We start from the raw sequence: 144,179 nt of genomic DNA on the forward strand, positions 1-144,179 counted from the left end.
AACAACAGTGATTACTGTTGAAATATTGAAAAAATATATATTATTTTTATTGTCTGGTATATTATATATGATTATGACATTTTGATTTACTTGATTTCCTTTATAATTACTAATATCCATGACACAAGTATCCCAGGTTAGTGATGGTAACCATAGCAAGATGTTTGCTTAGTCTATCCATGATGGAATGGAACCACGAAGCCTTAAAATCCACCATTTTGTGTTGTATTATACTGCTTAAGATGACCTGTTGTCTCTGATTGCTGTCCCAGTGGAAATTTAATCCAAGTTCTATGTTTTATAAGCATGACTATCACTCACAAGCAATGCCAATTTATTGCTCTCTGACATACCTTTCTGTTATATAGCCTGTTTGCTCATGCCATAGCATGATTATTCTAAAAATGTGCAGTACTACAATGTGCCACTGTTGTGTCTTGTGAAATGCTTGATATTGCTATGGTGGCATATCACACTTGCCTGCAATTATATCGCACTACAAAAATAAAGATGTTTGCTAACAGTTTTTACCATGCTCTGCCTTCACTGCCATTTTCTGTCAGACAAATTCTATGCTACTGATACTAACATCTGAGTAGAGCCAGCTATTTGGCTCTGTATGCCTCCCAGCAGAATACAAATTAATAAAGCACTTTTCTATTGGTATCTATATCTGATTTGAGACCTATGTTAGCATCACAGACTATTCTGAACAGACTATTCTAAACCTGTGAAATGTAAAGAGATGGACCAGTATATCCATTCCCTGCTCCTAGCAATTGACAAAATGGGATTTTATTACAAGATGTGGAGGCTCATATTGCATATCCCTTTCTTTACTGTTCACCAAGCAGCAAAGAATACAAAACAGTAATAAAAAATATGGTATACATAGTGATCTAAGCCAAGTCCCAGTATAATAGACAGACACTCCCTTTACACTTCCTTTTTCTTTGCTGTACTATTTTGGTGTTTTTTGCTAATTGTAGGTTTGGGGATTTTAGTTTAACTTGTATTTGGGTTTACCTTATAGACCAGGTTATAACCAGGTTTACCTGGTTGTTTTACCTGTTTTTTTTGTGTTGTTGGTATTGTGCCCTGGGACCCAGATCAGCAGGGGGGGGGGGGAGGGGGTTCCTTCCCTTCCCTCACTTAGGGTGGTGTATCCCCCTTTTTTGCTTCCTCTCTTCCTCATTCTGTGCTTGGTCTGTCTTTCCCTGGGTACTTGTATCTACCCATTTCCCCCCCCCCTTTTCCTTCTGTCCCAGGACCCTTTTGGCGCCCTTTTGCTGTTTTTCGTGCTCTCGTTCTCATTTTGGGGCGCATGCGAACGCCTGTTCATCTATTTCCCGTCTGCATTCGGCTCACAAACTTTATTCGTTTGTGGGTTTCGTACCCGACCGTACGGTGGTTTTCGTTGCCTTTTTCTTTTTTTTTTTTATAAATTCTTTATTTTTGTAGTGCACAACAGGAGTAACATACAGGCGAGAGGTACCCCAACAGCAGTCCTCAGGCACACGTATAACATTTAAAACACTGGGGTGAACCGTAATGCATGCACATTTTTTTTTTTTGCTGAATCAGAACCGTTAAAGCGAGGGGTGTAAGCCAAATAATGATAAGCAAGAGTAAAAGTCACTGTATTCTGTTGGTTAGTAGTAGGTAAGCGGGCAGGGTAGTGTCCAAAGGTTTAGAGGCGTATGATGAAGTTTATGCACAGGTAGATGTCGTCTAGTGGTGAGTGTGTGCGAGGTAAGGTAGGAGAGCTATATGCCTTTTCCGTCCCTTTAACAGTTATGGGTTACTCTAGGGAGTACGATATGCCTTGGAGCAATATGTAAGCAATGTAAGGCACCGTAAACCTATCCGTTAATGCGGGAGGCTGTCTGGGTCTAGGCTTGACTTAGCGGTAACCATAGGGGATATAACTTGAGTGAGGGTATCTGGACCTACTGGCAGCGTGTAAACTTCTGTTAGGCACATATTCTGTTGCAGGGTATCAACAGGTGGAGCATGACCCTGTTTAAAGGGGCGCATAGCTCAGCGTGTCCCTTCCGTGCTAGCACTCCGTGTCTCCCCTCTATAGTTAATCTGGCATGTGTGCTATAGGGCATTTACCTTTCACTATGTGTTCTCGTTCGTGATCTGTGTGGTATGAGATTATGGGGTGTTAGGCCCCGATCTCTCTGTTGGGGTGGGTGCATTCCGCCGTGTCCCGGGAAAACATGAGGTGCTTAGCCTGTGGTACCCTATCAATTAGCAGTGTAAGACCCAATGAGGGGTTGCTTACCCAGTCTTCCTTTTCCCTCTTGGCTAATGGGATATATGCACGGCGTGTAGGTGTGTTAGTCTGACAAAATTCTAAGGCTGGTCGCCGTGGACTGGCTGGTTAAGGTAGAGGGCGTAGCTAGGGAGGGCCGGTTGGATTTGTGAAGTACAGATATATGTATAGGATTACAGCGATGCAGGTTACAAGCCGGTTAAAAGATAGTGCCTCGTCAGTATCACAGCTCGAGAGAGGAGATCACAGGTTGTATCAGTGGCCAGTATGATCTCGTCTCCCGTGATGTGGTTTATATAAAACGAACCAAACTAGTATAGAGAAACATACATATAAAGAAACATAAGGGTTAGTCATAACTTAAGTTGTAGTGGGCTCATTTGTTAAGCAAGCAATATAACATTCGTCTTGGGCAGCGGCTTAGGTAACAATGCTGTAAACAGATGTGAAAGGCTACCGCTACTTTTATGAGCGATGGTGTCTTAGTTCGTGGTAGTAAAGCCGGAAAGCCAACAACCGTTCATCAGTGTGCTGTCATAATATGGGACAATTTGTAGTATACCCTTCTAGACGGTGTATTCTCTAACGCCCGGTGGTCCCGGTGTAGCGTGCACGAGGTGCGTGCGGCTGGGCCCGGCCTCACAGTGTTCCATAGTCTCTACGTCGTGACTGTGGCATAGGCCTCTGGAGTGGAGCTCTGGGGGACAAACGGAGTGCTCCGGTCCGGATCCCAGGTATGGGTGCGGTTGGGGGAGCCGGCGTTGGTATTGCTCGCGTTGGCTGGCTTCGCCGGTGTCAGCAGCTCTTGGGGTAGGTTTAGCAGTTGGAGGAAGGCCGGTGCGTCCCGTATATCCTGGATGCTGTGTGTGGTCGTCCCTGTTGTGACCGATAGAGTCCTGGGAGGTCGCCACCTATAGTCCAATTTATGGGCCCGGAGGAGTAAGGTGAGAGGTCTAAGCGTTCGGCGCCACGCCAAGGTGCTGCTGGAGAGATCCGGGTACAATGAGAGCTCCATGTTCTCAAATCTGAGGGGAGTCTTGCCTCGGAGGGCTGAGAGTATCGCTGCTTTGTGTCCGCTGTTACGGAGGTTCAGTATGACATCCCTAGTAGCATTGTTTGGTGCGTTTGAGGATTTAGGGATTCGGAAGACCGCTACTGGGGTGATCGTGGTCTGCCGTCCCTGTGGCAGGGTTGTGAGTAACAGACGGTCGATTAGCTTTGGCAGGTCGGCGTCAGCGATGGCATCGGGAATTCCCCTGATTTTGAGGTTAGAAGCGCGCCTGGCGTCCTCCAGAGTCGCGAGGCGTTGTTCATACTGCCGGTTCTGGTGTTCCAGGCCTTGCACCGTGTGGTGTAGCGCGGAGATTTCCTGGGCTTGGGTTAGCGAGGAGCCTTCGAGCTCGGAGATGCGGCCTGTCAGGCCTTGGAGGTCCGCGCGAAGCGCTGAGACCTCCACGTGGAAGCTGTTTTTCAGGTCCGCCATCATCTCCTTCATAATCGCCACGGTGAGCGGTTCCGATTCTCCCTTCTTCCCGCGGTGTTTTGCCTGCCGCGGTGGATCTGGGGGTGGCTGGTATCCCCCGTCCCCTTCATCGGAGAAATCCTCTGAAAAGTCAGAGCACCCTCCGTGTTGGGCCGCCATGTTGGCCTCGGTGGCTCCGCGTGCTTGCAACCACATTTCCCCGATCGTTAGTCCCGGGGTGGGCTTGTGTGGTATCGTTCTTTTCCCTTTCTTCCCCATTAAGTCTCGTGGTGTGTACCAGTGAGGTAGAGGGAAAATTGGGGGGTATTTCAGGCGTTTTTCGTTGTTTGGGGCTCGGAGCTCCGTTTACATGCGTCTGTTTGCTTCAGCGTTCAGGCCCCGCCCCCCGCCTTTTTCTTTTTTTGTAAATCTGTTTTTATTAAAAAATTTGTATTGGATCAGAAAAAGGTACAGTGTGAGACTCACAGGTCTTAGTTACAATAGCAACAAGAGAACATATTTTGCATTGCACGTGTTACCTCCTGTTTACAGAATAGAGGACAAACCAGATTACGAAGTTGCAATCCTTAATCTAGCGTCCGAGGTTCTCACCCTCCTCTGTAGAAAGGGGCTTTTTGAGCTATTATCTGTGTCTGCCTAGTTTGTTGTTTCATTTCATTGCCTTTTTCGTGTATTACTTATTACATGCTTTCGGCACGTGAACTCACCTTGGTCGCGATACACATTCACCCGTTTGGACGTTTTTCCTCGCGAATTTGCAAGTTTTTTCACCGTAATCTTGTGATTTTCACAGTGTTTTCTTCCGGTTTCTGCCTGTGCCTGCCTCTTTCTGCCTCATGTCTCTAGCTGCTGGTCTGGGCCTTGATGAGCTCCCTTCTGTGCCTTGTGTGCTAGTTTGGGTGACTAACCTTCACTCATCCCAGTGTTCCTATTCCCCCTATATTCATTAGTAGTAATTTTGGGGTCATAATAATTATTATGTCCTGACAGGAAAAGTTGTGCGGAGCAACATTACCATCCTGACAGGAAAAGATGTGCCGAGCAGCAATCATGCACATGGAAACCTGGTAATTACTTTTGGGGTCAAAGACTGGTCATGGCCAATCAAATCCACAAGAGGGTTTGTGCTGAGCAGCAATTATGCACATGGAAACCTGGTAATTTCCTTTGAGATCAAAGCCTAGTTACAGCCAATTGGATCCACAGGAGAGGTATTTAAACCCAATTGTCCTCTGGCTCATTGCCCTGGTTTCATGCCCATGGTTTTCCAAGAGTGCGTTCCTGATCTTGATTTTCTGGTATTTGACTTTGGCTTTGTTTTGACTTCCCTGATATCTGGTATCCTTGACTTTTGGCTTTCCCTCAACTTTGTGTCTGATTCTGTGTCCCTGACCTCGGCAAGTATTTTGACTATTCTTGGAGACGTTAAGTCCGGCCATTCTAAGGTCCGGTTTTACGTTATCCTTAGTCCTAGGTGTGACACAGTACTGCGTGCTGGATCAACTTGTAATCTTGACAGTATTAAGGTAAGTGGGTTATTATTACTGTATGCTTTGGTGGTCAATATATTTTGGATGGGAGGTTGTTCAAGGTTTTCATTGTTGTTTCATGAGAATGGTCGGTTTATGTTTTACAATTACACTAAGCTGCAAGGACCAAAGTAACCGTGTGGCTCCTGTTCATTTATGTCTTCACAGCCTGATTTGGATTCATTCAGTGGACTCCTGCTGATCGTCATCTGATGGGATCATCTGGGATGTCGAGTTCTTGTTTCTGTTATGGATTGGTTACGGCTCGTTGTATTGTTGCCTGGTTTGACTTCAACTGGATTTAATTGAAGTGTTTGTACGGTTGGACTGCTTAATCGGTTCCTGTTTATTGTTTGTTTTATCGTGTTTGCATCTCCAAGAAAGAGGAAGTGTTAAGGGAGGTGCTGTGTATTATATTGGGACTTGGTATGGAAGTGACTTATATCACTATGTATACCATATTTTTTCTTACAGTTTTGTATTCTTTGCTGCTGTTGGACAGTAAAGAAAGGGATATGCAATACTCGCTTCCGTGTCTTTAATAAAATCATGACTTTTCGTCATGTAATAGCAAAATCATGTAATTATATTCTATTTCTGGAGAATCCAGTTCACCTTTTCATGCACATCTTCAGAAGCATATGCATATTACATTACTGACAGTTCATGACAATGTTTCAGCTTTGATATTGCACTTGTTCTATATTATGGTCAGATTGATTTGCTAGCACATTGGTAGTATACCTTTTAGTAATAATCGCTGGTGCCTGGTCTGAATGTGTTGTAGGACTTGCTGGTGCTGTTAGCATGTTGTTGTCTGTCCTCTATGGTCTGTGTGATGCTAGAGAGGAAGTATGTTGATTTCCTGTCTTTCTTCTCTTAATCTCTCTCTTAATCTTCCTTCCTTGGTCAATAACTAGGGTGACCAGATCCACCATATAATTTATCTTGTATATATTCTACATAGTACAGGGCAACCCTTTTCATGTGCTGCCCATAAATATGTATATATGACATGTGTCCCTGAAAACATGGTGGATCTGGTCACCCTATCAGAAATGCATGCCTTCCAACTCTACTGCTTTAAGTGGGACTGTCCCGACTTTGGGTTGCTGTCCCGACCCACTCCCTTTTTGGAGCAAGACCGACCCTTTTCCAAGCAGCTATGCCCGTTGTTACTCCATCCACAAGTCCTGACTCCAAGTGGCTGCATGATGGGAGGGGTGATAACATACTTATTACTATTTTGAATATGCAAACACATACAGAGCACATACAAAGCTCACAAGTAATGACAAAAGATTGACACTAGTATAACTAAAATATGGGCTTGCAACATGAGCTGCCAATGCAAAGTTCAATTTTTTGTGAATCATGTAAATAAAAATTTTATGGAAAATATGTATTTTAAAGACAGAGTACCAGGGAAAATAAAACAATTGGTATAATACATTTTCCAACATTAATTTCCAACCAGGTGGACAGGAAAGTGTTCAGTAGGTCCCTTGTCTGATTTCACTAGTAGATCTGTGCATAGTGGAAAGAATTGTTTTGGACAAATTAGATGAGCCAAAACCTTTTTTTAAATTCAGTCACATTCATTTTGTCAATGTCCTTGCAAACAATTTGTGAAATCCCAGCTGAAATGCTACCTCTGCTTAAGGCTTTACCTGCAAGGCTTGGTTGGGGTGAGCCCTGGGAGTAAACTTAGTAATGCTGTTGTTTTGACACATGCTGTAAAGGAAAGTCTGAGGTTACAAAAAACAGCAAATGTGGGTGGGGAGACATGTAGATATTGAGGTGAGAAAGGACAACTAAGGAAAAAAGCAAACAAGCAGAGGAGAAAACATTTGAGATTTAATGATATTAAGAAATGGTAAAGATCAAATGGGTAGAAGTCATAAGTGGTGAACATAAATTATTAACAAGACTATGAGTGCAATAACTAACACTCACAAACATAAACATTTAACAAAGCAAGAGTTGAGGATGGAGGCTCCAATAGTTATTAATTAAGCAGTAATACTGTAGGGCAGGGAGGTAAATAGGAAAACAAGTGAAAATGAAGAAATAGAGAAATAAAATAAGGTTTATGATTTGGATTTTTGGGGGACTTATGGACAAACATCACATTTGCCCATGAGCTGCTTCTCCTGCATCAGCCGTGTCAGAAAATATTGTGAACTATTTTGCAGAATAGGTCTAACAAAAAAAAAAAACACCACCATTTTCATTGAATCATTAATCAAATTATAAATTGTACATTAATCGTGTTTAGCCTACCAGTTTTTCATATCACCTCCTTTTACCACATAGTTCTCATAAAAAGTGTATTTTGGCATTGCATTTTTATCAAAACTGTTTCATATTTTAAATGTCATGCCTATAATTAGTTGCCCTAAATTGAGAAACTGTACATGAGCTTACATTTAATTTGATGTGGGAACTAGCAGGAGGGATGAGGGGTCCAATGATAAAGTGCATCGCTATATCAAATCTAGTCCAATTAAATTAACTGTAACACATATTTAAAATTCATTCAATTTGTCTTAATTAACTTTATTCTCTACAGCCTGCAGGAGCCAACCATGGTGCTGTGAAAATAAATCAGTACACAGACTTCGTAAGTGCAAGATTAATTTCTAAAGCTGTGTATTTGTTGGTATTTTATTTTTCTAAACCAGTCCTCTAATATTCAGATACATTTACACTTATTGCTAACTAATGCCCTGCTGGACATCTGCAGGGAAAGCAAGAACTATGCCAGAAGGAGCCTTGTTTATGACATGCAAATATGATTGACATATGATGAAATGATGAGGGACAGGAATAATCCTAACCCCTCTGGCATCCTGAGCCATAATAAATGTTCTTCCATCTCTAAAAATATATATACAGTGGGAGAGATGCATGCAACATTATCATTCAAGAAAACGTTTGACACCATTGCAGACTCCTGGAGAGCCATATATGTCACCTGGAGAGCTCATAAAGTGAATAGCTCTGTTTAGATGGTCACATGGAGTGTTGAAACATTTTTCTCAGTCTAGCCTCGATGGCTGAACAAACCTGGTGATTCACAATTTAGTGCTGCAGAACTTTTTTACATATATTTTTCTGTGATTGATATAAATAAGTTCTCACATATTGCTGTTAGGTAAAGGGTATATTAATAATAATAAAAAAATAATAAAAGAAAAAAGTTATATCTAAAAACATGAAAACCACATGTGTATAGTATATTGCATGAATAACTCGAAAAAGAATGTGGGAAAAATCCTTAATTCTGACGTAGGAATTAATACTGCATTTGCCTGTAATTATAGTACTATATTGTTAGGAATGAAAACATGTATTCCTAACAATATAATGCTGGACTACATGTTTAGGGGACTGCACCCCCCCCCCCCCACCCCCTCTACAAATGGAGTTAAAAGGTAACTGAAACAGGAAAAAAGATAGCGCTGTATTTGAAGATTGTAGGACCTTGCGTTACCTGCTTAAAGATTTACCAGACCTCTGCACAGTCCTAATCAAAGGAACAGTTCCAGAGTGTTTAGGGCATCTCCCAGTCAGGCACTGAAGGTGTAAAATGAGTCCAGATGATTCCCAAGGTCCTTAAATCAAGCTGGGAATCACAGTAGGCTTTCGGGCCCCTATATCCTCCCCACAGTGACAAAAGCCCCTTTTAAGGACTCCTGGGACCAGGGCCATAGGCCATAGGCTGGAGGTTGGCCTTCCCACCTTTTCAAAAGCCCATGGCATGGGAGCTTCCATCGTCCGGTCTTTTTTGGATCTTGCAAAGGTCAATAAAGTCATTGTAAGGTTGAGATTCCAGTTGATATATAAGTCAAGATACATATGCTTTGTCTGGCATGTCTTGATGCTGTGTCCTGTGTCTAAATTGAACAAGTATTCCCCAGTGCTGCAGAGAGACCAGAGAGAAAGCAGAAACAGACTTTGTTTTTCAAGTCCATGACGATGACCTGGTTTATGATACCCTAAGGGGAATTTCAGCCTTACAGGTTTGGTCCCTTAAGTCATGTATGCTATCGATTTGCATAAGGGAATGCGCATTCCCAATGTTTTCAATATCTCTCTGCTGAAGTTTCTTGTGTGTAATCGGTTCATTAAGCCTGTTTCTTCTCCTCCTCCTGCAAATTTGAAGGGGCAGGGGGAGTATGAGGGGAGTCTGTACTGGAAAGTGGTACAGTCCTAAGGAGTATAGTGATTCAGCACTCCATGCTCTATGATGTTCAAACCCCCTTTTATGTACTTGTTTCTCAGTCCTGTTTTTCTAGCAAAGTCGGGTTCATCCTGCCCAATGGGCATTTCTTGAGGGAAGTGTACGGTCATAGTACCAGCCCAATCGACACTCTGCTCTGACATATCTACACGTCCTGTCATCGTCGATCGGGAGGCTGTAGCTTCTTGGTCCGTTTCTTTTGTAGTGACTCTGCCTTCCAGATCGGCGCTGAAATTCAGACTTCCCAAACGTGCCAAATGCACTGAACAGGAGCCAGTCACTTCTGTGACTCTGGGCCGATAGAAGAATACTGCATGCTTGTGGTTCCCCTTTTCTTATGTTAATAGGAAGCATTGCATCATTTCTGGCCACAGGAGATCCACGGCACTCATGCAACCTTGTTCATGCACTATTTGGGGTTGTAAGGGCGACACGGACTAATCAGAGTTTTAGCCCCATGGTCATTGACTTGTGGTGGTTTCCTCTTGGAATATATGAAATGGACAAAATACGAATCAGTGATTTATTAGAAAATGTTATGTTTTATTTTTGTTTTACCCTATTGGAGGCAGTGGATTCTATATTTAGAGCTATCTGAAGTAGAGCAGGCTTATCTGTTCTCTACTTGTGAGTGAGCATTTTAGATCCATTTAAAGTTTTGTTTTAGTAAAACAATACTTCACTATATATGCTTTTGTATTCTATTTTCTTTTATGTATTACTATCTGCAACTGAGAGTCACTTCAAATATGTGATTGAAATAAGTGTACTCTATTAGATTTGTGTGCACAGATCACTAAGCTCTTGTATTAAGCACTTTGAATATATATGCACATTGCACCTTATAAAAAGTGGAATAAGGTTTTTTGCACTACTTTCACTTTATTGATTTTGTGAGGAAATCTGCACTTCATATATAAAATAGTTTTTAGCGCACTTATTTTTTCTGTTTGTATTCTATTTTGTGTTTTATGAGCTGATACACATATAGGTGCTGCTTTCGTTTTTAAAATAAGGTCACTACTATTATAATTTAAGCGCCTTTGTTCACTTGTTTATTTATATTCTATCGGTTGTTCATTCATCCATTGCTGATACAACGTGACAACATTTTGATCGTTTGATGCACTTTGTCAGAGCGAGCAAAGATAATAAAACTCAAGATTTTTTTTAATAAAATAATTGTACCAATGTAATTTGTTAAAGGACCACTCCAGGCACCAATACAACTTTAATGCATTTGATAGATTTTGGCCTCATTAACATTATGTATTTTTTGGCATGCTCAAATCTTTATAGTTTTGCATAAATGTTTTGCAGAATTCTGCACTAAAAACCTTTAAGTAGGGGGCTCTCTAATTTTTTATATACTGAAAATCTTGAACAATGTTCCATTTCCTCTTAATGAAAATACAGAATAAAATGTAAATTCCTAGATCTTCCTTTAACATGCAACCATTCCAGCCTATAAAATTAAAAACTTAAGGAAGGAAAACCGGACTCCAGAGATATGTAGTCCACAAATCTTAATGAATAAACAAATTGAAAATAGAAGCACAAAAGTTATTATGCATTTTAAAATTCCAGACTGTTACTCATAAAGTATAAACTTTTTCACATTGAGTTACTAGTAAGAAAATAGTGTCAACTAAAATATGACCTTCACATATCCCACACATATTTAGCAAAACTTGGATAAGTTGAAAGCTCCAGCAAAAGCAAATTCCTGATTTAAAATCTTCAATGATCCCGTTCTGGAATATAACATGTTGGGAAATCTGGCTGGTGGTCTTAAAAATAATCTATTGCAATTGTGTCTGCAAATAGACATTTAACTCCTTTTGTTAAGAGAGTGTTGCGCTCTTCTCTAGCTTGTGTTCATGGACTTGAAACTGGAGAATTAGCTTGATTGCTATACTTCATATACTTCTGATGTAACAGCTGTATCACTATTTTCCTTGCTCGGTATTGTAACTAAGGCCACTGGGCATCTCGAATGTGCCATATACAAAATACTTATAGCATTTTGCCATGTGTTCTTCTGCTAATCACAGATCCAACTGACTGATTAGGTAAAGACTGCCCTCAACATCAAGATAACCACGGGGTTCCATATTTCATGTATAGGTATCCAGTCTCTAGTTATCAGTCCTCATACCAAGTATTTTCTTCATACATTTTGTCTCTTGTATGCCTTGTTCTGACTAGTCTTTGACATTCAGTCCTAACATTGATTTGCAGACTTTTTTCCTTTCACACAGTTTCTTCAGAACAAGTGTTACTACCGTATTTATTCAAGTATAACGCGCACACGTGTATAACGCGCACCTCTAATTTTCGATTAAAAATCGGTATAAAATTTTGTTTCACACCAAGCATTGTAATTGACAAAAAAACGCATATTAAATTAATAATTTTTTTATATGTTTAATTATTATTATTTATTTTTTGTTGTACCCCCTCCCTGTTTGTTGCCTTGCCAGGGAGGGGGGTCCAGTGGCATTGGCTTAGCTGTGGGGGGGGGTGCTCCGATAATACCTCCCAGGACCGCCGGGCTCATTACAAGCCCGGCGGTCCTGGGGGGGGGGGGGGCAGCAAGCGTTTACTCACCTCCCAGCAGCTACTCCAGCTCCCTAGTGTAAATCTTGCGAGACCCGCGGCCGTCAGAGCTGGCCGCGGGTCTCGCGAGATTTACACTGGGGAGCTGGAGGAGCTGCTGGGAGGTGAGTAAACGCTTGCTGCCCCCCCCCCCCCCCAGGACCGCCGGGCTTGTAATGAGCCCGGCGGTCCTGGGAGGTATTATCGGAGCACCCACTCCCTCCCTCTTCTGCTGGGCTAATGCAGGGATCCACCTCCACTACAGACTGCCTACTCTCTGCAGCTGCCCTTACCCGCCGCCGCTTGCCGCCTTTCCTTCCTCCCTCTTTGATTCAGAGGTGGAATGGAGGTAAGTTTTTGCGCTTATTCGAGTATAACGCGCACCCCTAATTTTCGATTAAAAATCGGTACAAAATTTTGCGTGTTATACTCGAATAAATACGGTACATAGAATGTTTTTGGATACTGTCAAGGTGATCTTCAGTAGACTTGCGCATGGTGGGAAAGTTTGATTCAGCTGAATTATGGCAGGTTGGCAGGTATGTCATTTTTTAATTGTTGTTGAAAACATACGGTAAGTTAAGATCACCTTAATTGAAATGTATGAAATATGCGTTATATTATATATTAACAGGGAAGAAAAAAATCAAATAAACAAACAGTTGGGGTAAATTGATAACATTTAGGCCAAAACCAGCAAATTTTATAGAAGCTGTTATACAATATTTCGACTGTTCTATTTTGGCATAAACATTGCTGCTTCCTTTGTTAACTCACTAAAAAATGTATTGTTCCCTTTGCATTGTTCATTGAATAAATATTTAAACTGTCTGGATAGATTGAAAAATAATACAGGCACACAATTAAAATAGTGTTCAATGATCCGATACTTGAATGTTTAAAAAAATGTGAATGCCCATTTCATTGTCTTAAGTAGCTAACATGTCATGTAGAAATGAAAAGAAAAAAAATGGATTACACCTAATATATTATTTAAAAAAAAGTGATACATTCTTTTAATTAAAAATGCAGCACCCGTGATTTTTTAATAATCCTTTGTACCTTTTAACAAGCATTCAGATTCAAATCTAAGAGTGCTATTTTCCAGTCACTCTTTATTTAGATGTCCATCATGGGATAAACATTTAAATTGGAAGAAATTTCAACTTCGTTTTTAAATTTTGATAAAATCGCTTTGTATAGATAAAATAAAATTATTCCCATAGTTGTTTGTAAAATGTGGCATTACCAAAATTTGGCTGTCCCCATTTTACTTTTATTTTTGGATAAAGTAGTTTGTCAAAAACTAATTTTGTTTGTGCACAGGTGCTGTTTACATTGTTGTACCCTATATGCTTATAACACCAGGTACGCTAGTGCAGTAATGACAATTGCCATGACAGGGCACTATAATGATGCCACAGTCTTTAATAGGATGACATTATATATGTAATTTATAGGGAAAGCATGTAGCAATTTTTCTGGTGGCTGGGCATTCTATGACATATGCGTGTTTTAAGGACTAAGGTTCATAGAATCTATGGTCCATTTAGTGAATAGTACAAATTTTATAACCCAGGGTACTAGAAAGGAGAAGATTTTTTGATCCCCATGTTAGGTATCACTAGCCACTCAACCCACAGCCCACGTGTACCCCTGCACAACACTTTTAGTCCTCTCCTTCTCTATTAATTTATTGTTTTCTTTGGACACCATTTATGATGCACAAAAATACGTAAAGACAAGACAGCACTCACTTGAACAAACATACAGGGCTCTATACATATATGTCTTCTTTCTCTTGATATTTTAGTTTTCTATAAGTAACTTGATTGGTTTATAAACTCAATGTAACATGCTGTAGAATACGATAAGACAGTTTGTAGAATTTTTTTTTCTAATGTTTAGGATATAAGTGTTCTACCTAGTAAATGTTCATCCCTTCTACCTCTAGTCTGGACAGCTGTAGCGGTACTTACCCAGTCCTCGTGCCGGCTGGGGTCCTCCGCTCAAGCTGCACGTGGCTCGAGCCGCACGTGGCTCAAGCACTCCTGCCTCCAGGTGAGCCACTTGCGGCTTGAACACTCCTGGCCCACGCGCTCGGCCCATACAGTATTAAGAACGCCAATATATATATATATATAAAGGGCACAGTACAGAAACATATACCAATGGGGGCGCCACAATCACCAAACGTGAGTATAATTACCATATATTTCTCATGATGACCATATAGGAGATAAAAAGTGAAGATATATATAGTGAAGTATTTAATGATACAATATAAAACAATAAAAACAGAAATATACACTCACAAGGAAGATGGCACAAAGAGACATATCTAGTTGTGCAAACACGCTTGTCAACCCCTTCAGGGTTCAATTCCCTTTAAAAACAGGTCACATGTTAATGCCTTCTAGGATGAGTCCTTTCTTTATAGGTCTGTATATAAAGAGGCACCAGGCAAGGATGACAGATGGAAGTCAAGTCTTCAGGGGATATTGGCAAGCTTCTCCGCTCACCGCGTTTTGTCTCTGTGACTTTTTCAAGAGCTATGGGTTCTCGGTAGTTCCAGCTTTTTAGATGTTCAATTTCGCGCAGCTTTTTCGCGTGCACATGCGGCTTGATCTCCTCTTCTGACTTAGCCGCGTGCACTGACCGCAGTGATCGGTCACGTGGCCCGCCTGGCACTAGGAGCACGGCTCGAGTCACGAGCTCGCTCTTAAAGGGGCAGTGGGAGCCAAAAGTTGATTCAGGCTCCCATTGGCCCACGTCATTCCAGCACCCCCACACACGAACGTTTTGGGGGCACAATAGCTTGCATTTAAAAAAAAAAAAAAACTTTTTTGACTGTAATATAATAGCAGTCAGTTTCCTTCACACGTGTGCGTTTCAGGGCCTGCCAGGGCACAGTGTCACACCAGTGCAACTCATATCTGGTGTAACAGTAGTGTACATTTAAAAAAGAAATACAGGGGGCTTGTTGTCACCTTTCGGGGACCCTTGGTGTTGTACGTGGCTGGGTGGAGGAAGAGACCTTCAATGACATCAGTGAGGACAAGGAACGGGACATGGCTAGCTTGGTATCCAACCTTGTGCAAATGGGGAGTTTGCGGTTGTGCAAATGGACTGTTTGCGGTTGTTTGCGGTGCGTTAAACGGGGAGTTTGGTCTGTCACTGTGAAGCGGGCGTAACCCTTACACTACCTGATCGATACAACATCATACCTGATGTTTTAAAGCACGTTATTCCAAACAATTTAGGAATGTTAGGTGATTTATGCCCTTTATGGATTAAAACCAGACTCTGCATCAACTATGTAATTTTCCATGGGAGTTTTGCCATGGATCCCCCTCTGGCATGCCACAGTCCAGGTGTTTGTCCCCTTGAAACAACTTTTCCATCACTATTGTGGCCAGAAAGAGTCCCTGTGGGTTTTAAAATTTGCCTGCCTATTGAAGTCTATGGCGGTTCGCCCATTCGCGAACATTTGCGGAAGTTCGCGAACGGAAAGTTTTATGTTCGCGACATCACTATCCATAAATACTATTTGCTTTTGCACAGTGTTAAGTTCATTGTATATGTATCTGTACAGCTGGTAATGATCCCACTGGTGCTGTAGAGACAAAAAAAGTTTTTAGCACGGTACCAAATGCTGCTGCCTATATGAAGTCATAATGAAAAAGAAAAAATAGAAAAAATAAAAAAAATGAAAAAAAGAAAAAAGACAAAAAATAAAGTCCTGATATGCCACAGTCCAAAAAGATAGTGCACTATAGAAATCTCTATATATAGGTGGATCTCACCAATCTGGATGTTTTCTTAGTATGAAGAGCTGAAAAGGCTTGAGGATTTTGTAGTAAAATATGAAGTAGATGAAAATGAAGAGGGTGAATCTTCCTGCTGCGACACCATCTGATCTAAAGATCACCTCACCGACACCCGGTGTGTATACGTGTGGTCAGCGTTGCAGACAGTCCTAGACAGTCCTTGGGCTGCGCGCTCGGGACGTCCATGTCCCTTCAACGGCCCCTGTGTTCTGCCGAATGAATACAGAATAGTTTATATACCAGTCCGTGGCGGCTAAATCAAACCGCATCCACCGCTTGATTCTCTTCTACTTCCGCATCGTGACGTCAGCGTGCGTCAATGCGTCATGCGCATTCAACACAACTTTATTGTTCACTTAACAATACACACTGAACAGGAAGATAATTAATGAAAATAAAGATTAGTCCTTATACCAACAAGTTACTTAATCATAATAGATTACAGACAGTATTATAATCTATGCTAAGTAGAAGTAACATCAGGAGTGAAAAAATTTAAATCAACACAAAAGAAGTAGACTGCCTTAATTTACGTACCCACTATAATTTATATACAAAAAAGGCTATGTTGACCAATCCAACTAGTTACACATATACTAGTATAGGAAAAAGGATAAGCAAACCATATTATCAGATCAAAAGAGGTATAAAAAATGTTTGGACACTAAACTTTTATAAATATAACAAAATCAATTATGTGATAAAAACTGGAAGAAATTCTTACAATCTGAGTTAAAGTATCATAGTTGATTGTATCAGATACTTAATATGAAGCTCACCTGTAGCAGATGATCAAGGGAAAAAAAAGGAAAAATCTTTGAATATGAGCCAGTTGTATAACCAGCTATATAAAGAAAAAGACAACACTTGTCAATATTTAGAACAGCATGAGACAAAAAATTGAAACATAGGAAATATAAAATAAAAAATAAAAACAATATCCATGTGTTCAACTCACCTGCCATGTAGTAACCCAAAGTGCCCTTGGGCCATGTACGTGAGGGACCCTGTACTGCTGGCAGGTAGCGGACCCATACGAGTCAATATAACAGCAGGAAAGAACGACGGACCAATAATGGTCAAGAGGAACCACTGTAAGGAGCACAAAACCACAGAGCAGACAATCATGAATCTGGTGAAATAGAAAAAGGAAAACGCTTATAGGAAATGTTTAAGATCATAATCTTCGTTGAGTCCTAGTGGTGACAAGGTCTCCAAGGTACTGATCCATTTAGTTTCCCTTTGAAGCATAAGCTTCTGTCTGTCTCCACCCCTACGTAGGGGTGGGATTCTATCTATAACTTGAAACCTCAATTGGTTTACATTATGGCCATGCATTTTAAAATGCCTAGGTACCGGAGCCTCCACTTTGTCATGTTGAAATGCTGCCCTAATGCTCCTTTTGTGCTCCCCTATCCGCTCTTTCACCGGCCGGATGGTCTCCCCCACATATAAAAGCCCACAGGGACACTTGAGAATATACACAACAAAATCTGAGTTGCACGTATAGAAATCTTTAACATAAAACTTTTTGCCTGACCGAGGGTGAACAAAATATTCCCCCTTGACCACACTACTACAGTGTGAGCAATTGAGACATGGAAAGGTACCTTTCTAAGGTTCAGAAAAAAATCTGGTTTGCTTTTAGGAACTGCCAATATCTGACCTCACTAAGATGTCCCTCAAATTCGGAGCCCTTTGATATGAAAAAAGTGGAGGATGTTGAAATATCGGGGGAAATTGGGAATCCCCCTGAAATAACTGCCAATGTTTTAATATGACTTGTCGAATATCCCTATTCAGTGGAGTATATGGTGTCACAAACGTAATCCTTTCTACCTTATGTCTAGCTCCTGAGTGTGAGAGAGTTTCCTGACGGGAAAGAATTTCAACTTTCTGCCGCTGATTCTCAACTATATGTGTGGGATAGCCCCTCTCAACAAATTTTTTGGCCATAAAGTCTAATCCTGTAATCACCTTATCTTCTTGTGATACTATCCTCCTCACCCTTAGCAGTTGACTGAATGGTAAGCCGTTCTTAAGATGAATTGGGTGAAAGCTGGCGTATGTCAATAAATTGTTACGGTCGGTAGGTTTTATGTACAAGTCACTGTGGAGACAGTTTTGTACTCTCTGTACTTGGACATCTAAAAAAGGGACCGTAATCGTGTCGCAGTACATAGTGAATTTAATATTTAGATCTTGTACATTCAATGACTCAAAAAAATCCTGCAGCTGGGCCCTAGTGCCGCTCCAACATACAAACACATCATCTATATATCTTTTCCAAACCAGACATTTAGCAAATAAGGGATGCTGGTAAATGCACGTCTCTTCCATGCGATTCATGTAAATGTTTGCATATGTTGGAGCGACATTCGAGCCCATAGCTGTGCCTTTGATCTGTTTATAGTATCTATCCCCAAACAAGAAGTAATTTTCCGTTAAGATAAAGGTCAATAGTTCCCTAATGTATTTTCTGGTATCCCCTTGTGTCAAATTAGGGTCCTTGTCCGGTGTCCAATCAACCGCCTCTATCCCTCTATTATGGTCAATGGAAGTATATAATGACTGAACGTCCATGGTCACCAACCAAAAGTCGCCCGGCGGGATCTGTATGTCTGCTAACAGTTTAAGAAATGTAGTTGTGTCTTTAAGATATGATTTTTGCAACGGGACATATTTGATAAGAAATGTATCTAGTATCTCTGCCAGGTGTTAAAATATGGACCCAGTCCCACTCACTATTGGTCTACCTGGGGGAAAGAGGGGATTCTTATGGATCTTTGGGAGAGTGTAAAACACTGGAATTCTTGGATGTTTAAAATTCATATATTTATATTCTCCATCTGAAATGATGCCCTTAGAGAGGGCCCATTGGTTAAGCCTATCTAAAGTATGTTTAAGACCATGTGTGGGGTCTTGATTTATGGCCAAATAGTTTGTATTGTCCATTAGTTGAGTCTCAATTTCCTTAACATAATATGTGCGATCCATAATCATCAATGCGCCCCCCTTATCTGCTGGTTTGATAATGATCGATGTGTCTTTCTTCAAATTATCAATATTGGACCAATCTTGCTTGGTAAAATTAACATTTTGCCTTTGATAACTATGTGTGTGCTGATGTTTTCTCCTAAGTTTGTAAACGTCTTTTTTCACAAGATTAGTAAATAAGTCAATAGATGCATTAACATTATATGGTGTGAAAGTACTTTTAGGTTTCAAACCTGTCTCTAAGGGGAGGACCGCATGTGGATCAGACTGTGAAGTGTTGTGCCCCACACCTTCCATGTTTTCTTCCTCATATTGAATTCCCTGTGTAGTCTGAGTGTTTCTGTCACTAGGCACAGCTGTCATATCGGAATTATGTTGATCTGTGGAAAAAAATGCGCGTAATTTAAGTTGACGGAAAAACTTGTACAAACTGACATCATATTGGTGCCACTCTACATGAGGTGTGGGAATAAAGGAGAGTCCCTTATTCAGGGTTGCCTCCTCCGTAGCAGTTAAAGGCCTACATGAGATATTGTGTATCAAGGATTGCATCTGGATTGGGGCGGTCAGCCTTTCTTTTTCTCCCGTGTGCCTCTTGTTGTAACCCCCCTCCTGATGTTTCTTCGTATTGTGTGCCTCTCTCGAAAAAAGTCACTCCTGATGATGAGGAGGCAGAGGATGTAGCCCCTTCCGTATCCGAATGCCATCTCTGTGAATATGTGTCTCTATTCGGTCTGTACGAGCGATTGTCTGTTCTAGAGTACCAGGTATATACCTGATCCCTCTGATAATCCAATTCGTCTCTATGAAACGTTTTCTTTTTAAACTCTTCCGTCTCTCTCTGATATTCCTTTAATTTTTCTTCTATCTGTTTAAGTGTTTCTAAGTCAGTTGATGCTGTAACTGCTGCTAATTCCTGCTCAGCTGCTGCTATCTCTTTTATAAGTTTGATTAATTTCTTCTGCAGGGATTCAATGGTTAATACTATAAGGTCTACTGAACATTTGTTTAAAATTTTATACCAAACAGTACGATGTTCTACATTGCCCCTACATAATGTGGGATGTAACCTAACCCTTAGGCCCCTTGGGATTCTTTTTTGTCTAAGATATTCCCCTAGGGTGCTAATGTGTAATTCCCAACTTATTTTCTTTTTCAAGTCTCTCTCAAGTTTATGGGCTATCCCACGCTCGCTGTCACTGGTTAAAAACTCCCTAGCTCCTCTGAGAGCTGATGTGATATGGTTGATATCACCCTCTGTATAGGCAAAGGTTGCCATAGAAGAAACTGTATCTGGCTGAAAAAATGAACTTTTTATGATAGTTCACAAAACTATGTTAAGTAATAATGTTAGTCACGTGAAGGTGCCCAGCACTAGGGAAAAAATTATACAAAAATACAATGTGTGCTGGCACTCAATCACGTCATTAGGTGCAGGTATTCGAGGTTAACCCCAAAACAACCTCATAATGTCAAAAACAAATAGATATGAATACCGCACTCAAATGTTTGACAAATCTCAATAACAAACGTTAGTAATAATGCAATTAATTTATTGTTCTCTTAACTTACTATGGAAAAATATATATAATTGTCTTTCATAGAATGATTTCATCATATGTATAGTTGCATTCATTTCATCATCATATTATACCTCCATCAACTCTGAAGTCCCTCTGGTTCACTCTGAGTGACTGCAACTGGAGGTGTTCCAATCTTTCAATGTAAACACTTTATTTTCTCAGAAAATACAGTGTTTACATGAGAAAGGCTGCAGGTAGCTATAGTTCTCACCTGAACAACCTCATTAAGCTGAAGTTGTTCAGGTGACTATAGTGTCCCTTTAAAGTTTAGCTGATTTTCCATTTACCGTATATACTCAAGTATAAGTCGAGTTTTTCTGCACATTTTTTGTGCTGAAAAACCCCAACTCGACTTATACTACTTACATTGCCATAATACAGACAAGGGGCTGTTGGGGGCTGACAGGAAGCGTTTACTTACCTTTCCTGCAGCTCCTGTCAGCTCCCTCCTCCTCCGCGCCGGTCCGGTCAGCTCCCCTGTCAGCTCCCTCCTCCTCCGCGCCGGTCCGGTCAGCTCCCTTCTCTTCCAGTGTAAGTCTCGCGAGAGCCGCGGGGTCAGAGCGTTGCCACGGTAACCTGTGGCAACGCTCCGCCTGGCCGCGAGACTTACACTGGGACTTGACAGGGGAGCTGACCGGACCGGCGCGGAGAAGGGAGCTGACAGGAGCTGCAGGAAAGGTAAGTAAACCCCCCTCCTACACAGCCCACCCACTGGACCACCAGGGAATGAGAGCCCCCCTCCTTGCCCTGTATCAAGCAGGGAGGGGGGACGAAAATAAATAAATAAAAATGTAAATAATAAAATAAAATATTAATAATAAAAATAATAATAACAAAAATATTCCTAATAAAACAAAACAAATAATATTAAAATAATAATAATTAAAAAATAATAATAAAAATGCCCACCCCCCACCAAGGCTCTGCATCACACACTGCACTCATACACACACACACACACACACACTGCATTCATTATATACACACACTGTAAATAGATATTCAATTAATATAATTTTTTTAGGATCTAATTTTATTTAGAAATTTACCAGTAGCTGCTACATTTCCCACCCTAGTCTTATACTCGAGTCAATACGGTTTCCCAGTTTTTGGGGGGTAAAATTAGGGGCCTCGGCTTATATTTGGGTCGGCTTATACTCGAGTATATACGGTAGTTGATTTTCTATTTAATTTTGAACTTAAATTTAAAATCTCACTTTAGTAAATAACCCTGAATTTATAATCGGTCTGTGAGTTTGTGTATTTTATCATATTTTAAATTGCAATCATGTTTTGTTTGTATCTAAATTTCTTTAAGTAGAAGTACAGTTCACTTAATAGTCCAGTTGCGTCTTGGAGGTCTTGAAGCGGGTACGTGGAGTCTCCGTGCATGACAAGGAGGGTACGAGATAGACGCCAGCGGTAGCGTATATTTCTTTGCTGGAGGAGCGAGGTAAGTGGTTTGAAGGACCTCCGCCAGGCCAGTGTGCTGTTGGAGAGATCCTGGTAGAAAGCTAGTGACATGGTCTCAAATTGATATAGGGATATCCCCTTAAGGGCTGCAAGGACTGCTGCTTTGTCGGCCCCAGATCTGAAGTGGACCACCAAGTCTCTCGGGACAGCTGCTGGTGCCTTAGCCGGTTTAGGGAGTCGGAATAAGCCATCCAGGACTATAGCTTTAGCTTGGCGTGACGGCATAAGGGCGGCCAGGAGTCTTCTCAAAAAGTGCGGTAACTCTGCGTCCGGGACATCCTCCGAGATCCCTCTGACTTTTAAATTGTTCCGTCGTCGGATATCTTCCTGTGCCGCGAGGCGGCGTTCGTACACTTGGTTCTGCTTCTGCAGTTCTCGGATCTCCTGCTGCATTGAGTCCATGCGGTGTGTGTCTGTCTGGGAGGCTTCTTCCAGCACTACGATGCGGCCTGTCAGGCCCTGTAGGCCGCCGCTGATCGTGGCTATGTCCGCCTGAAGGGTGGCTTTTAGGTCCGCCAGGAGCTCTTTAAGTACAGCGGTGGTAACAGGTGCTGAATCCGGAGCTGATGGAGCCGGCTTTGGTTTCGCTGGGGCCGGTAAGACCACTTCTTCCCCGTCCATGGATAGCTCGTCGGAGAAATCCGAGCAACCACCCGATAGGGCGGCCATTTTAGGTCCGCACGCGCCCTGCGCTTGTCTCCACAGGTCACCGATATTCATCCCCATGCTTGGTCTATCGGGCTTGGGCTTTTTAGATTTGCGACCCATGGCCCCTGGGCTAGCTGATGGTGTTCCCCGGGTCCAAATAGTGGCGTTTTCGGCTTCAAAAAGCGGGTTTTCAGTGGCATTTAGCTCGGAGCTACAATTGCTTGCCGCACTAACTCCATTTTAACCTGATACTGTGACAAATCCTCCATTTTGTCCTCATAACCTGACTTCTCCATATGAAAACTACATTACATGACAGAATTTCTCAGCACATCTAACACAATAGACAAAGACTGTATTCTCCATAAAGATATGACTAACCCAGGAACTGCTAAATTTCCCCTAACTCGCAACATAGTATAATTTAAAGGCCATGAGAACACAGTAGTAATGAAATGTTCTATTCATAAGAGACCTTGCACCTAACCACGAGATCTGACATCACCGACCGAGTAAAATGACGCTCAAGACCCCCTTGTCCCCACCCGTGTCTAAAATAATACCACCTCTTGGTGGGTGGACACGGAACTAACCACTTAGTTTTTGATCCAATTAATTATATTGATAGGTGGACACTAATCCAGACACTTAACAATTAATCCAATTAATGATGTTTATTCACTGATATCTTGATAATCAATGATGACGAAAATGTCTCTTAAAAGGGCCTGCGCGCCCTCTGATTCTTCACTTGCCAATAAATTTCCTCGAAGTTATTTTAACCTGAACTCCGTGTGTCAGACTGAATTACTTCAGCGTATATACGCAATTCAATTCTTTTTAATTTGGACAGGAACAGATAGACATTTTAAACATTTTGGTTTACTGAAAAAGTACCATAACAACTTTGGCGCCCGAACAGGGACTCCGGGCTATGTCTGGCCGGTGAGCCGTCCTAAGGAAGACAAGGGTGGACGGAGGAATCCGGGGGGAAGGAAAGGAGACTGATCACCTCCAGGTACACGGTAGAGACTTCTGCAGAGCCACCGGTATGTTCCGGCCCCTTTGATTGACCCGTCCACGTGTCTGTGACTGCTTCCCGGGAGGACATCAAAGACAGGTAATATCTTGCCCGGAGTCTTATTACCCATTTGTTACCTGCATTTAGTCTATCTGTTACCTGGGTGTGTCTGTATTGGCATGAACTAGTTTGGTTGCCCGGGCTGAATGTTTATTTGTTTCCCCTTTTTGGGATAAAAGGGGGGTGGACCCGTGGTAGTTTGCCTGAGGGTCCTGTGTTTGTCTGTTTCCCCTTTTTGGGATAAAGGGGGGTGGACCCAGGGGATTTGCCTGGAGTCCTGTTGCCTGTTTTACTCCTTTTAGGAGCCACGTGTCTGTGGCTGTAGGGAAAAAGGGGGGTTGACCTGTGGAAGTTCCCTGGGGGTCTTCTTTGCCTGTTTACTTCTTTTAGGAGCCTCGTGGCTGTGGCTGTATGGAAAAAGAAGTTTGTGGAACTGTGGGATCTGTGTAGAATCATAGTTTCCTGTGATCCAATTTTGTGTCACTTTGATAGCCTAGCTAGCTTCACTGTGCGCTTTCGGACCCTCCGGCTCTAGTTGAGTTGGAGGCATCCTGACCCGGACCCTCCAGCTCTAGTTGAGTTGGAGGCATCCTGACCCGGACCATCCAGCTCTAGTTGAGTTGGGGGTTCCCTGATTATTTAATTGTGGTAGGAGACTTAGTCTTGTGGCAGGGGACTCAGTTTCCTGGGGGGATTCAGGCAGGCATTGCTTGTTTTCCGCATCACGTGGTAGTGAGACTTATAAAGTGGGTTTTATAGGGGCACTACGAGGGTGAGGGTAGCGCGGCCACTATTAGTGGACTGCTGTAACGAGGGAGGCATAAGGATTTCGGACCGGTGTTAGCTGTTATCCTTGGCCGCTGGTAGTGAGACTTACGAAAGTCGTTCTTCCGAGCGGGGACACTACGAGATTGAGGGAGGTGACTTTGGAGTAAGCACATGATTAAAGGAAAGGGATTACTGTTGTTTTCATTTGAACTGTGATGCATGCACTGTATTTCAACTGTATTGTTGTCTTGTTTGTTTAATTAGGAGTCATTCAAACTTCTGTGTCTGTCTCTAAGGATTTTTCCTTACCTTTTACCTTTTCTACACTTCCTGTACTATTATACTATCCACTCCCATTCCTCTTAAAAGAGAAGTGATTGGTCACACACTTCTCACCTCGCTCCAATCCGTGTCTACCACCCCGGGTAGGCGGATTCAGTGACTAGTCTACGTTTTGGGAAGACGCACTTGAGAAGGGCCCACAATTCTCAGGTGGCAGTCGAGCATTGTAGACGTTCCTGTTCAATTTTCCTTGTCTTTCCCTATATCTAGGACGCTGGTGTAGGGGGACAGGGATTATGGGGCAGGATTTAAGTAAGCCCAGTAAGGGCTGGTTAGCATGTGATTTAGTTGATGACAGAGAGGGTGAGGAGATGGTTAAAGGTGTTGAAAAGATTGCAAAAGTATGTAAAATTGCTGTGCCGACATGTGGCAGATTGCAACCAGAAAGTTGGCGTAGATTATTGATGGAGAAGAGAGGCAAGCTTGCAAATAATGATTTATTAAAAACAGCTGAAGCATGGTACAGAGTAGCGAAGGCTATTCAGCAAGAAGGTTGGGTTGAGGAAGAAATAATTCACAAGGGTGTGAAAATGTTTGTGTACCATAATAATTGTGTCGCTGGGGCTTGTCCTCAGCCAGCGCCCCAAAATGGCGCCCAGGGGATGTCTCTCCCCAAGGTTCAGTCAGCAATGGGAGATTGCCAGCTGACTATGTATCCCGCTCCCAATCCTCCCAACCCCCATCCCGTCACCTCTCCCGTTTGCCCGGTCCTAAATTCTGATGGATCTTACTTTTCCCCCTCTCCTTCCCTACCATTCCCATCATCCTCATCCATCCCTAAACCACCCTCTATGTCTAATGCTAACATCTCATCTGCCATTCCTTCCCCACACTTTGTCTCCGTTGATAATCCTTCCCTCCCATCTGCATCTGCCCAATTCACTAACCCCTCCTCCCCTGCCACTGTTAATCTTGCTGATCCCACTCCGGCTCCTCCCTCTTCACCCGCCTCTACTGATTCTTCTCCATCCTCTCCCTTGCCCGCCCCAACCACGACCCAGGTTCCCACCCCCTTTGCTAACCCCTACCCAACCTTCCTGCCCACTCCAGGTTCCGCCCCAGCCCCCACCCAGATGGCTTGGCCATACCCCTACCCATACCCCATGTCCATGCCCTATCCTAATTATCCATACCCCTTTCCCCAAGCCACTCCCCAGGTTCCGGTCATGCCCAGTCCGATACAGTCTGCCCCGGATGTGCCCACATCCAACATGGCCGCCACTTCTTCCCTTAACCCCAATGCAACTTCCTTCCCCGCCTCCAATATGGCGGCCCCCAGTCATTCAGCACCCCTGATGCCGGTGCTTCCCGGTGATTACCGATCCCATGATTATGACCCAATGGCGACTCCCGCCTCCAGGACTCCCTCTCATCCCCCGGCCCTGTCACCTCAGGTGATCCCCTCACGCAGAAGGGCCCAGATCATAGAATTAGATGAGGACGAGGATGACAGGGATGACAGGCTGTCCCAGGATTCATTAGAGGCTGCAAGAGTCTCGACCCACCGTTCTATTGAAGATCCCTTCGGCCATAAGGGTCGGGGAGAGCGGGCCCCTCCTAAATATGTTTCTTTTAATCCCACACAAGCTAGTGCTTTAATGAAATCTCTCCCTGACCCAGAGAAGCAGCCTATGCCTTTTTACCGAGGGATAGTTCAGATACAAAAGACTTATTCCACCGCCTGGCGTGACCTACTGAGCATTTGTGCTATTAAAGCAGGGGATGCATATTGGCCCAGCATGGCCCGCCACCTCAGTACAGATCTGCTTACAAGTGATGTTGATTACCCCTCCGGAGTAACCTTTTGCAATCAATTAAGAGATTGGGCTAAGGATAAACTTGCAGATCAAGCTGCTGGCCTTACTGATGTTGTGCAAGACAAAGGAGAATCAGTGGAAAGGTTTCATGCAAGACTATATCAAATGTTTACAGATTTGGGATTTGATCTCACTGACAAAATTCATTCACAAATGCTATCAGGTGCGTTTGTCCAAGGTGTTAAAGATTCCATACGTAAGGGAGTCATTGCTGCACGCCCTGAATACAAGGTTGTTCCTCTAGATACGTTACTCCTAGTTGCTAGAGGTTTGGAATCTGCCCAGACCCCCAGAAGACCCAATTCAGCTCCCCTCATGGTGGCCCGTGCCACCCCCATCACCCCTGGCACCAAGGGTGTCAAGTTAGAGGATGTAACTTGTTTTAATTGTGGGGCTAAGGGACACTACAGAAGTGACTGTCCAGAACCCAAAAGGGAACCAGGGGAGCCCAAAAAGTTTCCCAAGCCTGCCCCGGCCCCTAAGGCCGAGAAAACGGTTCCAATTGTTGAGGAACCAGATGATTAGGAAATTGGCAAACCTGTGTCATTAACCCCTGTCATGGCAGTGTCTACAGGGGATAAAGGGGGGGGGGGGGCACTTGCCACAGTGACTTTACCCATTGAAGGCCAACCTACCACATTTCTTATTGACACAGGCGCAGCCCGAAGTGTTCTCAGAGAACAAGACCTGCCAGACCCATCTTTCTTGTCAAGTATTGATGTCTCCTGTGTTGGAGTGGATGGCCAACCGAGACACAGTCCTCTAACAACCCCTCTGCGGGTTGGCACAAGCTTACTTGCTCGTTTTGTAGTTTCCTCCACATGCCCAATTAACCTGTTAGGCGCTGATGTCCTCTCACGCCTGCAGGCATCTATAACCTTCACTCCAGATGGACAGGTAGAAATGTTTACACCTCTATCTGTTTCAGACACTTCAGCCCTGTGCTCCTTACCTCTGATGCTGCAATTAGAAGAACCCCATAGGGAAGCAGCAGAGCCTAGGTCCAATTTCCCAGATGAGTTAAAAACACAGGTGCCTGCTAAGTTATGGTCCTTGGGCCCAGAGGATATAGGTCACCTAAATGTCCCACCTGTGGTGGTTAAGCTTATTCCAGGAGCTAAGTTACCAAGGAAACCACAATATCCTCTAAAACCAGCACAGGCTGCAGCCATTTCTATTCACATCAAAGCACTCCTGGAGAAGGGTGCCCTAGTGAAGTGTAAATCAGAATGTAACACTCCATTATTTCCTGTGAAGAAGAAGACTCTAAAAGGTGAGCCAGTGAAATACAGGATGGTTCAGGATCTCCGTGCTGTCAATGAAGCCACTGTCCTGGACACCCCTCTTGTACCAAACCCCCACACTCTGCTCTCTGGCGTCCCACCTTCTGCAAAGTATTTTACAGTCATTGACCTAGCTAATGCTTTTTTCAGTGTTCCACTGGATCCATCCTGTCAATACCTGTTTGCTTTCACCCATGAAATGCAACAGTATACATGGACTGTCATGCCCCAAGGGGCTCAAAATTCTCCAAGTCAATTTGCCAAAGCCATGTGTACTATCCTTGACCCATGGCAAGCTGAACACCCAGAAGTTGTTTTACTCCAGTATGTGGATGATTTGCTGCTCTGTGGAGATGATATACCCACTACTGAAAAGAGTTCAATTAGTCTGCTTTGCTATTTGGCAGAACAAGGATGCAAAGCTTCACTTCTCAAACTGCAGTTCTGTCAACCTTCAGTGATTTTCCTTGGACATTGCCTATCTCAAGGTACCAGACATCTCACTCGGGACCGAGTCAGAGCAATTCTGGACATTCCACCCCCAAGGACTTCAAAATCTCTTCATGCCTTCTTAGGCCTCATTTCCTATTGCAGAGCATGGATCCCAGAGGCCTCTCTGCTTATGCAACCTCTCTACGATGCACTCAAGTCAGACCCATTCGGCCTGACCAACGAAGCTCTGGACAATTTCAAATCTCTTAAACGTGCCATTGTCTCTGCTCCTGCCTTGGGCCTACCAGACTATACCAAACCTTTCAAATTATTTGTCTCTGAAAGACTAGGCCATGCTACAGGAGTTCTTACCCAAACTAATGACTTAAAAGGCCGCCAGAGGCCTATTGGATACTTTTCATGCCAACTGGACATTGTGGCTAGAGGGACCCCTTCCTGCCTTAGGGCTGTTTTTGCTGCAAGAGAACTCATTGAAAGAACCTCAGACCTGGTCCTTGGCCACCCTTTGGTTGTTTTGGCCCCTCATGACATCTCTGCCATTATCAACCAAGTCCAGCTCAAGCACGTGTCTCCCGCTAGACACCTGCGTCTGCAATGTCATCTTCTTCTGCCTGACAACATTTCTATACAAAGATGTCAAGTTCTTAACCCATCCACTCTCCTTCCACTCCCTGAGGGGGGTATCTACTATGGGTTTGTCACAGATGAAACCTACATCTACCTTCTCTGTGGATGTATCAAGAAAATGCATCCACATTTAACTTTTCACAAAGACAAGACACCTCTCTGTGAAGGTCCGGATTATGCCTTCTGTACCATGTGGTACAAGCCAGACATTACTCCTGAACCTTGCTATGAAGATGAGCTCTACCACTGGTTTGAAGTAAAGCTCACTGCCCAAGATTTCTATTGTGACTCGGAAGGCAACAGCATGGTCCTGATCCAACTGCCCCCAGAACTCAATTACCTATACCGCCATTGGGATACTGCTATTCCACATATTCCTGTTACCAAGTTGAAGACAAGATCATGGAATGACCTTGGGCCCATGGCAAAATTATGGGCCACCATGGATGAATCACAACTACAGGAAAATGGCATTGCCAAATACCCAGCAACTGACCTTCTTGAAGCATGGCCACGCCATTTCCTGGAAAAGGAATTTAAAGACCTAGTTATAGTGAATGACTATGACCCAGAAACTCCTCATGACTGTTTCGAACAGATGAAAATGGAAACAGTGCACTTACCAACTGTGCATGAGAATCCATTACCGGATCCGGATTTTACTCTGTTTGTGGATGGTTCAAGGTATGCTGATGAAGAAGGAAAATACCACACAGGATATGCCGTAACCACAACAGAGGAAGTTCTCAAGTCATCACCTCTACCGCCAGCAATGTCTGCGCAAGAAGCTGAATTGCAAGCCCTGACTTCAGCATGCAAGATTTCCGAGGGAAAGCGTGCCAACATCTATACAGATTCAAGATATGCTCTGGGTGTGGCACATGACTTCGGCCTCATTTGGAAGACAAGAGGATTTCTTACCACTGCCGGTACACCAGTCAAACACAGCTCTGCAATCAAGGAGCTAATGGATGCCCTCCTACTCCCTGAAGAAGTGGCCGTTTTGAAAGTAAAGGCACATGGGAAATTGGATTCAGATGAAGCTAAGGGCAACCATTTAGCTGATCAGGCTGCTAAGCAAGCGGCCAGAGATTTGCAGGAAGTGGATGAAGAAGTGTCCGGTCAAGAAGAAGAAGTTCCTATCTTTACCTTGCAAACTCTTCCTACTGACCTAAGAATTTTGCGAGAACAACAAGCTGCAATTACCCCTGAAGAAATCCAGAAATGGAAAAAGAAAGGAGCTGTCCTAAAGGACGGAATTTACTATAACAACTCTAAATTTTGCCTTCCGAAGAATTTATATCCAGCAGTTGTCCAATGGGCACATGGGCCTGCACATCTGTCAAAAGACCTAATGGCCGCCCTCATTCAAAAGTATTATGAAGCACCTGGAATCACAACTTTGATCAACAATTTCTGTAAGGCCTGTGTCATTTGTGCAAAATGCAATCCAGGAAGACCAATCAGGGTACCTGCAAAGCACCTAGCAAAACCCATGTACCCATTCCAGAGAATTCAAATTGACCACATTCAAATGCCCAAGAGTGGGCCTCATGAATATGCACTAGTAATAGTGGACATGTTCTCAGGCTGGCCAGAAGCCTACCCTGTGACCAATATCACTGCAAAAACAACCGCAAAACGCCTACTTACAGACATTGTATGTAGATTTGGACTTCCAGAAGTCATTGAAAGTGATCAGGGTCCAGCCTTTACAGCAACAGTGACTAAAGACATTTGGACTGCCCTGGGGGTGACCCTAGCCTTTCACACCCCTTACCACCCACAAAGTAGTGGTAAAGTAGAGCGCATGAACGGCACTCTAAAAGCCAGAATGTTAAAAATGTCACAAGAAACAAAGATGCCCTGGCCAGAAAGCCTGCCAATAGCTTTATTCAGCGTTAGACACACACCTAGAGGGAAGCACTCGTTATCCCCATATGAAATTCTATTTGGGACAGCACCCAGACTAGGTTGTTATTATCCACAACAATTACAGCTGCAATCTGATGTTTTAGTAGACTATGTAACTGAACTTGCAAGTGTCTTGAACAAAATACATGCCCAAGTTTTCTCTTCAATTCCAGATCCTGATTTGGACACAGGTACCCATAACCTGCTTCCCGGAGATTGGGTTCTGGTCAAGAAGTTTGTGCGGAAAAGTACCCTGGAACCAAGATTTGACGGGCCATTCCAAGTTCTCCTGATCACCGCAACCTCCGTCAAAGTGGCCGGTAGGCCACATTGGATCCACGCTTCCCACTGCAAAAAGTCTCCTGCCCCAGAGGAAGCAGATACCGCACAACCATGTACCTCTGGTACATTGTCTCCTTAATTAGTTTAATTAAGGCCCAGCAAGTAGCTATCACAAAAGATGTTAGTGGGTACACCTTCTGGTATAATTCATCATGTACCCGTGTGGCTACCTATACCTTTGATTATTGTGACATCGTAGAATGCCCATTCTCTACAGCACAAATCCAGAATATCTATAGAGATATCCCCCATGCAAAAGACCCATATGTTTGTGTAGTTGACAAACAATGGGGGCACAATTGTGGCCGTTGGGGGGCGGCGGGATGGAATGCCGGGCCTTCCTGGGGTTACAAGCCAAAAAGTGCCTTATCTAAAGTAGATGATCATGGTAGGTCCCTCCTTCAAAGAATTACTCTAAGAAAGCCTGGAGGAGGCACACCAATGAAATTAATTCTTAATATTGAGCATCCAAGCCCAACTGATGCAGACCGATATGTATTGGGAATGTATTGGAAAAAGGGTTCCTATACTAAATTAGGGCATTTCTACCTTAAAGATATGTGTAATTCCCCTGAGTGGCGAGGAGCTACTCACATGGTCATAAATCCATTAAAACCACACATCCAGTCCTTTAAGGACATGATGGCCATTGCTAACCCCACCTTTGAAGATACCATGGCCGCTGAAACAGGTTTTAATGATGTTAACCTATGGTTAGAATGGATGAAATATAATGCCAACAAGCATAACAGAACCGCATGCTATTTGTGTGGTGGTGCCCGGCCTCATCTGGGCACTGTACCTTTAACCCTGCCAGTAGATGCAGAAAATTGTGTTTTAAGTCTTTTTGCCTACCAATATAACTTCAACAGGTCTCTATGTCAAGCATGGACAGCGGAGTATCCTCTTCTAGCCAAAAATGTCAGACCTCCTAATGGTATTACAATATATAAAGGTAATTACACTTGTTATGCCATGCACGATGGGATTGGTAAATTTGTGGGTAACTTTCCCGAAGGTTATTGTGCTACATATAGAACTGTTCCTGTACGTTTACTGCAGCATCACACTAGGTCATTAGGAGATATTTACTGGTTGTGTGGGGATTTACAGCTAAGATCCAGAATGGACACGGAGTGGTGGGGGGAGTGTACTTTGACTAAGGCCATTATGCCTATACACATTATCTCTGACACACACCTCAACACCCATGAGCCAAGCCACACTAAGGTTAAGCGTGAAGCCCCAGTAAAAGGAAGTTTTGACCCTCACATTTACATTGATGCCATTGGGGTGCCTAGGGGGGTACCCAATGAGTTTAAAGCAAGAGATGAGGTTGCTGCAGGATTTGAATCAATTTTTACCATAGTTGCCGCAAACAAGAATTTAAACTGGATAAATTATATTTATTACAACCAACAACGTTTTGTTAATTACACCAGAGACGCCCTCCAGGGATTAGCCGAACAGTTACAGGCCACATCCCAAATGGCCTTCCAGAATAGAATAGCCCTAGATATGATCCTAGCCGAAAAAGGAGGGGTATGTAAAATTTTGCCCGACACCATGACATGTTGTACCTACATCCCAGAAAACACAGGCCCTAATGGTAAAGTTACTTTAGCCATAGTAAAATTAAATGACCTCTCTGAAGAGTTAAAAAGAAATTCTGGGATAAAAGATCCCTGGGACAGATGGTTTGGTTGGATGACGGGTTGGCAAAAGGCTTTAATGCATATTGGTATGGCAATTCTAATTTTCCTTTTTATCTTTGCTCTTCTCCTAATTGTGTCTTCCCTTGTCTGAGAAAAGCCCTCACGAAGACTGTTGACCAAGTGGCACCCACTTTCACACATCTTGAAGTTGATGACCAAGATTTCCAGGATCTCAACTCACCCTGTTTGCCGCTGCAATCTATCCCTTTTGATGATAAAGTGCGAGAGTTCTAGGAAGGGACCACCTTAGGGACAGCATCTGTCAGTGAATGGTAAAGGCCCCGTGTGGAGAAGTGGTGGGTTAGCCGCCATGGGCCACCCATGGGTGTGAAGTGTTCGAGAGCCATACTGACAGATGAGTTAGCCTATTAGGGTCAGAATTAGGGACAGACTTGCACTTTGCATTAACACCTAGCTAGCGGCCACGGGGTTTCTGTGCCTTTGGGCTAACACGTCTTCTGATATTAACAAATAAAGTTTTTATCTCTTAGAATTTAACATTTCATAGGGGGGACTGATGTAGAATTATTAAAAAATCTTTATTGTACTTGTATTGAATTACTGCACTAACTCCATTTTAACCTGATACTGTGACAAATCCTCCATTTTGTCCTCATAACCTGACTTCTCCATATGAAAACTACATTACATGACAGAATTTCTCAGCACATCTAACACAATAGACAAAGACTGTATTCTCCATAAAGATATGACTAACCCAGGAACTGCTGAATTTCCCCTAACTCGCAACATAGTATAATTTAAAGGCCATGAGAACACAGTAGTAATGAAATGTTCTATTCATAAGAGACCTTGCACCTAACCACGAGATCTGACATCACCGACCGAGTAAAATTACGCTCAAGACCCCCTTGTCCCCACCCGTGTCTAAAATAATACCACCTCTTGGTGGGTGGACACGGAACTAACCACTTAGTTTTTGATCCAATTAATTATATTGATAGGTGGACACTAATCCAGACACTTAACAATTAATCCAATTAATTATGTTTATTCACTGATATCTTGATAATCAATGATGACGAAAATGTCTCTTAAAAGGGCCTGCGCGCCCTCTGATTCTTCACTTGCCAATAAATTTCCTCGAAGTTATTTTAACCTGAACTCCGTGTGTCAGACTGAATTACTTCAGCGTATATACGCAATTCAATTCTTTTTAATTTGGACAGGAACAGATAGACATTTTAAACATTTTGGTTTACTGAAAAAGTACCATAACACTAGTTCAAAATCAAGTTAAGTTACTGTTCATTGATAAATAGGAAAATCTGACACAATGAGAAAAGTGAACTGGTAAGAAGGTAAAATAGTCTGTATTTTTAACCACTATAAAAAAAAAATGTTTACGGTAGGAGTTTATTAAGCAGTATGAGTAGCAATTCGACAATAAAAATAACGAGACCATTACATTGGACAAAATGAAATAGCAAATATAGCTGCATGCATGGTCTTAAACCCTTCCCGGCATGAGCAGACATATATATGCAGAACGAGAAAATTTGTAGCAAGAATCTATTAGAATATTAAAAGAATAGCACTAACGAATATCAAAAATAATCTTAAAGAGATTAGAAAATTTTAATTTGGGTCTGGATTCTAGCAAAATCTGCTGTATACACTTTAGAACAGAGGTCACAATCCTAAGAACCCTAGCTGTTGTGGAGTATAATTCCCGCACCTTCCTGCTGGTCAACAGCAATTGGAATGCTCCAGCTTTCATATTAGAGAAGCTTTAAGAATGTTTGGCATAGGGAATCACATTTATTTATATCAGATGCCTCTTTTGTCAGATTGTAGTGGTTATGGTGCCAGAAGTACCTTGATGTTTCCCCTATGGTAAGTAGTCAGACTGGTTGCTGAGGAGCGCTTCACTCTGTCTCAACTACTGAAGATTGGTGGCAGCAAGCTATTTGTCTGAGCTATGCCCTGCAGGATAGGACTTACATTTTTGGCTAAGAACAATCAACTGATGCTTTCAGCCAATGAGCTAGCTCTGCATTCAGGGCTTTACTTAGGAGAACTAACAGAATCTCCTGCGTAGGAGCTTCTGGCTCTCCACCATCAGTAATGTAGGCAGGAAGTGATAAGAAATACAAAAGCAGAGTGGTAAACCGCGCCAAAGAAGTATAGAAGGTAAATAGAATATTACAATAATATATACATACATACAGGATATCCGATGGTGTATATAATGCTCAAAAGAAATAAAATACAGAACAATAATAGTGCAATATTTCAATAGTAAAATGAAATGAATAAAAGCCGATTGAAGGACTAACTCACACTTTGCAGAGCTACTTAGAGCTCTGCCTTATAGCGCCTGGACGGTACAATCCCCGTTTTGGGATATAAGGAGCGTGGTACAATACGGTATCAAATTTTCCTCGATCGTATATGTAAACAGAATGAAAAATAGAATACAATGGTATAGTATGTGCAGTACAGTAGTAATATATTGAGAAAAGTAGGTATCCTACTTACAGATTCCAGAGCAATGACTTGCTCTGGTGCTGACAGCGTATGGTGGTATGATCCCCACCAAAGGGTATCAGATGTAAACCGGATTCGAAGTGCACAGGACAGATGATTAAGATGGTAAAAACTGGAATTTTATTAATAAATTGAAATAAAATCTCATATATATATATATATATATATATATATATATAAAAAAAAAAAACAAATAGTCTATCTCTTACTTAATCTCTTACTCACTTAAGGAAGTGATAACTTGGCGAACCTCGGGTAAAAAGATTCTAAAATTATGTGACTACTGACAATTGTGATGCAGCAAGGCTCTCCTGACACAATAACCACTACACTACAGCACGCTGGTTATGGTGTTTGGAGAGTCCTTTTAACTGATTTAAGAACTACACTTAAGTAATTAGCACTACTTTCTCAGGAAACACTCTCAGAACAAAAGCTCATTTTTTTCAATTTATTTTTTTGCCATATCTTAATTCTGTGCTCTAGTTAATCTAAACCCTTTCCCTCCCAACCTTAACACATACATGATAGCAAAAGTTAGCTCGTAAATCTTCACTTACATTTGCCTGTGCTATAAAACCCATCTTCACCCTACATTGAAATGAATTATCTGTGTGTGTGGAATATAAATGGACTATAAATGGGGGTCCCTCCTTCTTCCAACACTGTATATCATTATACAGCTAATTACATGACTGCAATGCGTTTTACAGTTACATATTAGCTATGCACATATAAATTGTAAAATGTGATGTTAATTGAGAAGAACTCTCTAGTGAAGGGGGTTAAACTGATTAATAAAATATATATATAGACTATATGGTCTATATTAAATTACAGGTTTTAGTACTTATGCCCTCATTAACAAATGTTATCTTTGTGCATTTTGTCATTACATATATCTGGGCCCTTTGCTTACAAGACAAAACAGCAAAAATATGTATTTCTTATAAAACAAAGTTCCTCCTTTGTATTTCTGATGAAGTATGATGTTTCTCATCTCTAATACTGACGAGGACAAACCAGCTTTGTCTCCTGTCCTTTCCTTCACCTTTATTCAATTTATATCCCTGTTTGGATTATCGAAAAAATATCATTAACGGTGAACACGTCCATGACAAGAAGACTATCATAAACAAGGCTGTATGACTTCCACAGCGGAGTCTGGGAGAAGAGCAGAGGAAGTCACACCCCCTCCTCCTGACGTCATCAGGAGAGGCCAGCCACTGACTTTCCTGGCTGCTGTGTGCTGGCTGCAGGCTCCAGCTCCACTTGGGATAAGGTTTCCCCCTCCCTAGTTCAAGGTAAGATTCAGGGAGAGGGGAATAACATTTGTAAAAACATTTAAGCAGCCCCTACACCTCCCTCTACGGTCCCTGTGCCCCCACCCCAGCCCCCTAGCACAGCCCCTGCCACTCCTTAGAGGCCCTGTGCCCTGTCTACAGTACCTGTTCCTCTCTCTACAGCCCTTGTTCCCCCCTCTACAGCCCCTCCCACTAAACCTCTACTGCATCTGCCCCCCTACCACAGCCCCTACCATCCTTTAGAGCCCCATGTGCCCTGTCTACAGCACCTGTTCTGCTCTCTACAGCCCTTGTTCCCCTCTACAGCCATTGTTCAGCCCTATACATCCCCTGACCCCAAACCTGTACAGCCCTGCCTCCCTCTACAGCCCATGTGCCCCCCACTACAGACCATGTAGTGTTAATCGCATTGCCACCTCATGCATTCATTAATCGAAAGCAAAGTACTCTTCAAAAGATTGAAAGCTCATCAGAGAAGGGCAAGATTATTTGTATGTTTTTTTCACCCATTGTACAGTGCTATATAGTGGCAGCAAGTTATATAACATATAACATATATTTTATTATTGTTGGAATTTCCCTTTAAGAAATAATCATACAAAACTCTTTCCCAGTCAGGATTATGTTTACATCATCAGCTTAAAGGACCACTCTAGGCACCCAGACCACTTCAGCTTAATGAAGTGGTCTGGGTGCCTGGTCCGTCTAGGACAGTGATGGCGAACCTTTTTAAACCCGAGTGCCCAAACCGCAATACATGTCAACTTTTTTTCCCTCAAAGTGCCAACATGGCAATTAAACTTGAATACTGAGGTTTACGTTTAGAAAAAACTACTCGTACAGTTAACAACTTTTGTTTTAAAAGAACACAACAGAGTTAAATTATACAAATATTAGTATCTCCAACAAATGCAATACATACACACAGACTGCTGAACACATTCACACACCAACTGCTTAATACATACACACACCGAGACACAGACAGACTGCTAGATACACACACAGTCCGCTAAATACACGCACACTGCTGAGTACACAGTCCGCTAAATACACGCACACTGCTGAGTACACAGTCTGCTCAATACACGCACGCAGTCTGCTCAATACACGCACGCAGTCTGCTCAATACACGCACGCAGTCTGCTCAATACACGCACGCAGTCTGCTCAATACACGCACGCAGTCTGCTCAATACACGCACGCAGTCTGCTCAATACACGCACGCAGTCTGCTCAATACACGCACGCAGTCTGCTCAATACACGCATGCAGTCTGCTCAATACACAAAGACTGCTTAACACACACACACACATATACTGCATTGAGGGGTGCAGTATATGTGGCTGTGTGGGGGGTTGGGGTGCTGTGTGTGGGGGGGTTGGGGTGCTGTGTGTGTGGGGTAGGGTGCTGCGTGTGTGGGGTAGGGTGCTGCGTGTGTGGGGTAGGGTGCTGCATGTGGGGGGTAGGGTGGTGTGTGGGGGGTAGGGTGGTGTGTGTGGGGGGGTAGGGTAGTGTGTGTGGGGGGGTAGGGTGGTGTGTGTGGGGGGGTAGGGTGGTGTGTGTGGGGGGGTAGGGTGGTGTGTGTGGGGGGGTAGGGTGGTGTGTGGGGGGGTAGGGTGGTGTGTGTGGGGGGGTAGGGTGGTGTGTGTGGGGGGGTAGGGTGGTGTGTGGGGGGGGTAGGGTGGTGTGTGTGTGTGTGGGGGGGTAGGGTGGTGTGTGTGTGTGTGGGGGGGTAGGGTGGTGTGTGTGTGTGTGGGGGGGTAGGGTGGTGTGTGTGTGTGTGTGTGTGTGGGGGGGTAGGGTGGTGTGTGTGTGTGGGGGGGGGGTAGGGTGGTGTGTGTGTGGGGGGGTAGGGTGGTGTGTGTGTGTGGGGGGGGGGGTAGGGTGGTGTGTGTGGGGGGGGGGGTAGGGTGGTGTGTGGGGGGGTGGGGGCGTAGGGTGGTGTGTGTGTGGGGGGGGTAGGGTGCTGTGTGTGTGGGGGGGGGTAGGGTGCTGTGTGTGTTTGGGGGAAAGGGTGCTGTGTGTGTTTGGGGGAAAGGGTGCTGTGTGTGTGTGTTTGGGGGAAAGGGTGCTGTGTGTGTGTGTTTGGGGGAAAGGGTGCTGTGTGTGTTTGGGGGAAAGGGTGCTGTGTGTGTGTGTTTGGGGGGAAAGGGTGCTGTGTGTGTGTGGGGGGGGTAGGGGTGGTGTGTGTGTGTGTGCCTGTGTGGGGTAGGGGTGCTGTGGGTAGGGGGGTAGAGGAGGTAGGGGTGCTGTGGGTAGAGGGGGTAGGGCTGCTGTGGGTAGGGGGGTAGGGGCGCTGTGGGTAGGGGTGCTGTGGGTGGGGGGTAGGGGTACTGTGGGTAGGAGTGCTGTGGGTAGGGGGGAAGGGGTGCTGTGGGTAGGGTGGGTAGGGGTGCAAGGGGTAGGGGTGCTGTGGGTAGGGGTGCTGTGTGTAGAGGGGGTAGGGGTGCTGTGGGTAGGGGGCTAGGAGTGCTGTGGGTAGTGGTGCTGTGGGTAGGGGGGAAGGGGTGCTGTGGGTAGGGGGTAGGGGTGCTGTGGGTAGGGGTGCTGTGGGTAGGGGTGCTGTGGGTAAGGGGGTAGGGGTGCTGTGGGTAGGGGTGCTGTGGGTAAGGGGGGTAGGGGTGCTGTGGGTAAGGGGGTAGGGGTGCTGTGGGTTGGGGTGCTGAGGATAGGGGAGTAGGGGTGCTGTGGGTAGGGGGGTAGGGGTGCTGTGGGTAGGGGTGCTGGGGGTAGGGGTGCTGGGGGTAGGGGGGGTAGGGGTTCTGGGGGTAGGGGTGCTGTGGGTAGGGGGGGTAGGGCTAGGGGGGAGGAGTTGCAGATGCATTCATTTTTTTTTTAACATATTAAATATTTATAAAATCAGTATTCCCCCCTTCCCTTCTTCTTACCTTTTGTGAAGGGGAGGGAGGAACACAGCCATCCCTGGTGGTCCGGTGGTGGTATGCAGGACAGGACAGGTCCTGCAGCTCTCCTGTCCTCCCGCGCGATGCTGTGTGGAGCGTTGCCAAGGTAACGCGCGGCAACGCTCCACACAGCTCGCGGGACGACGGGAGAGCTGGTTCCTCGATCCCTCCCCCCTGCTTCCGATCCTCCAGACACGGAAGCAGAGTAGGCACCTGCCATTTTGGGCAGGCAGGTGCCTACTCTGCAGTGATGGCAAACCTATGGCCGCGTGCCCACAGAGAGGGCCCGGCGTGCCACCTGTGGCACGCGTGCCATAGGTTCGCCATCACTGGTCTAGGATTAACCCTTTTTTTTTTTTTTATAAACATAGCAGTTTCAGAGAAACTGCTATGTTTATACTGAGGGTTAATCCAACCTCCAGAGCCTCTAGTGGCTGTCTCATTGACAGCCGCTAGAGGCGCTTGCGTGCTTCTCACTGTGAAAATCACAGTGAGAAGACGCCAGCGTTCATAGGAAAGCATTGTAAATGCTTTCCTATGCAACCGGCTGAATGCGCGCGCAGCTCCTGCCGTGCATGCGCATTCAGCCGATGACGTCGCGAGGATGGAGGAGAGGAGGAGGAAAGCTCCCCGTCCGGCGCTCTCTCCAGAGCCCGGCGGGGTGGGGTCCCTGAGGGTGGGGGTACCCTTAGGGCACTATAGTGCCAGGAAAACGCATATGTTTTCCTGGCACTATAGTGGTCCTTTAAGCTCAAACATAAACTTAATTATTAGAACATAGCGCATGTGTGTTTGTGAGTGTGTGTTTACAGCTATAGAATGGAGTGGGGTCTTCAAAAATATATCTGTTCATATTTGTAAAATCTGAATTTTAACAGCTCATCAATTTTGTTTGCTTGAAAGAAATGCATGTGTTTAGACACCTGCTATGTGCCAACAGGTGTCTGGCTTCCAGCTCAAATTAAACTTTGAAATAATCCCTTATAAGGAGAAAGAAAACGCACATCAGTATTACTTTCCTTCACACAGAGCATATGAGCATTGTGTGGTTTGAAAATACAGATAATTTCATGTTAATATTTATGCTAAGACCAGTTACCTACTGTTATTTTAATAATTTTTTCACGTGCATTGGCTTTAAATTATTTAAATGCATTATTAGTTTTCAGCATCACTTTTATGTAATTTGAATTGTAGGGATATCACAATTTAACAAGAACAGGGATATACAGTGCTGAAATAAAAAAAACTGGCATAGCTAAAAATTACATTTACTGGCATGTGTATCTCAGGCACAATACCAGAAAATAACTGCCTGTGCAAATGAAAAAAAAAACAAAACATAGAAATCACTGATGACATGTTCAAATTTACTGCAGGAGCTAACTGACTTATGCACATTGACTTGAAATCCTACACTTAGCTTGAGCAATACGATGGAGACATTAGTACTGAAGGTTTTGGACCAATTTCAGACCAAACAATGTTTGTTTTAATGCATACTTCAAATTGGACCTAGCAAGCCCAACTACTACATCTATCAACAAGGGGATATTACAGCAGTAATTTCATAACTCTATATCACGCTCTTACTTTTTAAAGGAATATTAATATCAAATGTACTCATACGCTGCCTGAGAACAGAATATATCTTGCATTATACATTTATATTATACACTTCCCGTCTGTTGGTATTAAATGTCATCCTAAATGGCATTATGCTAGATAGATAATACCAAGGGAGAGTAAATTGGGTAAGTTCATTATAGAACATGAGTTGATAAGACTCAAATAGAGTATGGAGATCTCTCTTGTACTGCAGACAGAATCAATTATTTTACACCCCTGGGATTTGTAGATACTGAGGAGATTCTGTTGACACTGTAGGCCCCGTCTATTGGTATGGTTTTGGCACGCTTAGAGGGTAAGATTGAAGCAAGTAAGCATCTAAAAAAAATAGGAAATGGGGGTTCTCAGGTACTACGACATTCTCAGATATTTCAGATTATTTTTATTTTTTTTAATTTAAATTCTTTATTTTTCGTGTGCATGGTATATCGTACATGCTGTAAAATGCCATGTTAGTTGTAACAAATGCATTGACAACTTTCAATATTGGTCAAGTACATGGTAATACGTAGTCTGCACATTTTTTTTTTTTGAAAGAAAACATAAACTGAATAATATGACAATAGAGTAACACGGTAGTTCTACAGGTGTGCATTGGAGTCGATGTGCGTGCCCTTACAGTGGCAATATAATATATGCAGCAAACAATAAATAATTTGACTGAGTAGTATCGTGTCGGTATGACCTGCTGCTTGCGTATGCCTTGTCTAGTCGTCTATATAGAGTGCACGGTAGTCCGCTTATCTGGTGTGTGGGGTCTACCTGGGTAACTTGCGTGGAGCGTTTCTTGGGGGGGGGGGGGGGGGGTTCGATAGGCTTGCGGTCTGTCAGCCAGGTTAATGTCCCCTGTAACCCTGGGGTGAGGGGGGGGGGGTGCGGCGTAGGGGCCAAGGGGTGAACCTCGTCCATGTGGCCTGGTCTCTGTTGGCGAGCTATGTGGGTGCGGGGGTTAATAAAGCAGTTTGACCGCTTAGTGGGCTTAGTAGTGTGACGAGTACGTCCCTTTAGGGCCTATCATGGAGTGTCTAGGGCAGTAATGAAGTTAGATCCATAGGCATATCGGAAAGGTTATAACGAGAAAGAAAAAAACAAAACAAATAAAAATAAGCCATGCTAATCATAAAAAACATAGAAACAAGAAATACAGTAAAATAAAACCAGCGGAAAGCCGATTGGTTGTGTTTTCAGCGCCTCTTCACGAGATTAGAGGTGTACTGGACTATACAGTCAGGGTGTCAGTCCCGTAAAGCTTCCTCCAAGTATGATGGAGGACGTCCCGTTGCAGGTGCTGGGCCTTCATGTGGTCGCTGCTACTTTCTCAGGTTTCCCTGTTCCTCGCGGGATGAAGGGGATTGTCTTCGCTGGATCCCATCTCGGAGCTGCTACTGTTGTTGTTTCCCGTGCTGTGATGGGCGGTAGCCCCTCCAGAGGCAGGCCCAGTGACCTCAGCAAGGCCGGAGCCTCTTGGATGTCTGAAATGGAGTGAGCCTTGTTGTCGTGTAGTACGTGTAGGGTGCGTGGCATGCGCCAGCGGTAGGTAATCTGCTTTTCTCTGAGCAGTTTGGTAACGGGTAGCAGGGACCTGCGCCATTGCAGAGTTTCCCTCGATAGGTCAGCAAAGAAGGATAGGGTCATCGATTCAAAGCTGTAGGTGGCAGCTCCCTTCAGGGCCGTAAGTACCGCTAGTTTGTCCGCCGCGCTTCTGTATTTCACCACCAGGTCACGGGGGGCCGTTTCAGGGGCTCTCCGGGGTTTTGGGACCCGGAAGGCCGCTTCAAAGCCGATGTTCCTGGCTTGCTTAGGTGTCAATAGGGCTCCTGAGAGCCTTCTTAGTAGATGTGGGATTTCCTCAGTGTATGTCGGTATGTCCTCCCGAATCCCGCGTATCTTTAAATTGTTGCGGCGTCTGTCATCCTCCAGTGCCGCGAAGCGTTGATCAGTTTTGGCCTGCCTTTGCCGCAGTGCCTGTAGTTCCTGCCTGAGCTCTGTTATTTCTTGTGCCTGTCTCGTAGAGGCGACCTCGACCGCCTCAGTGCGGCCTACCAGGCCCGTGAGGTCTGCACGTAGCTGAGCGACGTGCGCCTGGAGGGTTTTCTGTAGGTCCCCCAGGAGAGTCTTCAGCAACGTCGCTGTCACCTGTTCTGTAGCCGTCGAGCTTGGCGCTGGTTGTTGGGATCTCGCTGGAGGTAAGGTAGTATCTTCCTCAGGGTAGAAATCCCCCGAGGAGTCAGAGAAGTCCCCGAGGTCGGCGGCCATCTTGGGGCCATATGCGCCGTGCGCCTGGTTGAAGAGATCCCGTATACTGGGCCCTTGGTTGGGTCGGTCCGGTTTTTGTTTCTTGTTTTTCCTTCCCATTTTCGTTCTGGGTTGTTTGGGTGTTAGTATCAGTTTTAATGTGGCTGAAAATAGTCAGTTTGCTTCGGATAGGCACGGAGCCCATCTACCCTGCGTCCGTTCGGATCGGCTGCCAACCTCCGCCCCCATATTTCAGATTTTTTAATAGTTTTTTCACCTTGCTCTGTCCTCCATAATGTCCACTTTTAGGGCGGTGTCTTATTTTTGGACCTTATTTTTTTATTTTTTTTGTGTACTGACAGCATACCTTGGCAGAGATCAATCTACTGTTGCATTGACCCGTTCAGTCACTGCCTGCACCTCTGACTTCACGACTGAGATATCCGCCACAAATAGACTCTGTATATTAGTGAGAAGGTTTTGTATGTCCCACTTAATGGCAGGTGCATCCTCATTTGTATCGTACAATAAGTGAGTAAGAACCACTGGAGCGGAAAGTATCTAAACTGGATCCCCGGTGCTTTCCTTCTGTGGTGGATAAGAGGTCCCAGGCCTGGAGAGAAATGCGTGGGTAGGCCACATAGGGTGCTGTGTAGATCACCTATGCCTCTCATCTCACCATTGGAGCCCATAGCCAGTTTTTGAGAGCGTTGGTCAATGGTGGGATAAGCTGGTAATGGGTTCTCTGCTGTGGGACTAAGTATTTATGGATAGAGGACAGAGACCTCGGTAGAAGACCTTTCCGCTTTGCAAGGCTGTGGTGTAGCGCAAGTCCCAGATTTCCAGCGTAAGTGTTTAGAGGCCAAATGATAAAATAAGAGCGTCGAGACAGAGCTGATACTATCAGCAATATATTGTCTTCAATGCAAAAGTCAGATGGGTGATTATTTCGGTGGTATTTTCACACAAACATGCACATATCCATCCATTTTGGTCTATCTCTAGCAGAAACAAGATGTAGCAGTGAGAAAGGTGGTTGAATTAGCACATGGGTGTCCATGTGAGCAGTAACGCCACGCCAAGGCTTCAACCGTTGTTACTGAACATTCACACACCTTTCGCATCTCTTTTCACTCACTGAATCACACACCATTCATTCCAAAGTCATTACCAATGCAACATGCACACACAAACACACTTTCATTGACGCACACATCAATCCATCTGCCATCGAACCCCTCTCACTCTTTCTCACACACCTTATCACTCTTCTCACACACCTCTTTTCATTCACTGAATCACCTATCAATCTTTACTCGTTTATTTAAGGCATGGTATTTAAACCAGTAGCAGAACTAATATACAGATAGCCATGGTGCAAAAAATGTTTTGACCCCCCCAAGTGAAAGAGTGGCCAAAAGGTAGATTCCCATCTGTCATACATCTCCCACAGCTGGGAATCTAAAATTTGACCATCCCTGCTGGGTTTTATTTGTGGGCAGTTTTTGTCTGTTTGAATGTAAGCATGTATTTCTATGGAGTGTGTTGGCATTTGAATGCAGTTTTTTGTATGGACTGTTGCTTTTTGAAAACAGTGGCATACTTGTGTGTAGTGTGTTTGTATGAGGTGATGGTGTTTGAATTAAGGGGTGTATTTCTGTGTAATTTTGGTGTTTGAATGTAGGGATGTGTTTGTTTACAATATTGGTGTTTTAATACAGGGGTGTGTTTGAATGTAGTGTTTGTGTTTGATTAGAAGTAGTGTTGCTGATTGATTGGGGAAGTGTTTGTATGTAGTGCTGATGTATGAATTTGAATGTTTTGTTGTATGCACACACACACACACACACACGTGGCTTAACACTAACACACAGATACACATACACACTGACACACATACACACTCATATACTCACACTGATACACACACACTGACACAATCATAATACACACACTGACACACACATAGATACTCACACACTGACACACACAGATACACTCACATGCAGATAAACACAAACAATGACTCACATGCAGATAAACACACACTAGCACACACACAGATACATACTGGAACACACACAGATACTCACACAATGGCACACATACAGATGCACACACTGGCACACACACATAGATACACAGATACGGATACATATTTACAGATGTGCATACTCTCTGGGGGTAGTGACAGGAAATAATGTCCTCCGAGCACTGGGTGCCGACATTAAAGGTGCCAGGTCATGCTGCTAAATGGCTGCAGCACCAAACCAGGTCCCTAATTAGACATTGCAGTAGTAAGACGGCCTCTGCTGGCTGTCTTCCAGACAGTCAACAAAGTCGCTTCATGGATGTCCTAATGTCTGCATTAGGACATCCAGCGTCAGTAAAATCCCCATAGGAAAGCATATATTCAATGCTTTGCAATGGGGAAGGCCTAATGCCAGGGCTGGACTGGGGATACAAAGCAGCCCTGAAAAAAAAAGTAATTGCGCCATATATTGCCGTATGTAATATGTAAGGCAATGTCTTGCTACCCCAGATGGTTGAGTAATATATACATCTACATTCAGGGCCTTTGCAGCCAATCCTATGGCAGAGCATTGGATTGGCTGAGATCATCAAGCTTGATGATCTCAGCCATAGAGGCAGGGCCAGTCGAGGGGAGACCAGCACGGCGTGGGGAGAAAAAAAAAGGTGAGTAAAAACACTTTTTAAATACACACACACATACACCATGACACAGATACACACATACACCATGACACAGATACACACATACACCATGACACAGATACACACATACACCATGACACAGACACCATGACACTGACACAGACACACCCACCATGACACACACACCCACCATGACACACACACCCACACACCATGACACAGACAGACACACATACACCATGACACAGACAGACACACATACACCATGACACAGATACACACATACACCATGACACAGACAGACACACATACACCATGACACAGATACACACATACACCATGACACAGACACACATACACCATGACACAGACACACATACACCATGACACAGACAGACACACATACACCATGACACAGACAGACACACATACACCATGACACAGACAGACCCACATACACCATGACACAGACAGACCCACATACACCATGACACAGACAGACACACATACACCATGACAGACAGACACACATGCACCATGACACAGACAGACACACATACACCATGACACAGATACACACATACACCATGACACAGACAGACACACATACACCATGACACAGACAGACACACATACACCATGACACAGACAGACACACATACACCATGACACAGACAGACACACATACACCATGACACAGACAGACACACATACACCATGACACAGACAGACACACATACACCATGACACAGACAGACACACATACACCATGACACAGACACAGACACACCCACCATGACACAGACACAGACACACCCACCATGACACACACACCCACCATGACACAGACAGACACACCATGACACAGACACACACACACCATGACACAGACAGACACACATACACCATGACACAGACAGACACACATAGACCATGACACAGATACACACACATAGACCATGACACAGATACACACATACACCATGACACAGATACACACATACACCATGACACAGACACAGACACACCCACCATGACACACACACCCACCATGACACAGACACACACGCATACACTCACACTGACAGAATTACACATATTACCTGTGGGTGACCGGCTGGGTCTGCTGGCGGCCACAGGGGGAGGTCTGCTGGCGGCCACAGGGGGAGGTCTGCTGGCGGCCTCTGGCTGGGGAGGTCTGCTTGCCGCCGCTGGCTGGGGAGGTCTGCTGGCGGCCACTGGGGGAGGTCTGCTGGCAGCCACTGGGGGATCTGTTCTGTCTCTGCTCCCCCGCCCTCGCATGCAGCTTAATGGGGCCGGAATATGACCGGCCCCAGGTGTCGACGGCCCACCAGGAAATTTCCCGGTATCCCGGTGGGCCAGTCCGGCCCTGCCTAATGCACTTTCTGCGTGTTCACATTAGGCTCCCCCATCAGAAGATGTTGGAGGAGGTGGAGCAATGAACTCCCTTGGCACTGGAAACAGGTGAGTAAATAAAGGGTTTTCAACCCTTTATGTACCATGGGGGGACGCAAGGGAGGAGGGACAGAGGGCACTATAGTGGTAGGAATACCACTTTGTATGTCCAACACTATAGATTCCCTTTAAAGAATAGTATTGCCACTGGCACATAGTGCTGGTGGCGAGGAACTCCTGGCAGTTTAATTACAGCCCAGTGTAATTACAGTGTAGCACAGTTTTTCTGAGCAGACTTTGCAAAAAAAATAATTGTACATTTTAAAAGTTAGAATGCAAAGAAATTTGAGGACATTTTAAAGTTGAGCTAGTATTAAAAAAAAAAAAAGCAGTGCGGCAGCTAGCTTTGTGCAGGTCTTACCATCACAGTCAGTTTTTAAGAAAAAAGCAAAATGAAAATAAAAAAAAACTAAACACAACAGTCAATTACTTTCAGTAGTTGCTGCTAAAACCAAATACAATTAAATCTCACTAACAGCAGTTTACTTCACTGCTGATTGTGAATGAAAAAAAAAAATGACACAACCAGTTAATTCACTGCCTGTGCAAAACAAACAAACAAAAAAAAACACTGACAGAGCAGTTATGTCACTACCTGTACAGATTACAATAACAAACAAACAAACAAACAAATAAAAAGAAAAACACTGACAGAGCAGTTACATCACTGCCTGTATAGACAAACAAAATCCAAATCTCACTGACACAGCCAGTTATTTCACTGACTGCACAAATCATAGTTTAAAAGAAAGTAAACACTGACTGTGATATTGATGTTACAGCACTATCGCTTTCTAGGTAAACGAAAGGAAACTGGAGTACAACTAAAACGCTGGACAGGTCTACCCTCATCCCTTTCAGCTTGGAGCTCTCTACCCACAGCCCAGGAGACAACGTAACGCCGTAACTTTACCTTTTCTTCATGGTCCCTCGTTGTCAGGGAAAGAGATGTTGAAGAAAATTCACAATGCTGCAGTAGGCTAGGAGAGGGTGTTAAAAGAAAATCCAAGAAACAACTGCCGCTGCTCTGGTGGAATAGATGGAGTAAATGCTTCGTATCGAGATGTTAGGGTCTCCTGTATTACTCGTGATATTAAGCTCTCCAGTGGTGGCTATAAAGAGAAGACATAAGAAGTTACTGTAGCATTTACACATTGTACAACAACTCCAATAAGAGTTACCATTCCTAGAAAGCAGTATAAGAACACCAATACGGATGTAAAACATGGCGGAGTGAGATTGCAGAATGCCAAAAGCTATATGGATAAACTGGTGTAATTTTCCTATTATCACAGTGTTCTAGCCATAGTGCCAATGAACAAAAGGAAGAATTAAAGGCTAGATTGCTTCAAGAAACACTATAGTGTTAGGAATGCAAAACTGTTTTCCTAACACTACAGTCTCCCTATGCTTCCACTGCACCCAGGCCATGAGCACTTACCTGATTCCAGCGCTAGGGTCCCTGGGTGCTGGATCAGGGTCCTCTTTCTTCGACCTCAGTGTGATCTGGAAACCTAATGTGGATTAACAGTGAGCACCACCCCAGCATTAGGCCTTCCACACCGTGCTTTCCTATGAGGTTTTCCAAGATAGTTGGGTACAAAGGGACAGGCACAGCTGTTTGGTTAGGGACAGCAGTGTATGGATATGGCTGGAGTGGACACTTTAGAGCTTGCAGTGCTGCCAAGTTTAGATATTGTTTGTGTTTCTGGGCTAATTACTCCATAATACTCAGATATACATAGTCCCAATCACAACCAGTAATCCACGGTCACACCATATTAGCCCTTTGATCGTCCCTCTTATCTTTTCATAAACTAGTCACTCATTTTGTTACATTGATTTTTCTGGTCTCTGTTTGAAGTTTCCGTATACTTACTGTTCTTAGCACAAAGGGGGGATCTAGCCTGCCAGCCTCCAGCTCATCCCAGTCAATGGACTGGAACAAAGGATGGAATCGGATGCTGCTAGCTGCCCCCAAGCGCTGAGATGGATTTTTGCACAGGAGCTGCAAATGGAAGAGTAGAATGTCAACAATAAAACTGCCACTGCCTTTATTAATTTACTAAAACACATGCAAACACAATATAGATATCTGTAAATCTGTATGCAGTATCACAAGGTTAAAGGGACATTCTAAGAATCAAAGGTGCAAGATTATTACTAGTACACTCGCTTTTATCTCCACTCGACTTCATATGTTGAATGCAGTGTTTAAGGTTCTCCTGCTCTCAATAGGAGACAATACCTAACCCAGCATCAGTTCCCGATTCTCTCTAGTTTTAGTCATTTTATCACTGTGTTCTTCTTGATTGTTTAGTTGTGTATATATTTCATTCCCTGAAATCCCCTCCTTAAATATTATCCTGTCTTATACGACTTTAAGGAATCTTCCCAGCTATGGACTGCTGGTATGAGCTATAAGCATTTGACTGAATTAATATATCTTTTATCTTTTTTTTTCGATATTACCATATATAGACACCATTGTCATTTATGGCAATTCTGTGTCACTCTTTGTTAATAGTTTTCTATAAATATATGTTCTCTTTTTTTAGCTGTGCAAAGAGAGTTTTTCATAGAATTGTTTTCTTTTTCAGGACATTAATCTAGACTGCCGGATCATACACACCTTTTTCACGAGATCTTTGACCTGTTTTCTTTGACACTCAGGGTGGTCTGTGGTGTCATGAAGCATTGTTTGGGCAGCATTTGGATTTTTTGGAAATGCTCTCTTGGCCAGTTTATGAAGGATTAGACCATAGGCCCACCAATCTACTGCAGCATTGTATTTTCTTCCTTTCCGCATCTGCCAACATAATTTCAGAAATGATTAGTCAAGTGTTTCCTTACAGGAAAGAAGGTATTACTGTCAAATATAATGCTGTTCTCATCGTCTGCCTATTAAAATAGGCAACTTATAAAAAATCTATATTTCACTACAAATGTGCAATGATTCGGAGCAATATGACTGGTTGGGACAGTATAGACAATCACTGAAGGTGTTTTTCAATTTTAAAGAATTGTCTTTGAAGTTTGCAGGACCTAGCCAAGCACTGTTGCCATCAGCCATAATAAATAAAGATGTTAACCCATGCTTATTATAATATCAACCATAATACCTTATTACAAAGGAGAATAACATGAGCATTGATAGAAATGTTGAATTCTAGTTCTTCATCTTCATAGCTATAAAGATCTGTTTAGCTACAGAGTGATTGTTGCTCTTGGTGAGGTGTAATATGATCAATTCATGTAGCCTCAAACCCAAACAGTAGCCATGGTCTATCCTACCTCTGGAGCCATATAATCTACAGTGCCTGCGTAACCCTTTGCTTTACTCTTGCCGTGCATCTCCAGCGCCAGTCCAAAGTCGCCTATCCTGATGTGACCCGCTTCATCCAGCATGATGTTCCTTGGCTTTATGTCTCTGTAGAGAGAAATATCATAAGATTTATAGTTTATTGAAGATCTGTCATAAAAAAGGTCGTTTACATGGCTTACTAATAGTAAAATACTGGAAGTATGTACAAATCTATTTATGAGCTATAGCCAATCAATGAAATAATGCCCCATCAATTCACATATAAATGAAACAGGCTGCTTATACCTGAATTTAGGAGACAATTTAAAAAAGGATTTTGTAATTAAGTTTTAATTAATGCAGTTTTCTACATTTCTCTTAATCAGGTGGACTAGAAATGACCATTCTGCTTCTTTCTTTCTTATCCTGCCCTTCCTTTTTTCTGCTCTGCCCAACACGAGTACATGTTTTTCTCAAACGTAAGTAAAAAGCCTCTTCTTAGTGTTAAGTTGAAACGGTTTGTAAAATGCCCTCTTACAGGTGAAGTGTGAGAGCAAAAAATCTTAACTCACCTGAGAGAAAGGTAAAAATGTAGCTAAACAATATGGATAAAAAAAGGACAGCACAGTGTAGAGAGAGCAAGCTTATGAATATATTGCTTAATGAAGATGTGTTTACCGATGCACAATGTCGTGTTGGTGGAGATATTGGAGTCCACACGCAATCTCCGCAGCGAGGAAACTGATAAACAAGAATTCAAATATTAATCAACAAAGTATTTAATATAAAATGAACTTACTTCTTAAAATGTGATCTTCCTAAATGAGCTGACCTCGGGAAAATCCACTGTAATAATTTATATATATATAATACGAGCTCTCTCCTGCCTACACTATTCACTTTTCTTACTGTCACATATACTGTTTCTAGTATTATTGGTGTGAATACTTTTTATTAGCAAATATGTTTCTATTGCTAACTTCCATCACATTTCTCTGTATAACACGTGTATACCTTGTTAGGACATCTATACCATAAATAGCAGGCATCTTCTTATCCCTTTTATTGACTAGCTTGCTTTATATTTCTCATTGTGGCAATTTTCCATCCATTTACATAGCTCTTACATGTTCGGTTGTATGCAAAATGTCTTGTGCTTATCTGATGTTCATATTGTTGCCTAGTGTTATGTGTAAAATCAGTATTATATGTTATGAGTCTATTTAGCACCAGTTGCAGTAGGTTTTTGTCTATTTTGAGCTTCTCTGTATATCTATATCTTTGATCTGCCTCTAATTACAGGTTTTTTTTCTTCACCAGCTTGTCTTTCTCACTCTGTATTGTCTATCACTGTATGAACTCACACACCGGCATACTTGCTCTAATTTCACATGTTGATCACTGGTTGCATGCAGCACACACTGTGATTTCACTGTTTACCCTTAGACACTTCAATCACATGCAACCACAGTCCTCTATCTCCTGCATCTCCTCCTATTTGTCGATTCTCGGCTTCTACATTTGATGATCGATTGGACTCATGTACAGATATGCTTTAGCTGAGATACTTTAGTAACAAGCCTTCACTCTTTCTACCCTTTCCTCCTTGTTTATATGTCGTTGTTTTTATACCCCGACACTCTTTGATTTACATTGTATGCTTGTTTCTTAGCAACACTAGGTGTATGTGCCCACACATTTCTACATCATCACGCAACATGGGTTCATACTGAGTTAGCATTTTGTAGAATATTTATATTCAGAGTATATTTATTGTATGTATATATGTTTCAGACTCACTGATGTTCCTAATTTTTCTAAATTCTTTATCTATGGCATTCACCAGTGTCTACCAAACAATGCTAATAGTAGAAAACGTGGTGGTGGGCAGCTGTATATTGTTTATTGATAACTGTCTCCTTTCACTCCCACCCAAATTAATTCCTTTCCAATCCTCCTGTCAATATATACAGTGGCTTGATGTTGAGAATTGTACTTCTGTTCTTTTAATAGAAAAACATTATTTAACATTGTTCCATAAACTTTAATGCTATTTTTAATCTGTGAATGTTTATGTTCGGTGATTTGGTCATTATTCAAACTATTAGTATTTGTTTGAAACTTCAGTGTTCCTTTACCGACCCTCTTTTCCAAAAAAAATCTTTAAATGTGACTCTTTCCTCAGCCCTTGTCATATTTCTTCCTGTTAAATCTTCTCATTGCTCTGACCCATATTTTCCCTCTCATCGTCCGGTCTCCATTTTAAGCATCGTCTTTTAAGACTTACATTGCAATGCAAGGTTCCAGTCTGATGTTTCTTTTCAGGAAGCTGTCAAGATCACCACCATGCAGATACTCCAACACGTAGCATAGATGGGTCTGGTTGACAATAAAATACAATGGGATATACTTCACAACACAAACACTTAAACATCAAAAAGAAAACTTGTTAAAACATAATTTCTCGTACTTTGCAATTATTTTTTCTATGGCAATCTAAATCCTAGAGCTGTGAAAAAAAAAATGATGCTCTGTTTAAGGAACCAACTGTAATGGAGTGCCTTTGATCACTGTGTTTATGCCATTTTGAGAAGAAAAAAAAAACATGCGGAAACATGAATTCCTTGATTTATAATCCTTAAAACCTATTAAGATTGGAATATATATATATTTTTTAAAAAAAATAACTATTCTAAGAGTAAATTTGGTGATACCACTGATCACTCCTGAATAGGCAAATTCGCAATAATTTTTTGCTTCCCGTTAGCCTTGAAATATCGGAAATTCAATTCTTCACCTAAGTTTTGAAATATCGAAACTTCAAACAAAGTGCAAGAGTTCAGAATGTTGGCAAATACAAAATTATAGCGTTTTGGCATCAAGTTGAGATTGGCGCATTGAAACATAATTTTTGTTCTTGCCAGCACAAACATGATCCTCTGCATTGAAGCTGACCTGAGAACCCTCTGCAACGACTCCTAGGGTTGAGTGTGCTGATTCTCTTTGTTCCTGAGAGATGGAACATTCCTTTGCCACTTTTATTAGTGTCACTGGTGCCAGGAATCTAGCAATCCCTCTGACACTGCACTTGAGAGTTCAGCACTTTTAGTGCTTAAGGGACTGAGCATCTCTCTAGTACTGTAACTGCTATTCACATCAAGTTAACAAAATACATAGCACAAACACAGTTACTATTGCAAACTTTGAAAGAAATGTTTAAAATATAGCCATGTGAAATATGCAAAGAACACAAAATAAGTACAAATTTGAGCATTCCATATGTAGCCTAATGGATAATGCAAAAATTACTCTTTCTAATTATGAGTTGCTAATCTTTCTCAATTTGGATGGAGTTAGTGAACGAGCTAGGTATGGGTTAGAAACGATACAAAATCAAGTCCTGTGCTTAAACGCCCACTACTCCTGGCAGCAGCAGTGACTATGGTACACATCAGCCCCAATACATACAATATAAAACAAAGCAAAAGAGTTACTTGCTCACTATCCCAAATCCCTGTGGACATTTAAATAACTGGAGGCTTTTTAGTATCACTAGAAAATACCCTTCTTTATCTCATTAGAGATTTTTACCTGTTCGCTGAAGACAGGAAGGTGAATTTTTAGTGTAGGATTATTCACCTAAGAGGTTTGCCTTAACGTGGCAGGTGAGTTTATAGTAGGCATAGTGCACAAGTAACTTTTTTTCTTTTGTATGTATTGGTTAGAAACCAATTTGCCACAGAAAATTTAAAGCACACATCTGCAGATATATTGCTGGTTGGTTTGTTAATGGAAAGTTGATTTATCACCATTAAGGAATTACCGGGATCTGAAACGCTCCATAGGCTTTGGTTAGGTAAGGACTTCCGGCTGCCATCTCCAGCACTCGACGTTCAGTGAGTGTCCTCTCGGAGGCTTCAGTGAGAAGGTCTTTCTTTCTCACTATTTTCAAAGCCACCACCTTCTTCGTTGTTTTATCCGATGCCAGGAAGACCTGAATGACACATAAATAAAAAGGCTTTCAGAATTTTGTGTCAATCCTTGTGTGATAACATATCTATTAGCATGATGTATTTAAAGGAAAACTGACACAAATGTTTTAAATGTAGCAAGCTATATTTACCTTAAAGGACACTATAGGCACCCTGACCAGTTCAGCTCATTGAAGTGATTTGGGTGCATAGTTCCAGGCTCCTTGACCCTGCAAAGGTAATTATTGCAGTCTTTAATAAACTACGATAATTACCTTTGAGGGTAAACTCCAACTCTAGTGATTTTCTACCAAACAGCCACTAGAGGGTTTTTAGGTGACATTTGGTCGCCTAACTGACGCTGGACGCCCACACGCTATGCATGAGGACATCCAGTGTCATGTTAAACCCCCTATGGTAGAAATACTAATGCAAGCATGGCCATTGCCGTGCATACGCATTAGGTCTTCCCTGCCGGATGACGTCAGCAGGGGAGGAGCAGAGGCAAACCCAAACCAGCGCCGACAGGGCTTTAACTCCTTCTGCAGCACGGGGGTGAGGGCTGTGAGGCAGGGGGAAGCTATGGTGCCAGGAAAACAACTTTGATTTCCTGGCACTATAGTTTCCCTTTAAGAAACCTACGGTGTCGTTATTATATTACAGACATATCTTGTAAAATACATTAGTATTTAGTTTTTTTAGCCTTTCTCCTTTAAACTATCTTTAATATGCCCTATGATCTCATTACACCTAACTTGATCAAAAACACAACAGAGTAGCTGTGCACAAATCCAATCCCTGCCCTGTTTATATACTAAAGTCTGTACCAGATATGGCTGATTGAAGCTAATGTATCAGATAGATTGTGATAAAAGCATATTCATTCACAGTGTTTAGTATTCTAATGGTATTTCTAAACCACTTATAATTTATAGCAGAGATGGCGAACCTATGGCACGCGTGCCACAGATGGCACGCTGAGCCCTCTCTGTGGGCATGCTACCATAGATCACTGCTAGGGTGCCCAGCGGTGTATTCACCGCAAGGCTAACAAGGCATTAGCCTTGGGCGGCACTGCCTTATGTTCTGGGGGGCCCAAGAGCTGGCCGGCTAGCCACCTTTGGGCCCCCCCACGAGGCGGGCGGCAGCTTCTATTGCGCAGCATCAATAGTATCAATAATACATCAATAATTGGAGGTTCCCCCAGATTCCAGCGCCATCTTGTTAATAAGGGTGTTAGTCGATGTCAAGGGGAAACTCCCTAGCGGCCATTTTAGGTAAATCACATATAAAGTTGAATAATGCTGATTGTAGTTATGCTGAGTAAATAGGCATTTTACTAACATAAATTGGGTTAATATTTTTGTCCACAACACCAATGTTCAGTAACTTTACAGTATCATCAACGTTTCAGTCCTAGTCCGGATGAGGACCGAAACTTTGATGGTATGGTAAAGTTACCGAACATTGGTGAATAAAGTTTGCAAATTAAGAAGACCAGTGAGTGCACTACTTTGAGTGTGTATATATATATTATTTTTTTTACCACACACGGAGAATATTGCTGTAATTGAACAGAATATTTTTATTATAGTAGCGCACATCAGCTTTAGAAAATACACAGCAAAAATACAAATATCAGCACAAACAATAGCACAAACACAAAGAGAATCCAGTGCATTGGTTCTTAACAGAGACCCAAATGTTACAAATGATACAGTATTAGCTGGGTGACCCATTGTACAATCACATAATTAACACAGTAACTTCCTGTGTATTGTAGCATGTAAGGAAGTATACTCTATAAAGCTTTATTAAATCTTCAAAATGTGAAAATATCCTCTATTGCCCTTCTATTTATTCAATCCATAAAACATAAGCATAGTATATGTTTTCTTAAGTAGAAATGATTCAGTTTTTATAACAATAGACTGTGATACAGTTTCCATTGACATTTAGTAGAAATGTATCTCTCTCGCTATCCTACTATATCTTTGAGAATGTCCATCATTCCTATCAGGTCATGTGACCAGGAAGTAGCAATTGTAGTGACAGTTGGAGTGGATTAAACTGGCCATAATTACAGTGAAAAATCACAACAAACACTATCAATTTCCAGTACTACTAACTAAATGACAATTAAATATCCAACAGAGGAACATGTAAGAAATATGGAATTTATTCACCAAAGAGTATGTTGATGTCAATTGAGAAGGCAATATTCTTTGGGTTAAAATGGGTGAAGGCCTACTTTAAGCTAATTTTTATAATTCATCACATTACATACTGTTTAGGGAATTAACCCTCATCTACCTATTGTTCCTGTGTCACTGTGTAATTGTCTCATTTATTGTACATTTCCCCCCCTTTCATAATATTGTAAAGCGATGCAGAATTAGTTGGCGCTATATAAATGCCAATAATAATAATAATAATAACCTTGTTTGGTTTTTAATACTGTGCACTGCCCATAGAACTAATCTTAAAATAAAGTAGAGACAAAATGGGAAGGTGGGACCTCCCACTTGAAAAGTGGGGGGAGGCAGGTTTCACTGAGATTACAACCGATTAAAAAAATCATTCTTAAATAGAAGATATTTTAAATACAATTTTATTAGAAAAATGGTTAAAGGATTAATACCAAGTAATAATGGATGAAAACATGTGCTAAAATAAAAATGTGTAACAAAAAACAAACAATAAATGAAAGAAAGGGGAGCAGGTCTGGTCTTAATTATACCAGTGCTAGTCTAATTTGTAACGTTACACAGGGTTATGCCTGTATTACTCACCTAACCCTATCTAAACAACAGAATAAGTTTTATAACCTATCTCTGAATCTAATTTTTCAGTACATTTTCTCATTGATGCTAAAATAAATTGACATAAAGTTCAATCTAACAGGGGAGCAAACAGAATATATTAATGTATTTTCAAGTTAAAACCAGCAATAGATGAAACTAAGTGACCACAATCAGAGACAAATCACATGTTTAAGCTTTTGAATATAAATCTTTAAATGATTTGATAAGGGTGTACATCCTATAACCAATTATTAAGAATTATATTAATCAATAATGTGTTACATCACCCCTAAAAATTCAGTTTCTTTTGTAAAAAAATATATCTGCTGTGTAAATGGATATTTCACAAATTGCATACCTTTCCATAGCCACCCTTGCCAAGCAGTCGGTGGAATGTAAATCTCTCCAGCGAAAGAGATGAATCCAAAGATGGACCTGGATCTTCTGGAGAGTCGCTGATTTCTCCATTGATTTCCTCTTCACTCGCGCGTTGTTTTCCTTCTTCATCTTTATGTTCTTCTTTCTTCCTTTTCTTCACCTGTAGCTCTTTCCTGATGTCACTGTCCTTGTTGTCTTCTTTTTGTTGTGTTCTTCCTCTGCTCTCTACGTCCTCAGCGGTCCTCTTCTTCGTCTTCTTACCATCCATGTTTGAGTTTGATGGTTTTAATCCACAAATTGTCGAATAAAAATTTTGCCAACTGTCACCAATCAAAATCGCTCTCAAAAGGTTTGAAGTGAAGTGGCAGGTGCATGAGCCAAGTTCTATGTCATGAGTTCTAAAGTGCTCTGATTGGTCAGAAACTGCATTGTGTTGTTTATTTTGTTTATTTTTAAATCCCAATGATTATTATTTATATTTTTTATTCATCTTTCATAATAAATAATTCATATTTCTTAAAACTCTTTGTAAATGTATAATTTCAAATATATTTTAGGTTTAGTATTTAGCTTCTCATCTATGCCATTTGTGCAGAGCTGGCAGTAAATATGGCCACCTCAGTAGAGATCTACATGTCCATTTTCTTACTCGGTGTCTGAGTGCGGCACACTAGGCCTTGTTACTGCACCAGGTTGTGTGCGTGCATCCTTTTGACATCTATATTTATTCTGTACAGTTGCTGCTCACTTAATTAGGAAATTGTATAGAGGTTTAATATGTACTTAAAAAGGACCTTGTCACCCACGCATTTTGTGAATGAAAGCTCCATTTTGAGTACTCGCTTTGTGTCCGACAGTCTCTTTGGTTATTACTGACCGATGCAGTATATCAGTTCATTCTGATTTGCGGCAGTGCATTTAGGTAACGTGTATGTATTGCCCCACACAAAGTCCTCTATGCTGTTAGCATGTAGCAAATTACCACTTATAGGTATCAGCAATTTAGGGTAAGAAAAGGTAATTTAGGCCCTAAAAAAAAATTATCTTTTGTTTTTTCTTGTTTTAGGTAAAGGGGCACCCTGGGCACCAATACTATTGCAGCTTAATATAGTGGTTTTGGTGCCTTGGTGCTCTCTTTGTATGGTGACAAGTATAACCATTGCCATTTATGAGAAAAAGTGGTGTTTATGTTTGTCAATCAGTGTGCCTCTAGTGACTGTTAATCGCACTGCGTTTAGAGGCATTTCCATGTAAAAACGTGTAAAGTTTTCTTTGTTTGACATCATGATGATGTCAAACGCAGTCAAGTCTCTCCATAGAGAAATACCTTAATGCATCTCTATGAAAAGAATCCTAATGCCAATTGCCATGCATGCACAGTAGGATCCTCAATGCTTTTCTATTGAGGGGTGTCCTGAATGTAAAAACCAATAAGAACATTTTAATGTTAAAAGTACTATATGTAATCATAAATGCTGCCTGAGCCACTATTTATTAGAGATTATGAATGAGGCAAAATATAGTATACAGGATCTAGACGCCTTACCTGACAGTCCAGCTTAGTGCTAGCATTGGTACATGCCCCTTATCATTATAAATACTGGCCCCACAGGCAGGGGATTTCAGTAAATGGATTGTCTTGCTGGCCCTAATCCTAACTTGAACCCTAATCTTTTCAAATAGTGTTTTATTATTATTTTTTTTGTAAAGAAAATAACGGTAAAAAAGTGAAAACAATTCATCCACAACTGTATATATAGTTAATGTTAGGGCCACCCAGAACTCCTTGCGGTAGTAATATCACTGCAAATGTGTGATCTCTATGGGAAAAGCAAGTCTTATGGCTTGACTGATGTGCAGATTTATGTTTAACATTTAACACAATGTTAAACAAAAATCTGCACACCAGTCACACAGAGTTAAGGTGGAAGGGGTTTTCAATCACAATTTTCTCCCCACCATAACCTTTCTGGTTTTTGCAATATATAAGAAAATAGGACTCTAAGCCCTTATAGGACCGGGTCCGTCATGCTGGGGGAAGCACTTAACGCCGGACCCAGTCTGTCATGCGCTCAAATTAACCGTAGATCGCTGTGGTGCTGGCGATCGCAGGTTTAACGCTGTTGCTGGGTGCCTGTGAGTCAGGGGCAGACCACCAACAGCAAATTGCGATGTCCCAGCCCACGTTGTCACAATGCTGCTGGGATATCAGATCTTCTTCCCTCCACCTCTTGTAGGTTTTTGAAGTGTAGAGAGATGGATCGTTGTTACATTGTGTCCCTGAAGTGAATTAATTTGTTTGAAGAGTTTCCAAATCCCATTCACCCTGTTCTTTAAAAAAAAAAAGAAAAAAAAAAAAAACCTTTTCCCTGCTGATTGATCACTGGCAGCAGTGATCAAAATACAGATCACAGTACTTTGATTTTTTTTTTTTTTTTTACTCTCAGGGGTTAAATTAGATTTTTTTTAGTAACCCTAAGAGATTTAGTTAGTTGATGTGGGTGGAATTTAGTGGAAATTGGGGAATTTAGTGATAAGCTGATAAAAAAAATAAAAAATAAAAAGTAAAAAAAAATTAAAGTTTAGTTATTTAGTTAAAGTTTATTCCCTTAATCCAAAATGCTTATGAAGTATAGTGCAGAGGAGGCTTATGCTATGTTATCGATCGACTCAGAGGCGACTGACACTGCCTCCGAGAGTGATGCAGGGGACAGGGACTTTGTGCTAGATACTGCAGGACCATCAGGAGAAATACCTGATTCCCCTAATGCTGAACATGGCGCAGATGACTGGGTACCCCCTATTAATTTTTCACCAGACATCCCAGAGTTCACTGCCAATCCTGGCATACAGGCTGACCTGTCTGGTTATAATATGCTGGATTTCAAGATCAGAGACAACATGGGTTTACTTCAGGGAGATCATGCCAAACTAATCTTATTGATTTTTTTGATTGGGTAACTAAAATAATAGATCAGGGTGGTGCACTAGACATTGCTTACCTAGATTTCAGTAAGGCTTATCAATAAACTGCAATCTTTAAGTTTGGATTCCAATATTGTTGAATGAGTAAGGCAGTGGCTGAGTGATAGGCAACAGAGGGTTGTAGTCAATGAAGTATATTAGAAGCATGGTCATGTCACCAGTGGGGTACCTCAGGGATCTTTACTTGGACCCATTCTCTTTAATATTTTTATTAGTGATATTGCAGAAAGTCTTGATGGTAAGGTATGTCTTTTTGCTGTCTTTTTTGTGGCAACTGACATTTAATGTGGATAAATGCAAAATAATGTATCTTGGACGTAAAAACCCAAGGGCACAGTACAGAATATTTGATAGAGTCCTAACCTCAGCATCTGAGGAAAGGGATTTAAGGGTGATCATTTCTGATGACTTAAAGGCAGACAATGTAATAGAGCAGCAGGAAATGCTAGCAGAATGTTTGGTTGTATAGGGAGAGGCATTAGCAGTAGAAAGAGAGAAGTGCTTATGCCATTGTACAGAACACTGGTGAGACCTCACTTGGAGTATTGTACGCAGTACTGGAGACCGTATCTTCAGAAGGATATTGATACTTTAGAGAGAGTTCAGAGAAGGGCTACTAAACTGGTTCATGGATTGCAGGATAAAACTTACAAGGAAAGGTTAAAGGAACTTAACATGTATAGCTTGGAGGAAAGACGAGACAGGGGGGGATATGATAGAAGCATTTAAATATATAAAGGGAATCAACACAGTAAAGGAGGAGACTATATTTAAAAGAAAAAAAACTACCACAACAAGAGGACATAGTCTTAAATTAGAGGGGCAAAGGTTTAGAAATAATATCTGGAAGTATTACTTTACTGAGAGGGTAGTGGATGCATGGAATAGCCTTCCAGCTGAAGTGGTAGAGGTTAACACAGTAAAGGAGTTTAAGCATGCGTGGGATATGCATAAGGCTATCCTAATTATAAGATAAGGCCAGGGACTAATGAAAGTATTTCTAAAAATTGGGCAGACTAGATGGGCCGAATGGTTCTTATCTGCCGTCACATTCTGTGTTTCTATGATTATATGCAGCTGTTCTTGGGAGTTGAGATTTTTGTGGAGGTAGTCACCCAGACTAATCCATACGCTGGCACACAATCAAGAGTCTCTTATCGCCAGGAAAGAGAGATTTTACCCAACCAGTGTGCCAGAATTGAAACAGTTCTGGGCACTGACAATGCTAATGGGCATAATTAAAAAGCCCACAATTAGAATGTATTGGTCTAAAAACCCCATTTGCAATACCCCCATTTTTTTCCCCAGACCTCGAGTAGTAGGGACAGATATGAAGACATACTGTGAATTATCCCAAAGGTCATCCACAGTATGATTTTCTATATAAAATACACCCTCTAATTGCCCACTTTAACAAAAAATGTGCCACTATCTATAACTCAAAAAATATATATTTCTATTGATGAATCCCTCATGAAGTTTAGGAGGAAGACTGGGGTTTAAACAGTACATCCCATCCAAAAGATCCCAATATGGGATCAAATTTTATAAACTGTGTGAAAGTAGCAGTGGCTATATGTAAACTTTCTGTGTATACAAAGAAAGGGATAGCCACCTTGATCCCCCAGGTTGCCCAAATATAGTAGGGACAAGTGGAAAAATATTCTGGGACCTCATCATGCCGTAACTAAACAAGGGATATCACTTGTATATTGATAATTTTTATAATAGTATCCGACTTCTAAAACTGCTGCTTTGAGACTGTGGCCTGTGGCACTATTCGGAAGAGTCCCACAGGTTTCCCAAAGGCTCTAGCAGGAAAACAAATAAAAAGGGGGGAAACAAGTACCGTGATAAAAGGAGGTGTTCATCCCAATGCTGTGTCGCATGTCGCGGCAAAGGGGAAATTAAACGGGTGCCGGTCTGCATAACACATTACAATCAGCATATAGGGGAGTTGACCTGTCCGAACAACTGATGCAGCCGTATTTGATCATCCGAAAGACCAGGGCATGGTATAAAAAAGTGGGCCTATATATAATATAGACGGCAATCCACAATGCCTTTGTAATTTTTAAAAAGGTAAATGCTGAGCTGAAATGCACATTTCTATAATTTCAGTTTCAGCTCATTTCTGGGTTGCTTGAGTGCCACAGAGGGGGACCATCAGTGGAGCCTAGCAGAAGAAATGAGGCAGGTCACTTCTGCTTCAGGATTCTATCAACCCCCAGAAAGAAATCCCCCCAGAAAAGGTGCTGGGTGTGTTACAAGAGGGGCGTAATAGCGGAGACCAGTTATTACTGCCCTGATTGCCCCTCTCAGCCCGGCCAATGTATTGGCAACTGTTTTAAAATTAACCACACCCAGAGCGAATAAGTAGAGCAGTTTTGAGGTGTGATTTTAGTCATCTGTTTGGTTACCGAATCTTGGCTTTGTCTCCCATTTATCCTGTCTTCTCTGATCCTTGACCTCGGCTTGTCCTATCGTTGTCCATGTTTCTTTACTCCTTTGACCTCGGCTTGTAACTTGACTATTCTCTGCTTGTATAGCCCGGCCATTCTAAGGACCGGTATTACAAGTTTCTCTCTCTGTGTTCTCTCTCTTTGTAGTCTGTCTGGGTTTTGGATCCGGGATCCGTGACAGCGTTGCCAGGACGCAGATAACTGGGTACTACCCCCTGATAAGTTTACTCCAAATATTCTCACTTTCACAGCAAATAGTATGCACGTGCTCATAATTTGAATTGATGAGCTGCTTATATTTAAAAATAGATGCGGCCTTTGAGAGGTAATTTGCAATCATGAGCTGCTAAAATGAGACTTAGGCCCAGCATCCACTTTTGAAAAATATGACATTGGTGTGTCTCAAATGTGCCCGTTCAACATCCACATATCCCTGAAAAAGGTACACATGGGGGTATTGTTGTATTAAGACGACATAGCTGAGAAACATATTAGGTGTTATGCTGCCGTAGCACACATAAGGATTGCAAAATATACAGTAACATCTCTAAGTGTGTATCAACAAGGCAGAAAAAAGGCTAATTGCTACTAGTCTTGGTACAAACTAGCAAAACAATTATCCTACACCAAGGTTTCAAATATGAATGGTAGGCCTTTGAATGGTCGGCCTTTGTGGGTTGTTTTTTTAACACTCAAACTGCTATAATGCCCCATATTGAAACATGGGCCCATCAAATGCGTCTCTCAAAATTCTACTGTAAATACTGAAATGGACAGTTCTCCAATATGGCACTGTAGCTTCACAAAATAGTGCCAAAGACATTCATTGGGGGTATGATTTTACTTAGAAGACTTAGCTGAGCATAATTTTGGGGATTTGATCATAGTGGCACATATCAAATATACAAAATGCCCAGCAAAAATGTAATCTGTATATAAAAAATGCCCAAAATAATTTTTTACCACATTCTTTGACATATATTGGTGAAAAAATGGGGGCATGTTAAGGCACAATATGCACCATATGAGATACCCTGGAGTGTCTACTTTTACAAATGGTACGCCTTTGTGGATTTTTTTTACAGTTCTACTGCTATAATGCCCCATATTGAAACATGGTCCCATCAAATGCGCCTCTCAAAATTCTAGTGTAAATACTGAAATTAACAAGTCTCCTATATGGCAATGTAGCTTCACAAAATAGTGTCAAAGACATTCATTGGGGGTATCATTTTACTCAGAAGACTTAGCTGAGCATAATTCTGGGGATTTGATCATAGTGGCACTTATCAAATATACAAAATGCCCAGCAAAAATGAAATCCGTATGTAAAAAATGCAAAAAAAATGTTTTTACCATATACTTTGACATATATCGATAAAAAAATGGGGGCATGTTAGAGCACAATATGCACCATATGAGATACCCTGGAGTGTCTACTTTTACAAATGGTAGGCCCTTGTGGGTTGTTTTTTTTTTTTGAACAGTCAAACTGCTATAATACCCCAAATTGAAGCATAGGCCCATCAAATCCGTCTCTCAAAATGCTACTGTAAATACTGAAATGGACAGGCCCCTTATATAGCACTGTAGCTACACAAAATAGTGGCAAAGATATACATTGGGGGTATTGTTGTGACCAGCAGATGTAGTTGAACACAAAATAAAGTTTTGTACAGGAATAGCACACACCAACTTTACGAAATCCACATGAGAAGATCTTTGTTATAAGTTTGAGTGTAAAAAAACAAAAAAAATCACAATTTTACTCCAATATTTAGCAGAGATTGGCGCTGAAAAAGTGTCAAAATAACCTTGGGTAAATACCCTGTGATGTGAACTTTATATAAATATATACTTTTGTGTGGCCATTTTGTTTTCTTTTATGGCTATTAAGCTTACAAAACAAACATACCAAATTCTAAAATCGCTCCACATTAAAAGTTTATTATACTCCTTGTGTTTTGTGACCTGTAACTACCAAAAAACTTAAAATCCTAGACACATTATATATTCTGTAAATCAGAACAACTAAATTAATTTATTTTAATTACTTTCCTTAACCTGCACTAATTATGCACACATTATTATTGCAAAAACTGTAAAAAAATATTTTTAATTTGTTTGCATTTTTAATTTTTTTAAATATAATAAATACACATTTATATATGCATATGTTACATCAAATTAAAGACCCTTTTGTCCTTTAACCCCTTATGGACACATGACATGTGTGACATGTCATGATTCCCTTTTATGCCAGAAGTTTGGTCCTTAAGGGGTTAAAAACAAGTATATAATATGTGTTGCTGCAATAAATTAGTAAAATGCAAATTACAGTTGAACGCAAATAACAAAAATATTCAAAAATTGTTTGTATCATTAAGTGCAAGACACATTTTTAAAGCTGTGTTCTTACAGGGTTAAAAACAAACATGAAACATAATCATTAACCTATAGAAAATACAGTTATACTAATAATACACACATGATTAAATAGCTGCAAATCTAACGGCCCATCGAGAAGAGTATAACAAATATTATATTGAAATTTTAATCTCCAGAAATCTCAGCATTCCCCTTCGGTAAGGCACCCATCCCATTTACAGATACCTAATCCTAAAATGAATCCTCAAATTTATCCTAAACATAAACCTAATATTTATCCTAATCCTAGTCCTTAATCCTACTCTAATCCTAAATAGAGGTTGATATAGAAACATAGAATGTGACGGCAGAAAAGAACCATTCGGCCCATCTAGTCTGCCCAATTTTCTAAATACTTTCATTAGTCCCTGGCCTTATCTTATAGTTAGGATAGCCTTATGCCTATCCCACGCATGCTTAAACTCCTTTACTGGAAGGCTATTCCATGCATCCACTACCCTCTCAGTAAAGTAATACTTCCTGATATTATTTTTAAACCAAAAGATGTTACCATCTGTTGGTTGTTTTCAGTATGATAGACTGATAGATTCCTGTTACACTGAAAATAGCACGCTCAATACATTGCAATTGATACTGAGCAACTAAGAAAGCCCAGCACAGATTATAATAGCATTGGGACATAGCAAGGAGACACTCCACCAGGTTCAGATTTTCAGGGTCTCACAAGCACCAGCTGCACCAGCTGTGCTATTGCTCAATCACATTGTTCTTAATAGATTTAAAGTGCTTTATTGTCACGTTTACATAGATTGAGATGGAGCTCAACTGCAGATTTCCTTGGATTTAGTTGAAGATTTAGATTTATAGAGAATAATGTAGGAACTGGCAATACAATATAGGAAATACGGGTACTGTATCTTTAATTATTCGGTTGCAGGAGAAAATAGGTACTGTATCTTTAAATACTTCAATATTGGCAAGCAGCTTCCTTATGGCAATCAAGTATAGTTGCTTTTGCAAGAAATAAGTTAATTGAATGAAGCTATAATGAAGTTTAAACCAACAGTGAATTGAATGAGGAATTAAGCTAGCAGGATACGTTATCAGCTGGAGCCTGGAAGGTTAGAGAGCAGGTTACAGCAGATTTGATTTGAGGACTTGAGAGCAGACCAAAGGATGAGTGCTCAGGAGTCTTTGAGAGAAAAAGTTCGTATAATAGATGAAACGATTAACTTAGCTTCCTGAGGCTGAAGTTTGGTTCCAGAGTTCCCCTCCAGGAAGGTTCTTTGGGAGACAGGACGAGAGGAGTCAGATACAAGCCGTGGTCGAGGAGAGGAGAAGGCGGTTAGACGAGTTTCAGTCCGATTCGGTACACAGGTAAGTTGCAGAGAGAGATTTTCAGCCGGTTAAGTTCCGCGGTACGCCGTTCATTAATCCAGCGTCTTGTGTCTGGCGCGGTCGCATTATGTAGCGTGATGAGACCGCGTCAGAGAGGGGGTGTGGCTAAGCTGCGTCAACCCAGAAGAGACTGGAATTACTGGTAACGGGCATGACATTTATGCAGAGCTGATTCTCACTAATTGTGGCCCAGCTGACAGAGTGGAGCCCCAGTTATTGACTGATACCTGTTGTGATCACTGATTTAACCCGACTCACATTACATTACTTTATTTAAATCTCCATTCAAAGGGCTGTATGCCACACTGACTTTCAGTGCTTCATGCGGCTCATCTGTGTTCACTAAAACTGGCTCCAGGGGCGGTGCCGGGCCGCCGAGCAGAGCTGCAGCCATCCGCACTAGCTCCGACCCTGAACGGCACAAAAGCTTTGAAAAAGCCGAAAAAGCCAAAGGAAATGTTACCCTCTCAGAGCACCGGGAGCCGGGGCAGCATGTAAGAAGGGCCCAAGCGATGAACAAGCGGCCGCTCCACGCGCTGCAACCGCGAAGCCCGAATGACGGGCACAAGGCGTTCACACGTGTGGAGGCGGTATGTGTGGAGGGAGGCCCCGGCATCCCCCCCGGCCAGTGGGGGTAATCCCGGCCCATGATTCAGACCTTCAGAGGCTGGAGGCGAAGGCCCGCGCGGCACGGGGCCCCTTTCCAGGAGGTACCAAGATGGCGGATCCCCACACGCGGCTGAGAGCCACGCTGGGTAGCCAGGACCCCCAGGATACCGGACCCTATAGAAGGACCACTTGGGGCGGAGAACTGCCTGGCAAGGAGCCGGTCTGGGCCCCAGGATTTGGTGGATTTGGCCCTGTGGGACCGGGGCGTGCTGACCCCCGGCAGACCGGTGGCTGGGGAGGCGTGCACCGACGCCGAGCATGTGGCCGGAGAAGGGTGAGGCGTCAAAGGACTGGAGCTCCAACAGAGGTCAGCAGGAGTGTGGGAGGTGCAGGTGATGGGGGGACCTGCGGACTTTTCAGGGGTGGGAGGCCGTCGGACCTCTCCCGACCCTGAGTGCCCACAACACTGAGAGACTCTCCGATGCACGGCAGGGCCAAGCCCTGGGAGAAACTGAGGGGGTTCGCTACCTGTGGGACACTGGGGGGTCCAAGCAGTGAGAAACCAGCTTGAAGTGCAAAAGACTCCCCGAGAAGCCATATACCCTGGGATAAGGGATCCCCCCCGCAGCGGAGCTGATAAACCACCTCCAGAGAAGGGACTCAATGCAGTTTAACCCTTATCAGCCTTAAAAGTCCATAGGCTATTTGTGCCACAGTGCCCCCACGGGCAAAAGTTGAGTGTTAGGCTCTATTGCTTAATTTATAGCCGAACAGCGGCATCATAAGGGGAATGCTAACATGCATAGGTTATTTGTGTCACAGTTTGAGTCCTAGGGTCCAAGCCCGGAGGCGACATAACACAAATGGTCTGCTGAAATGGTTCACATATTATATTTGATCTTTACCCTAATTTCTTGAGAACAGTTCAGCTCTGTTGTGGTTAAAAGCATCAAAGATATTAATATTACAGTCTTACGTTAACTGAACTGTACTGAAAACAGCATGATATCCGTTATATTAGTTTAAACAATCTTATTCTTTTACACAGATTCTAGGCATGCTGCTTAGATACCAGCAGACGTTGCATACACTGTCGCTTACAGTATAGCCTAACTGCTGCAACATATGAAGGATAAACGCATAAGCTAACACTGGCTAAATGTACCTGATTTAATAATGCCCATATCGTTAACCGTATACATACTAGACGCAACCTCAAGATACGCACGCTGATACGGAAAATAGATGCTTAGTTATCAGCATAAATTGCACAATTTGATTTGCTTAGAAATGCTAAAATGCTTCGACAGGGACTAAAGTTTACTATTAATAGCTTACACACTAACAGCTAGCGTAACGCACTAGTTAATATATTTGATTTGATTAAAACTACGCAAAATAGATTGATAAGACCCAGACCAGGCAGCTAGGACTTAATGCTATGTTTATACTCCTTACCAAATGATTACTGGATTCTGCGTGCATGCATCTTCTAGTTGTTGCCTGAGTAACTCACCGGATAAATGCTACTAATGGCCTACGTATAGTTATAATGGTTAATATACAGCGCTAGTATACTGCTTTCTCACGCTTGGTCTGAAATCTGGACATTTCAGCAAAGTTAATATACGTTTAGCCTACAACATGGAATGATTGCTGAGAATTATTGGCCTCTGCACAGGCAACCATAGGATACCTTTAATAATCTATGCCATAAGAGCCCTTATACGACTAGGTATGACTAGGAGGAATTTATAGCCAGCACAATGCATACATATGCCGATTGAATGCGTATGGCATCTTAACTCCCGCAAAGTTTAGGTACATTACATTTACTTAACTGCCTATTTATTTTGATGTCTATGCCTCTGCGCAGGCAACCAAATGTTATTTCTATGAATCCGCAATGTGCCTGCTCACACTTTATTGCGACTCCAATAAAAATATAAAAAAAAACAAAAAACTGGCTCTAGCTGACAGAGGGGAGCCCACATATGGACAGGTACCTGGGACTCCCTGGTGTGAGCAGGACTTTTAACCTGCTCACACCATATTTTATTAACAGAAATTTAAAACCCCATTTAAATGCCCGTATGCAGCGCTCACTATGAGATCAGAAACCAGAGCATTGGTCAGTCAGGATCCACTAATTATAACCTCAGGTATCAAGTGATAAAAACATACAAAAATGTTGTATGTTTGATTTACTTTTGTATTACACAATCATGTTACAGTGCTGCCGGCCACCTCAGGTGTTCCCTATTAAGGGTTGATAAGAGATTTAGAGAAATACCCCTCTCTGTCTCTTCAGAGATTTTGCCTTTTAGCTTAAAGCTGCAAGGTGAATTGTTAGTGTAGGACTCACCTAAGGGGGTTTACCTTGTTGTGGCAGGTTAGCTTTCACTTTAATGGCCATTAAACTGATACTAAAAAAACACTAGTTATGTAAATGTGCATAGAGATTTGGGATAGTGCGCAAGCAACTTTCTCTTTGGCCATTATGCCAGGTATCAAATAATACTTGGGTTCTCAATTACCAGCAGAGAAGTGATCCGTGCTGGTATAATATCGCATGATGTGATTATTGTTTCCTGACATTAAATACTTTAAAGGGACTCTATAGTCACCATATAAAAGCAAGAAAGACAGGTTCCCCAGCCTTCCTTCTTGCTTTTATATGAACTTTCATTGATTAAAAAAAAAAATGTCGGTGTTTTTATATTAAAAACTTACCTCCGTTCCAGCGCCGAGCTCCCCGCTAGGCCGCGCCCCCTTTTTCGTCAAAATGACGAAATCGCGGGGCCCAATGGGACGGCTTCACGCTGGACCAATCGCGTTCTTCATAGAGCGGCATTGAATGCCGCCCTATGAAGAACCTGAGCGCTTTACCGCGCATGTGCGCGGAATGCGCGTTCGCGAGCTGAGCTGTCTGACTGACAGCTCAGCTCGCTTTCTAAAATTGTCAATAAGGGGGGGGGACCTACTGTCCCCCCCCGGCCCCCACCCCTGTGCGGCGGGTGGGGGCCCTACAATTATCAATAAGGGGGGGACCTACTGCCCCCCCCCCCGGCCCCCACCCCTGAGCGGCGGGTGGGGGCCCTACAATTATCAATAAGGGGGGGACCTACTGTCCCCCCCCCCCGGCCCCCACCCCTGTGTGGCGGGTGGGGGCCCTAAAATTATCAATGAGGGGGGGACCTACTGTCCCCCCCCGGCCCCCACCCCTGAGCGGTGGGTGGGGGCCCTAAAATTATCGATAAGGGGGGGACCTACTGCCCCCCCCGGCCCCCACCCCTGAGCGGCGGGTGGGGGCCCTAAAATTATCAATGAGGGGGGGACCTACTGTCCCCCCCCCGGCCCCCACCCCTGAGCGGTGGGTGGGGGCCCTAAAATTATCGATAAGGGGGGGACCTACTGTCCCCCCCGGCCCCCACCCCTGTGCGGCGGGTGGGGGCCCTAAAATTATCAATAAGGGGGGGACCTACTGTCCCCCCCCCGGCCCCCACCCCTGTGCGGCGGGTGGGGGCCCTAAAATGATCAATAAGGGGGGGACCTATTGTCCCCCCCCCGGCCCCCACCCCTGAGCGGTGGGTGGGGGCCCTAAAATTATCAATAAGGGGGGACCTACTGTCCCCCCCGGCCCCCACCCCTGAGCGGTGGGTGGGGGCCCTAAATACAAAGGGGGGGGGACCCTAGTTAACCCTCCCCCCCCCCCAAAAAAAAATTATCTCCCTACCTACCCCCCTCACCCTAAAAATAATGAGGGGGGACCATTAACTAAAAACCTGTAAAAAAGAAAAAATGAGATAAAATCAACTTACCATTCGATGTTTTCTTTCTTCTAAAATCTTCTTTCTTCAGCCCCAAAAAAGGCCAAATAAAAATCCATAATAACCGACGCAATTAAAAAAAAAAAAAAAAAAACGAGCGCAAAAAAAAATAATCCATCTTCACCCATGGAGGGCTCCGCGCAGACTGAGCTCCGCAGGGCGGGGGAAGGCTTATAAAGCCTTGCCCTGCCCTGCAATTAGGCTAAGAACACTCTGATTGGTGGGTTTGAGCCAATCAGAGTGCTCTTTGTCATTTTACAAGCGTGGGAAAGTTCTTTGGAATTTTCCCACGCTTGTAAAATGACACAGAGCACTGTGATTGGATGGGTTTCAAGCCATCCAATCACAGTGCTCTGTGTCATTTTACAAGCGTGGGAAAGTTCTTTGGAATTTTCCCACGCTTGTAAAATGACACAGAGCACTGTGATTGGATGGGTTTCAAGCCATCCAATCACAGTGCTCTGTGTCATTTTACAAGCGTGGGAAAGTTCTTTGGAATTTTCCCACGCTTGTAAAATGACACAGAGCACTGTGATTGGATGGGTTTCAAGCCATCCAATCACAGTGCTCTGTGTCATTTTACAAGCGTGGGAAAGTTCTTTGGAATTTTCCCACGCTTGTAAAATGACACAGAGCACTGTGATTGGATGGGTTTCAAGCCATCCAATCACAGTGCTCTGTGTCATTTTACAAGCGTGGGAAAGTTCTTTGGAATTTTCCCACGCTTGTAAAATGACACAGAGCACTGTGATTGGATGGCTTGAAATCCATCCAATCACAGTGCTCTGTGTCATTTTACAAGCGTGGGAAAATTCCAAAGAACTTTCCCACGCTTGTAAAATGACAAAGAGCACTCTGATTGGTTTAAACCCACCAATCAGAGTGTTCTTAGCCTAATTGCAGGGCGGGGCAAGGCTTTATAAGCCTTCCCCACCCTGCGGAGCTCAGTCTGCGCGGAGCCCTCCATGGGTGAAGATGGATTATTTTTTTTGCGCTCGGTTTTTTTTTTGTTTTTTTTTTAATTGCGTCGGTTATTATGGATTTTTATTTGGCCTTTTTTGGGCTGAAGAAAGAAGATTTTAGAAGAAAGAAAACATCGAATGGTAAGTTTTTTTTATCTCTTTTTTTTTTTTTTTTTACAGGTTTTTAGTTAATGTTCCCCCCTCATTATTTTTAGGGTGAGGGGGGTAGGTAGGGAGATAATTTTTTTTTGGGGGGGGGGGGGGAGCGTTAACTAGGGTCCCCCCCCCCTTTGTATTTAGGGCCCCCACCCACCGCTCAGGGGTGGGGGCCGGGGGGGACAGTAGGTCCCCCCTTATTGATAATTTTAGGGCCCCCACCCACCGCTCAGGGGTGGGGGCCGGGGGGGGACAATAGGTCCCCCCCCTTATTGATCATTTTAGGGCCCCCACCCGCCGCACAGGGGTGGGGGCCGGGGGGGGGACAGTAGGTCCCCCCCTTATTGATAATTTTAGGGCCCCCACCCGCCGCACAGGGGTGGGGGCCGGGGGGGGACAGTAGGTCCCCCCCCTTATCGATAATTTTAGGGCCCCCACCCACCGCTCAGGGGTGGGGGCCGGGGGGGGACAATAGGTCCCCCCCTTATTGATAATTTTAGGGCCCCCACCCGCCGCACAGGGGTGGGGGCCGGGGGGGGACAGTAGGTCCCCCCCTTTATCGATAATTTTAGGGCCCCCACCCACCGCTCAGGGGTGGGGGCCGGGGGGGGACAATAGGTCCCCCCCTTATTGATAATTTTAGGGCCCCCACCCGCCGCACAGGGGTGGGGGCCGGGGGGGACAGTAGGTCCCCCCCCCCTTTGTATTTAGGGCCCCCACCCGCCGCACAGGGGTGGGGGCCGGGGGGGGACAGCAGGTCCCCCACCTTATCGATAATTTTAGGGCCTCCACCCGCCGCACAGGGGTGGGGGCCGGGGGGGGGGACAGTAGGTCCCCCCCCTTATCGATAATTTTAGGGCCCCCACCCACCGCTCAGGGGTGGGGGCCGGGGGGGGACAATAGGTCCCCCCCTTATTGATAATTTTAGGGGCCCCACCCGCCGCACAGCGGTGGGGGCCGGGGGGGGGGGGGGAGGAGAGTAGGTCTCCCCCCCCCCCCCTTCAACCACTATTGTGGACCGTAAGCGTCCCTGTGGGTTCGGGCTTCAGCTGTCAGCTGAAGCCACGCCCACAGCAGTGCTGACAGGCTATCAGCACACAAAGCGCGTTCACAGTGCTTTGTGTGCTGATAGCCCGTCTGATGCATTCACCCAGAATGCATCGGACGAGAGGCCTTTTTAGGGCCTCTGAACTCGGAAGTCCCTCTGGTGGCCGTCTGATTGACTGCAACAAGAGGTGTTCCAAGCTTCCAATGTAAACACTGCATTTTCTCAGAAAATACAGTGCTTACAAGAAAAAGGCTCCGGGTAGCTGTAGCACTCTCCTGAACAACCTCATTAAGCTGAAGTTGTTCAGGTGACTATAGTGTCCCTTTAAATGTGACCGATGGACACAGACAAATTGATACAGAGATACACTCCTAGAGATACACATGGACACGGACACAGACTGACACACATGCACAGATATACTGACACACATACACAGAAGCACAAACTGACACACATAGACATACACAGATACATGGACACTAGAACACTGCAACAAGTGCAATACATACACTGACACACAGACACAACTCTCACACGTACATGTGGTTCACCTTTCAAATGTCTTCTCTGTGGTCCGGCGAGCCTCCCAGCAGCCCTGCCTCCCTCTTTTTCATGGCAGGAACTACCTGTGGTTCCAGTGCAGCCAGGAAGGGCTCCATAGATCTTGCAAGGAAGACATGTGCTGGCAGGCCCCATGACCTGCTGAGGCCCTGGTGCATTTGCTTGGGAGTGAGAAGGTTTGCACTTTGTTTTGTAAAGCTCACCATCTTTACCTTATGGACTTTCACAAGGAAGGACAAGCCAGTTTATGGAATAATCACTTTATAATTGCAAAAGCCAAGTTCTTAATTAAACCTTAAGCAACGATACTGCACAATGAACCTCTTTTATGATGGATAATTTAAGTAGGATGTATTTTGGAATGAATAGGTATTCTGTTTTAATATATAACTCGTAATATCATACCTTCTTTTAGCCTTAAAGTTCTGAGCTGGCAGAGAAAAAATTTTGTTTCTATATTTCAATGATGGTCCTTTATCACTATGGGAGGTTCTGTACATGTAAAATTCTGTACACTATGTTATTATTGCACCACAAACGGCTGTTAAAGGGATAATATTAAGCCTGCTTCAACCAATTAGATCATGGTATATATAAGTTTAAATTTCAACCCTCTGATGATTTACTTTTTAATAAAGTATTACTCAAGTATACTACGTGTAACAGTGAGATATATTACAATGTATTTGATATTTAAGATATGAGGCATGAGCATGAGCGTTAATGATGCTGATGCGGTCATAAGCTCTCCATGTTGATGTTTTTAAGTATTAAAGCAATTGTGCAGCTCAGGAGTAGCTGTACTGGAGGAATCTGCTCCTTCTAAAAGCCAAAGGAACATCTCCTCAAGAGCTGATGGACTTGAGAATGTAAGAAAGACTAGCCAGGTCATGGTGATAGGGGACTCTATTATAAAGAGAGTATCTAGGGTAGTCCGCTGCTCTGATCATCTCAACCAGGCAGTTAGCTGTCTCCCGGGTGCTAGGATCCGGCATGTTTCTGACAGTGTGGATGGAATATTGGGAGGGGCTGGTGATGACCCTGCTGTCTTGTTCCATATTGGTACAAATGAAAACGTCAGAGAATAATGGTGGGTCCTAAAGAACAAGTTCAGGGAAGTAGAAAGTAAACTGAAGAAAAGGATCTCCAAGGTAGTATGTTACATGTGCCGTGCACTACAGTAAAAAGGCAATGGGTTATTCGAGAGGTTGATGCTTGGCTAAAGTCATGGTGTAAGAAGGTTGTTTTAGGCTTTTTAGAGCACTGGACTGATTTTGTGCTTGGTTACAATCTTTATTGTCATGGATATATTTTTGTTAAATAAACCATATCATTGTCTAATATGTCCTGTGTTGATGTTCATCTCAGGTTGAATTTACGTAATTTTAAGACCTGCTAAGGAACAGATGATTGTTATTATTTCCTGATATGTAAAACCATAGAATTGAGAGGACGTACTTTATTTTTCCCATAACTGTATATGTTAGTATCAAAATACACTTAGAATGAAAATGTTTATACGTAAATTATATTATATATATATATATATATATATATATATATATATATATAGAATATGATGGCAGATAAGAACCAATTGCCCAATCTAGTCTGCACAATTTTCTAAATACTTTCATTAGTCCCTGGTCTTATCTTATAGTAAGGATAACCTTATGCATATCCCACGCATGCTTAAACTCCTTCACTGTGTTAACCTCTACCACTTCAGCTGGAAGGCTACTCTATGCATCCACTACCCTCTCTGTAAAGTACCGTAATACTTCCTGAAATTATTTTTAAACTTTTGCCTCTCTAATTTAAAATGATGTCCTCTTGTTGTGGTAGTTTTGCTTCGAATATACTTCACTGACTACAACCATCTGTTGCCTGTCACTCAGCCATTGCCTAACCTATTCAACAATATTGGAATTCAAAAAGATTGTAGTTTATTGATGAGCCTGTTATGTGCAACAGTGTGAAAAACCTTACTGAAACCTAGGTAAGCAATGTCTACTGCATCACCCTGATCTATTATTTTAGTTACCCAATCAAAAAACTCAATAAGATTAATTTGGCATAATCTTCTTGAAGTAAACCCATGTTGTCTCTGATCTTGAAGTCCATGTGATTTTAGATGTTCAACAATCCTATCCTTTAACCCGTTCGCGCCGTTACGGCGTGCTATGCCGTCCCGGCGTTAATGGGCTTAAACGCCTTCACGGCGGCATAGCACGCCGCGGCGTTTTAGCTCTCCCACAGGTCCCTGATCCCTCCCAAACTGCAGATCACTGTTGGGGGACCTGCCTGGCAACCCAGGCAGGTCCCCTGTGGCCAATCCGTGGTGATCTGCAGTTTGTGATCGCAGTGACAGCCAGTCACTGCGATCACTGTTACAATGTGTCAGCCAATGATTTTAAATCACTGGCTGACACATTGTCTCTGCCCCTCTCCTCACCTCACTTCGATCTGAGAGAGAGAGGCAGAGAGATCGTTCCTGTAGAGCCCTGTGGAGAGAAAATTGTTAAAAAGAGAGAGAAAAAGTTTAAACAAATTTAACCCTTCCAGTGCTGATCACAGCATTTAACACTGTGATCAGCCTGTTTAGGGATTTTAGTACATTTGTACTATTATTAATTAATTTTTTTTAGGGTCAAAAAAATTTTTTACATTTTTTTTTTGACCCTTTGTCAGCCGCAGCAACCCAAATCTCCCTTAACCCTTTCCCCGCTGCCGTGATCACTGTACTGTACAGTATCGCTACTGTACAGTATTTTACCAGTGATCACTGTGATCAGAGGGCTCTCTGATCAGGCTGACTTTTTGGGGGGGGTTATTTTTATTAAAAAAACTAAAAATAAAATAAAAATTAACCCTTTCTGTACTGGTCGCAGCAGCCTAAACTGCGATCAGTACATTTATTTTATTTTTTGTGGGTTTCTGAGGGTGGGTAGTAGGGTGTTAGGCAGGTAGGAATTTAGTAATTTCCCCCTTAGATTTTTTTTGATTAATTATTGAGTAGCCCCCCCTAGAATGGCACGTCGCTACTCGGCTGAGGAGGCGTACGCCATTCTGGCAGGCAGTGATAGTGACACTCTGCAAGATAGTGACACTATCACTGCCTCTGACATTGAGGCTATGACTGACTCCTCTAGTGATGGTGCCCCACCACCACCACCAAGAGGACGCTCAGCAAGCCCAATGCCAGATGCAGACTGGGTGCCCCCAAACCTGACGGCCCCAGATATTCCCCCATTTACGGCGACCCCTGGCATCACGGTTATGGTGGATGCTTGGGAGCCCCTAAAATATTTTGATTTGTTTATGTCAGAGGACGTATTTCAGTTATTGGTTGAGCAAACCAATTTATTTGCCAACCAATATCTGACTGCGAATCCGGGGTCACATTACAATCGGCGTAATATGTGGCACCCCACGGATCTCGCAGAAATGCGCAAATTTTGGGCCCTAACTCTAGTTATGGGCATTGTCAAAAAGCCGAGTATCAGGTCCTACTGGTACAAGCACCCCATCCTGGCGACCCCTCTTTTCCCTGGGGTTATGAAGAGGGGTCGCTATGAGCAGCTGCTGCGTTTCCTCCACTTTAACGACAACACACTGTGCCCCCCAAGAAACGACCCATCGTTTGACAGGCTGTACAAAATTCGGCCCCTAATTGAACTCCTGTCAGACAAATTCTCCCAAAATTATGTCCCCGAAGAAAATATTTGTATAGATGAGTCCTTAATGAAATTTAAGGGCAGATTACTTTTTAAACAGTATATCCCTTCTAAACGGTCCCGATACGGTGTAAAATTTTATAAATTGTGTGAATCAAAATCTGGATATACACTCTGCGGGCGGCGCGCGAGGGAGCTGAGCAGAGAGCTCAGGGGAAGAGCTCCCTCGCCGGCCGCCCAGCCTGCCCGCCAGCGCCGCCCTGCAGCCACTGGACCACCAGGGAATGGGAGAACTCCCCCACCCCCAGCATTCCCAAAGAAATAAAGTGCACCCTTCCAAGATTCCAAGAAAGTAATCTGGTCAAGAAACCCAACCAGCTTGTTTTCAAAGTTAATGAGGAAGTATCATTGTCCTGTCACAAAAACTTATTTTTAAATGGAGCAAATCGTATCCGTTGTACTTCTGATGGCTGGGTTCCAACTTTACCAGTTTGTCAAAAGGATACTCCTAAACCACATGAAGTTGATGAACAGCCTGGAAAAGCTGGAAATCCTGAGCCTACACAACCTTCAGCTAAAAGTGCAACTCAAGAAATAAAGTGCACCCTTCCAAGATTCCAAGAAAGTAATCTGGTCAAGAATCCCAACCAGCGTGTTTTCAAAGTTAATGAGGAAGTATCATTGTCCTGTCACAAAGACTTATTTTTAAATGGAGCAAATCGTATCCGTTGTACTTCTGATGGCTGGGTTCCAACTTTACCAGTTTGTCAAAAGGATACTCCTAAACCACATGAAGTTGATGAACAGCCTGGAAAAGTCTGTACTATTCCAAATATAAATAATCTCATAAGAAGTCCTCATGATACCAGTTATGTGGTTGGCAAGGAAGTTCAATTCTCTTGTCACGACAACTTTCAAAGAATTGGAAATAGAACAAGTATTTGCACCCAAGATGGGTGGAAACCGGATCTGCCAACTTGTCAAGCTGAAAATCCTGAGCCTACACAACCTTCTACTGAAAGTGCAACTCAAGAGAAAAGACAAAAATGTCCACCAGCGCACAGCCCATTCAATGCTGAGATCAAAAATCCAAAGGCTGAGTATTATAGCGGTGACTCAGTAGAAATTGAGTGTTCACCTCAGTATATTCTTAATGGTGATCGTATAATCCTTTGTAAGGATGGAAAATGGCAATCTTCTCCTCAGTGCATTCCTTTACAAAAGTGTCCCAAGCCACCGATTATAAAAGATGGGGAGATTACTGAAGTGACAAGAAAGAGTGAATATTTCACGGATGACATTGTGAAGTACAGTTGTAACCCTGGTTTCCACATCACTGGGTCAGATGAAAGTCGATGCACAGAAAGGACATGGTTGGCCGCTCCGCAATGCACTGAGGACCCATGTGGCCCCCCTCCAAGTGTAACCAACGCACAAGTTCTTTCCAAAAAAAAACAATATAAGCATGGTGAATATGCACAATATGTGTGTGTGAATAACTACAAAATCACTGAAGAGAAACCAGCAACGTGTCTTGAAGGAAAATGGTGGCATGTCCCTACTTGTGTTTATATCTCGTGTTCACCACCACCTGAAATTGAAAATGGAGTGCTTACCGGTAATAAAAAGAATCAATATGCATCTGGTGATAAAGTGCGATATAGATGCAACAATGGATATGCTTTTGAGAAAAAAACAAATGATAAATCTGAAGCAATTTGTGAAGAGACACAATGGAAATCTATACCTGTTTGTCGAAAAATAGGAGAGCCCTGCGGCCCAGCCCCTGTTGTACAATATGGAGACTATTTAGGACCGAAACAAAATAATTATAAATCAGGATATACTATGCAGTATAAGTGTCCAAATTTTTATAAAAATGAAGGAGAAACAGTGGTTAGATGTGAGAATGGAGTATGGGGACACCCACCAGTCTGTCTAGAGCCAATCACTGCAAATGCAAAAGACATGAAAGAAAACAATATAGATTTTAAATGGATAGCTCGCAATAAGCTCTACAGTGAACATGATGATGAGATGGAATTTAGGTGTATTAATGGCTTTGAGATTTCTAATAGAACACATCTAAGAGTAAAGTGTAACAGAGGAGTGATTTTATATCCTAAATGCACCAAAATTGGATCTTGTTTGTTATCACAATCAACAATGAAACAACAAAATATATATTTAAATAGGAGTAGTGAAATATCTAATGGGGAAACAGTTACTTTTGAGTGCTATGAAAAAATGGTGCCTGAAAATTTTCTGCAAGCAACTTGCATGAATGGAAAGTTAGATTACCCAAAATGTTTATTTGCAGAAAAATGCAAGTCGGCTCCTGAAGTTCAAAATGGAAAACTTAAAGGTGAACAAAACCAAGGTGGCTATGATTCAGGCTCCACTGTGGAATTTGAATGTGATCCTCAACATGTGCTCTCTGGGCCTATAAGTGTTAAATGTGAAAGAGGTCAGTGGTCTGATCTTCCGCAGTGTCTTAAGCCATGCAAAATTTCCACAAAATACCTCAATGCTAGAAATGTTGAATTGATATCACCGGAAGATGAGCACATTTATGAAAATGGTGATGAAGTAGATTTTAAGTGCAAAACTGGTTTTAAAAATATAAATTCGGGAAATCCCTTAAAGGGAGAATGCAATGATGGCAAAATGAAGTATCCAAAATGTTTTCAAGGATCAACCTGTCGTTTAAGTCAAGAGATACTTGATGAAAAAAATTTGGAACTGCATACTAACGAAAATTATGATGTTTATTATGGAAATGGAGAAACCATTACATTCAAATGTAAGATAGGGTTTCACAGCACATCTGAACTGACTGGAAAATGTGAGAATCGGATTCTGACATATCCATCCTGCACATTCAGGGAATCTTCAGTATAAATTGCTGGCAGCAAATGGAAAGACAATGCAGACAAGACAACATAGAGATTTCCATACGTTTGCAAGTTTACTTCAAATATTTTATAAGTATATATTCTGGAAAACTGATCCACTGAAAGGATGCATTGATGCATGACATATTTCTATGATTATCAATCAAAGACCTGTGCGTTTTATATACTGCTGTTTAAGAATCAGTATTTAAAGAATAGTTTTTTTTTTGTTTTTTTTTGTTTTTTTATCACATTCATATGTGAAATGACTGATCTATACATTTACTGTTCTTGATATACTGTTATTTCAGTTGTGTTTAGGAGAATAAAAAAAACTGGCTTATTATATAAAAAAAAAAAAAATCTGGATATACATGGGCGTTTCGTATTTATCAGGGGAAGGATAGCCATCTTGACCCACCAGGATGCCCTGATTCTGTGGGTACATGTGGCAAGATAGTATGGGACCTAATCCTTCCCTTGTTAAATAAGGGATACAGGCTATGGGTTGACAACTATTACACAAGCATAGAGTTATTTAAAACTCTATTTTGCTTTGAGACCGTAGCCTGTGGCACAGTGCGTAAGAATCGTAGAGGTTTCCCCCAAACCCTGGCAAGAGGTAGACGCAGTAGAGGCTCCCTTTCAGCGCTCCGCCAGGATGAGTTGCTTGCCCTTCGCTTCACCGATAGGAAAGATGTGTACATGTTGTCTACAATGCACGACGAAACTTCAGTGCCAGTGTCTGTGAGAGGTGGAACTGAGCAGCTGGAGAAGCCGAAGTGCATTGTAGATTACAGCAAGTTTATGGGGGGAGTAGACTTGGCTGATCAGTGCATACAGCCCTATCTGGTGAACCGGAAGAGTAGGACCTGGTACAAGAAAATTGCGATCTACATAACCCAGATTGCAATTTTCAATGCCTATGTGCTTTATAAAAAGGAAGCCATAGGTAGACCATGCCCATTTCTAGAGTTTATGGTCCAAATTGTGTCTCAAATTATATTTGCCCAGACCCCAAATCCTAACCCTCCTTTGGAATCAGAAGATGTCCAACGACTTTTCAGCAAACATTTCCCTTCCCGAATCCCCCCCACACCCTGTAAAAGGTCACCCCAACGAAAATGCCGTGTTTGCTGGAAAAGAGGAGTCCGAAAGGACTCCAGTTATTATTGTCCCTCCTGTCCATCCCTACCCGCCCTCTGCATAACAGACTGTTTCAAAGTCTACCATACAGAGCTGAACTACTAAATCACTCTGTATGGTACTTTGGCAGTTTGTTTGCTTGATTTCCCTGGATTCCCTGACCTCGGCTTGTCCTGACTATGCTTCGTTAGCTGCCTGTACCGACCCATTGGCTTGTTTTACCGACTACTCTGATTTCTGGATTCCCCTGACCTTGGCCTGTCCCTGTTTATGCTAGCCATTCTAAAGTGGCTACACCAAACAACTCAAAATACTATATTTGTAGTACTTGAAATGTGCGTTCACAAAAAAAGCAAAAAAACTAATCACAGGGTTAATGCTACAGTATCTGAGTCAAAGATCTATCTGCCTCTCTCTGCCTTCAGATCAAAGTGTATGTGGGGGTACTGTACTATTCCTGTGATATACTAAAAACCTGGAAACATTGTACATGTAGGTATCGTTATATTCAGAAGACAGTGTTAAATCAAAATACTGAGGTTTTAGTGCACTAACTAATACCAGGATGATGACATTCCTAGTGAAAATGCAATTTATGTGATTAAAAAGACAAAATTAAAAGTAGAAATTGCTGCATCGGCCTATCATTTCTGTTAAAATGGCTAAACCAAACATCTCAAGGTCTGCCATTTGTTGTACTCTTGGTTGCCTACTTTTGAAAATGGTATGCCATAACGGTGGAAATGTAATTACCCAGGCTGCCATGCTCTCTAAATAGCCACATAGGCCCAGCAAATCACTTTGTCAAACTTACAAGCTAAAAGGGCATCTAATATATTTTGCCCTGTACTTATCGGAAAGAATCTGAAATAATGATACGTGGGGGTACCGTTATATTCAGAAGATAGTGTTAAATCAAAATACTGAGGTTTTAGTGCACTAACTAATACCAGGATGATGACATTTCTAGTGAAAATGCAATTTATGTGATTAAAAAGACAAAAATAAAAGTAGATATTGCTACATGGGCCTATCATTTCTGTTAAAATGGCTAGACCAAACATCTCAAGGTCTGCCATTTGTTGTACTCTGGGTTGCAGACTTTTGAAAATAACGGTGGAAATGTTATTACCCAGGCTGCCATGCTCTCTAAATAGCCACATCAAATCACTTTGTCAAATATCCAACTTTGAAATGGACATCTAATTTATTTGTCCCTGTGACTTCCCCCCAAAAAACAGAAAATCCGGTACATGGGGGTACTGTTATATTCAGGAGACAATGTTAAAAGAAAATAGTGAGGCTTTGTTGCAATAACTCATACCAGGAATAAGAAATGTCCTGTGAAAAGTGAGTTCATGTGTGGAAAAAAGCACAAATAAAACTATTACCGCTATGTGGGGCCTTCATTTCTGATAAAGTGGTTCGACCAAACATCATAAAATGCACCATTTGAAATACTCTGGGTTGCCTACTTTTGAAAATGGTATGCCATAATAGTGGAAATGTTATTACCCAGGCTGCCATGCTCTCTCAAAGGCGAAATAGGCCCAGGAAATCACCTTGTCAAATTTCCAACTTTGAAATGGACATCTAATATATTTCTCCCTGTGACTTCCCCCCAAAAAACAGAAAATCCGGTACATGGGGGTACTGTTATATTCAGGAGACAATGTTAAAAGAAAATAGTGAGGCTTTGTTGCAATAACTCATACCAGGAATAAGAAATGTCCTGTGAAAAGTGAGTTCATGTGTGGAAAAAAGCACAAATAAAACTATTACCGCTATGTGGGGCCTTCATTTCTGATAAAGTGGTTCGACCAAACATCATAAAATGCACCATTTGAAATACTCTGGGTTGCCTACTTTTGAAAATGGTATGCCATAATAGTGGAAATGTTATTACCCAGGCTGCCATGCTCTCTCAAAGGCAAGATAGGCCCAGAAAATCGCTTTGCCAATTTTCAATGTGTAAAACCAAAAATGGACAAGTGTATATTTGACCCTGTAACTTTCCAAAACCCCATAAAACCTTTACATGGGGGGTACCATGGCGCTCGTGAGACATCACTGAACAGAAATAGGAGTGTTTCAGGGCAGTAAACTACATACTGACGTTAATATTATCAGTAAAAGTACAGTTTTTATGTGAAAAACGCAAAAAAAAAAAAACGGAACACTAACTTTGGCTAGCATTTGTGCCCAAATGGCTACTACAAAAGACTGGCCATACCCAATTTTCAATACCCTGGGATGTCTACTTTTTCAAATGGTATGCCATTAAGGGGTAATTTTCATTTCTTGGCTGCCATACGGCCTCAAAGGCAGCCTAGACACAGCAAACTAATCTGACAAATTCCATTGTGAAAAAGCATAAATGGATAAGCCGTATATATGACCCTGTAACTTAAAAAAAAAACATACAACCTATACATGGGGGGTACCTTGGCGCTCGTGAGACATCACTGAACAGAACTGAGAGTGTTTCAGGGCAGTAAACTACACACTGACGTTAATATTATCAGTAAAAGTACAGTTTTTATGTGAAAAACGCAAAAAAAAAAAACGGAACACTAACTTTGGCTAGCATTTGTGCCCAAATGGCTACTACAAAAGACTGGCCATACCCAATTTTCAATACCCTGGGATGTCTACTTTTTCAAATGGTATGCCATTAAGGGGTAATTTTCATTTCTTGGCTGCCATACGGCCTCAAAGGCAGCCTAGACACAGCAAACTAATCTGACAAATTCCATTGTGAAAAAGCATAAATGGATAAGCCGTATATATGACCCTGTAACTTAAAAAAACAACATAAAACCTATACACGGGGGGTACCATGGCGCTCGTGAGACATCCCTGAAAAGAACTAGGAGTGTTTCAGGGCAGTAAACTATATACTGACAATAATATTCTCAGTAAAAGTACAGTTTTTATTTGAAAAATGAAAAAATAAAAAAATAACACTAACTTTGGCTAGCGTTTATGCCCAAGTGGCTACTACAAAAGACTGGGCATACCCCATTTTGAATACCCTGGGATGTCTACTTTTTCAAATGGTATGCCATGATGGGGTAACTTACATTTCTTAATAATAGGTCGCGCTGTACAGAAATAATACAATTTAAAGGTAAAATGAGAAATATAAAATAGATAGAAATTTTACTCACATATAGATATACACTAAAATAAATATAAGAAAAAACGTAATAGTCCCAATATGTGGTGGATCCAATAGGCTGATGGAAACTTGATACTGTAGTCAAGATAGAACGCTGGGTCTTCTATGGTATAGGCAATCTTGGTTCAATGATGGGCATGCAAAATAGAAAGACAGGGAGACTCCAATAGTGCAGACTGTATTGGCATAAGAAAAATAAACTGAAATAGGTGTAGGGGAGGTATTTCACTCACCTATGCAAGAGCATGTACTTGCTCAAGTGTAATCAGCATTCAGTGGCGTTTATCCCCCACTGGCGGGACATAGATGCGGGTAATTCCTCGAAGTAAAAAAAATATAGAATATAGTGCTCACTGTATATAAATATAAAAGTAAGACTTTAAAAAATAGAGAACGTACTCACATTTGAATGAGCAGGATATACTGCTCAATATGATGGCGTGGGTGGTATAATCCCCACCTAGGATTCTTTAGACAATAGTCAGCTCCAAAATGACGTGTAACCTGTTGTGATCTATATTGTACACGTTAGTTGTCAATTCACTTCAACTCTGGTTGGTTTCCTGAGTAATAATCTGTACATGCACAAACAGTTTACAAGGCTTGCTGTTATCTACAGCAAGCCTTGTAAACTGTTTATGATAACAGCAAGCCTTGTAAACTGTTTGTGCATGTACAGATTATTACTCAGGAAACCAACCAGAGTTGAAGTGAATTGACAACTAACGTGTACAATATAGATCACAACAGGTTACACGTCATTTTGGAGCTGACTATTGTCTAAAGAATCCTAGGTGGGGATTATACCACCCACGCCATCATATTGAGCAGTATATCCTGCTCATTCAAATGTGAGTACGTTCTCTATTTTTTAAAGTCTTACTTTTATATTTATATACAGTGAGCACTATATTCTATATTTTTTTTACTTCGAGGAATTACCCGCATCTATGTCCCGCCAGTGGGGGATAAACGCCACTGAATGCTGATTACACTTGAGCAAGTACATGCTCTTGCATAGGTGAGTGAAATACCTCCCCTACACCTATTTCAGTTTATTTTTCTTATGCCAATACAGTCTGCACTATTGGAGTCTCCCTGTCTTTCTATTTTGCATGCCCATCATTGAACCAAGATTGCCTATACCATAGAAGACCCAGCGTTCTATCTTGACTACAGTATCAAGTTTCCATCAGCCTATTGGATCCACCACATATTGGGACTATTACGTTTTTTCTTATATTTATTTTAGTGTATATCTATATGTGAGTAAAATTTCTATCTATTTTATATTTCTCATTTTACCTTTAAATTGTATTATTTCTGTACAGCGCGACCTATTATTTTGTTTTTTCCACATTCTTTATTGAGGACTTTAGAGGGAACCTCATACCCATAGGTTGCAGCTTCTCTCTTTTCTCTTCTCCTTTAGACCACCTAGCGCTGAGCCTATACCCCCTTTTAACTTACATTTCTTGGCTGCCATACGGTCTCAAAGGCAACCTAGGCCCAGCAAACCAATCTGTGAAACTTCTATGTAAAAAATAAATAAATAGACAAGACGTATATTTGACCCTGTAACTTTCCAAAACACCATAAAACCTATACATGGGGGTTACTGTTTTACTCATGAGACATTTCTGAATACAAATATGTATGTTTTATTGCAGTAAAACCAAACAGTATTGTGATATTAACAGTTAAATTGACATGCAGAAATTGAAAAATATCAAAATTTCTTAATTTTTCAAACTTTTTTAGATTTTATTCATATAAAGTGGAGTTCTATATATGAATGTTTGATATGGAATGAAAGCCCTGTTTCCCGTGAACAAAACGATATATAATAAGTGTGGGTGCACTTAGTATGAAAGAGGTAAATTATAGTTGAACAGACATAGAGCCAAATTCTGTGGTTTGTTTACGTTTTGTTTTGATCACAACTTGTACATTTGGCTCCGTCCTTAAGGGGTTAACATGGTTTTTATCACTTTTCCCACTACTGAAGTAAGGCTTACTGGCCTATAATTGCCCGACTCCTCCCTACTACCTTTCTTGTGAATTGGCACAGCATAATTTAATTTCCAAACTTTTGGGACTATTCCTGCTCTTTTAATAACTTTGGGTGTATCCCATCAGGCCCCATCGACTTATTTGTCTTTTTTTTTTTTTTTTTTTTTTCAATAATAAATATATATACATGTAAAAAATGACTATAAGGGTATATATAATGTAATTCTAAGTTTATATGTATATGTTATTTTTACATAATTAAGTGTTATTTTATTAATTATAAGTTGTGGGATCTTCCTGACAACTCAGGCAGTCTCGCTGCAGGTAGTGATGTAAATTGCCAAACCATGTCATGTGATTGCGGTGTACAGGTACTCCTCACTTACCGACCGGGTTCCGTTCCTGCGACACGTTCGTACAACGAATTGGTCGGTAAGTGAGGAGTCAAGGGATTCCCTGCTCTGTTGCGTTCTTCTATGCTCGGGGAAATGTACTTGAACAATGACGAACGCAACAGAGCAGGGAACCACTCTAATCTATGTTCTGGGAAATCCTGCCCATCTCCATCATGTGATCGTAATTACAGGAGGTCCTCGTTTTGCGACCTACCTGTTTTACGATGGCTCGCACTTACGACCAGCTCTCTCGCCTGGTAGTAATTGTGAGCCGTCGTGGGAATTAGACGAATTCCCTGCTCTGCTGAGTTCTTCTATGTTCGGGGATATTTCCCTGAGCATAGATTTAAGGGAGTCCCTGCTCTGGTCGAATGTCTGTGTTCAGGGACATTTTCCCGAACATAGACGAACGCACAAGAACATGGAATCCCTTTAATCTATGCTCAGGGAAATATCCCCGAACATAGAAGAATGCAGCAGAGCAGGGAAACCGTCTAATTCCCACGACTGCTCGCACTTACCTGGCGAGAGAGCTGGTCGTAAGTGCGAGCCATCGTAAAACAGGTAGGTCGCAAAACGAGGACCTCCTGTAATCGCGATCACGTGATGGAGATTGGCAGGATTTACTGAAGGGAGACTGCCTATGTTTACAAGAGTGCAGACAGTTGTTTGATAGAATATTTAAGAAACAGCTTGGTTCGGTAGAGGATATTCACTGAAATTGTGCATTGTTGCAGTATGCCATACATATTGTCATAACAGAGGTTGCTGTAACATTTCATATTAACAAAAATTAACAATAACAGAAGAATAAGAAAGATTGCTGATATGCAATGAAATTATTGGTCTAGTTTTGAGTATAGATTAATGAGCTTTGTTCCACACCATCCCCAATGAACCCATACCTACACAACGGAGCTTTTGAGCCGGGGCTGTGTGCCCGGGACTTCCAGGGCTTCGAGAACACAGGGGTGCAGAGATATGTCCATCTCTATGACAAAGGAACCTTTAAAACATTCGAACACTTGAAAACACTAGCTCCACTAACTACAAAAGACGTATTTCGATACATACAGCTCAAAGACTTCGCCACAAGCCCCGAAGTCAAGAGAGCAGCACAAACCTCTATGACATTCTATGAACAAATGTGCAACGCAGAATCGGACCAGAAGGGACTGATTACAAACATATATGCACATCTGAGTGCACTAGACAAAAATTGCCAAAGACCCTATCTATATTGGCCAATGGGAGAGGGACCTGGGAGGTGAGCTTGAGAGGGAGGACTGGGAGGACATATGGGAGGCGACGGCCAAGACATCGATCTGTGTGCTCCACCAGGAGCAATCATACAAAATGCTAATGAGGTTGTACACCACACCAGCCCAGCTATACAGGATGGGGAAAACCACGACGGACACATGGAAGGGATGTGGGAGCAAGGGAACCTTTATACACATGTAGTGGGAATGCCCCGTGGTAGACGGATACTGGAAACGTGTGCAGACTTTACTGACAAACGTGATGGGAGGTCCGATAGACATGGACCCATGGTCCATCCTGCTGTCTAGGCCTATAGACGGTCTCCCCAGAAAAGAACAACAGCTCCTTAACAAAATTACACTAGCAGCCAGACTGGCACTAGCCCAGAAGTGGCTGACACCCACAGTTCCCACATAAAATGACATTATAATGAAGATAAAAGATACCTATTTGATGGACAAACTCACAGCCCAAATCAGGAACACTGAGAAAACATTCCAAAAAGTATGGCAACCTTGGGAAGAGTACATGACTGACTGAGGCTCACAGGAGCACACAAACACAGGGTGCTGGAGTGGACAGGGACAGGACCCGCCGCGCGCCCCTTCCCAACAGACCACTATTTACTTTATTTTCATTAAATTCCCTACTCCTCAAAAAATAATTATTTTTTTCTCTCCTTCTTCTCTCTCCCCACTCCCGCTTCCCGCCCCACTATTGAAGCGAACAAGGTAATAGCGGTCGCACAATCTACTACACTGAGTGCGAACCCAACACACCCACCTGGTGGGAAATAAGTACAGTCATATGCTCGATCAACCTTCAGGCACCGACAGGAAATTGAAGGTTGTCTTAGACATTACTATTTCTGTTCAGGATATGTTAAAGTTATTTCTGTTATAAGGATGAAATGAAAATTGGCTATGATCAGCTTGACAACGGTTAAACGGTAAACAACACTGTCCTCCTATGGAAATATGCACAATATACCTATGTTCCAAATTGATCAACTTACGTGCCAATGTAAAATGTAACGCTGTTTCATATGTCAAACTGAAAATAAAGAATAAAAAAAAAAAGGCAGCCGGGAGGTGCCGAAACGTTGGGGGCATTAGGGGCTCGTGTTTCTGCCATACTAGGCTTGTGAGACTTGTGGTAATTAGTACGGTTTGCTTTCTTTTGCATTTATATTTTCACTTTGTATTTTTGCTTTATGCTTGTTGTACTGTTTATTGGTCTGATTTAAGTATTTGCATAACTCTATATAGTGATTCTAGTGTGCACTCTCTTTTTGTTATATAAGACATATGTTCACACACTCTGATATCCCTAATGGTATCTAATATCCCAGTCACGTTGTGTAGTTTGTTCCAATATGTGACTATGGCTTTCTTGGTCTCGAGAAATACAAAGCATAGCAATTGTTTCTGGAGTTTGGCCATGTATGGTGGGAACACATGGAGTAATGTCATTTGTGAATTAGGGGTTATTTGGATCACTTTCAAGGTATGTACCATACCAAAGACCTCACTCCATAAGGGCATAAGATGTGGACAGGTCTACCACACATGCAGCATAGTTCCCCTCTCTCCGCATGCCCTCCAGTACACGCCTCTCGTCTTTTGTCCAGGGTGGTGTAATCTTGCAGGCACCATGTACCATCTTGCTATAATACATGTAATATCTGTAGCCAGCACTTTATTAGTACAAGGATCAAGATATACACTTGGGAAGTGTCATCTCACAAATTGACACTAGGTGCATAACCTTAGAGCCAAGGACCTAGAGGCTTTAAATAAGGTGAGCATCCATTTTTTATTATATCCATATTAGATATAAAACTATATCAGACATACTGTCCTATTGTGGTATTCCTGTGTTTTCTCTGAGTGACAAGTCTCTAGATAGAAGAGAAGTGGGGTGCAACCTGGAAAGGCACAAATATGCATTAAGTGAGCCTACATCTTGTGGCTCCATTACATGTGAGTGTGTTTACATCCCATTATTCACAGTTACCAAGGACTGTTACCATTTGCATTATTTGATGTTTTCTCAATTTTTATCTTTTAAATGCTGCTGTTTTAACATAGCTATTGTACTGCATAATATAAGGGGGTAAGATTCTCCTTCCCAAACAGCGAGGTATGGAACTAGACTCTTGGAGAATGTTTTATAGTAAAGGGCAAAAAAGCTGTCCAGGTCTGGAATTTTCAAAGTAGGTTGTTTTACAAACAATCTCTTCCTCTGTAATATGTCCCTCTAGTGCAGGGCTGCCTAACAGGTAGCTTCCCAGATGTTGCGGAACTACAACTCCCATGATGCTTTGCATTCCTTTAGAATGCATTTAGCATGACAAAGCATCATGGTAGTTGTGTGTGAGTGTTTGACTGTCAGTGTGTGAGTGTATGTCCGTCAGTGAGTGAGTATATGTCTGTCAGTTAGTGTGTGTCTGTCAGTTAGTGTGAGTCTGTGTGTGTTTATGTGTGTCTGGCAGTGAGTGTGTGTGTCAATGAGTGAGTGTGTGTCGTTAGTGAGTGTGTGTGTCTGACAATGTATGTTATCAGTGAGTGAGTCACACGAGGGGGTGGCAAAATGGATCTTTTCCCTGGGGCAGCAGAAATCTTTGCACCGACCCTGTTTGGTTTGCTGCTAAAATCACATATGCAAAGAGCAGGATATACATATATAAATGTACACAAATAAACGCATTAACAAACACACAAACGACCAAGCATACACACTGGCTGAAAAGAAAAGTCAGACTCAATTAAGTTAAAAAAAAATAGGAAAACAATATTCATACACAATTGCTTTTAAAATGTGTGTATGGTTATAAACTCAAAGCAATATCAAACATAGCCAATACTGAAATTACTACTATGTAAGGTTAATATAACATGATGACCTTCTTCGATAGACTTTCAATCAGTCTCCAGTCCTTTAAAAAAATCATTAAAAAACTAATTTCTTCAGGAAAGCATACAAACTAAACTGCTACCAGCTTCCCCTCAATGTACCCTGATTCCTCTCCTGCAACTGTGCAAAAAATAAAACCCAAAAAACACACTCAAGACCTCGGTGACTACTATCGTAGCAAGCTTCGTTTTCTACTCTACCGTTACCTTTTCTCTCACTATACCCCACTACCTCTAGCATGTAAGCTCATTGAGGCCCTCGACCCCTCTGTTACTGTGCGTCCATCTTGTCTGGTTTCAACTACGTATCTGTCAGTCCACGCATTGTACAGCGCTGCAGAATCTGTTGGCGCTTTATAAATAATAATAGAACATTTTATGGTGGGACATCGGGCAAAGGTGGGGAGGGGGCATTGGGTGAAGCTTGAGGTGGGCAATAGAAGGAGCTATGGTGGGACTTACAGTAAAATATATGAGGGAGGTTATCACATTTTAAGTCCCTGCTCATTTGTCTCCTAGCAACATCCCTGCCATAGAGTTTAGCTGGTGGCACACTGCCACTCACTCTTTGTAGGCATGCATGGTTGGTCACCCCTCCTGCCCACACAGCCCACACACTGTAACTCCCAGCTGTCTGGGCTCCTTTTGAGGGGGAGGAGTTATAGCCATTACTTCCTCCCAGCCTGCCTGGGCTCCTTCTAAACTCTCTCCAGGGCAGAGTTATGAAATAGGTTTAAAATATATGTAAAGGGAGGGGGGTTAAACTGTGCAATAAGTGCAATAACATAGAATAAAATAATGTAAAGCATCAATATGAAGGGGTAAAACAAGGGAGTGAGAGGTTAAAGATTGTGAAGGATGTGTGACGGGGTTATACAATTTAAATGACAGCCTGCAGAGGTTTTAGATACATTATTTGGATGGCTGGGGGGATCAGGTAGCAGATTTGAGAGGGAGTAGGAAAGATTAGACACTAAATGGTGAGGGTTTAGGTGGCTGGCTGGAGAGGATTCAGGGATTATTAGAACCATACGGTACCATGATGGGGAAATTAGGGAGGCATGTACTGTAGGGATTAGGCAGGTTAGGGTGCAGACTGATGAGTAAGATGATCATGTGGCGGTCTGGAGATTAATATATTCTAATGTGAGGAGCTCCCACTTTAAGATTCAATATTTATAATATTATTATTATTTTTATATAGCACCAACAAATTCTGCAGCAATGTACAATATACAATATATATATTGTATTATATAAAGTATGCAGCTATCCTCAAAATCCTCTTGCCAATTCCCACATATATTGAGTTATAGAAAAAATATGAGTTTGCACAAAATTAATTAACAGCATAACCTTAGAATCTCAATAAATAATACTTAATAATAAACAATATTAATCTGCTTCCAAGTCATGTATAAATGTTGTGATCTCTTTACACAGATTACCAGCAATAAGGGGATTAAACCATCCAATAGAATAATGTCTTCCCATGTTCCAGCCAGTGTTAATTTTGGCACCAAATTTCTATTCAGTTTTAGTCATAGTCTTTTGACTAAAAAGCCATTTTAATTTTAGTCGTATTTAAGTAATCTGAATTGTTTTAGTTTTAGTCTAGTCTTAGTCGATTTAATCTCAACTGATGGGTTTTGTTAAAGCCTCTATCTGTCTATTTTCCCCCTTCCCCAGCCCCTTTGTGTCTTTGTGTCCTCCCAGCCCCTCTAGGTGTCTCTCTCTCAAGCCCTGGTGTGTCTCCTCTGCCCCTTCCACAGCCCATCTGTGCAGTGTTAATTTTTGTGGCAAATTTCAATTTAGTTTTAGTCTTAGTGTTCTAAATGACTAAAAATCAATTTTTAATTTTAGTCGTATTTAAATCATCTAAATTGTTTTAGTTTTAGACTAGTTTTAGTTGACTAAATCTAAAAAATCGACAAAATGAACACTGGTTCCAGCACTTGATAGGTTAAATTCAAATTTAAAATAAACAACCAAAGAATCCTCTTTCCAGTATTCCAGCACTTAAGGAGTTAGGTACCAAATCAGTAATCTCTACAAGCAAAAACTGCTTAAATATAGCTGCTGGATAAAAGCCATGACATGCGCACAGTCGTTATTCGTCAGCTGCGCTGTTTACCCCAACACCCCAATAACTTACAGACACCGTATTTCTGTTGGAATATAAAAGTCCACAGCTTTATTTATTATTATAAACAAGGTAACAAATTGGGGTCATTGCCACATAATATAAATTCACCCCCATCCCCCACCGTACATAAATTACCCCCGGCAATGACCCCGACCAATAACAATACATAACATTATAAATAACAAATAACACATAACACATGGCCTACCAAAGAGGCCCCATATCCATAACTTTTTTAACTGTAGGGGTGTACCGAGACCCCCCTACACCACCTGGTTCGGAGCCACCGATGAGCTCGAACCCACAAACCATTTAACACTCCGGTCTAATCCAACCTAACTTTAGCCTAACCACTTGATACTCCTCCTACCTTCCAATTACCCAAGCCCTATCCCGCCGCTGTGACCAAACGGGAACTCCAATACTACAGGGAGGGTGGGAGGGACAATTACCAGGTAAGTGTCAGTTCTGTTAAAATGTCCCTTACTCATAAAATGGCTGCTTAATATACTCCTATCTTCCAACCCCCATTTACAGATAACCACGCCCCTTTAACTGGTTACTCCCCTGCCTACTCCTGGCTCTGTCAAGGCCCACTCCCCTGACTGCGCTGTTCCATGGGCTTCACCACCATAAACCTCTAAAATATATTGTTGTGGACCAAACCAAGTGTTTGATGATTTGAATATCTGCCCCTAACCAAATTATTTATATTTAATGCGTGCACGCCCCTAAAGTAAATTCACACCGGGACACAAGTTTTTGGTTGATGAAAGAACTTCAGGAATGTTTATTCAGGGGGCCGGCATGCCCCTTATAAAGCAAGAATACATCATATGCAAAACTATAGATAACAGAGAAAATACATCAATAATTGGTGAGGCGTTAAGTGTTTTATCTAATGCACATCCTACAAGGCGTGATGTCACTGTCATCACGGGATTTTACTCCGGATTCCAGCGCCATCTTGTTACACAAGGTAGTTAGTCGATGGGAGGGGTTGCCTCTAGTAGCCATTTTGAGTAAATATTGAATATGAGTATGAGTAATTAGGCATTTTACTAATTCTAATTTGTGTCCATAACAAGATATGTTCACCTTATCTGGGGGCTCACTCTCAGCCCCTCATATAGAAAAGTATATGTAGTGGTTTTATCTGCTTCGGGGTTTTCCTATTGAAAAATAAAAATCCAATTTGATGAAGTGAGCCCGGCACACACACCCTTAAGTGCCGACTCTCACCTGCTATCGGAAATATAACCCACCCCGTGTTATTTTAGAGGCTGGGGAGGAATTAGAGAGGCTAGGAAACAGGTTTGAGGAATTTGAGGCGCTGAATGTTTCCGATACAGATACACTGATTCAATGAATCTCTGTGAGGAGATGCTGACTGGCACAGCGTTTTGCTGTTCATGCAGAATAGCTTCCAAATGATTTCCTATGGACAAAGATCATCAAGAAGCATAAAAAAAAGTCATGAAGGCTGTGCCAGGTGGGCCGGGCGCGGCAAGACCAGAGTGGCATGGGAGAAAAGGTGAGTAAAATATGTTTTTATTTTCCACAGAGAGGGGGCCGTTTACCTAAACAGCCACTTTAGCAGGAATGCATGTTTCCCTTGTCCTTCATTAACAACCCGTCCATAGCTTCTGCTGATATATACTTGTTCAAACCTGACTTATAAGTGGAGCATTAAGGAACACTCCAAGCTCTCTCTATTGGTGCTTGCAACACCCAACATTAAAGCAGAAGGGTCCTGAGAGAGCGTGCCTGCCGCATGCTCCACCACTTCCATGTCCAATGACAATATCACTTTACAAGCAATAATCTGCTATTTCTGCTCTGTATGTATCTATTCAAAAATATTCCTCTCACTTTCTTTCTCTCTAGCAGAAACTGAACATTACATTCAGAAAAGTGGTTGAATTAGCACATGGGTGTCCATGTGAGCAGTAACGCCGCGCCAAGGCTTCAACCCTTGTTACTGGACATTCACACACCTTTCACATCTCTTTTCACTCACTGAATCACACACCTTTCATTTCTCAGTCATAACCAATACAAGATGCACACACAAACTCTTACACAGCCATCAATTTCTGTCACTCTCTAGCAGAAGCAGGACATTACTTACAGTGAGAAAAATGGTTGAATTAGCACATGGGTGTACATGTGAGCAGTAACGCCGCACCAAGGCTTCAACCGCTGTTACTGAACATTCACACACCTTTCGCATCTCTTTTCACTCACAGAATCACACACCATTTATTCCAAATTCATCAACAATGCAAAACATACACTCAAACACACTTTCATCACTCCATCCACCCACCAGGCATCAATTCATCCATGCATCCACCCCCTCTCACACATATCTCTTCACTCACTTAATCACCTATAATTCTTTTTTCTTTAAATTAGTGGTGGAACTAATGTAGAGAGGACTGTGGTGCAAGAAATAGTTTTGGACAGGTGACAAAAATAATTATTGCACCACAGTCCTCTCTACATTAGGGGGGCCTTCCCCCAGCACAAGGGTGGCCAAAAGGTAGATTCCCATCTGTCATGCATCTCCCACAGCTACAATTTGACCATCCATGCTGGGTTTACTTTTTGGAAATGTTGTGTGTGTTTGAATGTACGCTTATTTTTTGTATGGAGTGTGTGTAAAGTGTTGGTATTTGAATGCAGTTGTGTATTTGTATATATCATTGCCTCTTGGAAGCAGTGGCATACTTGTGTGTAGTGTGTTTGAATACAGGGGTGTGTGTGAGGTCTTGTGTTTGAATGATGGGGTATATTTGTGTGTAGATTTGGTGTTTGAATGTAAAGGTGTGTTTGTAGACAATGTTGGTGTTTTAATACAGGGATATGTTTGCATGTAGTGTTGATGTTTGATTGAAGGGGTGTGTTTGTATGTAGTGTTGATGTTTGGATTTGAATGTTTGATATATGCACACATACTAAAGCACAGATACACATACACACTGACACGTACATATACACATACACATTGACACACATATGCACTCATATACCATCACTGATACACACACACTGACACACACACAAATACAGCCACACACAGATAAACAAACATACTGGCACACCCACACAGACAGGGCTGACCTTATTTTATAAGTCCCATTCCCCCTCCTACAGTGTGTATCAGAATACAGAAAAAATATTGAATTGTATTATGTGTGTGTCAATGTGTTTGAATGCAGGGGCATATGTATGTCTAGAGTTTTTGTGTGTGAATGCAGAGACTAGTGTGTGAAGGGTTAATGTACTTAAAAGGGTGTGTGTGTATGGATGCAGGGGTGTTTTTTATGGTGTGGAACTGTCTGTAGGAACTAAGTGGCAAATTTGTACCCCTCATGGTCTGTAGCCCATTCCAAACTCCAATAGTTAGTAGCCCATTAATGTCCATCAATGTCCCATAGGGAGTAGCCCTTTCTTCTCCCCTACTTTCTTATAGTTATGGTAGAAGCCTATTCTTTGCTCTTGGTAGTTAGTAACCCATTTCTCCACCCTTATAGTTGATATCCTATGCCCCCCCTCCCCCCCACCCCCCCACCTCCCATAGTTAATAGCTTATTCAAAGCTTCTCCCTCCAAATAGCTGGAACCCATTCTTCTCACACCCATTAGTTGTATCCCTTTCTCTCCAGCATAGATAATATCCACATTCTATCCCCCATAAATAGTACTCTATTCTCCTCCTCTCCCCCATAAATATTACCCCACCCCCCCAAGTTAGTATCCCATCCTCTCCCCTATAAGTAGTATCCTATCCTCTCCCCCATAGGTAGTATCCCACCGTCTCCCCCGTAGGTAGTATCCTACCGTCTCCCCCGTAGGTAGTATCCTACCGTCTCCCCCGTAGGTAGTATCCCACCGTCTCCCCCGTAGGTAGTATCCCACCGTCTCCCCCGTAGGTAGTATCCCACCGTCTCCCCCGTAGGTAGTATCCCACCGTCTCCCCCGTAGGTAGTATCCCACCGTCTCCCCCGTAGGTAGTATCCCACCGTCTCCCCCGTAGGTAGTATCCCACCGTCTCCCCTGTAGGTAGTATCCTATCCTCTCCCCCATCGGTAGTATCCTACACTCTCCCCATAGGTAGTACACCACTCTCTTCACCAGAGGAATTACAGCTTTCTACTCTAATCACATCTATAGATAGTCATTGATTCTCCTCCTTTCTCCCACCCTACCAGCCATTGAGGATGAAGCTATCCCCTGTACCTGCTTGAGAGCCTCCTGAAGTTTGTGCAGCCCTTCTTAGGGCAACTCTGCGCGGCTCGAGCTGCCGTTTGTCTGATGACATCAATTCAGTCTGCCACACGGAGCTGCCCTGATCAGGTACCACGACCATTTCCCCGGCACAAGCTCTGCTCCTGGAACCTCTGCCGGCTTCATTTCAGCCCCTAGAGCTGTGTCAGCCGCTGGAGTGTTTAATTTTTCCATGGCGCCATGTGTGGCCACACAGCTCGAACACCCTAAAGACTAGCCCTGCACACAGATACACACGTTGACACACACACACACACACACTGGTATACATTGACACACATATATCAATACCAAAGTTGTAATTTACATATCCGTCGTCTTCATTCTCCCGCGTGGTATGTAAGCTGGGTGAAGTTAATAATTTCCTCCCAGCGCTGGATGCCGACATTAAAGGGACCGGGTCACGCTGCTAAATGGGTGGACTACCCGATGGACCCCCAAACCCTGCAGGCACTGGTGCAGCCACACCAGCTACAGTGGCGGTAATTTTGCCACTTATTTAAACCCATGTCTGGGTTATCTTTAATTTAAAAGTTACTGGCGGGGTTATTGGAAATGTCACGCTTTTCATTTGTTTAAGAGCAGGGGCTTTCCACGAATCATATTAGCCCATTACTTCCAAATGGACTGAGGGGCAAGACAGGCATTACATATTTACTAGACCTGGGCATCCCTAGTAGTGTAAATTTTAGATGGATTTGGCATACTACAGAGCACCTTACTATTAAGGAATAGTATTTCCACTGGCACATAGTGCTGGTGGCGAAGAACTCCTGGTAGTTTAATTATTCGAATAGGCACCTACTTACAGGGCCAGACTAGGACAATAATTCGGCCCTAGCATTTTAAGGCAGAGCAGCTCAATAGGAGTCATTATTGGCACGTACCGAACCCAAAGTGCGCATGTCAGAACATTTCACCTACAGGGCAGCCCATTTGCAAGGCCCTAATAATGAGCACTCACTTGGGCAAAAATGTCCTGTGTTTGACACAGTGAAAGCTATTCTAATGATACATGTCTTTTGTGTTTGCTGGTGACTTGTCTCTGGTTTCCCCATGAGTGGGGCACAAACCAGAGATCATAAGAGTGACCGTGTTAAAACAGGGTAGAGTGTGTGTGTATTTGTATGTGTATACAGAAGAGACTACATGTGATGTTGTATCCATATGGAGGTTGTTTGTGGTGTTAATGTGTGTTGGGTATGCTGCATATGGTGCAATGTGCATGTGGGATTGTGTGTATGTCTGTGTGGATGGGGCTGTTCGCAGTCAAGTGTGTGTCTGGATAGTGCAGCAGTGTGTGCCGGATGTGTGGGGAATAGGGTTGTAGTGTATTTGTAGATAGGGATTATACAGAATGTGTAGAGGGGGTAGGAAATGTAATGTGTATGTGTGTATGTGTGTGTGTGTGTGTAGAGGGACTCTAGTATATGGGAGGATATGGGCTATACTATGTCTGTGGTGGATAGGGGGTGCACTGTGTGGGAGTAAGGGACTTTGTTGTATAGGGTAAGGCTGCACCATGAGAGGTAAGGAGTAGTAAAGGGGTGTACAGTAAGGGTTATGGGTGCTGCACTGTGTAGGGTAAGGGGTTGCACTGTGGGGTTGTAAGGGACTGAGGGCTGCACTGCAGGTATAATGGGCTTTATTGTGTGGGTAAGGGGCTAAACAGTGGGTTGGTAAAGGGCTTTATAGTGGGGAGGGGTAGGGGATTGCACTCAGGGGCTAAGGGGCTACACAGTGAGTGGGTAAAATCCTGTATTGTGGGGGGGCTACTGTGGGGAGTAAGATTGCTCTGTGGTGGTGGTAAGTGGCTGCATTGTGGGTGATAAGGGGCTGTACAGTGGGGGGAATAGAGACTGTACTGTGAGGGATAAGGGCCTGCACAGTGGGGTGATAAAGGGTTGTATAGTAGTGGGAAAGGGGCTGCACTGTGGGGTTTAGGGGCTGTACTGTGGAGAGGTGCTTAAAATATTAGCATACAGTAGTAAGTAATTATATTAATTTGTTACGATCCCCTCTCTTTGACTTACCTTGGGCCAGGGATGGGAATAATGATCCCCAGTGGTTCTCTTGGGCGCACTGCACCAGCAGCGGTGCTCTTTTGTTGCTTTGGTAACCCACAGCAATGCTTTGATCACTTCAGGGAGCATTTCACTGCATGCTCCCCTGCAGTACAGAGGCTTGATCTCCCTGACTACTGTGGAACCCTTTCTTTGCCGACCGCGCAACTTTCTCCTTGCACTCCGGCCTGGAGGGCCCGGCAGGGAGATGATGTGATCTCCCTGGTCGGCCCCAGTTCATGGCCATCAGCATTTGCCCTGTTTTCCTGATGGCCAGTCCGGGCCTGCCTATATTACTGAAGTTTAGGGAAACTGAGACTGTGCAAAAACAATTTTCTTTTAATTCTAAAAATTAGAATGAAAAGAAATGTGGGGCAATTTAAATTAACGTTGACCTAGTATTAAAAAAAGCAGTGCGGCAGCTAGCTTTGTGCAGCTTCTTTCCATCACAGTCAGTTTGTAAGAAAAAATGCAAAATCAAATAAAAAATCACAGCAGCCAGTTACTTTCACTATTTGCTGCTAAAACCAAATTAAATGAAATCTTACAGCAGTTTACTTCACTGCTGATTGTGAATGAAAAAAAATGACACAACCAGTTAATTCACTGCCTGTGCAAAAAATAAAACCTAATACTGACAGGGCAGTTACATCACTGCCTGTATAGTTAAAAGAAAAGAAAAGAAAAACACTGACAGAGCAGTTACCCCACTGCCTGTATAGACAAACAAAATCCAAATCTCACTGACACAGCCAGTTACTTCACTGACTGCACAAATCATAGTTTAAAAGAAAGTAAACACTGACTGTGATATTGATGTTACAGCACTATCGCTTTCTAGGTAAACGAAAGGTGACTGGAGTACAACTAAAACGCTGGGCAGGTCTACCCTCATCCCTTTCAGCTTGGAGCTCTCTACCCACAGCCCAGGAGACAACGTAACGCCGTAACTTTACCTTTTCTTCATGGTCCCTCGTTGTCAGGGAAAGAGATGTTGAAGAAAATTCACAATGCTGCAGTAGGCTAGGAGAGGGTGTTAAAAGAAAATCCAAGAAACAACTGCCGCTGCTCTGGTGGAATAGATGGAGTAAATGCTTCGTATCGAGATGTTAGGGTCTCCTGTATTACTCGTGATATTAAGCTCTCCAGTGGTGGCTATAAAGAGAAGACATAAGAAGTTACTGTAGTATTTACACATTGTACAACAACACATCCAATAAGAGTTACCATTCCTAGAAAGCAGTATAAGAACACCAGTATGGATGTAAAAGATGGCGGAGTGAGATTGCAGAATGCCAAAAGCTATATGGATAAACTGGTGTAATTTTCCTATTATCACAGTGTTCTAGCCATAGTGCCAATGAACAAAAGGAAGAATTAAAGGCTAGATTGCTTCAAGAAACACTATAGTGTTAGGAATGCAAAACTGTTTTCCTAACACTACAGTCTCCCTATGCTTCCACTGCACCCAGGCCATGACCACTTACCTGATTCCAGCGCTAGGGTCCCTGGGTGCTGGATCGGGCTCCTCTTTCTTCGACCTCAGTGTGATCTGGAAACCTAATGTGGATTAACAGTGAGCCCCACCCCAGCATTAGGCCTTCCACACCGTGCTTTCCTATGAGGTTTTTCAAGATAGTTGGGTACAAAGGGACAGGCACAGCTGTTTGGTTAAGGACAGCGGTGTATGGATATGGCTGGAGTGGACACTTTAGAGCTTGCAGTGCTGCCAAGTTTAGATATTGTTTCCAATTACCCCATAATACTCAGATATACATAGTCCCAATCACAACCAGTAATCCACGGTCACACCATATTAGCCCTTTGATCGTCCCTCTTATATTTTCATAAACTAGTCACTCATTTTGTTACATTGATTTTTCTGGTCTCTGTTTGAAGTTTCCGTATACTTACTGTTCTTAGCACAAAGGGGGGATCTAGCCTGCCAGCCTCCAGTTTATCCCAGTCAATGGACTGGAACAAAGGATGGAATCGGATGCTGCTAGCTGCCCCCAAGCGCTGAGATGGATTTTTGCACAGGAGCTGCAAATGGAAGAGTAGAATGTCAACAATAAAACTGCCACTGCCTTTGTTCATTTACTAAAACACATGCAAACACAATATAGATATCTGTAAATCTGTATGCAGTATCACAAGGTTAAAGGGACATTCTAAGAATCAAAGGTGCAAGATTATTACTAGTACACTCGCTTTTATCTCCACTCGACTTCATATGTTGAATGCAGTGTTTAAGGTTCTCCTGCTCTCAATAGGAGACACTACCTAACCCAGCATCAGTTCCCGATTCTCTCTAGTTTTAGTCATTTTATCACTGTGTTCTTGATTGTTTAGTTGTGTATATATTTCATTTCCTGAAATCCCCTCCTTAAATATTATCCTGTCTTATATGACTATAAGGAATCTTCCCAGCTATGGACTGCTGGTATGAGCTATAAGCATTTGACTGAATTAATATATCTTTTATCTTTTTTTTCGATATTACCATATATAGACACCATTGTCATTTATGGCCATTCCGTGTCACTCTTTGTTAATAGTTTTCTATAATTATATGTTCTCTTTTTTTAGCTGTGCAAAGAGTAAGTTTTTCATAGAATTGTTATCTTTTTCAGGACATTAATCTAGACTGCCGGATCATACACACCTTTTTCACGAGATCTTTGACCTGTTTTCTTTGACACTCAGGGTGGTCTGTGGTGTCATGAAGCATTGTTTGGGCAGCATTTGGATTTTTTGGAAATGCTCTCTTGGCCAGTTTATGAAGGATTAGACCATAGGCCCACCAATCTACTGCAGCATTATATTTTCTTCCTTTTCGCATCTGCCAACATAATTTCAGAAATGATTAGTCAAGTGTTTCCTTACAGGAAAGAAGGTATTACTGTCAAATATAATGCTGTGCTCATCGTCTGCCTATTAAAATAGGCAACTTATAAAAATATATATATTTCACTACAAATGTGCAATGATTCGGAGCAATATGACTGGTTGGGACAGTATAGACAATCACTGAAGGTGTTTTTCAATTTTAAAGAATTGTCTTTAAAGTTTGCAGGACCTAGCCAAGCACTGTTGCCATCAGCCATAATAAATAAAGATGTTAACCCATGCTTATTATAATATCAACCATAATACCTTATTACAAAGGAGAATAACATGAGCATTGATAGAAATGTTGAATTCTAGTTCTTCATCTTCATAGCTATAAAGATCTGTTTAGCTACAGAGTGATTGTTGCTCTTGGTGAGGTGTAATATGATCAATTCATGTAGCCTCAAACCCAAACAGTAGCCATGGTCAATCCTACCTCTGGAGCCATATAATCTACAGTGCCTGCGTAACCCTTTGCTTTCCTCTTGCCATGCATCTCCAGCGCCAGTCCAAAGTCGCCTATCCTGATGTGACCCACTTCATCCAGCATTATGTTCCTTGGCTTTATGTCTCTGTAGAGAGAAATATCATAAGATTTATAGTTTATTGAAGATCTGTCATAAACAGGTCGTTTACATGGCTTACTAATAGTAAAATACTGGAAGTATGTACAAATCTATTTATGAGCTATAGCCAATCAATTAAATAATGCCCCATCAATTCACAGATAAATGAAACAGGCTGCTTATACCTGAATTTAGGAGACAATTTAAAAAAGGATTTTGTAATTAAGTTGTAATTAATGCAGTTTTCTACATTTCTCTTAATCAGGTGGACTAGAAATGACCATTCTTCTTCTTTCTTTCTTTCTTATCCTGCCCTTCCTTTTTTCTGCTCTGCCCAACACGAGTACATGTTTTTCTCAAACGTAAGTAAAAAGAAAGGTAAAAATGTAGCTAAACAATATGGATAAAAAAAGGACAGCACAGTGTAGAGAGAGCAAGCTTATAAATATATCGCTTAACGAAGATGTGTTTACCGATGCACAATGTCGTGTTGGTGGAGATATTGGAGTCCACACGCAATCTCCGCAGCGAGGAATCTAATAAACAAGAATTCAAATATTAATCAACAAAGTATTTAATATAAAATGAACTTACTTCTTAAAATGAGATCTTCCTAAATGAGCTGACCTAGGGAAAATCCACTGTAATAATTTAAATATATATATAAAATCATAGCTCTCTCCTGCCTACATTATTCACTTTTCTTACTGTCACATATACTTTTTCTAGTATTACTGGTGTGAATACTTTTTATTATCAAATATGTTTCTATTGCAAACTTCCATCACATTTCTCTGTATAACACGTGTATACCTTGTTAGGACATCTATACCATACATAGCAGGCATCTTCTTATCCCTTTTATTGACTAGCTTCCTTTATATTTCTAATTGTAGCAATTTTCCATCCATTTACATAGCTCTTACATGTTCGGTTGTATGCAAAATTTATTGTGCTTATCTGTTGTTCATATTGTTGCCTAGTGTTATGTGTAAAATCGGTATTATATGTTATGAGTCTATTTAACACCAGTTGCAGTAGGTTTTTGTCTATTTTGAGCTCCTCGGTATATCTATATCTTTGATCTGCCTCTAATTACAGTTTTTTTTTCTTCACCAGCTTGTCTTTCTCACTCTCAACTGTCTATCACTGTATGAACTCACACACCGGCATACTTGCTCTAATTTCACATGTTGATCACTGGTTGCATGCAGCACACTGTCACGATACTGGGGAACCCAACACGCTAACACACACACAGACACACAGACAGAAAGTGTGCAGTACCGGTCCTTAGAGTGGCCGGGCTAAGCACACACAGAATAGTCAGGAGACAAGCCGAGTAAGGGGAACCAGAAAACAGAATAACGAGAAACAAGCCGAGGTCAAAGGGTAGGAGAAAGTCACAAAGTCAGTATAACAAGCCAGAGAGTACGTAACCAGAAAGCACACGTTCAGAATCAATACTATAAAGCAAAGACCACAACAGGGCACAGATAGACAGGAAAGGTAAGTATTTAAATCCTAGCCTGAATCCTGATTGGCTAACCACCAATCGGTATTAACAAACACACGTGGGGGATATCTATACCCCCCACTGTGTTTGTTGCACTGTAGCTTTAACGCCGGGTCACGTGAGTGACCCCGGCGCTTAGATAATAGTGCCGGCTCCCAGCGTGCAGCGTTAGACATGCTGCCGCTGGGAGGAGGAGAGGAGGACGCGAGCGGCGTGTCAAGAGGAGAGGACGCCGCTCGCTTATCGGTAAGGGGAGAGGGGACCCGGGCGGCGACGGACCGAGGGTGAGTGCTGCGAGAGGATTGCAGCCTCCCCTCACCGCTGCCCGCGGAGCCCTGACACACACACTGTGATTTCACTGTTTACCCTTAGACACTTCAGTCACACGCAGCCACAGTCCTCTATCTCCTGCATCTCCTCCTATTTATCGATTCTCGGCTTCTACATTTGATGATCGATTGGACTCATTTGGACACATTTGATGATCGATTGGATATGCTTTAGCTGAGATACTTTAGTAACAAGCCTTCACTCTTTCTACCCTTTCCTCCTTGTTTATATGTCATTGTTTTTATACCCCGACACTCTTTGTTTTACATTGTATGCTTGTTTCTTAGCAACACTAGGTGTATGTGCCCACACATTTCTACATCATCACACAACATGGGTTCATACTGAGTTAGCATTTTGTAGAATATTTATATTCAGTGTATATTTATTGTATGTATATATGTTTCAGACTCACTGATGTTCCTAATTTTTCTAAATTCTTTATCTATGGCATTCACCAGTGTCTACCAAACAATGCTAATAGTAGAAAACGTGGTGGTGGGCAGCTGTATATTGTTTATTGATAACTGTCTCCTTTCACTCCCACCCAAATTAATTCCTTTCCAATCCTCCTGTCAATATATACAGTGGCTCGATGTTGAGAATTGTACTTCTGTTCTTTTAATAGAAAAACATTATTTAACATTGTTCCATAAACTTTAATGATATTTTTAATCTGTGAATGTTTATGTTGGGTGATTTGGTCATTATTAAAACTATTAGTATTTTATTTGAAACTTCAGGGTTCCTTTACCGACCCTCTTTTCCAAAAAAAAATCTTTAAATGTGACTCTTTCCTCAGCCCTTGTCATATTTCTTCCTGTTAAATCTTCTCATTGCTCTGACTCATATTTCCCCTCTCATCGTCCGGTCTCCATTTTAATCATCGTCTTTTAAGACTTACATTGCAATGCAAGGTTCCAGTCTGAGGTTTCTTTTCAGGAAGCTGTCAAGATCACCACCATGCAGATACTCCAACACGTAGCATAGATGGGTCTGGTTGACAATAAAATAAAATGGGATATACTTCACAACACAAACACTTAAACATCAAAAAGAAAACTTGTTAAAACATAATTTCTCGTACTTTGCAATTATTTTTTCTATGGCAATCTAAATCCTAGAGCTGTGAAAAAAAACAAAAAAAAACGATGGTCTGTTTAACCCCTTAAGGACACATGACATGTGTGACATGTCATGATTCCATTTTATTCCAGAAGTTTGGTCCTTAAGGGGTTAAGGAACCAACTGTAATGGAGTGCCTTTGATCACTGTGTTTATGCCAATTTGAGAAGAAAAAAAAAACATGCGGAAACATGAATGCCTTGATTTATAATCCTTAAAACCTATTAAGATTGGAATATATATATATTTAAAAAAAAAAAAAAATAACAACAGATAAATCAGAATGTAACCCAAAACTGACACTAGATGTTTTCTAAGAGTAAATTTGGTGATACCACTGATCACTCCTGAATAGGCAAATTCGCAATAATTGTTTGCTTCCTGTTAGCCTTGAAATATCGGAAATTCAATTCTTCACCTAAGTTTTGAAATATCGAAACTTCAAACAAAGTGCAAGAGTTCGGAATGTTGGCAAATACAAAATTATAGCGTTTTGGCATCAAGTTGAGATTGGCGCATTGAAACATAATTTTTGTTCTTGCCAGCACAAACATGATCCTCTGCATTGAAACTGACCTGAGAACCCTCTGCAACGACTCCTAGAGTTGAGTGTGCTGATTCTCTTTGTTCCTGAGAGATGGAACATTCCTTTGCCACTTTATTTCTAGTGTCACTGGTGCCAGGAATCTAGCAATCCCTCTGACACTGCACTTGAGAGTTCAGCACTTTTAGTGCTTAAGGGACTGAGCATCTCTCTAGTACTGTAACTGCTATTCACATCAAGTTAACAAAATACATAGCACAAACACAATTAATATTGCAAACTTTGAAAGAAATGTTTAAAATATAGCCATGTGAAATATGCAAAGAACACAAAATAAGTACAAATTTGAGCATTCAATATGTAGCCTAATGGATAATGCAAAAATTACTCTTTCTAATTATGAGTTGCTAATCTTTCTTAATCTGGATGGAGTTAGTGAACGAGCTAGGTATGGGTTAGAAACTATACAAAATCAAGTCCTGTGCTCAAACGCCCACTACTCCTTGCAGCAGCAGTGACTATTGTACACATCAGCCCCAATACATACAATATTAAACAAAGCAAAAGAGTTACTTGCTCATTATCCCAAATACCTGTGGACATTTAAATAACTGGAGACTTTTTAGTATCACTCAAAAATACCCTTCTTTATCTCATTAGAGATTTTTACCTGTTAGCTGAAGACAGGAAGGTGAATTAGGATTATTCACCTAAGAGGTTTGCCTTAACGTGGCAGGTGAGTTTATAGTAGGCACAGTGCACAAGTAACTTTTTTTCTTTTGTATATATTGGTTAGAAACTAATTTGCCACAGAAAATTTAAAGCAAATATCTGCAGATATATTGCTGGTTGGTTTGTTTATGGAAAGTTGATTTATGACCATTAAGGAATTACCGGGATCTGAAACGCTCCATAGGCTTTGGTTAGGTAAGGACTTCCGGCTGCCATCTCCAGCACTCGACGTTCAGTGAGTGTCCTCTCGGAGGCTTCAGTGAGAAGGTCTTTCTTTCTCACTATTTTCAAAGCCACCACCTTCTTCGTTGTTTTATCCGATGCCAGGAAGACCTGAATGACACATAAATAAAAAGGCTTTCAGAATTTTGTGTCAATCCTTGTGTGATAACATATCTATTAGCATGATGTATTTAAAGGAAAACTGACACAAATGTTTTAAATGTAGCAAGCTATATTTACCTTAAAGGACACTATAGGCACCCTGACCAGTTCGGCTCATTGAAGTGATTTGGGTGCATAGTTCCAGGCTCCTTGACCCTGCAAAGTTAATTATAGCAGTCTTTAATAAACTACGAAAATTACCTTTGAGGGTAAACTCCAACTCTAGTGATTTTCTACCAAACAGCCACTAGAGGGTTTTTAGGTGACATTTGGTCGCCTAACTGACGCTGGACGCCCACACGCTATGCATGAGGACATCCAGTGTCATGTTAAACCCCCTATGGTAGAAATACTAATGCAAGCATGGCCATTGCCGTGCATACGCATTAGGTCTTCCCTGCCGGATGACGTCAGCAGGGGAGGAGCAGAGGCAAACCCAAACCAGCGCCGACAGGGCTTTAACTCCTTCTGCAGCACGGGGGTGAGGGCTGTGAGGCAGGGGGAAGCTATGGTGCCAGGAAAACAACTTTGATTTCCTGGCACTATAGTTTCCCTTTAAGAAACCTACGGTGTCGTTATTATATTACAGACATATCTTGTAAAATACATTATTATTTTGTTTTTTAGCCTTTCTCCTTTAAACTATCTTTAATATGCCCTATGATCTCATTACACCTAACTTGATCAAAAACACAACAGAGTAGCTGTGCACAAATCCAATCCCTGCCCTGTTTATATACTGAAGTCTGTACCAGATATGGCTGATTGAAGCTAATGTATCAGATAGATTGTGATAAAAGCATATTCATTCACAGTGTTTAGCATTCTAATGGTATTTCTAAACCATTGGCACCACTTATAATTTATAGCAGAGAGCCCTCTCTGTGGGCATGCTACCATAGATCACTGCTAGGGTGCCCAGCAGTGTATTCACCGCGAGGCTAACAAGGCATTAGCCTTGGGCGGCACTGCCTTATGTTCTGGGGGGCCCAAGAGCTGGCCGGCTGGCTACCTTTGGGCCCCCCCACGAGGCAGGCGGCAGCTTCTATTGCGCAGCATCAATAGTATCAATAATACATCAATAATTGGAGGTCTCCCCCAGATTCCAGCGCCATCTTGTTAATAAGGGTGTTAGTCGATGTCAAGGGGAAACTCCCTAGCGGCCATTTTAGGTAAATCACATATAAAGTTGAATAATGCTGATTGTAGTTATGCTGAGTAAATAGGCATTTTACTAACATAAATTGGGTTAATATTTTTGTCCACAACACCAATGTTCAGTAACTTTACAGTACCATCAACGTTTCAGTCCTAGTCCGGATGAGGACCGAAACTTTGATGGTATGGTAAAGTTACTGAACATTGGTGAATACAGTTTGCAAATTAAGAAGACCAGTGAGTGCACTACTTTGAGTGTATATGTGTATATATATATATACAAAAAATGTCCAAACTCTGGCACTCAACCTCCAATATTCACAATACAACTTGACCCGGGTGCTTCTCAGCAATAAATAGACGAAAAAGGAGACAGGAGCACTCATTCGGATTTTCAAAAAATGTATTTCAATAAATCACCTCCACAGATGTGGAGGTGATTTATTGAAATACATTTTTTGAAAATCCAAGTGAGTGCTCCTGTCTCCTTTTTCGGCTATATATATATATATATATATATATATATATTTTTTTTTTTTTTTACACACACGGAGAGCATTGCTGTAATTGAACAGAATATTTTTATTATAGTAGCGCACATCAGCTTTAGAAAATACACAGCAAAAATACAAACAATAGCACAAACAAAAAGAGAATCCAGTGCATTGGTTCTTAACAGAGACCCAAATGTTACAAATGATACAGTATTAGCTGGGTGACCCATTGTACAATCACATAATTAACACAGTAACTTCCTGTGTATTGTAGTATGTAAGGAAGTATACTCTATAAAGCTTTATTAAATCTTCAAAATGTGAAAATATCCTCTATTGCACTTCTATTTATTCAATCCATAAAACAGTTTCCATTGACATTTAGTAGAAATGTATCTCTCTCGCTATCCTACTATATCTTTGAGAATGTCCATCATTCCTATCAGGTCATGTGACCAGGTAGCAATTGTAGTGACAGTTGGAGTGGATTAAACTGGCCATAATTACAGTGAAAAATCACAACAAACACTATCAATTTCCAGTACTACTAACTAAATGACAATTAAATATCCAACAGAAGAACATGTAAGAAATATGGAATATGGAATTTATTCACCAAAGAGTATGTTGATGTCAATTGAGAAGGCAATATTATTTGGGTTAAAATGGGTGAAGGCCTACTTTAAGCTAATTTTTATAATTCTTCCCATTACATACTGTTTAGGGAATTAACCCTCATCTTCCTATTGTTCCTGTGTTACTGTGTAATTGTCTCATTTATTGTACATTTCCCCCCCTTTCATAATATTGTAAAGCGATGCAGAATTAGTTGGCCAATAATAATAATAATAATAATAATAATAATAACCTTGTTTGGTTTTTAATACTGTGCACTGCCCATAGAACTAATCTTAAAATAAAAGTAGAGAGAAAATGGGAAGGTGGGACCTCCCACTTGAAAAGTGGGGGGAGGCAGGTTTCACTGAGATTACAACCGATTAAAAAAAATCATTCTTAAATAGAAGATATTTTAAATACAATTTTATTACAAAAATGGTTAAAGGATTTATACCAAGTAATAATGGATGAAAACATGTGCTAAAATAAAAATGTGTAACAAAAAACAAACAATAAATGAAAGAAAGGGGGGCAGGTCTGGTCTTAATTATACCAGTGCTAGTCTAATTTGTAACGTTACACAGGGTTATGCCCGTATTACTCACCTAACCCTATCTAAACAACAGAATAGGTTTTATAACCTATCTCTGAATCTAATTTTTCAATAAATTTTCTAATTGATGCTAAAATAAATTGACATAAAGTTCAATCTTACAGGGGAGCAAACAGAATATATTAATGTATTTTCAAGTTAAAACCAGCAATAGATGAAACTAAGTGACCACAATCAGAGACAAATCACATGTTTAAGCTTTTGAATATAAATCTTTAAATGATTTGATAAGGGTGTACATCCTATAACCAATTATTGAGAATTATATTAATCAATAATGTGTTACATCACCCCTAAAAATTCAGTTTCTTTTGTAAAAAACATATCTGCTGTGTGAATGGATATTTCACAAATTGCGTACCTTTCCGTAGCCACCCTTGCCAAGCAGTCGGTGGAATGTAAATCTCTCCAGCGAAAGAGATGAATCCAAAGATGGACCTGGATCTTCTGGAGAGTTGCTGATTTCTCCATTAATTTCCTCTTCACTCGCGCGTTGTTTTCCTTCTTCATCTTTAGGTTCTTCTTTCTTCCTTTTCTTCACCTGTAGCTCTTTCCTGATGTCACTGTCCTTGTTGTCTTCTTTTTGTTGTGTTCTTCCTCTGCTCTCTACGTCTTCAGCGGTCCTCTTCTTCGTCTTCTTACCATCCATGTTTGAGTTTGATGGTTTTAATCCACGAATTGTCGAATAAAATTTTTGCCAACTGTCACCAATCAAAATCGCTCTCAAAAGGTTTGAAGTGAAGTGGCAGGTGCATGAGCCAAGTTCTATGTCATGAGTTCTAAAGTGCTCTGATTGGTCAGAAACTGCATTGTGTTGTTTTTTTTGTTTATTTTTAAATCCCAATGATTATTATTTTTATTTTTTATTCATCTTTCATAATAAATAATTCATATTTCTTAAAACTCTTTGTAAATGTATAATTTCAAATATATTTTAGGTTTAGTGTTTAGCTTCTCATCTATGCCATTTGTGCAGAGCTGGCAGTAAATATGGCCACCTCAGTAGAGATCTACATGTCCATTTTCTTACTCGGTGTCTGAGTGCGGCACACTAGGCCTTGTTACTGCACCAGGTTGTGTGCGTGCATCCTTTTGACATCTATATTTATTCTGTACAATTGCTGCTCACTTAATTAGGAAATTGTATAGAGGTTTAATACGTACTTAAAACGGACCTTGTCACCCACGCATTTTGTGAATGAAAGCTCCATTTTGAGTACTTGCTTTGTGTCCGACAGTCTCTTTGGTTATTACTGACCGATGCAGTATATCAGTTCATTCTGATTTGCGGCAGTGCATTTAGGTAACGTGTATGTATTGCCCCACACAAAGTCCTCTATGCTGTTAGCATGTAGCAAATTACAACTTATAGGTATCAGCAATTTAGGGCAAGATAAGGCAATTTATGCCGTAAAAATGTATCTTTTGTTTTTTCTTGTTTTAGTTAAAGGGGCACCCTGGGCACCAATACTATTGCAGCTTAATATAGTGGTTTTGGTGCCTTGGTGCTCTCTTTGTATGGTGACAAGTATAACCATTGCCATTTATGAGAAAAAGTTGTGTTTATGTTTGTCAATCAGTGTGCCTCTAGTGACTGTTAATCGCACTGCGTTTTTAGAGGCATTTCCATGTAAAAACGTGTGAAGTTTTCTTTGTTTGACATCATGATGATGTCAAACGCAGTCAAGTCTCTCCATAGAGAAATACCTTAATGCATCTCTATGAAAAGAATCCTATTGCCAATTGCCATGCATGCACAGTAGGATCCTCAATGCTTTTCTATTGAGGGGTGTCCTGAATGTAAAAACCAATAAGAACATTTTAATGTTAAAAGTACTATATGTAATCATAAATGCTGCCTGAGCCACTATTTATTAGAGATTATGAATGAGGCAAAATATAGTATGCAGGATCTGGATGCCTTACCTGACAGTCCAGCTTAGTGCTAGCATTGGCACATGCCCCTTATCATTATAAATACTGTCCCCACAGGCAGGGGATTTCAGTAAATGGATTGTCTTGCTGGCCCTAATCCTAACTTGAACCCTAATCTTTTCAAATAGTGTTTTTTTATTATTTTTTTTTGTAAAGAAAATAACGGTAAAAAAGTCAAAACAATTCATCCACAACTGTATATATAGTTAATGTTAGGGCCACCCAGAACTCCTTGCGGTAGTAATATCACTGCAAATTTGTGATTTCTATGGGAAAAGCAAGTCTTATGGCTTAACTGGTGTGCAGATTTATGTTTAACATTTAACACAATGTTAAACAAAAATCTGCACACCAGTCACACAGACTTAAGGTGGAAGGGGTTTTCAATCACAATTTTCTCCCCACCATAACCTTTCTGTTTTGTGCAACATATAAGAAAATAGGACTCTAAGCCGTTATAGGGCCGGGTCCGTCATGCTGGGGAAGCACTTAACGCCGGACCCAGTCCGTCATGCGCTCAAATTAACCCTAGATCGCTGCGGTGCTGGCGATCGCGGGTTTAACGCTGTTGCTGGGTGCCTGTGAGTCAGGGGCAGACCAGCAATAGCAAATTGCGATGTCCCAGCCATGGGCGTCCGCAGGTGGGGGGGCAAGGGGGTGCACTTGCCCCTCCCTGGATTTTTCAGCTTGTTCTGCTATTTTTCGTGTGAGATTTAAAATGAACTGCAATACCGGCGCCGGCCAGTAGGATGCGCTGTGTATGGAGAGAGACAGATATAGGAAGCTGCATCTATCCCTGCTTCTCTCTGCTGATTGAAACTTCAGAGGAGCAACACATGCAGCCAGAGACAGCCTACAGATCAGGTAAGTGAGGAATGGGGGGGTTAAAATAGCATATAAATTAGGGGAGTGAGGGATGGGGGGGCAGCCTATATATTAGGGGAGTGAGGGATGGGGGGCAACCTATATATTAGGGGAGTGAGGGATGGGGGGGGCAACCTATATATTAGGGGAGTGAGGGATGGGGGGCAGCCTATATATTAGGGGAGTGAGGGATGGGTGGCAGCCTATATATTAGGGGAGTGAGGGATGGGGGGCAGCCTATATATTAGGGGAGTGAGGGATGGGGGGCAGCCTATATATTAGGGGAGTGAGGGATGGGCGGCAGCCTATATATTAGGGGAGTGAGGGATGGGGGGCAACCTATATATTAGGGGAGTGAGGGATGGGGGGGCAGCCTATATATTAGGGGAGTGAGGGATGGGGGGCAGCCTATATATTAGGGGAGTAAGGCATGGGGGCAGCCTATATATTAGGCGAGTAAGGCATGGGGGGCAGCCTATAGATTAGGCAAGTGAGGCATGGGGGGGCAGCCTAAAGATTAGGCAAGTGAGGCATGGGGGGGCAGCCTATAGATTAGGCAAGTGAGGCATGGGGGGGCAGCCTATAGATTAGGCAAGTGAGGCATGGGGGGAGGGGGGAGGCTAAATGAAGAGTCAACAAGGAGCAGGGGCAGCAAGGAGCAGGAAGGGTCTGCAAGGAGCAGGGGCAGCAAGGAGCAGGAAGGGTATGCAAGGAGCATGGGCAGGTAGGGTCTGCAAGGAGCAGAAAGGGACAGAAGGAGCACAAATGTAAAGGAGCAGAAATAATCAAAAGGAGCACAAAGGTAAAGTTGAAGAAGGAGCAGAAAGGGACAGCAAGGAGCACAAAGCTAAAGTAGGAGAAGGAGCAGAAAGGGTCTGCAAGGAGCAGAAAGGAATCAGAATGAGAAAGGAGCAGAATGGCGCAAAATAAGCAGAATGGAGCAGAAGGAGCCAAATATAGAAGACAGTGTCAGAAGAAAAAGAAGACTGTCAAATGAAGGAGAAGAAAAGGAGATTGAAGCAGGAAGGACAAATGGAGTGAACCTGCCACTTTATTCTGGACACCACATCATAAGGCTTTGGTACCTGGGCCTGGCAGGGAAACTCTGGACCTTCTCATCTCCCCAGGTAAAAAAAAAATATCAGTGTTAATGTGTTCACTTTTATTTACTGAGTGTCAGGAAGCACAGAGTGCCGCTGGGTAGGGGTGTTGCTGATTGACTAGAGCGGTCAGCTGGCACTCTAAGCCAATCAGTAGCTCCCCATTCATAAAAAGTTTTTAAAAAATTATGAACCGGGAACTAGCGATTGGCTTAGAGCGTCAACTGTCAACTCTAGCCAATCAGCAGCACCCATGCCTGACGTCAATCTGCACTTCCTGACACTCCGTTTCAGATGCCGAATACCACTGAGGGACCTGGAGCTGGAGGAAGCCTTTGGGGTTAAACCATTTGAGAGCGGTTTAACCCCTTAAAGGAAAGAGCACCCAGGGGCTTCCTTGCATCATAGCATTTTCATTTAGATGAAATTGTTATGGTGACCAGAATGTTCCTTTAATTTGCTTAACCCCTTAAGGACCAAACTTCTGGAATAAAAGGGAATCATGACCTGTCACACATGTCATGTGTCCTTAAGGGGTTAAAGGAACACTATAGTGTCAGGAATACAAACATGTATTCCTGACACCATAGTTGTGAAAACGCTATTCACCCTGGCTTTATGTGATAATCACTATGCACCTCCCCTTCATGACACTGCCAAAAAGGGGCCATGCATAGATGTCATTACAATTATGCCCCCCCCCCAGGAAAAATTCCTGCAGACGCCCATGGTCCCAGCCCACGTTGTCACAATGCTGCTGGGATATCAGATCTGCTTCCCTCCACCTCTTGTGGGTTTTTGAAGTGTAGAGAGATGGATCGTTGTAACATTGTGTCCCTGAAGTGAATTAATTTGTTTGAAGAGGTTCCAAATCCCATTTACCATGTTCTTTTAAAAAAAAAAAAAAAAAATTTTCCCTGCTGATTGATCACTGGCAGCAGTGATCAAAATACAGATCACAGTACTTTACTGTGATTTTTTTTTTTTTTTTACTCTCAGGGGTTAAATTCGATTTTTTAGTAACCCTAAGGGATTTAGTTGGTTGAGGTGGGTGGAATTTAGTGGGAATTGAGGAATTTAGTGATAAACTGATAAAAAAAAAAAGGAAAGTTTAGTTATTTAGTTAAAGTTTATTCCCTTAATCCAAAATGCTTAGGAAGTATAGTGCAGAGGAGGCTTATGCTATGTTATCGGTCGACTCAGAGGCGACCGACACTGCCTCCGAGAGTGATGCAGGGGACAGGGACTTTGTGCTAGATACTGCAGGACCATCAGGAGAAATACCTGATTCCCCTAATGCTGAACATGGCGCAGATGACTGGGTACCCCCTATTAATTTTTCACCAGACATCCCAGAGTTCACTGCCAATCCTGGCATACAGGCTGACCTGTCTGGTTATAATATGCTGGATTTCAAGATCAGAGACAACATGGGTTTACTTCAGGGAGATCATGCCAAACTAATCTTATTGATTTTTTTGATTAGGTAACTAAAATAATAGATCAGGGTGGGGCACTAGACATTGCTTACCTAGATTTCAGTAAGGCTTTTGACATTGTTGCACATAGAAGGCTTATCAATAAACTGCAATCTTTAAGTTTGGTTCCAATATTGTTGAATGAGTAAGGCAGTGGCTGAGTGATAGGCAACAGAGGGTTGTAGTCAATGAAGTATATTAGAAGCATGGTCATGTCACCAGTGAGGTACCTCAGCGATCTGTACTTGGACCCATTCTCTTTAATATTTTTATTAGTGATATTGCAGAACGTCTTGATGGTAAGGTATGTCTTTTTGCTGATGATACTAAGATATGTAACAGCGTTGATGTTCCAGGAGGGATAAGCCAAATGGCATATGATTTAGGTAAACTAGAAAAATGGTCAGAGTTGTGGCAACTGACATTTAATGTGGATAAATGCAAAATAATGCATCTTGGACGTAAAAACCCAAGGGCAGAGTACAGAATATTTGATAGAGTCCTACCCTCAGCATCTGAGGAAAGGGATTTAGGGGTGATAATTTCTGATGACTTAAAGGCAGACAATGTAATAGAGCAGCAGGAAATGCTAGCAGAATGCTTGGTTGTATAGGGAGAGGTATTAGCAGTAGAAAGAGAGAAGTGCTCATGCCATTGTACAGAACACTGGTTAGACCTCACTTGGATTATTGTACGCAGTACTGGAGATCGTATCTCCAGAAGGATATTGATACTTTAGAGAGAGTTCAGAGAAGGGCTTCTAAACTGGTTCATGGATTGCAGAATAAAACTTAGAAGGAAAGGTTAAAGGAACTTAACATGTATAGCTTGGTGGAAAGACGAGACAGGGGGGATATGATAGAAACATTTAAATATATAAAGGGAATCAACACAGTAAAGGAGGAGACTATATTTTAAAGAAGAAAAACTACCACAACAAGAGGACATAGTCTTAAATTAGAGGGCCAAGGTTTAAAAATAATATCAGGAAGTATTACTTTACTGAGAGGGTAGTGGATGCATGGAATAGCCTTCCAGCTGAAGTGGTAGAGGTTAACACAGTAAAGGAGTTTAAGCATGCGTGGGATATGCATAAGGCTATCCTAATTATAAGATAAGGCCAGGGACTAATGAAAGTATTTTTAAAAATTGGGCAGACTAGATGGGCCGAATGGTTCTTATCTGCCGTCACATTCTATGTTTCTATGATTATATGCAGCTGTTCTTGGGACTTGAGATTTTTGTGGAGGTAGTCACCCAGACTAATCCATACGCTGAGCAGTATCTGGCACACAATCAAGAGTCTCTTATCGCCAGGAAAGAGAGATGGAACCCAACCAGTGTGCCAGAATTGAAACAGTTCTGGGCACTGACAATGCTAATGGGGATAATTAAAAAGCCCACAATTAGAATGTATTGGTGTAAAAACCCCATTTGCAATACCCCCCATTTTCCCCCCAGACAACGAGTAGTAGGGACAGATATGAAGATATACTGTGAATTATCCAAAAGGTCATCCGCAGTATGATTTTCTATATAAAATACACCGTCTAATTGCCCACTTCAGCAAAAAATGTGACACTATCTATAACTCAAAAAATATATATTTCTATTGATGAATCCCTCATGAAGTTTAGGAGGAAGACTGGGGTTTAAACAGTACATCCCATCCAAAAGATCCCGATATGGGATCAAATTTTATAAACTGTGTGAAAGTGGCAGTGGCTATATGTACACCTTCTGTGTATACAAAGAAAGGGATAGCCACCGTGATCCCTCAGGTTGCCTATATATAGTAGGGACAAGTGGGAAAATTGTCTGGGACCTAATCATGCCATTACTTAACAAGGGATATCACTTGTATATTGATAATTTTTATAATAGTATCCCACTTCTAAAAATGCTGCTTTGAGACTGTGACTTGTGGCACTATTCGGAAGAGTCGCACAGGTTTCCCAAAGGCTCTAGAAGAAAAAAAAATAAAAAGGGGGAAAAGAGCAGCTCTCTGCCAGAATGAACTGTGATAAAAGGAGGTGTTCATCCTAACGCAGGGTCGCATCTCGTGGCAGAGAGGAAATTAAACGTGTGCCAGTCTGCATAACACATTACAATCAGCCTATCGGGGAGTTGACCTGTCCGGTCAACTGATGCAGCCGTATTTTATCATGCGAAAGACGATGCGTTGTAGTCGGGGACATAAGCCGTAAGTGTACTGATTATACCAGAGTATGAAAGTCGGTTGAGGTGTGCCGTAACCGACGTATGAGGTAGGCCTGAAATAAAAGAGGGCCCACCCAGGAATGGTTTATAGAGGGTTGTGGTGGGAGGGATGAACCCGGCTATTCCAGTGCTGAACCAGAGGGGGCCTGAGCTTTTATAGCCGGGTAACCCCTCCCACAACTACAGGCTATGCCTTACTATTTGTAGTCGGGGACATACGCCGTAAGTGTACTGATTATACCAGAGTATGAAAGTCGGTTGAGGTGTGCCGTAACCGACGTATGAGGTAGGCCTGAAATAAAAGAGGGCCCACCCAGGAATGGTTTATAGAGGGTTGTGGTGGGAGGGATGAACCCGGCTATTCCAGTGCTGAACCAGAGGGGGCCTGAGCTTTTATAGCCGGGTAACCCCTCCCACAACTACAGGCTATGCCTTACTATTTGTAGTCGGGGACATAAGCCGTAAGTGTACTGATTATACCAGAGTATGAAAGTCGGTTGAGGTGTGCCGTAACCGACGTATGAGGTAGGCCTGAAATAAAAGAGGGCAAAAAGGTTGGAGTAAACAATACATTTTATTTATACACAGATTACATAGCAAGACCTTTGAATGCTGATCTTAGTTCTATTTCTGGTTGTGGAATGTAAGTGGTGTAAACCGCTGATTTCCACCGACCTAATCTTTTAATTATGTGAGATGGTACGCCATGACTAGAGGCTGCTGAAGCGGCTCCGATTCTGAACGAGTGACCGGAAAATCCTGTGGGATTGAGGCCGAGTCGGGTGAACAGAGTTCTGACGTACTGAATGAACTTGGCCGTTGTTAAGGGTAGACCTTGGAGTGTGAGTAGTGGGGTGTTTTGATTGAGACCTGTGAGGGAGGCCAAAAAGGTGTCGAATACTGCGACCGGGCACCACTGATTGCCCGTGGGGTAGTAGCAGATCTTAGTCGGTGGGCCTACTTGGTTAGTTTTTGTGCGACCTAGGCTGAGAACGTAGTGATCTGTGTTTCTCTGGAGATTTGAAATGTAGAGAGGCTGACAAGAAACACTATTGGTAGTGAACTCGTTTGGACGTAGAAACCCATAGAAAGCTAGGTATGCCGCTGTCTTGATAACCAGGTTGGTATGGGATTCGAAAGGTTTGGAGTCCAAAATATTGGAGAGTGAGCGGAACTTGTGACCGTCTATCGGTAGTCTAGACGAGGTAGTGGGTATGTCTAATCTCATTATACCTTTTAATATGGTTTTTACGGGATAGGAAGATATGAAGGGTTTAGTACTAGGGTAGGCACTGATGATATGATGTTGTATACCCGAGAGATATAGTTTAATGGTGTTCAATGCTAATTTTAGGTTAAGGTGGCAGAAAGAAATAAAGGCGATAATGGAGTCTAAAGAATGGGTGTTGGTTAACTGATGGTCTGTTGTGAATTTGGTGTATAAGCTAAATGCTCGATTATAAGCGCGGGATGTGTTTGTGGATAGGGCTGCTCCGGCTAGGTATCTGCTGTGAGATAGCAGTCTTTCTAGTCCAGGATGAGGTCTCGGAATGGAGGGGTGCTGACCGGTCTGGAGTTGGCTGTGGGATGTGTCTTGAAGAAAACCTGTAAGTTAAATCGAGACAATGCATCAGCGGCTATGTTGGTTTTCCCTGGGATGTGGATGCAAGTGATATGGAACTGTAGTGTCGCTGCTAACCAAGTCAGCCTTCGAATCAGTCTCATGATGGTGAGTGAGGAGGATCTACCCTTGTTTATTATGTCACAGGCTGGTTTGTTGTCGGAAAAGCATTTTACCGCTTTCCCCTGCCATAAGTGTCCCCACACTCTTGCGGCTGCCACTATTGGGTAGATCTCAAATAGAGCCGATGTACTCGGAAATGAGGGTAGACCTAGGGTTTCTACCGGCCATGAATCTCTGAACCAGTCATTGATATAGATTGCTGCGAACCCTGTGTGAGCTGCTGCATCGGTCCAGATGATGGGTGAGGAGTCTGATAAAGGTGTAATGAACATGGCTACCCCATTCCAATGAGTTAGGAACCGTAACCACATGAGTAGGTCTGCCCTTGCGTGAATATCTAGTGATATCCTGCTGGAGTCTGTATTGAGCAACGGGAGGAGGTTCAGCAATCTTGAGATAAACGCCCGACCTTGGGGAATGATTTTCATGGCTAAGTTTAACGTGCCCAGTAGGGATTGTAGGTCTGACCTGGTACACGTGTCCTTCCCCAGAAAATACTTTACCATCTCAATGATCTGCTGCACCTTCTCACGAGGGAGACTAGCCTGTAACGTAACGGTGTCTAGGTCGATACCTAAGAACGTGAGTTTTGAAGTAGGGCCTATTGTCTTAGCTTGAGACAGTGGCACCCCCAATGCTGTAAATAAGGCCAACGTTTTCTGGAGACTAACTGGTGCGGACTGAGGTGGTTCTATCGTCAGGAAGTCATCCAGATAGTGCAGAACAGTGGGACAGTGAGTGACATTGAGGAGTAGCCAGCATAAAGTGTCGGCAAAAATGTCGAATAATTTCGGGCTACTTTTTGCTCCGAAGGTAAGGCGGGTGGCAAAGTAATATTTGTTTTCCCATTTGATGCCGTGCACGTGCCACAGGGACGGGTGAATGGGTAGGAGCTTGAAGGCGTTGGAAATATCGGTTTTTCCTAACCAGGCTCCCCCCCCTGCCCTCAGAATAGATTGAATGGCATCATCTACTGTGGTATACTGCAGGGAAAACTCTTCCGAAGGTATTAACGAATTGATGCTGGGAGTAGGTAAAGAATGAGGAGCGGACAAGTCGTAGATAAGTCTTTTTTTATTGTTGGACTTGCCAGTGGCAATACCTATAGGGTTGGTGCGCCAGCTGGCGAAAGGAGGGTGAACAAAGGGGCCTATGATAAAGCCGTTAGTCAGTTCGGTCCTGAGTAGTGACTGTGTAGTGATTGGGTCAAGGATAGCTGACTGTAAGTTGGGACATTCTAGAACACCAGTGGGGAGTGTGACTAGACCCGTGTGGAAACCTTCAGTGAAGCCCTGAATGAGGAAGTCGACTAAGTGAAGGGAAGGGTGTGCCTGGAGGTAGAATGCCAGGTTGTCGATGCTAACTTCGGTTAGTCATTGTTTGGGGTACAGACGATTGGGGCACATAGTTTTTGCATGTGCCCGGAAGCAGATTGAGCAGACGTGCAGCAGTCTGCAAGAACTGAACCCACAACTTCCTGAATTGAAGTTGTTGCAGATCTGCGCTTTGCCAAGGTATATAATGGGTCTGCCCAACTTGTCCTTCAATCCTCTGTGTTCTGTAGTGGAGGAACCGAAGGTAGCCCGACTAGTGGTAGGAAGGTTAGGATCGACTGGGCACAGGTTGGTGGAGTGTGAGATAGAGGCGCATAGGGCACAGGATGGAGGCTTTTGGCCCGCGAAATGGCGGCAGAAGAGTTCAGTATCCATGTTACTCCAGTTGGTATGAGTGTTAAATTGAGTTATGGATGCTGCCGCCTTGGCCGAAAACGATTTGTGGTAATCATAGAAGGAAAAACCCCCATACTTGTGTCCTAAGTCCACCAACTTGTGCATGTACAAGTCCAATTCCTCCCTACGGTGAGGGGAAGTGGAACAGATTACGTCACGGTAGAGGCCGAAGGCAAGGACGAATTCCGGTATGGTGAGCTTCCGGTTGAGCCTGGGATCTCTGGCTTTTAGCACAACCGAAAGATCGCCGTAGCAATAAGCCTTGTTCTCTACGACATCTTGTGATGCGATTAGCAGAGAAACCAGGTTTATGTCCTTGCCTTCCAGAATGTCTTTGCGTATTGTCGGGGGTACGAAATGTGCAGGCGTGATGATGTGGGAGGATGTGCTTGGTATTGGGTTTATGATAGTGTCATTACCGTGGGGGAGGAGGACCGGAGTGAGGGTTGGTGCCGGAGTGAGGGTTGGTGTGGGCGAGGTGACTGTCGCCGTCTGGGGAGTTTCCAGTTTATCCAGCCTGGTGCTGATCGTGGTAATTGAGGCCAAGAGGGATGACATCAGACCCTTGATCTCATTATAGTTTTCTGAATGCAGAACTACTCCAGGTTGGGGAGTACAAGCATTAGAAATGTAAAGTTTGTACAGTTCTGCTTTGCGGGCTGTAGCTGGATACGGGACACCCATGCGACGTAGTTCAGCCGCGAGCTTGGGGATGGTCCATGACCGGAGAGCGTATGGGCTGGCTGGTTCTAGGTTCTCGGTGGGAGTGCTTGGGCCGGCCGGAGTGGCGGGTCTGGTAGGGGTTTCAGGTATGGCCAGCTCTTCTTCTTGGTCATGGGATTGAGACATACTAAAAAATGAAAAATAGGGTAAGAGACGGGTTTTGATTCTGAGCGAAGTTGCCTGAGTCAACTGGTGCTAGCTATGCCGAGCCGGCGAAACATTATCTGTCTTATGAGGAAGGTGAGGCCCTACTAATGCCAAGTGGCGAGAGAGGCTCTATCTATGTGGAGGGCCGGTTGGACGAGGGACACCTAAATGACGTGGTGGTAACGTTGGCCTCTCTGTGACTGTAACAAGACAAAGTAGGTTGGCTGTGACTGGTGAGACCCTAGCTGACCACCAAGGGTGGTTGTTGTGAGGCTCTGTCTATGCGTTGGGCCGAGGGGCGAATACCTCCGACGAGGATGGGTGTATGCCTCCCAGGAACATTTTTAATTTACAATAACTTAGCTACAGGCTGTACGCCAGTTGTCACCAGTTGACTGCCCTATATATGTATATATATATATATATACTGGGTCGGGGTGGAGTGATCGTCGTGCGACCGTACCTATTTGTTTGTTGTACGAGTTTCCAACGTTGGGTTTTGGAGGGATTTATAGATTATTATTATTTCCTTTTCGTCTGTGAAATAAAACATATGGTTAGGGACGGCTAATTGGTTTGGGCTTGAAAATATATATATATATTTTTTTTTTTTTTTTTTTTAAATGGTTTTACCTGTTAACGCTTTAAATAACGATGTTGATTTGGGTGATAGCTTGGACGTCAGGTGGGGTAACAATCTGGGGGTAGAGTTAGAAGTTATCCTTTGTATCCTCTATGTTAAATATCGGTTATGGATAAAGTGCGGTGAAACTTAAATATTTACCAGTGGTAGGCTAGGAATGGGAGTCCGATGATGGCTCCGAGTATCAGGGGAGTTGTTGAACCAGGATTCGAATTGGGCCAGGCGTGAATCCTGAGGAGATGGACGTATTTGGTTTAAGTCGTGACTTTTATGTGGAGGGCATGACAAAGGACGGGACAACCCCTGACATGGGGTAAGCTAATCCTTACCGAGTGCGTAAAGACAAAAGTTTAGCTTTAAATATCTAATTGTATTATTAATTAATTTTTTTTTTTTTATTATTTATTTATTTATTTATTTATTTATTTATTTATTTATTTTTTTTTTTTTTTTAAAACACCTGTGTAGGTGATAGGTAACCTCACCCGGTTTTTGGAAATGTGTGACAGGTTCAAGTAAACATTTGAACCAAACATATTACACATGAAAACATTATGATATAATAGCCAGGAGTATAACTTAATAGTGAAATCTGGGGAAAAAGAAGGGGAAAAAAAAACCAACAAACATATATACTGCTTATTTTAACATTGTGTCATAATATGTGTGGCCACCAGGGGTCGTCTGTTTCCTTTTTTTTTTTTTTTTTTGAGAAAGTAAACGGATATAAATATATTTTGTCCACCAGGGGGCGTTGTGAGCTGACATGCGTTTTGTCAGCAAGAAATTTGCAAACACTAATTGCCGGGTGGCCGGTTACCGAACCGCGTTGGAGAGAAAGGGTTTGAGGTCTGCGTGACCAGTGAAACCGGATGGTAAGGAACTGCGGTACCGAGCGGTAGTGTAAGTATAAGGACGTAATTTGGAACAGGTGAGCAAAGTGTGCGTGGATGCCAGGCGTCTGGCTGAGGGTGGTGTGGATGAGACTCACGGTTTCTGGGACCTGGATTAGGTAAGTAAGTGTCCGGATTCAGCAACCGCCGTGGGTCTGGCTGGGGAGGATGGGAGTTCGTCGGGATCCCGGTAGATTGCCGGGCTGGAGCGCTAGACACCGAGCAGAGGGTAAGCACTTCGGACCGGAGTGGATCACGTGGGGACGAGCTCGAACCGGAAGTACAAAGGTTCCGAATGAACCCGGCTATTCCAGTGCTGAACCAGAGGGGGCCTGAGCTTTTATAGCCGGGTAACCCCTCCCACAACTACAGGCTATGCCTTACTATGTGTTCATCCTAACGCAGGGTCGCATCTCGTGGCAGAGAGGAAATTAAACGTGTGCCAGTCTGCATAACACATTACAATCAGCCTATCGGGGAGTTGACCTGTCCGGTCAACTGATGCAGCCGTATTTTATCATGCGAAAGACCAGGGCATAGTATAAAAAAGTGGGCATATATATAATGCAGACGGCAATCTACAATACCTTTGTAATTTTTAACAAGGCAAATGCTGAGCTGAAATGCACGTTTCTATAATTTCAGTTTCAGCTCATTTCTGGGTTGCTTGAGTGCCACAGAGCCTAGCAGTGGAGCCGAGCAGAAGAATGAAGACAGGTCACTTCTGCTTCAGGATTCTATCAAGCCCCAGAATGAAATCCCCCCAGAAAAGGTGCAGGGTGTGTTACAAGAGGGGCGTAATAGCGGAGACCAGATATAACTGCCCTGATTACCCCTTTCAGCCCGGCCAATGTATTGGCCACTGTTTTAAAATTAACCACACCCAGGCCGAATAATTAGACCGGTTTTGGGGTGTGATTTTAGTCATCTGTTTGGTTACCGAATGTTGGCTTTGTCTCCCGTTTATCCTGTCTTCTCTGATCCTTGACCTCGGCTTGTCCTTTTTCTTTACTCCTTTGACCTCTGCTTGTAACTTTTTTTTATTTTTTCAATTTGAATTTTATTGAAATTTATTTGCATTAAAACATCTGTTTTCAACATATGTAGGATATGTAAAATAGGCGAACTATATGTTATATAAGTCAAACAGTAATACAATTGGCACGCTTGTCTTAAATGTACAACAGTACTATAAACATTGTATGATTCATTTTAGGGTAGGTGAACCGTCTAAAAAAGATACGGTGTCTGTGGGATAAAGGGTCTTGGAACACACTGATGGGGTATGTTTAGGGACTCTGGTGGCAGGACCACAAGGGTTGCAGTCTCTAGTTCATTTACGACCTGTCAGATAGCCTGCGGATCTGTTTTATATACAGTCCCTTGCTGGGTTGTATTTTCTATCTTGGAATCTGGTGCGCTGTCTTCGGTGGCGCTGTGGTGTTTGAGTGAACCTGTTGATCCTCTGGTAGCTTCAGGGCTCTCAGCAGTTTCTGCGGGTCATCTGTGGAGGATAGGGTTAGAATGTCTTTCCCACAAGGTACCACCAATGAGCCTCCCATGTCCCAGCGGTACTTGATGGTGTTGTCACGTAGTCGTTTGGCCACTGGGCCTAGTTTCCTCTTTTCCGCGAGGACTTGAAATGGGAGGTCGCTGTAGATGGAGACTGGGTGTCCCTCCAGCTGTACCGTGCCCAATTCCCTGGAGCGCTTCATTATTGCACTGCGTGCGGTTATGTCTCTAGTCACGGCAATTACATCCCTAGGTGCCGTTTCTGGGGCCGTTGCTGCCTTTCTGACTCTAAAGGTTACTGATATGGATGGGGTATCTGGGCTATCCGTGATGCCCATAGAGGCTATCATTTTTCTCACGGTTGGGAGCAGGACTCCATCGCTTACCCCTTCTGGCACTCCTCTTAGGCGGACATTTCGCCGGCGGTGTCTGGAGTCTAGGATGATCACTGTTTTCTGCAGTGAATGTACCTGCTTAGTAAGTTCTACCAATTGTTCTTTTGACTGGCTTTGTTGCAGGTCTCGCAAGGCCTCTCTCTCCTCCACCTCTTGTAGTCTCTTGCGGATGCTGCAGACCTCTGTCTGAGTCTGCTGTATGTCCGACTTCCATATTTTCCTCATGGCCGTGAGTAGCCGTTTGATATCTCCCTTTGTGGAGGGAGAGGAGTCTTCTTCCGACTCTGTGGCTGATGATGTGCCACCCGGGTCCAGTGAGGCAGGGGATTCCCTCTCTGCTTCGGAGTCGTCCGAGATCTCCGGGCTGAAATGAGGATCGGGCGCCATTTTAGGTAGGGACGTTGGCGCGGGCCTCTGGAAAGATTGCCTGATATCTGGCTGGCCTGCCGCCTCCGGCTTCTGATGTTTTCTATTTTTTCGCCCCATATTTGTCTCTTGTGGGGGGTTGTTTGTGGATTCTCGTCTGATGTTTTTTTTTTGGCCCAGTTTGGTCTATTATGGTGGGGCCTTTACGGAGCTCCACTGATATGCGTCTTGTGAGCTGCTTGGTCGGCCACGCCCCCCCTCTGCTTGTAACTTGACTATTCTCTGCTTGTATAGCCCGGCCATTCTAAGGACCGATATTACAAGTTTCTCTCTCTGTGTTCTCTCTCTTTGTGGTCTGTCTGTGTTTTGGTTCCGGGATCCGTGACAGCGTTGCCAGGAAGCAGATAACTGGGTACTACCCCCTGAAAAGTTTACTCCAAACATTCCCCCTTTCACAGCAAGTAGCATGCACTTGTTCATAATTTGAATTGATGAGCTGCTTATATTTAAAAAATAGGTGTGGCCTTTGAGAGGTAATTTTCAATCATGAGCTGCTAAAATGAGACTTAGGCCCAACATCCACTTTTGAAAAATATGAAACTGGTGTGTCTCAAATGTGCCCCTTCAACATCCACATATCCCTGAAAAAGGTACACATGGGGGTATTGTTGTACTAAGACGACATAGCTGAGCAACATAAAAGGTGTTATACTGCCGTAGCACACATAAGGATTGCTAAATATACAGTAACATCTCGAAGTGTGTGTCAAAAAGGCAGAAAAAATGCTAATTGCTATTAGGCTTGCTACAATCTAGCAAGAAAATTATCCTACGCTAAAAATGTAATACGTATTTAAAAAATGCGAAAAACTATTTTTTACCACAAACTTTGACATGTATTGGTGAAACAATGGGGGCATGTCAAGGCACAATATGCACCATATGAGATACCCTGGAGTGTCTACTTTTACAAATGGTAGGCCTTTGTGGGGGGGTTTTGAACAGTCAAACTGCTATAATACCCCAAATTGAAGCATAGACCCATCAAATCTGACTCTCAAAATTCTACTGTAAATACTGAAATGGACAGGTCTCCTATATGGCACAGTAGCATCACGAAATAGTGTCAAAGATATACAATGGGGGTATCGTTGTACTCAGCAGATGTAGCTGAACACAAAATAACATTTTGTGCAGGAATAGCACACATAAACTTTACAAAATACACATGAGAAGATCTTTGTTATAAGTTTGAGTGTCAAAAACCAAAAAAAATCACAATTTAATTCCAATATTTAGCAGAGATTGGCGGTGAAATGTCTACGTAAAAATTGTCAAAATAACCTTAGGTAAATAGCCTGTGATTGAAGTTTATATAAATATATAATTTTGTGTGGCCATTTTGTTTTCTTTTATGGCTATTAAGCGTACAAGACAAACATACCAAATTCTAAAATCGCTCCACATTATACGTTTATTTTACTTCTTGTGTTTTGTGACCTGTAACTATCAAAAAACCTTAAAATCCTAGACACATTATATATTCTATAAATCAGAAGAACTACATTTATTTATTTTTTATTACTTTCCTTAACCTGCACTAATTATGCATACATTTTTATTGCAAAAACTGTAAAAATCAAACACAAATGTTTTCCTTTTTTTTTTTTTTTTACTTTTTTTCATATAATAAATAAGCATTTCTATATGTATATGTTACATCAAATTAAAGACCATTTTGTCCTTTAAAAAACAGTATATAATGTGTTGCTGCAATAAATTAGTAAAATGCAAATTGCAGTTGAACGCAAACAACAATAAAATGCAAAAATTGCTTGTCATTAAGTGCAAGACAAGCTTTTGAAACTATGTCCTTTAAAAAAAAAACATGAAACATAAGCATTAACCTATAGAAAATACAGTTATACTAATAATATACACATTATTAAATAGCTGCAAATCTAACGGCCCATCGAGAAGAGTATAACAAATATTATATTTCCATTTAATCTCCAGAAATCTCAGCATTCCCCTTCGGTACGGCACCCATCTCCTTTACAGATACCTAATCCTAAAATTAATCCTCAACCTAATTCTAAACATAAACCTAATATTTATCCTAATCCTAGTCCCTAATGCTACTCTAATCCTAAACAGAGGGTAAAATGTTGTCATATTTTGGCTGTTTTCAGTATGTTAGACTGATAGATTCCTCTTACACTGAAAATAGCACACTCAATACATTGCAATTGATGCTGAGCAACAAGGAAAGCCCAGCACAGATTATAATAGCATTGGGACATGCAAGGAGACCCTCCTCCAGGGTCTGTTTAGATTCTGGGGGTCTCCCAAGCACCAGCTGCACCAGCTGTGCAATTGCTCAATCACAGTGTTCTCAATAGATTTAAATGGCTGTATGCAGAGCTGATTCTCACTAATTGTGGTCCAGCTGACAGAGTGGAGCCCCAGGTATTGAATGATACCTGAATCTCCCTGTTGTGATCACTGATTTAACCCGACACACTACATTACTTTATTTAAATCTCCATTCAAAAGGCTGTATGCCACACTGACTTTAGCGCTTCATACGGCTTATCTGTGTCCACTAAAACTGGCTCCAGCTGACAGAGGGGAGCCCAGATATGGACAGGTACCTGGGACTCCCTGGTGTGAGCAGGACTTTAACCCTGCTCACACCACATTTTATTAACAGGAATTTAAAACCCCATTAAAATGCACGTATGCAGCGCTCACTATGAGATCAGAAACCAGAGCATTGGTCAGTCAGGATCCACTAATTATAGCCTCAGGTATCAAGTGATAAAAACATACAAAAATGTTTGTATTTGCTTTTGTATTACACAGCCATGTTACAGTGCTGCCGGCCACCTCATGTGTTCCCTATTAAGGGTTGATAAGAGATTTAGAGAAATACCCCTCTCTGTCTCATTAGAGATTTTGCCTTTTAGCTTAAAGCTGCAAGGTGAATTGTTAGTGTAGGACTCACCTGAGTGGTTTTACCTTGTTGTGGCAGATTAGCTTTCACTTTAATGGCCATTAAAGTGATCATAAAAAAGCACTAGTTATGTAAATGTGCATAGGGATTTGGGATAGTGCGCAAGGAACTTTTGTATTTGGTCTTTAATCCCAGGTGTCTAATAATACTTGGGTTCTTAATTACCAGCAGAGTAATGGTCCGTGCTGGTATAATATCGCATGATGTGATTATTCCACCATTTTGAATGGAAACATATACATAGGAATTTTGTGGTGATCTCATATGTTTTCCTGACATTAAATATTTTAAATGTGACAGATGGACACAGACAAATTGATACAGAGATACACTCCTAGAGATACACATGGACACGGACACAGACTGACACACATGCACAGATATACTGACACACATACACAGAAGCACAAACTGACACACATAGACATACACAGATACATGGACACTAGAACACTGCAACACGTGCAATACATACACTGACACACAGACACAACTCTCACACGTACATGTGGTTCACCTTTCAAATGTCTTCTCTGTGGTCCGGCGAGCCTCCCAGCAGCCCTGCCTCCCTCTTTTTCATGGCAGGAACTACCTGTGGTTCCAGTGCAGCCAGGAAGGGCTCCATAGCTCTTGCAAGAAAGACATGTGCTGGCAGGCCCCATGACCTGCTGAAGCCCTGGTGCATTTGCTTGGGAGTGAGAAGGTTTGCACTTTGTTTTGTAAAGCTCACCATCTTTACCTTATGGACTTTCACAAGGAAGGACAAGCCAGGTCATGGAATAATCACTTTATAATTGAAAAAGCCAAGTTCTTAATTAAACCATAAGCAACCTCTTTTATAATGGATGATCTTAAGTAGGATGTATTTTGGAATGAATAGGTATTCTGTTTTAATATATAACTCGTAATATCATACCTTCTTTTAGCCTTAAAGTTCTGAGCTGGTAGAGATATTTTTGTTTCTATATTTCAATGATGGCCCTTTATCACTATGGGAGGTTCTGTACATGTAAAATGCTGTACACTATGTTATTATTGCACCGCAAACGGCTGTTAAAGGGATATTATTAAGCCTGCTTTAACCAATTAGATCATGGTATATAAGTTTAAATTTCAACCCTCCGATGATTTACTTTTTAATAAGTGACTTTAATTACTCAAGTATACTACGTGTTACAGTGAGATATATTACAATGTATTTGATATTTAAGATCTTTAATGACAACCCAGGCATGAGCGTTAATGATGCTGATGCGGTCATAAGCTCTCCATGTTGATGTTTTTAAGTATTAAAGCAATTGTGCAGCTCAGGAGTAGCTGTACTGGAGGAATCTGCTCCTTCTAACAGCCAAAGGAACATCTCCTCTAGAGCTGATGGGGTTGAGAATGTAAGAAAGACTAGCCAGGTCATGGTGATAGGGGACTCTATTATAAAGAGAGTATCTAGGGTAGTCTGCTGCTCTGATCATCTCAACCAGGCAGTTTGCTGTCTCCCGGGTGCTAGGATCCGGCATGTTTCTGACAGCGTGGATGGAATATTGGGAGGGGCTGGTGATGACCCTGCTGTCTTGTTCCATATTGGTACTAATGAAAAAGTCAGAGAATAATGGTGGGTCCTAAAGAACAAGTTCAGGGAAGTAGAAAGTAAACTGAAGAAAAGGATCTCCAAGGTAGTATGTTACATGTGCCGTGCACTACAGTAAAAAGGCTACGGGTTATTAGAGAGATTGATGCTTGGCTAAAATGAAAATCCAGCGCACTCCCTTATCTATTAAACAGCTACTTTGGTGCTGCTTTTGCTAGTTTTATTAAAAACACCTAATCTAATGTATGATCATATAATGTAACTAAACACCCATTGTTTTTTTTGCCTAGTTTAGATATTTTTAATAATACTATCAAAATCTGTCAGCACCAAAGTAGCTGTTTAGTAGATAAGGGAGTGCGCTGGATTTTCATTTTTACTGTACTTATTGACCCCCCAGCATCATCCCATTTAAGCATGTTTAGGTGAGTGCAGCCAGACCCTTGTTTTCTCATAGATGCTTGGCTAAAGTCAAGGCCCCAGGGAGAGTGCGCAGCTTAGCGGACAGGGGCACATGAGTGAGTGTGGGATGGATAAAGCATGATTGGCTATATGCTACATGTGGGAGTGTGAGCTGTGAGGAAGAGAGTGGTGACAGATTAGACTGACCTCAGTGCCACTTAGGAGCCGGGCCAGCAACAAGTTTACTGCCTCCTCCTGTTGCTGGGCCTGCTGGATTTTCTGCCTGGGGCCCTGGATGCTGGATCCTGTTTTTACAGCCATCCTGTCTGCCCTCAGGGCTGGTACTGCTGCTGCAGACGGTGGCCTCCTCCTTCCCCAGCAGCCTGGCGGTGAGGTTCCCCTCCCCAGCGGTCTGGCTCCCCATGGGCACCCTCCCTGTGTCTCCCTCCCTGTGGCTCCCTCCCTGGGCTCCATGGGCACCCTGCCTGTGTCTCCCTCCCTGTGTCTCCCTCCCTGTGTCTCCCTCCCTGGGTTCCATGTGCACCCTGCCTTTGTCTTCCTCCCTGGGCACCCACCCTGTGTCTCTCTCCCTGGACTCCCTCCCTGTGTCTCTCCTCCCTGTGTCTCCCTTCCCTGTGTCTCGTCTCCCTTCCCTGTGTCTCCCCTCCCTGTGTCTCCCCTCCCTGTGTCTCCCCTCCCTGGACTCCCTGCCTGTGGCTCCCACCCTGGGCTCCCTCCCAGTGGCTCCCTCCATGGGCTCTGTGTGCCCCAACTCTCCTCCTCGGGCAGGATCTGCAGCCCGAGTCTTCAACTGGGCCGCGCGCCTGGACCACGTGGCGCGCGGCCTGCTCCGCGCCCGGTCCTTCCGCCGCCCCTGCTGTCCGGGCGGCGGCATCTGAAGTGGACCGCGCCCCCCCCCCTGGAGGTAATGGGGGGGCGGAAGCACGGGAATCGACCCGGGCGGCGTGTGGGATGCCGCCGGGGTCCTCCCCTCTCGGCCGGCAGTGGTTAGTGGGCCCCCTGTGGGGCACGCGGGGTGGCTCTCAGCCACTGCCGCCGGGTGGGGAGTGGTCCTGGAGTATAGGGGCTATACTTGCTCCCTCCCCCTCCCTCCCCTCTATTATTATTGTGTCCCCCTTTATTGCTGTGCCCCCCTTTATTGCTGTGTCCCCCTTTATTGCTGTGTCCCCCCCTTATCTCTGTGTCCACCTTTATTCTGCCCCCCTCCTTTATTTCCGTTTCCCCCCTTTATTACTGTGTCCCCCCCTTTTTTTTTTCATTGTTGTTCCCCCCTATTATTGTCCCCCCCTCCTCCTTGCTGTCGTTCTTTGCCCCCCACACCCCCCTCTCCTTACCTGTCTCGGCAGCCTCCTGTCCTGGAGCGTTTGTCTCTTCATCTCTCTACTGCTACTTCAGGCTTTGGGTGCAGTTGCCGGATCCGTCCAGCAGGTGGCGTCTGAAGCTCCAGTTGCCATGGGAACTGCGCTGCAGGTGATGGACTCCTTTTTTCATGCTGCTGTCTCTTCTATGGTGCCGCCAGCGGTTCCTGGGGTGCCGTCAGGTGAGTAATGTTTTCCTGCGCTGGCTGGGGCGCCTGCGCTATGCTGGTTCATGTTGGGTTTAATAAAAAAAAAAAATAGATAAATAAAAAAATAATAATTTTCTAAAACCTAAACAAACAAAAAAATAAATAAATAAATCAAACTCGCGCAAGGCCTTTGGCCCTTGGGGGGGGATGCTCTTCCCTGGGGGCACTAGGGGGGGTAGGACTCGGGCGGCAATGATCTACAGTTCCGTTATGGGAAATTCCTAATACATTGGGAATTGGGTTTGGAGTTCACTATTTTGGAGAGCGTGGTTGGGGAGCGGGCTGCGCGGCGTGGCGTTGTTTTGTTACCAGGACACCGCTTGGACTGCATGTCATACTTATGGTGGCTGGGTTGGTGGCGCTATGAAAAACATTTCTTTAGCGCCTTGCGGTTTTGCCCTCTGTAGCGTGGGATCAGATGGACTTAGGCCCCTGGCTCTCCATCGTAAGCCGCCCGGCGGCGCATAAAGGGGGTTTGTCCTCCTTTCCTGTGGGGCGGCTCCGCCCCCAGCGGCCTTGCAGCAACGGCCAGGTTGTTGCTGGGAGTTGAACGTCAGCCGATGTAAGTGGGGTGGGTCATGCTGTCTTAAGCTCAAATGCTCCCATCGTGGTGGGGGCTCACTCTGCCTCCTGCTGTTTCAAGAGGGGTAAGTACGGGGAGAAATGGGACATGGGGGCACAGGGCAGTGACGCCAGTGCTCGTAAGCACGATGTGCCCATGGCTCAACCGCTACTGGAATTGTCAGGCCATGACTTCCCGCAGATGGTGCTGGATAAGCTCCTGCGGGAGGTAGCTTTGGGGTGGTTCGCGGGGTCAGTTGAGGCCCTGTCGCTCCCCAAGTTGCAGGTCCCCCTTGGGCCTGGTGCCCAAGTGGGAGGCAGGGGATTTTCGTCTGTTCATCAATTGCCCTGCCCTCAAGGGGTATTGGTGAAAGATGTCGGGCGTCCTAGGCATCCTTCGATGCTGCAGTACGCATGGTCAGGGCAGTGGGCCCTGGGGCTTTGCTAACGAAGGCCGACGTCGGAGCCACGTTTCGCTTGTTGCCAGTTCATATGGATTGTCATCAACTCCTGGGTGGTGGGTTTGTGGTCGGTATTATGTGGATACGTGCTTCCCGATGGGTTGTTCGTTACCTGCTTTTACGATGAGTGCGTCGGCGCTTTCCTGGAGTGGGTGGTGCGGCAGGAGGCAAGGATTGGCTCGTTGCTGCGTTACCTTGATGGCTTTTGTGTGTGGGCCTTCGCTGACTTGTTGACTCTTGCTCGACTCTGAGCTTTGGGGTCCTCTTGGAGCACGATAAGACAGTGGGGCCCAGTGACGTGCCTTAGCTCCTTGGGTATCGAAATTGACTCTGTGGCCATGGAGTGCTGGCTGCCGCGGGATGAGGTTGAGAGGGTGTGGCGATGGCCAGGGGTCTGGGGAGGATGCAGCTGTGCAAGCTGCAGTCCCTGTTAGGGAGGTTATCTTCCGCTGCCAGATCAGGCCCATGGGGCCGCTACTACCGGGACCGCAGTATTTTATCTGGCTCTGGAGGTCTGGGTTTTCTTCCTGACCGAGTATATTGGAAGGTCACCTTGGCAGGCGCCGGAGGTGTCCAGTTCGGACTTGCCCCTCTAAACAGACGCGGCTGGCTCTGTCTGGTTGGGGCGATTCTGGGATCGCGCTGGTGTGCTGACGTGGTTGGCGGCCTAGTCCGCCTCCGACTTGACCAGGAATTCATGCCTTCCTGGAGCTTTTCCATTGTGGTGGCATTGGATTTGTGGGGTCGGGAGCTACAGGACCGTCGGGTCGTTATTCACTGTGCCAACCTCGGGGTTGTCCAGGTGATTAGCCAGCTCTCGGCCCCCCCTTTTCTCTTTTGGCACTTCCCCTGCTCCAGCGTCTGGTGCTCCGGTGCCCGTGTCTTCATGTGTCGTGTAGGTCCGGTTCCTCTTGGGCCAAAGTACTCCAGGGTATGGGTGAAATGGCAGGCGCGGGAGTCAGAGGTGGGTGTATTTGCGGGATCGCCTGTTCGTTACAAGGTCTGTTGTGACTGCTGGAGCGTTTGGGTTTCGGCGGATATGTCGTCCTCCGGGGTGTCCTTACGCGTGTCCAGTTTAGTTTTCTGGTTAAGTCCCAGGGTTGGGTGGCTGTCGCCACGGAGTTTCTGGTATGGCATGCGGTGTAGGGCCCGTGCAGGGGTCGGTTTTTGTGGATCCAAAGAGGCCGGTTTTGGGGGCCCTATGGGCGCAATTGTGCCTGGTGCTCCCAGAGGTATGCCTCGTCGTTTCTTCATTTCTTTGGGGCCATGAGGATTGGGGTATTGGTGGGTCCGAACTGGTCAGCAGGTAGGGGAGGATTCTGTTTGCGGATGTCCGGGAAGGTCAGGACCTGGTGTCCTTCAAGACTCGTCCATACCGACATCCTTTGCAAGGGCAGGTGGGTCCCGCTGGCAGCGGTCCCAGGATTGGACGCCTGTCTGGTCTGGGCGCTCAGGGAGTCCGCGGTACGGCCGTACCTGGCTGGCCCTATCGTGGTATACCAGGAGGGGAACTTCCTCTCCCATTTCAATTTGTTTGGCGGTCATTCTTTCCGCATTGGCACTGCGACGGAGGCCTCTCGGCTGGGTATGCTGAATCGGGATGTGCGGAGGATAGGAAGGTGGGACTCTAGGAGATTTGTTCCGGTGTGCGGGATGCTGTTTTGCTCCGTTGATTGTTTTTTCCTTCTCGGGCGGATGATTGAGCACTCGACGAGGAACTATTGGCGGCAAGCATACATCTGGAGTGCGTTGGAGTGCTGCCGCGAAGGGTTCATCCGTTGGGTTTCACGGTTCGTTATAGGGGTTTTGGGGATGCCCATTTCATCAGGTTTTGAGAAGGAGGCGGCAGATTGGTTGCGGCCGGATGGGGTTCATTTGTCTGGGGTCGGGCTCGACCGTTTTAATCTGGCCATTCGAGAGACGGTGGAACAGCCCATGGTTGGTTTGTTTGGGGTCCACCGCTGATTTTAGGCTTAAAACAGCGGGGGTGTGTCCTTGCCAAATAAGGGATGGTTTGGTAGATTAGATGAAAAAGGGGGATAATGGCCGGGTCTCATCCTCCCCCTGTCTCTTATGGTGAACCTGGAGGAGGTACCAGGTTGGACGTGTCCCCACTGGGTTGTAAGTCGACCAGTGGGGAGCATTATGGTTGGGCCCCACCGAGTGGGTGGGGAGCCCTGAAAAGGAAGATGTTTTTATTATGCCGAGGGGGGAGGTGAGAGCCTTGGGGAAGTTAGATTGGCAAGGACGGTTTCTTTGGTTACTGTATGACTATATGCAAATTGTTTGTTAATTTATGATAATTTATGATTATTATTTCGTTATATGTTAAAAGGAGTTATACAGTATTTGGTTGTGTTAATAAATGCTGTGGCCTGTTTTCTCCAAGAAGTTGTCTGTCGTTATTTGAAGGGGTAAGTTATGGTTTTATGGGGGATGAAGGGAATGCTATCCAATGCCCACTACGTACATACATGGTGTAAGAAGGGTTTTTAGGCTTTTTAGAGCACTGGACTGATGTTGTGCTTGGTTACAATCTTTATTGTCATGGATATATTTTTGTTAAATAAACCATATCATTGTCTAATATGTCCTGTGTTGATGTTCATCTCAGGTTGAATTTACGTAATTTTAGGACCTGCTAATGAACAGATGATTGTTATTATTTCCTGATCTGTAAAACCATAGAAGTGAAAGAGGACGTACTTTATTTTTCCCATGACTGTATACGTTGGTATCAAAATACACTTAGGATGAATATATTTATACGTTAATTATATTATATATACATAGAATGTGATGGCAGATAAGAACCGATTGCCCAATCTAGTCTGCCCAATTTTCTAAATACTTTCATTAGTCACTGGTCTTATCTTGAGTCTAGGATAGCCTTATGCCTATCCCACACATGCTTAAACTCATTTACAGTGTTAACCTCTACCACTTCAGCTGGAAGGCTATTCTATGCATCCACTACCCTCTCTGAAAAGTAATACTTCCTGAAATTATTTTTAAACATTTGCCTCTCTAATTAAAGATTATGTCCTCTTGTTGTGGTAGTTTTGCTTTGAATATACTCCATTGACTACAACCATCTGTTGCCTGACACTCAGCCACTGCCTTACCCATTCAACAACATTGGAATCCAAACTTAAAGATTGTAGTTTATTGATGATGCTTTTATGTGCAACAGTGTGAAAAACCTTACTGAAATCTAGGTAAGCAATGTCTACTGCACCACCCTGATCTATTATTTTAGTTACCCAATCAAAAAACAATTAATTTGGCACGATCTCCTTGAAGTAAACCCATGTTGTCTCTGATCTTAAAGTCCATGTGATTTTAGATGTTCAACAATCCTATCCTTTAACATGGTTTTTATCACTTTTCCCACTACTAGAGTAAGGTTTACTGGCCTATAGTTGCCCGACTCCTCCCTACTACCTTTCTTGTGAATTGGCACAGCATAATTTAATTTCCAAACTTTTGGGAGTATTCCTGCTCTTTTAATGACCTTGGGTGTATCCCATCAGGCCCCATCAACTTATTTGTCTTTTTATTTGTTGATATATATATATATATATATATATATATATATATACACACACCAATATTTGTTTTGAATAATAAATATATATACATGTCAAAAATGACTACGATTCAATATATATATATATATATATAATGTAATTCTAAGTTTATATGTATATGTTATTTTTACATAATTAAGTGTTATTGTATTAATTTTAAGTTGTGTGATCTTTCTGACAACCCAGGCAGTCTCCCTGCAGGTAGTGATGTAAATTGCCAAACCATGCAATGTGATAGAGGTGTACAGGTACTCCTCACTTACCGACCGGGTTTCGTTCCTGCGACCTGTTCGTAGAACAAATTGCTCGGTAAGTGAGGAGTTAAGGGATTCCCTGCTCTATTGCGTTGTTCTATGTTTGGGGAAATGTACTTGAACAATGACGAACGCAACAGAGCAGGGAATCCCTCTAATCTATGTTCGAGGAAATTATAGAAACATAGATTAGAGGGATTCCCTGCTCTGTTGCGTTCGTCTATGTTTGGGGAAATATCCCCGAACATAGAAGAACGCAGCAGAGCATGGAATCCCTCTAATTCCCACGACGGCTCGCACTTACTACCCCGCGAGAGAGCTGGTTGTAAGTGCGAGCCGTCATAAAACAGGTAGGTCGCAAAACGAGGACCTCCTGTAATCGCGATCACATGATGGAGATTGGCAGGATTTACTGAAGGGGGACTGCCTATGTTGTGGGATTTTTTGAAAATCATTATATAATATTTAAGTAGTGAATTGATGTGTGTACGCTCATCTTTTTTATGGATATAGTTTTGAACTTCCTGTCCTTTTAAACTGTTGATGTGTATTTAAAGGAGAAATTATTTTCTTACATTTCTTTGTATTTATTCATTAAACTCCCAAATGTCAGTAGCTTAAATTCAAATGGCAACATTATGGCTGCTGATTACGTTTAAGTTGGAGATTTTGTCCATATCGGCTATTTATGCCTCACTTTTGTGATTTGGATTTTCATTTGCTTCAAGTCAGAGTATCATGAATTTTATGGCAAGACAGGAGGCTTCATATTAGCTTTACTTCCTTTACTGTTCCTCCCAGCAGCAAAGAAACAGTTAACAGAATTGAAAAAAAGGAACAACCAATCAGAACACATCTAGTCAGTAATAAGTGGCTGTGAAACTCCTCTCACATCCTCTTTCTTTGCTGCTTGCCTCCCAGGTGAGTCAATTCTGATTTCAGACCTTTATAAAACATTTTACACATATTTATATTTAGCTATTTGTCCAATTATATATATTGTTTTGTCATACTTTGGGTTTTCTTTTAGGGTTAAATCATACCTCCTTTCTCCTGGGGCCGACCTTGGCTGGCCCACAGGACCTTTTGCCCTCTCTGGGGCACTCAATACCCCTTGGGAGATCCCACCGAGGGTTATTCCCCCTCTTTTACACCACACGGCGATCTTCCCGCCGACCGCGATCTAGCCGCGGCTTTGTTTACCTTTTTCCCCGCTTATTAGCCTCACAGCGTTTTTCCGCCGACCGCGATCTAATCGCGGCTTTGTTTTTTCTAACTGTCTCAGACCAAGCGTTCTTCTCTGTACCTGCTTCCCGCGCTTTCTCTTCAACGCGCGCAAGCTTCACCTCCGCACTAGCCAGCGGCCATTTTCTATGTGCGGCAGTTTACTAGCGGTTATCTGCCTGTCAGCTCTCACACAGCGATCTCGCTTGTTGCTAATTTGAAGGTGTATCTCCACCTTTTTTTTTCTTTGCATACCAGTTCCAAGGTAAGTACTATTTCTCCATCATATATACACATATTATTTGTTTTTATTTTATTTTATTTTAAAAATCCCCTATTTTACTTCACACAGGTTACAGTTCACAAACTCTAAAGTGTGTTTTTTTTCCTGCCATCAAAAGCCAAACACTCTCTGCCACAAGGGTGACCCTTGATAATAACAAGTGACCCCTGTTTTGTGGTTACAGCGGTTCCTTAAAGGCTCCGTCTGCTAACCAGCTTTCCATTAAAGCTACATTGCAGTGGGCACTTTTCTTGCATCTTGGGTAACCCCCATTTGCCTCTTTGGGTGACCCCCTTTTATTCCTGGGTAACCCCCAGCTATTATCAGGGTGACCCCCTGCTAGATCCTCACAGGGTGACCCCCTGTCTTACAAATTTTAAAATTACATTATTTATTTTGTGTTTCAAGTTCTGTTCATAATGTTTGAACAACAGGACACTGTTTCTGCTGAATTAAAATCCTGGCTTTTTTCAGCAATAGCGGAATCCATGCCCAAGGCTATTGCAGCTTACCACGAACAAGCTAAACCTGCTCCAAGGCCAAATACTGCATTAAATATTTCGTACTCAGAAGAGTCTCACGATTCCGACCATGACAGGGCTCCGCGCAAGCGTCCCTGGAAGGGCAACAACAGTGTCTCCTCCGGTAAAGGCAAGGCACCTGCCAAAAATGCTAGACTGTCACTTCCCTCCTCTAGCCTTCCCATATTGGATCCTTTAGAGGGTTCCACAGCACACGACCTACAGGTCGTAGACGAGTACTGTGCAGGGTACTCGGACGAAGAGGACCAGGGTAATACTGCGTATGTGCAGGAATCCTACATCACCAAACCATTGGTTCTTAACTCCACGCTCACTAATCCATCACAAAACAAGGATCCCTTAACTGACATCCTGCTGGATGGCAATGGCCAACCCCTTTTTGATCCTAGTATCATCAAACATCCCAGGTCCGCTGAATGGACACCACTGAGCCATATAGCTCAATTCTGCAGAATGTGGCTCAGTAAACCACTAGAGAAGGAGATCAGAAACAAATTACGGGCCGAATGCCCCCAACCTACAATTCCAGACAAGGTCGCTCTGACTCCCGAGTTTGATCCCCTCCTCATTACCTTCCTCAGCAGGTCGGGGAAAGACCCCCGCAAAGGCATAGAACAGGGCCTCAAAACAGTCCAGGACAAATTGTTAGACATTGCTGGTCCCATTATCCAAATTTTTATCTTGGCAGATTAAGCCATTGTTGAAGGTACCTTGGACCCACACTTGGTACGCAAATGGGCCCAAAGAGCCCTGTGTCTCCTGGGGAATACTAACGTGGCTGTGTCCACTGAAAGAAGGAAAGCTGTGCTATATAAAATAGACGCAAAGTTGGCAGATTTGAGTTCCAAAGAACTCGGCCCAGAGGCCAACGGCCTATTATTTGGGGACCAGTTCATGCGGGACCTCAACAGACATGTATCTGTATTCACCTCCCTGAATAAGGTACAGACCTCCCTTCGCAGGGTGTTTGGAGCAAATCGTTTTTCTGGCAGAGCCGGTCGCCATAGAGGCCGAGCAACCGGCAGATCTGCCTTCAACGGCTACAGGCCTCGACCAAGTGAACCTTGGAACTCTGGTTATGCCCGTCCCTATCATAGACAACTGTTTACCAACAGAGGATCAATCAGAGGACGTGGCTCTGCTTCTCTCCGGGGTCGATCTGCTCCAGGGTAATGCACCTACCTTATTCCCTAGTACATATTGCAGGCCGTTTAAATTGTTTTTTTCCACAGTGGTCTCTTCTCACTCAGGATCCTTGGTTCCTTCAGACTGTTTCAGGTTTTCTCATGTATTTCATCACCGACCCCATACAGGACTCACTGCCCCCTCCCCCCCCCCCCCCATACGGATGTCCCAGGAGGACACCACCGTCTTACATGCAGAACTCTGCAAACTCAGGGACAAGGGCGCAATCGAACCCTCTTCATTCCCCCACAAATTTATCAGCAACATAGAAACATAGAAACATAGAATGTGACGGCAGATAAGAACCATTCGGCCCATCTAGTCTGCCCAGTTTTCTAAATACTTTCATTAGTCCCTGGCATTATCTTATAGTTAGGATAGCCTTATGCCTATCCCACGCATGCTTAAACTCCTTTACTGTGTTAACCTCTACCACTTCAGCTGGAAGGCTATTCCATGCATCCACTACCCTCTCAGTAAAGTAATACTTCCTGATATTATTTTTAAACCTTTGTCCCTCTAATTATAGACTATGCCCTCTGGTTGTGGTAGTTTTTCTTCTTTTAAATATAGTCTCCTCCTTTACTGTGTTGATTCCCTTTATGTATTTAAATGTTTCTATCATATCCCCCCTGTCTCGTCTTTCCACCAAGCTATACTTGTTAAGATCCTTTAACCTTTCCTGGTAAGTTTTATCCTGCAATCCATGAACCAGTTTAGTAGCCCTTCTTTGAACTCTCTCTAAGGTATCAATATCCTTCTGAAGATATTGTCTCCAGTACTGTGTACAGTACTCCAAGTGAGGTCTTACCAGTGTTCTGTACAATGGCATGAGCACTTCCCTCTTTCTACTGCTAATACCTCTCCCTATACAACCAAGCATTCTGCTACAACCAAACATCTTTCTGGTTCGAAAAAAGTCAAACGACTTTCGCCCCATCATCAATCTGAGGGGGCTAAACCAATTCATTGTGTACAGACACTTCAAAATGGAGGGTATACACCTACTCCGAGACTTACTTTGCGAGGGAGATTGGTTCTCCCGTTTCGACCTCAGGGATGCCTACCTTACGGTGCCGGTTGCACCCTGTCACCGCCCTTTCCTCCAGTTCATATGGCTGCAAGAGCTTTGGCAATTCACTTGCCTCCCTTTTGGTCTCTCATCCGCCCCTTGGTGTTTCACCAAGTTAATGAAGCCAGTTATGGCTCTTCTCCGGTCCCAAGGTATCCGGTCCATCGTCTACCTAGACGATATATTGATCATGGCACAAGATCCCCATACGCTTCGGAAACATACAAAGATGACCAAATGTCTCCTACAAAACCTTGGTTTTCTGATCAATTTGGAGAAATCCTCTCTAATACCATCACAGTCCATCCTTTTCCTGGGTTTCCAGATCGATTCAGTTCAATCGATCCTCCAACTCCCGATGGCAAAAATAAAAGCCACCAAGAAGGACATTCGGAAACTTTTGTCCTCTCATTGTCCTCTCATGCCTTCGCGATCTGGCGCGGATAATAGGACTCCTGTCCGCATCCATTCAGGCTATCTTCCCCGGACCCTTACACTACAGGGCGATGCAACGTCTCAAGAAGAGGTATCTGTGCAGATCCCATTCCTACGACCAACCTATACTCCTTACAGAAGAAGTTCGTCTAGAGTTAGATTGGTGGCTCCAGAATATGGAATCAAACCAATGTTGTGAGCACTATAAAAACCCATACAGATAAAATGGCAGCACTTAAAATTAAAATACACAAAAAATGTGCAAAGAAAGACTATAGTTACCAAAAAAGCGCGCTAAATTAATCTGCAAATATAAAAAACACAGATAATAGTGCAGACTATCTGAATACACTCTTATACACTTAGAGAAATTTTAGGGAAAAAACTCACATGTCCCAGAGCCCTATCACCCCTGGCTCTGGGTTTGTAAGGCTCTTTTGGAGAGGGGATATCCCCACACTGCTGAATTCTCCAAAGGATATATTCACTGCTGATCCTTGTTGTGCTGTGTGTAAAAACAGAAGGGGAGGACCTCCAATTGAATAGTATCACAGGTAAGTTTATTGCATAAAAAAGTTAAAACCCATACTTGGGATGTGGTGGGTATAGACTCACAGAGTCACCCACATAAAAGCATGGACAAGTATTATCAAAAACGCTTCCTGATT

General features: G+C 42.8%; 2 protein-coding genes across 2 annotated transcripts; one reads left to right on the forward strand and one right to left on the reverse strand.

The window, feature by feature from the left end:
• Positions 1-68,155: 68,155 nt before the first annotated feature.
• Positions 68,156-81,251, forward strand: LOC134586347 (complement factor H-related protein 5-like). The gene is made up of 4 exons (XM_063441818.1): positions 68,156-68,438; positions 75,375-75,475; positions 75,975-75,985; positions 78,592-81,251. The coding sequence occupies exons 1-4, from the start codon at positions 68,156-68,158 to the stop codon at positions 81,182-81,184; spliced, it is 2,988 nt and encodes a 995-aa protein (XP_063297888.1). The 3' UTR covers positions 81,185-81,251.
• Positions 81,252-101,614: 20,363 nt separating this feature from the next.
• LOC134586348 (protein kinase C theta type-like) lies at positions 101,615-112,212 on the reverse strand. Its single transcript, XM_063441819.1, has 8 exons — positions 111,925-112,212; positions 108,459-108,629; positions 106,800-106,891; positions 104,523-104,585; positions 103,920-104,055; positions 103,257-103,433; positions 102,506-102,634; positions 101,615-101,746 (listed from the first exon to the last, which is right to left on the reverse strand). The coding sequence occupies exons 1-8, from the start codon at positions 112,210-112,212 to the stop codon at positions 101,615-101,617; spliced, it is 1,188 nt and encodes a 395-aa protein (XP_063297889.1).
• Positions 112,213-144,179: the final 31,967 nt, after the last annotated feature.

Source organism: Pelobates fuscus, chromosome 2, assembly GCF_036172605.1.
Source record: "Pelobates fuscus isolate aPelFus1 chromosome 2, aPelFus1.pri, whole genome shotgun sequence".
Classification (NCBI taxonomy): Eukaryota; Metazoa; Chordata; class Amphibia; order Anura; family Pelobatidae; genus Pelobates; species Pelobates fuscus.

Bases quoted from the DNA above. Each gene is read 5' to 3' on its own strand.
- LOC134586347 (XM_063441818.1), top strand. From the start codon at position 68,156: ATGGCGGATCCCCACACGCGGCTGAGAGCCACGCTGGGTAGCCAGGAC. The intron at 68,439-75,374 runs GTGATGGGGGGA...GATGTTTTTAAG, and splicing joins CAGGAGTGTGGGAGGTGCAG to TATTAAAGCAATTGTGCAGC.
- LOC134586348 (XM_063441819.1), bottom strand. From the start codon at position 112,212: ATGGATGGTAAGAAGACGAAGAAGAGGACCGCTGAAGACGTAGAGAGC. The intron at 108,630-111,924 runs GTACGCAATTTG...TGTGTCATTCAG, and splicing joins GCAAGGGTGGCTACGGAAAG to GTCTTCCTGGCATCGGATAA. The intron at 104,056-104,522 runs GTAAACACATCT...TTCTCTCTACAG, and splicing joins CAACACGACATTGTGCATCG to AGACATAAAGCCAAGGAACA.